The sequence below is a fragment of the Tauraco erythrolophus genome, chromosome 3, assembly GCF_009769465.1.
Source record: "Tauraco erythrolophus isolate bTauEry1 chromosome 3, bTauEry1.pri, whole genome shotgun sequence".
NCBI classification, from domain to species: Eukaryota; Metazoa; Chordata; class Aves; order Musophagiformes; family Musophagidae; genus Tauraco; species Tauraco erythrolophus.
The window spans coordinates 4601424-4745602 of NC_141467.1; the positions used below are offsets into that span (position 1 = coordinate 4601424).

At 42.1% G+C, this 144179-nt stretch overlaps 2 protein-coding genes and 1 long non-coding RNA gene across 4 annotated transcripts; 1 reads left to right on the top strand and 2 right to left on the bottom strand.

Moving 5' to 3' along the window:
* Positions 1 to 29218: 29218 nt before the first annotated feature.
* LOC147528951 (uncharacterized) lies at positions 29219 to 55948 on the bottom strand. 2 transcript variants are annotated; one of them, XR_015222067.1, is made up of 10 exons: positions 55934 to 55948; positions 54211 to 55273; positions 51032 to 51934; positions 46131 to 46262; positions 44833 to 44920; positions 44086 to 44317; positions 37963 to 38084; positions 34978 to 35143; positions 30329 to 30375; positions 29219 to 29257 (listed from the first exon to the last, which is right to left on the bottom strand). It is a non-coding gene; the product is annotated as an uncharacterized LOC147528951 (long non-coding RNA). The 2 variants fall into 2 exon arrangements; XR_015222068.1 differs by lacking the exons at positions 29219 to 29257; positions 51032 to 51934; positions 55934 to 55948 and having other exon boundaries at positions 29606 to 30375; positions 54211 to 55269.
* Positions 55949 to 56217: 269 nt separating this feature from the next.
* PRP4K (pre-mRNA processing factor kinase PRP4K) lies at positions 56218 to 81199 on the top strand. The gene is given in 17 exon segments (XM_086608433.1): positions 56218 to 56282; positions 60243 to 61436; positions 64797 to 64970; positions 65241 to 65396; positions 66159 to 66240; positions 67812 to 68022; positions 70986 to 71059; positions 72503 to 72593; positions 72954 to 73101; positions 74340 to 74477; positions 75697 to 75850; positions 77475 to 77589; positions 78093 to 78244; positions 78706 to 78764; positions 78766 to 78790; positions 79868 to 80145; positions 80509 to 81199. Coding segments are annotated over 16 exon segments (3015 nt in total). The 5' UTR covers positions 56218 to 56244; the 3' UTR covers positions 80072 to 80145; positions 80509 to 81199.
* Positions 81200 to 92243: 11044 nt separating this feature from the next.
* ECI2 (enoyl-CoA delta isomerase 2) lies at positions 92244 to 105934 on the bottom strand. The gene is made up of 9 exons (XM_086608973.1): positions 105815 to 105934; positions 103738 to 103836; positions 102031 to 102222; positions 101274 to 101343; positions 98380 to 98482; positions 96968 to 97088; positions 94154 to 94243; positions 93451 to 93594; positions 92244 to 92626 (listed from the first exon to the last, which is right to left on the bottom strand). Exons 1-9 carry the CDS (start codon positions 105920 to 105922, stop codon positions 92471 to 92473), a joined length of 1083 nt encoding a protein of 360 aa, XP_086465099.1. The 5' UTR covers positions 105923 to 105934; the 3' UTR covers positions 92244 to 92470.
* Between the last annotated feature and the right edge of the window lie 38245 nt (positions 105935 to 144179).

The following is a 144179-nucleotide window of genomic DNA, read 5'->3' on the forward strand; positions in this document are numbered from 1 at the left end:
TATAATGGTAAGAGTTCTCAAACTTCTGAGAATTAACATTGTCAAACCGGCTTCCTGCCCGTTAGGTGACATTGAAATGGCAATAGTCCTTGCCTGGAGCAGCAGTAGCGGGTACGGCCAGATCATGTAGATCCACGAACTGCTCCTAAGTAGTAGTAATAGCAGTAGTAGTAATATGATCAGAAGTCATTTAGGAAATGTAATTTTCCCCATGTTTTCAGCCAGAGGCACAGTGACAACGACCTTGATGAGGATCAAGCAATAGACCTGCTTTTGAAGCAGATAGAAAGGAGCTTTCCCGACTCCTGTTCCAGTGCTTTTGCCATACACGATACGGTTTCCACATGAAAGAGAGCATCAGCACACATCATCCATTTAGGTCACATTGACAAACCATGTCCAAGAGCATTCCCAAGAGCTCCAACGTGCTCCTCTCCACCAATTAACTACCTGAATGTCCTCTCTGTCACAAATTTACCACTTCCAGTCACACTCTCCTCAAACTATCACCAGACACGGTCTGGCAGTTAGAATGGTCTAAGGACCTTTCCCAAGAGGTGGTTCACCTGTGACAAGCCTATTCTGGAGGTGACAGTAGCCCCTCTAGCCCAGAGGCGGGCTGTCCCACACAGGCCAACCACTTGGGTTAGCTGTGGCCACCACCATAGAGGCCACTTCACAAACGCACCTTCTGATTGCCAGTTCACAGGTTGATTAAGCAGCCAGATTTTCTAAGGCAAGTTTGAGGAGCGATCATTACCCCTCCCTCATTCACCTGTACCAGTGAGAAGTGAAGAAAATGAATCAAACAACATCATCAGCAAAAAAAAAGCCTCAGAAAAAGAAATATATGGCAAGAAATATGTATTCTGCCTCTCTCCAAGGACAGTGGAGGGAGTACATTTTGTTCCGGGATTTCCACAAGGAAGCAATTAGCTCTTGGAGATTGGCAAATAAATATGACTCAAGAATTTAAAATCTGGATGTGTTAGAAAAGATTGGCACTAGGGAAACTGACACAAACACACTTTCAAAATTCCTCTAGTGCCATCAGTTCAGCTGAATGCCACCAGTTCCCAGGGGGTCCCCATGGCAACTCAGCACCTTTGAAATACTTATTTAAAAGTCCAGCTACACCTGGAAAAGCCTAGCCTCAAGCTATGTATCTATCAGAGACCCATACATAAAACATTACATTAAAAGAAGCTCTTCCAGCATTTGGTCACTCCTAAGACTGGTCCAAACAATTCTGCAAAAGTACCTGAGGATGTGTCCTGATCCCTGGGATATAACCCAGTTGTGATATATGCCACTGCAGTCATATTTGTCAGTGTTATAAAAGAAAGCCCGTATAATGCTAATTTGATCAAACCACAAGCTCAGCGCTTAAGCAATAAAACTGCAGAGTTTTATTGATCTTTATTACTGCACAAGTCTTAAAAAATCTCTGACATGTAATATGACATCTAAAAGACTCTTGATATCTGCTTTTAAAAGCATAGCTATCCTGGACAGGAAAATAATAGAGTAAAAACGTAGTAAGAGTTGAAGTAACTACAATCCAACTAACTAGTAACCAAGAGTCTGTCTGAAGAGCTTTCTATTTTGGATGGGTTCTGCTGATCATTTTTATTTTTTCTGATATTATCAGCAACGTCAGTGAACCAACTTCCCTAAGAGCTGAGGCCAGTACAGGCAGCCACTGCACGGCACTGCACCAACATGAACCTTACTGCTCCAAAACGAGCTGCAAATTCTGGGACATCAGGTGAACAAAACCCACCACTGCCAAAACCCAAAACTACAGAATTCAAGCTCTGAAGCTGCCAGCATGAAGAAAGCAATGCTATGCCAGTAGAGCCATAGATATTTTCCAGTATGCTTGTCATTCGGATTATTGCCTCCTCAACTGCTGGTAGCTGAATTCTCACCTCACAAAAGCTTTTTGGAGGAAAATGCCTCAGAGATAGACTATTTTCCCATTTTTTTTCTTCATTTCTTTAGCTCTGTGGAAGGTCCACCCACAGTTTTGGCTCCCTGTTGCAGCTCTCTATTCTGTTTAATTTCTTTTCTTGCTCAGTTATTTGCAGCTTCCAATTAGAGCAAAATCTCTGCAGGATTCTTATTAAAAAAAAAAAATAAATAAAAGGAGGAAGAAAAAACATCATCTCAGTGCTGAAACCAAAAGTGGAAAGCTACAAATATTTCAGAATGCATCCTATCCTTTTTTGTTTGGTTGTTTTTTTGTACTCTGTCCCGACTGCCTCTGAAATCATTACATATGATGGATAAACACAAGAAACAGACCATCACCTATAGCAGCAATTCTCAGTTTGAGGTTTGTGACCCACCATACATTCATAATGTTTTTCCTCAAGAGATGCCAGAGTGGTCCTCAGAGGGAGAAGGCTGCAGACGTGCTGAAGTTGTTACAGCACAAACTCTAAGGGCTGTATGGCCACCTTTTTGGCATTATAAAATGCTTTTGTATGGGGGGGGAGTTTTCACTTGAGTAACAAGGCACTGTGATAACTCATGGAAACACCTCCATGGCTCCACGAAAGGATATTGCCACAAATAATACCTGTATTCTACGCTACCTTCTTCAGGATCTGCCTGAAACTTAGACTGTGTAAGCCTTTAACTGGTTTTTGCAACACATGCTTCCTGCCTCTAATTCCCACTCTGGTAATGGTATGTGCATTAATTGGTGTCTCATTATAATACCGTTACCTCAAATCTTCTTATGGCACAGTTGTCTTGAAGCCCTGCAAAACACTGGTTTCATTACACTGCCATTTTACTTCACTTAATGCAATTATAAACTAGCATGTACATCTGTTAAATATTATTATTAGTGAAGTAATAAATCCCCTCTAGCACAAGTAATAAATTTTTTTATATAGTGCATATTTATCTTTTGACATGTTATTATACAGACTCATGAAAAATAGAAGCATTGCCCTCATTATTTATCTAGTCTAACTTGAAGGATGCTCTAGCCATTTCCTTCCAGGAAGAAAGGATGTTGAATATTTGGGATGTCTGATTAGTGAAGTCTGCAGTGACCTCTTCTAGTATTTTGTATTGTTAAAAATCATTGAACCTTACAGAAAAACAGGGGCTTCAAGCGTTGTCATGCTTTCAAGACAGTTTCACAAAGCCATTAAATTTCTTGAAGGAAACAGGTAACTTAAACTGTTAAGGACCTTTAACGAAAACAGGGGTAAAAGTCACCATTCAAAACAAAAGGTCATGAGAAACTGCTTGGGGGGTTGAATTCTGTGCCTGAGTGGGATTCCCCGGGTACTATTTTATGTTTGTTAGAAAAAGACAACAGGAACACCTCTGGATTTACCTCTCATTCTCAGCGTTAAAATTTCAAATTACTACAATAACCTTGGTTTTTCTACAGCTTAGCCCCTCGGCAAATCTGCTGGCTGCTAAAACCAATGTGGAATCATAGAATCATAGAATGGTTTGGGTTGGAAGGGACCTCAAAGATCACCTAGTTCCAACCCCCCTGCCATGGGCAGGGACACCCTCCACTACACCAGGTTGCTCAATGCCTCATCCAACCTGGCCTTGAACACTTCCAGGGATGGGGCATCTACAACTTCTCTGGGCAACCTGTTCCACTGCCTCACCACCCTCTGAGTGAAAAATTTCTTTCTTATGTCCAATCTAAATCTCCCCTATCTCAGTTTAAAGCCATTGCCCCTTATCCTATCACTACACACCCTTGTAAAAAGTCCCTCTCCAGCTTTCCTGTAGGCCCCCTTTAAGTACTGGAAGGCTGCTAGAAGATCACCCCGGAGCCTTCTCTTCTCCAGGCTGAACAGCCCCAACTCTCTCAGCCTGTCTCCATAGCAGAGGTGCTCCAGCCCTCGGATCATCTTTGTGGCTCTTCTCTGGACTCGCTCCAGCACCTCCATGTCCTTCTTGTGCTGGGGACTCCAGAGCTGAACACGGTATTCCAGGTGGGGTCTCACGAGGGCAGAGTAGAGGGGCAGAATCCCCTCCCTTGACCTGCTGGCCACGCTGCTTTTGATGCAGCCCAGGACACGATTGGCTTTCTGGGCTGCCAGCGCACAGTGCCGGCTCACGTTGAGTGGAAACGGACTCAAACGCAAAGAGCTCTAGAGGCATCACTTCCACGCCAGCTGACATGCAGGCTCTCTCCATCCAGACCCTAACAGAGTAAGAGCAGACAGTGCTCGTAAATGGGACTTCCCCAGCACACAGCAGGTCACGGTCCCTCCTGCTGCCACATCCCAGCTCAGCTGTTGCTGTGGCAGATTGTGAAATTCACCCTCACAGAGCAACTTCAGGGATGCTACTGCACCCAGGACTTCCTTCTGCAGTAACTGTGCCAGCTCAAAAGAGCTCCGCAGCTTTGCCGCGAGGCGCCGCGAGGAAGGCAGCAGAGTGCAGGAGGGAAAATTCCAGCTGTGGTTGTGTTTCCCCTTCCCTCCCTTCCTGCCCCACAACAGCTTCACTCTCAGAAATAACAGCAAACTGCAGGCCTGCCTTCCTGCTGACCCCCAACTGCCATTCCTGCCAATCTCCACTCCTCCTTGGAGAGATCGTTTTCTCAGGCACATTTAACCAGTTCCAAGCCCCTATGCCTGTCTAAAAAAGCAATATCCATTATTAATAAATGATAATACATAATGAATAGCAATACTCAGAAGCAGATCTGCCTTGCACTGCTCTGGCTACTAGCTAATCGAGCTTTACACTGAGGCACGCTGGAAGATTAATTTTAACATTATCCTAACATTTAAAGGATATTTCACCATATTTTTCTAGGCTAACCAAAAGGCAACAACTCCACTCATGGAGTCCAGTACTGGCCAGATGTATCCATGCCACAATACGTAAATATATTTATTAGCTAATGACACAGAATATTGTATGAATTATACAACATAGCCAGAGACAGACTTTCTCAGGGCTATAAGTGGCCCAAACGAGGGCTGAGTGACGCTAATGAGAGAGAAGTACACAGAGACACAAACTGCTGTCTGCCTGTGCGTCTGGAATTACCACCCAGCCATTCCCCCTCTCCCTTCAGAGCGCCTTCCAAAGGCGTGCCGTGATGGCTAGCAGCAGCATCCCTGTTCTGCAGAGGGAGACGAGGCACGGGTAGGCAGAGCAGCTGGCCGGCAGCTCACCAGCAGAGCCAAGAACAGCAGCCAGGTGCATCAGGCTCTGTGGTCACATCCTATGGAGTCAGCCACAGGCAAGGGAGCAGCTCGCTAAAATAAGGGGAGCGTTGCGTCGGTAGAGCTTCCTCCACAAGTATGGCAGGAGGAGACTTGTGTCTGCTCAGGACCTTTCTCAGGCATCGCGCTCCTTTCAGAAGAATTTACTGAAAGGATTTGTAAGCTGTTATTGGCCTTCGTGGCTTTCAGCATTAACTACTGCAGTTCTCAAAGCCACAAAATAAATTGAGTGCAGATGAGCAAGACCAGAGCCACAGATAATGACAGAGCCCAGCAGCAGAAAAAGAGAGTTGGATAGAAAAGCGCTGCTCAAAGACATTCAAATCATGTCAGTGCCCACTGTATAATGACAGCAGTGGCCTTCTTTGGGAGTAGGAACCATGCTTGGAGGGGCATTTCACAAGTGAGGAGGTTTGTTTACAAATTTGATTTCGTTTGGAGACTTTTAGCTTGACTTCTGGGGTAGGGAAACTTGGGGCACAGGGCAGAACATCATATCGTTTTCTGCAAGAAAGTCCCCCTTCAAAGGTTGTACATATCAAAGCAGGCATGTTATGACTACAATTTGCTTAATACATCTATTCCCCAATACCTAAGCATAAATAAGGATCTGTTTCTGTGCTTGGCAGCAAGAAACTGCAAAGGCACAGCAGAAACGGTGGTGAGGGCACTATGCTGTGTGGAACAGCAGTGATGCAGGCATGGCTGATAGGTTTGCATGGATTTTAACCCTCTTTTGTCCTTCTGCTCCTCTCCCAGGCTAGACCTGGGAACTATTTTGGCAGCACTGTCATATACGACTTGTCTGTATTGTTCCACTTTCGTTCCCTACTAGATTTTTCTTGAAAAGGAAGAGATTTTTAGAGAATCGCAGAAAATTCATCTGGGGCTTTTTACAGAGCATGTTGTAGCCAAATTCTGACTCCTGCATAGCAATAGATGTACAATAACTTGTTTTGAAGTCAATTCTTGAATTTTTCAAAGCAGAAAAAGCATTTCCCTCTCCTGCTGGGAGTAAGGCTACATATTGCTGATCACAGTGACTTCTCACAGTGATCGCTTCCAGAGGCAATAAAATAAACTGCATTTCAGCATTTGCTGACCATAGGGCTTTAACAGTTTCAGCAATAAGCAAGCAACCTATTTTCTTTTCTGTCATAGATGTGTGAATTTCAGCTGTAAATTCTTAATAAATACTTATTCATAGACCTTTTCGTGCTCAGTTTCTCAAATGCTTTCAGCAGAAAACTTACTTCTGTACTTCTACAGCTGGTGCAAATGGCTTTAAAGCTCTCAACACACTTGTTACCTTCGAAGCCTCGTTTAACTGTCCAGGCTTTTCCTACATGTCAAGAACAGATTTGAATACTGAGACAGACACTATAAGTTTTTGGAGATCCATTTCCACTACAGGCAGACATGGCAAAAAACACTCTGCACTAGAACTGATCTTACGAAGCTTCCTTCACTTCAGTCTGAGCAGCCTGCAATAGCTCAGAGACATCCAAACAGTGCTGGTTTTTAAATATCTACACTGAAAAACTTTTATAAAAATCTTGCCTCCTTTCCATCTCTCATTTTTCTCCTTGGACTAAATTGGCCGGCTCATGGCTGCCTTCTGATGTGCCGTATTAAAGGGAAGAAGTACTAGCACAGAGCTCCTTTTCACATCAGGCAAAAGGAATCAGTGCATATGCCGTATTTTTCTTGGAGTTCCTTCATCTAATAAAACGTGCATGTTATTTTTCACATAGACAACAGCAGTCCCAGACTTCTACTACTAATGACAGCGATCTGACCTATGATCTTCAGCCCAGTTGCCTCTGAACTCATGCAGTCCAACCATTGCCCTCCCTTTCCCTTGATAATAGACACCACTAATATAGCTGCACTTTGTAAATCCAGGCTCCAGGCCTGGCTGGAGCTTGTCCCCAGCAACAGCGTCAGGCTACGATGTAAAAGGTGCTTCAGGAGTTTCAGATACACTGCCTGAGCCCTGGAGAATATCTGGGGTTAGGGTGGGTGGAATTTCTCAGTTTCTCCCTTTGCCACGTTGTAAAGCCACCGTCTACTCTGAAATGTACGGTACTTGCAAACTGCTTTTGCCAGGGGTTAAATACTTTTTATTCACAACACCACAAAGACTCCTCTTTGCAACAGTGCCAGAAATGTCTAGGAATTCTGCTTGGCTTCGTTTATATCTCTCTGGACATTGTGCGTACTATATTTTCATACATTAAGGATTTCTATAGAATTTATCATTAGCCATAATGGTTTCCAGGAGAATCGCTGGCTCAGCTTTAAAAGTCAATAGCTTCATCTTTAGTTTAGCACTTCTGTCAGGCTAGGATCAAATCCAGACACTTTCAATTTTTCTTTTAGTGGCTCATCTACATTTAATCTTAGCCTCTGACAAACAGGATTAAGAAAACTCTCTATTTCTGTTCAAGATCCCAAAACCATATATAAACACTGTAATTTACTACATAATGGCAGCTCTTTCAAGGCATAAGTATAAGTAGCAATAACAATCGTGCCTTTTTAGAGAGGTTCTTGTTTCCAGAGGTAAAAGCCACACAGTTGAAGCGGCATGTGCGTGACCTTCACATGCCCGATCTCCCCAACGCACTGAAAATCCTGCTGCAGAGCAGGAGGATCAGCTCAGTCCCTTCTCATCCGGAAAACTGAACGACATTACACAGAACAGCACCGATTTCTCACCTGATCCCTCCTGCAAATGAGGTTTGCTAAATTGCCTCGGAGATATCAGAAGGCAAATTCGCCCACTGAGTCGCAGGAGTTAGGGCAGGGTTCAGTCTGGTTTCCGTAAAGTCAACGGCTTTCGAGTACTGCTGAGGTTACCGTGTGTGCAGAGGTAATGAGATGAAATCACAGATTAGGGAAGGCTTCATTTGCTAAGATACCTTAACAAAACCAGAATATTCCTAAGAGTCTAGTACATTTTGTTAGTTTAGCTGGTGAAAAAAACCCTCAACCCAACCAAAAAACCCCAAATTATTTTCCATGGAGACTTTCAAAAAGGCAAGGAAAGGGTTTCTGAAGTAAAGCAGTTTGGGTTTAACTTAACAAACAAAAAGATTATCTGCTGTAAAGTCTTTTGAATGAAACATTTTCATTTTTAGTGAAAAATCCCTTTTGGCCAAAATTAAAATTCCAACTGAGAGAGGGGAAAAAAAGGTTTTGAACAACTTCTGCAAATATTCCAGGTAAACTTTGCCTCCTGGTACAGCCGTGGCAGGCTAGAAGACGGCATACACTGGACATTTTAAAAAGCATTCATTTAAATTTCCCTGTTCTTACTTCCTTTGCTGCTGAGCTTGCAGAAACAACAGGGCAAGGGGAGGAAAGACTCCTGGGAAGCATGTCCATGCTCCTCGCTGGCTGGCTTAGTCCATGTCTCCCCACTCAGTCCCTGAATAAGGCTGCAGCAGCTACAGAAAGATTCTCAGGCACGTCATTGTGGTGTTTTTTCCTCCACACTGAAGTAATGACAATTTGTATAAACCATTTTTTTTTATTCCCCCACTGTTCCTTCAAAGAGCTGAAAACACAACCTGTTCATCCAAGCACTGTGTTGGAAGGGCAAACACAGACCTAAAGAAAAGTGGGCAGGGAAAAGGGCAATATTGTTTTGTTTGTTTGAAAGGCTGGGTGAACTCTGAATTATAAGAACTCTTTGTTATAATACTTTCCTTAGTATGTGAGGTTTTAACCTAAGAAATTTTAAAGAAATGAAGAGCTTTATACAGGGATAATAAGCCTCAGAAGAATATTCCAGCAGGCAATATTTCAGTGAGCCAGACAGAAATGAGCACAATAAGAGTTAAATGGCTCCTGCTCCAACAGTAGATTTTTCTTAAAATAAATGCAATAAAAGCACCGTCCCTGGAGTATCATTTGGGACTCTGGAGCAAAAATCCTCTCTTATTTACACATAAATCTAGAGGCCTTATTCACAGGGTACCAGTTGCCTTGACTCATTTCCCAAGGCATGCTCTCTCCATCACCCTAGGTACAACCCAACATCTGCAGTCAGGCTGTGGATCTCAGTGGACATTTTCCAGAGATATATCAGGATAACCACGTTCAGAGCTTAATTCTCATACTTATGGCTAATGAAAGCCCGATGTTGCAGAGGTTTATGTACCAGCAGAGGCCAGCAATATCTGAACAGGGGTAGCTTAAATTACCATGTACAACAGTGTTCAGACTCCTTTTACAGCAATAAGGGGAAAAAAAAAAAGGAAGAGCTATGTGAATCTGACTCAAGAAAGGCAAGGTTATTACTTGTATCCCAAGGAGATACGGCATGTGTGATGAACTGAAAATGCTATTAGAGAAGAATAGATTCCTGTTACGATAGGCCAAGCAAGCGCTGGTTTCACTGGTGCACTGTTAATTACACGTTCACTCTTTCACATAATGCAAAAAGTCTCATGTAGTGTCTAGAAAAGAGGCTTGCACATTTGCATATAATGAAACCCACAATGAGAAATGTCAGCAGCACCATCCACTGACGCCATGAATAATGCATAACACAGAACTGTGGAGCTAAAAGCAGAGAAATAATCGAAACTGCTGATCTTTCCCACCCCCTCCTCTCTCTCTACAGGCAGATAAAGTCTAATTTTCCAAGCACTTCAAACTCTTAACGGTTTCAAGGATTCTGTTTCAGACAGAGGAAACTGATGAATGGTCACGGTGGCTTTCACTTCCAGAGCATCAGTTCAGGCCTGGCCAGTCAAGCATTACTTGTTGGCTTATGTATCTGCCCGTGGCACTACCTGGGACTTTATTTGGCCATCCTCAGCAGGAGCCAGGATTTACCTGGTTATTTCCCTCCAGAAGCAGCATCTTCAAAAAAACAGTGGGGCTGATGAGAGGAAACGTGGAGAGTCACCACTCCCTGCTGTATTTACTTTCGTTTCTAAGATTTTTCCGTGTCAGCCTGAAGCCTCCTGAAAGGCTGCTTTAGAGCAGTAACTGAGGATGGAGAAACAACCCCCATGTCCTGTTCATATTCAGCCATGCTATATCCTCAAACAACACCGGCTGGGTTATTGAGCTGCGCTTTCTGACAGCCTGGCTGGGCAGATGGTACCCAAAAACTGCCAGAACGTTACTCCACTGGCTCTAGGAAGCACTGCAATTGCCCAAGCTGAGGGTTTGCTCTGATAATAATTTGATTAAATAAGCAGATGCCCGCTGACTTCAGAAGGCATTGGCACATGCTCCTACACAGGAGTCAGCAAAACCAGCCCCGCTGGGAGAGAAACAGAAACACCCCATGGGGAAGGGGGACACTGAGGAAAGCTGGGGGAAGGTGGCATCGCTGGTCTGCAAGGATGTCTAGGAAGAGACTTCAGGTCGAGCGGTTCAGTAAAATGCTTTCCTCTGTCGTGACTAGTATTTAAACTGGAATTTGAAGAAAATCTGACCTGAATGAGGCGGCACTGATCTAATTCTCCACTGGTAACACCTCGCACTACACACGAACAAGGAAGGTCACCCATCTCTCCGCAGCCGTCTCTGTAGACTGGAATAGGAGGGAGATACCATTTAGCTCACAGCCAAAGCACGCTCCTGGGAAGCTGCAAACTTTTTATTCAGCATCATCTTACACTGCCAGTTATCTCTGTCACCTATGTTCTCCACAACAGACTTTTTTAATATATGTGCAAGCATGTATATATTATGTACCTTTTAATTACTGGTTCACACGCTGAAGTATCACTCATCTCTTTTCCTACACAGAAATCCACATTAAGAGTCCCAACGGGATTTTTAATCATGTTTCCACCACACTATACACTATGATAGACTTCTTAATCATTCGATCATGTGCTGTTTAATTTATAAGAACCTGGTCTTGCTCCCTCCACAGAAAAGATGATGTCTGGAAATGAAGTAACATTTTAAACCGATTTAATTTCTTTGCAGTTCTGGGTGTCACATTGATACCTATCTTGCAAACACTGTTTGCTGCACAGATCTGTGTCATTTTGTCCAGTCTGAACAATTCTTTCTAAAGAACTAAAATGATGGGTTTAAGTGAGAAAGACTGAACTATAACAGACATTGCAAAGGGAGCAATTTTAATTTTTATTTTTTTTTTAAATCAGGAAAGTAGGAATGTCCAGGAAAGAGGGCAGATTATTTTTAACATAGAAATCTCATCATGTGAAACAGGAGTATTTGGTCTGGAAATCCAAACCTCTTTGCCCAACGCAGATAAACGGTGAGACAGGGTCATTTGCAGCATGAGATGGGAAGCTCCAGGAAGCTTGCTTACTTCCACAAACATCATCACAGACCACGTAACAAGAGCCTTTATATATGAAAATGCAACATTCTTATGCATGCATGTGCAAACACAATGGAGTACTGAGAGATTGTCTGTTCAATGGGCATTGCCATACTATTTATGTACGCATGCATGGGCAAAGCTGATGAAATGCAGAGACAACTTGGTTTATTGTACGACCAATAACAGTATATGCAAAAGAAACAGATTTTTAAGAGACTGTTAATTCAGTCCTCTGAGAACCTGTCTCTTCCTGGCACCAAAAGATGTAGCAGTTACCTAGAGATAGCAGTCCAGTAAAAAATTCAAACCTATGCTTAATTTCAGGCTTATGACAATGTGTTGCAAGTCCAGTTACAATCAGAAGCTAAAAATTCAGGAAGGCACTTAAGAATGTTTTCCTTACTCAGGGCCTCTGTTTCTGTTAAACGTGTTTCCGTTGTCTCTCACTGATGTCAAGTATCAGCATAAAAAAGCTACAAAAGTGTTGTGTTTTTTTTTCTGGAGAAGAAAAATCAAACATTTTTTCTTTCTTCTTGAAAAACTGCTAAACTTCAAGAGAGAAAGGAAAAAAACCTGTAGATGTATCAAGAAGTGGGACGAGTATAAGCCAAAGAAGGAAAGGCTGGATTAGGCTATCTGAAGAGCATGAAATGATGCTTAGCAACCAGCTGAGCACTTGCATCCTCTCAGATGCCAAAACAAACTGGCCCAGAACAGAATATTCATTTCCCACATTTCAGCAAATAACACTTTTACCACTCCTAGTTTTCAAATGGAAACTCTACATTCCTCCCCACTGTATATTTTTAAACAAGTAAGTAAAAGCAAAGAGCAAAAACATGGTAAAAAATCTGCATTAAACCCAGAGAAAATGTAATTTAATATACACTGCATAGCACTAAGGACCTTGAGGAATTTGATATTTTAGCATAGTTCTAGCACTCTGCAGCAGTTAAGTACGAGACATGTCTGCAAGGCAGAAAGAGCTGTGCAGAGAAGCAGAGGACTCGCATATTTTGAGGACACGCTTGTCGCTTCAGAGGTTGAGATTTAATACTGTGGGCCTCTGTTTTTACCACTGCAAGCTGTAAAACAGCTTTCTTTCCAGAAAACGTACCACCTGCAATGGAGTTCCCAAACTGTGCTATGAGTTCAGGCCCCTTCAAAGTGGCAAACAGTCTGACAGCAGAGGCACCATCACCATTCTGCTGCCTCTGATGGTGTATTTACACATCTACCTCACTTGGCAGCTGCTCGCTGCTTACTCCGGAATTGTTTCTTATCCAGGCAGGTTGTTACAGGTTCAGCAGAAACAAGCCAAAACAGACTGATGGGAAATGAAGCCCAAAATGCCTGGCATCCCACTTCACCGACTTCGAGGGTAGAGTTATGAAGCAGGGCCGCTGAGGTGGCTGTGATCACCTAGGAACACAGTTTTGCTAATGCAAACTCATGAAAGCTAACAAGAACCTCCAAGATACGTCTTCCATTCGGCCTGCACAGCCACAGTGGATGCTCTCAAACTACTGCAGCTGGTCAGGTGAGTTACGATGCACCAGGAATAGCCCTCCAAGGAGAAACCCAGAAGAGCAATTAAAGCAAGGTTATGAACGTTATGAATGAACCATCAAGGGCCCTTCAGAGAGGTGGCTGTATCGTGGCTGCCTCTGCCTTGCATTATCTATTTTTCAGGCTAATGAGAAAGACGGAGTTCCTCCAACCAGTGCAATTCAGGATGACATTATACCTCTTAAGAAACAAGCACTTCCAAACGCAAGAAGAGCTCAAACATTTTGACGGATCCTGTACCTTGAAAGCCAGCAAACTGGAGTGGCCTCCTGAACTTTCTTTAGGGGTGCTTTCCATTTCCAGGTGAGCCGGTCAGGTTTTTTCATCATGTCTGATCAGCACAACCTTTGGCACTTCTTTTTAAAAAGCTTTTGCTGCTTCTAGTTTTAAATCCTCTATCTTCTTCTGCTTGGTGCAGTAAAATTTCTCATCTTCTCATTCTCACATAAAAACCCCCTGTCTGTTCCAGGTAGCTGGTTATTGCTGCTCTGTACTTTACATTTTCAGAGTGAACCTGTTTTTAAGTCCCTTCATCAATAGGATGGGAGGAAGTAAGTCTGGTGATAAGAGGACTTTCTAGGCTGCCATTTGGAAATCAAATTTTAGAGACTTCAACAGCAAATAAAGAGATCTGCAAGTTGTACAGTTCTTTGAATTAATAAAACTCACTTGGATATCAAGTCTGTCTCCTTTGGAAGGTTAAGTTCCCAAGCTCACTCCCGCACAAAGCAGTGCTATCTGGGGGCAAGGGGCTGGTTGGTTGGTTTTTCATGCCAGGAAGCAAGCCAACTGAACCTTGTACATTCAGACATTTTCAGTTTTTATGAGTAAACTGTGAATTAAAGCCATATTTGTGATGCAGGCCAAATCACATAATAGCTATCAAAACTACATTCTTTTCTCCAGGGCTTACTAAAGGTAGCATGAAAAGCACAGCAACCCACGGATAAGATCGAGATGAAAGTCCGGAGTTTTCAAATATTAAAGCCCTTTCCACAGTAAGTGTGTGGCGTTGTAACAATTTCTACAAAAAATCTGACATAATCAGAATTTGTTGTGTTTTTTTTGTAAAGATCTCCCTCAACTCTCTGGAAGTCTGCTCGTTTGTCTCCTGTGATGAGCATGCAAAGCAGTTCAGTGGTGCTGATCAGCAACGCAACAGATGCCAACCCATAGTGTGTTCTCCATACCAAACGATTTCAAAATCACTCTCTGTTGGCTCTTAAAAGAGATACTGTAACAGCAAATAGAAAACTTGAACAGTAAAACCAGAATTCATCCTTCCAAAAGGTTATCTCCTTCAGACATGCACGGTAGAAATTCTAGAGAAGATTCTTTTTAAAACATAGCAGAGATGACAGTTTGGGATCAGTGAGAGCTGCTCATAAACGTTATTATCTGGTGTGCTTTCCTATAAAATATTTGGACATGCAGTCGATGATCTGTGAGAGTCCATCTGGAAGAAGTTCACTTTTCTTGTCCGCTTTCACTGGATGATATTGGAGAACGCTCACTATGTCACTGGATCAGACTCTATGATCATTTTCTGTAGTACAATAAAACTAACTGCTGAGCCTCATTTTCCATCCTTTTGCATTCATGTCATTAAAAATGGGTTTAAGTGTCCCAGATGTGCTGCAGAGCAACAGAGCCTCAAGATTTCTCCATTTGCCTACCGGAGGCAGCTGTTCCACCACAGCTCTTCCCAGCAGTGTTGACTGCAGCAGTTTTCCTGGTGGTACTTTGCTTCGCTGGATCTCAGCCCCATTTCACATCACGCATACAGAAACTTTTTTTCTCTTGCCTTTTGGCTCTAGAGGTTTTTTCCTTCTCTTCTGATATTTTTCTTTGCAATGTCTTAATTTGGCAACATATTCAGAGAGATGCCTTAAGTGCAAAGGGGCAGAATTAATAAAACTAGCTTATGCAAAAAGAGATATTAAAAATTCAAAGGTTGCTTTATTACATGTTTCAGTAGAAGCCTGTTTCAAATTCTACTAGTAAATAGCTACAGTCATCAGATGCATGCCCTAGCTGAAGAGCAAGAATCATTATGACCTATCTAATAAGGATTTATGCTGCATTGACTGGAATGTAACAAATCCCAGACACATGGAGGCCATACTTGGAGGGGAGGGATGTGAATCCTTCCAGGCTCACATAAACCAGAGATTAATGCAAGTGTTAGTGTACGCATAAGAACAAATCTGTCCCACTTTCCCTATTCTGCCACTGGTATCAGCACCTAGATAGTCCAAAACCGCAACAAATTACGGAGCAGAAGAGTTGTAACTCTCTAAGAATCTCTGCACTGGAAGCATTACTGCAAACCATGTTGCTAAAATAGAGGAAATAGCTGGAGAAGTTAGATTTTCTTTATTTTTTTTCCTCTCAGGGAGCAGCTTGCTTATTTAATATTATTAGCCCTGTTTATTATTCATTTCTGGAACCTTATTTATTTTTATCTAGGCAAAAGATCACCAGTACTTTTTCCAGACCAGGGGACACACTCCATAAATACGGAAGGGGAAAGAAAAAAGAACTCTGGTAGATGTGAAGCATCTGCTGTTTCCAGGGAGGTACGTGGTTTTGGGATTGGGTTCATGGATGGGCTCCAAAAACAATGGGAGTTAGATTGCAGGGTAAACATCTACAGCCAGATGAGATGCAGTATTGCTTCTCCTTCATCACTCAAAACCAAACACTCTTTTATGCTTTTAAATTCCTGCAAAACATTTCTACTTCCCCTATACATCACAATTTTGGTAACTCTTGACAACACCCATCATAAAAAAAAAAAAAAAAAAAGAAACCTACTGGCTTAGGAGTAAAACACAAATACTTTTTTAAAAAATCTGTTTTTCTTCCATGTTGTGCTTGCAAGAGGGGACTGTAATTACTGATTCACAAGGGCCATGACGCACAGGCTGGTTTTGGCAGCTTTAACCTGTCTTCTGCAGTTTGCTGAAAAACTCAGATCCCCCATTTGCCTAGAGTCGGCTAATTATTAACTGCTTTGATAAAGAAGTCAGGTCTTGAAAGACTGGTACGTCCCTGATCCATACTAATAGGACCTTTTGTTGGAGTAACTGTTTCAGCCTATGCAGCCAACGGAGCATCCCTAATGTCGATGAAAGTTGCCCTCTATATAATAGTTACATCAGTGCAACTGCATTTGTTTTAGGAGATTCTCCTCGCCTGGCTCCACTGGCCAGAGTCCACACATTTTCACGTCCCTGCTGTGCCAACACAAGTCTGCAACACAGATCTGGCTACAGATGTCCGTGCTGCGTGGTTCTCCAAAGGACACGAATTTTGTTCGTGTCGAACAGCACAGCTAGATTTACCGCTTGTAAAGGGATTTATAAATAACCATTCCAACCTTATTAGAAAGGGAATTGCGATTCTGTAGAAGAGGGCCAAACGCTCCAGTGGAGACAATCAGTCTCTTCGCGTACACCAGTGCAGGCCCACTAATTTCGTTGGATACGATCCAAATTTATACCAGTGCAAGAGCAGAAGACAACTTGGCCTTCAATCCGATGTTGCTGCAGTTTTTGGTGCTAGTGATGTTGAATCCTGAACTACTTTCCATTAACGTGATTGGGTTGGGTGGTTTGCAACTAGACCTAAGTTATATCTTCATCTGAAGATGTGTTGGGTTTTTTTTTTTTACTTAAATTATCCAAGTGTTTAGGATTTTTGCCTCATGCTAATGAAGACAAATTGCTTTGCAGTTGCCATATGATTTAGAAAAATGAATTAAAGATTATGAGGGAAATTTGCATCAACATTTCTTTCTACTGTCTTGATTCATACCAGCTGCAGACTTGACCTCAAAAACCCATACAGATGTACGCAGTGCAAGTCAAAAAGCACAACACAATGCCATTTCTCACAGATTCAAGCCTCTTACTAGCACACTGTATTCCTCATACTCTCTTGGGAGACCCATCAGTGACAAAGTTTGGGGTATGTACTAGTTTCTTCTGATTCTGTGGGATTCCTACTACTTCTGCCGCATACACACAGAGGTGTGATGAAATCAGTCCCTTACATTTGTTGTCAGCACTGAGGAAACCACTAAGCTACATGGCATCAGACTTCAAGGTTTTTTTTCAATTGTCATTGCATGGAGAGGTGTTTAAATTGTCCTCTCCTTTCCTGGATAGCAGCCAGCGCAACACAATTTCAGGCAGGTTTGATGCAGAGCCAACGCTCTGCCTAACAGTGTGAAAGCACTTCATGAGAAAAAAAACTAAAAAAAGAAAGAAATGACTTATTGTTAATGGCTTAATCCCTTCTGCTTTTTAGCAAATGACATCATAACCAAACCAAGGAGTCCATGAAGGCAAAGCCAAAGCAAATACATGAGATGTACCTCCTTTCTGACGTGCACATGCACTTCATTCTGCTACCCAGCATGCAGAGGACAGCATCAGAGCTAATAATATCATGACCTGAAACAAGCAGAGAAAGATCACGAGGGTGAAAGACAGAGTGTGGGCATAGCATGGTGGGGGTGGGTGATGAAGGGTGTAGAGCTACGCTTCTCATAGTCTGAGCAATTTGCTTCAGCGTTTGACTGAGTTGTCATTGTCTTACCCATGTCTGAATCACAGCAGGGCTGATTTGATTTTGTCCCCGTTCTGATTTAGTTAGAGCATCACACAAAAGACAGTGTGATTTGTGAAAAGGGTGAGATTACGCAACTATCCTCCTATGGAGATTTAACAATTCAGGTGTGGACAGTGTCTCGTTAAGGTCATGCAAATTGTAAAGCTGGAATGACATGCCTTTTAAAGATCTGGGTTTTTTACCTCGATGAGGAGAAAAACCACAGCCTTCCAGCAAATCTGCCTGAGGATGATTTGGCTCACTCTCCACTTGCACGCTGGAACAACTGCCTTTTCTAGTACACAGCTCTGAAGTGTGGACAGCTAGGTCTTCAGCCAGCACTTGAACTCCACTTGTTATCTCAAACTCCTCTCTCAGCCACAAAGCAATTGGGTATTTCTCTAAAAAAATCTCCAACACTGTTAATGGCACCCAAAAGTAGCCAGCAGTGAAGTACAGAAACGGAGCGCTCGGATGAAGGCAAGATGTTTGCGGTTCACTGAGAATTTCTCTACAGCAAGAAGAAACACTGAAGCAGCATCAGCCTTAGTCAACATGTGGAAGAATCCCTTGCCTAGAAAAGACAGAAGGAATGTGTTTTTCACCTTGATTTCTGCCACTGCACGTTACATCACCGCATTCTCCCTACGTAATCTGGGCAAGACCTGAGATACTCGTACCCCAGGCTGAACCCACAATTGTGGAGTTAGATTTTAAGTGACTTAAATTGGAAAAGAGTAAAATGCAGTTTTAAGGGAAGACTAAAATTAAGCTTCCATTAGTTTCAATATCAACATTCAAGTAAAATAAGAGGCCTGTTTCCACCTTCTAGAGCAAGTTTTCAATGCCCAGCAAACACAGGTAGATAACGTTTCACGTGGGGACAGTCTGGGACACAGACGATGCACCTTACAGCTGGAATTTCCTCAATAAATGACACTGCTCTCAAACAACTGACTTAGTTATATTTGTATTTCTGACACTGCATCCCTATCCCACTGCTACCAGTAATGTTCTAGCACAGACTTTATAGTTTTAGAAAAGTGACAAATCAGCTGCCACTTGGTGGCATCTAAACTTATTTAGGGTTACAAGTAGCTGTCTAAGGCCTGGTCCCTGTGTTTTCACTCAGCCAAGAGTTCCAGAAAAGTCCACAGGTTGACAGAATATGTCCTCAGTGATGAGTCTCTCATTTCTTCTTCACTGAAGATGATCTCCTGCAGATCCACAACTTCTGATTTGACTGTTCCCACTATTATTTTCTCTCACCATTAGTGATAATCTAAAAACATATTTTGAGAACCCTAGGAGGAAACCACATGGTTCTAATCCAGAATAATGTGTTTACAGTTAATGTAAACATGTTAAGACTGGGCTTTTCTTGAACTTAGTATCATTTCTAAGGTGTCAAGCACAGTTCATAAAGGAAGTTTCACCTAAAACACTGGTTTACCAGATGTCACAGAGGAGTGTGCCTACTGCTTCTGGCTGCTTACAAGCTCTGCAGAAGAGAGCACACTCTCTAGGAAAGCATTCTCAAAAGAAGCACCAGGGAGAGGAAAAAAGAGCTCCAAGAGCAAATGCACACAGGCACTAAAATATAGAAAATAGATCTGGAATTTGCGGTGAGAATTAGAAGATGACTTTAAGGTAGGAGACAATCAGAACTCTGGAGTTGTCATTTTCCAACAGGGCAGGAAAGTGACACTCTCAAAATGGAATTCGATAAATTAATATGAATTCATTTAACTCTTGGGAGAGTAGGGATGAGACTCAACGACCCAAAAGACCTTTTGCAGTCCTGTATTTCAGGAGTGATAGTTTTGTGATGATTTTAGTTGACCATTTCAGAACTTACTTGCATAAATAGTCAAAATATATCAATGAAGTCCACTCCTTTACATCAGGTATGTTTTCCTAGCACATCTTGCTCCAGCACAAGGCGGGCAGGAACAGACATTGGCTTCACTCCTAAATGACTTTTAAAGGATAGAGGAAGAGTACACTTCTTCTATGCGGGACTCCTGCCAGCAGTTCTGGAAGCTGGAGCTGTTGTCCTTATGCTTCGCAACACAGATATACAACACCGCTTCACTTCACTGGAAGGAACATATGGTCTGTCTAGCACGCGCTTGAACCACTGCCATTTCATCCTAGCCTGGCTGGTTTGTAACAGCAAAAGAATCTGAGCTTCAACCCATCCATTTTGTCAGCAGCGTTGTCTTAAACCCATACAGCTCATCGCTCAGCTAGGAGGCACAGTTGCAGCTGGCTAAGATTAACTTTGCTCTGCAGCAGCACACAAAAACCAACCTGCCAGCACTTAATCTCTGAATGCATAAGGTTAAAATGTTTCTAAAAAAAGGACGGTAGTACGCTCTGCGTAATTAATGTTTAGCCGTAAGGTGAAATGGTTAACTCGAATCTATCGACCATCCTCAGAGACCAAGGATGAAGCATGTCACTGTGTCTGCGTGGAACAGTCGCTCTTCCATGAGCAAGAGGGTTCAGCAGTCACTGAGACGACGCTCTCGTGCATCAGGTAGGGGCAAGCAAACAAAACTGCTGCAAGTATTTACCCAAGAAAAACAAAATAGGATGATGACTCTGGGTAAAACTGAGACAACCTGTGAACTTAACCACGTCTGTTTATTATTGTAATGAATAAATAAATAAATTACTACTTCAGGGGGCGTTTTTAAAAGAGCAAAATCTGGTCAAACACGTGCTCCTTCCACTTACAGTTTTAAATCTTTTGTGATGCTAGTTTGCCAGTCAAGTTCACATAACAGAACAGCCCTGATGCTTTCCCTGTGCAGGGCAAGGAGTTGCATCAATCAGGATCGCTAATCGTACGAGAAAAAAATACACTGTAGAAAGAAACAGCTGGCAATAATAAATTTAAATTGATCTTCATAGAAAGAAAAACGGAAACATGTTGTGATAGGCCAACGTCTTCATGAATGCACACACTGCTTGGCTTTGAGCAGGGCATTTGAGGATCTCAAAGGAACAGCATGGTTCAACAAAATCTTGCTAATGAATGCAAGAGTTGTAAAAGGAAAGCTAAAGATAAATATTATAAAAACGCAACTTCATAAATTAGCTGGTTTTACAGCTTGTACTGCACTAGCATCTTCACAGCCACACTAGAAAAAAAAAGAAAAAAAACCCAAACAGTTGATGTTGCCATCATTACATTATCATATATTTTTACTGTGCAAAGCAGATAGGAAACAGGATAGCACGCTCTTTCTGCAGGTTCTGTGCCAGCCAGAAGGCGTAATATAGACAGAATCAGACAAGTAATCTCTAAATTGTTTTCTGACCACACTGATTGCAATTACAGAGTGAACAGAAGAGCCAGAGTAATACAAAGGCTAGAGAAAATGCCCTACCACAGGGGCCTACAGAGTTTAATGTGCTTCGTTTATCAAAAACTAATCAAGAATGATCCAATTACAGCACACCCACACCTTCATGGTGAAAAACAGCTGGTCTCAGAGGGTTGTCTAACCTAGCAGAGAAATGCATTAAAAGAACCAACAGTAAAAAATTTAAGCTAAAAATAACAACACAAATTTAGAAATAAAATAAGCATCGCTAACTGTGACACATTGCTGAGACAGATTATGAACAGAAGCAGTACATTTCTTTTTTGGTTTTCAACGATATAGTATTTTCATAAAACACAAGCCACCGCTTGTCTAGTGGGAGCTGGCACACAGAAGTTCTGTGGAATGGACTACAGAGAACAGGCAAAGTAGGAGATCTGACACAGGCACCTTTCTGTGCTTTTTGAGGCAAACTACGCTTAGAAATCAGTTATTTCTCAATACTCTAATACATCACCACACTCCTCACTCTAAATTTGTTGCCAAGTTTCCTATGAAAACAAACCATGTGTCTTTGTGCTCTACATAGACACGAGTCTGTTCGCTGCCTCTTAGTAATTCGGGAACCCAGTGGCAAATTTTAGCCAACTTTAACAGAAAGGTAGGGGTTTCTAAAATACTAAACCCTTAAACAATTTGTGAAAATAGATAAAAGACAGAGGATCTCATTCTCCACTGAGGGACTGGCCACAGCGTTAGACACCAGAGAACCCACATGGGAGCAGGTGAGACACACACTTTGGAAACAAGGCTTCATTAGTTTTGCTGTTCATGGAATTGCTCAAGTGAGAATGTTACAAAAGTGATTTTGTGCTATGGCTACTGATAGTTTGTCTTCTGAGCTAAACGTGGTCTGTAAGCTATCTGGGAGATGTTGATCTGATGGCCTCTTTTGGCCTTACAATCCATACTGGCGTGTTACTTTTTCTTCAAATCTCATAGAATAGGGGTCTTTCACCAATCTCAGTCTGAGGAGCTCTCTAAAACATAGAGAAAAACATGATGGATAACACTGCTTTTCTTACTCACCTGAATTCCACGTTCAGCACTAGACTGCAGCGACTGTTCTTTTTTAAATGCCATTGCAATTTCAAGACAGGTCCCCAAACGAAATTTTAACAACCAGTTTGAGTATTGACAGTATTTCATTTTACGAAAATCTAACCTGGAAAGATGCCTCAGCAGGTCCTGTCACCACATCAGGTTTGCAGAGAGCAGAGGCACTGGCTGTTAGGACACTTCCTGCTGAGAGGCTACATCTAGGAAGCAACCACCTTGCCACTCCACCACCCCCAATCAGGGTGGGATTAATTACTCCCAGGAAATAAATACTGCCTCCGTCAGCTCTAGAAGGAATCCAAATGCCTAATCTTAGATGGAATGCATGATTTCCTAGGCTACTAAAGTTTGGAAAGATGGATCACACATGTGGCTCCAGGAGAGTTTCAAACCAACACACGATCAGGTTGGGAAGAGCCAGTAGCAGCCAGCATGACTCTTTTCAGCAAGGTGGGGAGTAAAGCCATTGCCTGCAGGCATGGTGACTGAAATCCTGGCTTCACTATCAACAACATGACTAATACCAGCATTTAACTATACCTGTCATCTACAGGAAGGAAAGTACAATAGAAGGAAGGCCATGCAAAGTCCATCCTTAGGAAGCAGGTTTTTTGCCTGAGGAGATTTCCCCAAATCTTCAACAGGACACGTTTGTCTCAGTTTTATTAGAGACAAGTTTCTATTAAGTGACCTGTTTCTGCCTGTTCCTCCAGCAGTGACTAAGGCAGGTTTAATTGCATCCTATGAAAGCTGTGCTAAATTGCTCACTTTCTCTTAAGGAAGCAAATTAAAGCTGCCACATGAAAATGGAACTGCTGCACCTCCACATAGCAGTTGGCAAGTGAAGAAAAGACATTTCAATCACCAAGACATTATTTCCGAAATTCAGACAATAATCAAACGCCTTGAGCCAGTCACACCAACTAAGGCTGAGGAAGGGACGATTTCTGAGCATGCAAGAAGATTGTACTAGGTGGTCGTTTCCTTGTATTTGCATATGAGCAAAGAATAACGACAATAAACAGTAAAGCGGCTATTTATCATTTCACAGCATTTTTCTAATCCTGTAACACAAACACATTCACCCCTAAAAACTAGCAGCCAAACAGAGACACTGTCTCACAGCAAGTGCGTCAGTAGCAAAAATCTGGGAATGACTCCCAGAGCAACCTCACTCTGGACCAGAGCTGCTCCTGCACATACCCCAGTGGCAGGGCCACTGGAGAGACAGATGGGACAAGAGGCCACAATTTCTTGCCAATCCACAGAGGCAATAAGAATATAATTCTAGCCAAAGCATTCCTCATGGCACAAAAGAGGAGCACTGCAGATTCCTTTCCCCGGGGACAGGAATTACTAATAATTATGGCAGCATACTCTGTTCTCCAGCAAGACTTGAATCGACAAGGCTCTGAGCCCCACCTATAAAGAGGAAAATTCCTCTGCTCCTGCTAACAGCTATGAACCAGTACAATTCAAACCAGAATAAATCAACACCAATTAGATGCAGCCGGCACTTTCAGCAACAGCTTATGGGCATGCCTTTGACTATGCCTGGTTAGGAACACAAAAAGAGCTTCCTTCTCCCTGGGCTACAGTGCCTTGTCGCTGCTGTATGACTGTGTTACTCACTGGGTGTGGAGTTATCAAGGCAATGACCCAAAAGAATGCTGAATATCAGTCACAGCACAGAACCTTCACCCACCCCATGTCTGTTGGTTCATCTTCACATGCCATCTCTTGGCACGTGTTTTCAGTACGTAAGAGTCCACAGGCAGCTGCTTATTGTGAAAATAATCAATACACTGTAAATGAGGAAACATAATCCATAAATGCTTTTGAAATATTTTCTGCAGACACTGCTGCTGTGTTTGTAGCCAGTTTATTTCTGTTGGCTTTTTACGTTTCCTGATATATGCAGAACGACTTTTGAAAAGAAGAATGTCAAGTTAAAAACACTGACTTAGATTTAAAATAAACTTGAAAAAGATGCTCTCAAACAATGCAATCCAAGAACGTATATCATATACATCACTAAGCCCTGCTTAGTTATGCTCAAGAAAAGAATAATATACTAATATAACGCATTACCTTGCAGAACAAAGAGCTAATCCTTTAACTATTGGTCTTCAAACAAAAAATCAGGTTTTAACAATTCTATCCGAGTCAGACTTCTCCTTCCTATCTTTTTAGTTTTATTAGCTATCCTTAATTTGTTTTCAAGAAGAATCTTCTAGGGGAAGAAGAGAAGGAAGTTATCTTTCTTATTTTTACTACTATCCTACAAAGGACAAGTATATTCGAAAAGACTGATGCATAAGACACAAGTATTTTTCCCTGCATTAACTTCTGCCCCTGGTTTGCTTTGTTACCTCAGTAAAGGAAAAATTAAAAAAAACTTCCTCTGCCTGATATCCCCATCACCCCTAAAGAAAGGGCCCAGACCATAAAGCTAGAAGAATGTCTGAAACCACTGCTTCGCACACAGACTAATTCAGTCATTATTAGCCAATAGAAAAAGAAGAAAATGTCTACGTAACAGAGCATTTAAGATGTGCTACACAGAATGATGAGAAGTAATCCCAGTTCCATTTAATACAGCAGATTTAAATATTCTCTAGAATAGAAATTAGAAGCCTGGTGACCTCATGCATAAATAACACTTTCATAGAGGCATTTGATAAACTCCATTTCCAAAAGGTTTTACCCTTCTGCACTCTTGGGAAGCGCAGAATACGAAACCCTGCCCTCCTGTGCAAAGGAGTGGTCTGAACCGCCATGTGATATCTACACATAGGCAAATAAATTAAAGTAGGAGCCCCAGGACTTTCCCTGGTTGTGTTGTGCCAAGGCAAAGTCCAACCATCAAACAAGGAGGTAAGAGTAGACAAGCGAATCATGACCAGCCAGAGGTGCCTAAGCCTGAAGATTAGGGGTAAAACTCAATCCAACATTCAGCCTTGTCTCTTCACTTGAAGGCTCCCCACTCAATGTCAGCATCTTCTGGGTTGGATTCTAAGACATCCAGCTCACCTGCAGCTCAATACATACACATGCTGGGACACTGGATTGCTCTAAGCACTCAAAGTCTGGGATGCTCCTACAGCTTTTTCTGAAATCAGCCTTCAGCCACTTCTGGAAGGATTCCTCATCACTTAGGAGTTCTACACACAGAATCATTGTCCCAGTTTTAGCTGGGACAGAGTTTTTTTTAACAGCCAGAAGAGCTCCCTGTTTTGGTTTCACTCAGAGGCTCACTCTGAGAAGAAGGTTGATAGCAAGCTGATGTTTGTGGCTGGAAGTGAAACTCCAAGGACTTTTCAGTGTGCGGAGTACAGAAACACGGCAGGATAAGGGGGCAGCATAGCTGGGACAAGGGGGACACGATTCCCCTTGTCATTTGTGTGGAACTTAAGACTGAGGGCCAAACTGGCCAATTAGTATTCCATATCATGCAGCGTCATGCCCAGTATAAAAGCGAGGGTCAGCCGGGAAGAGGGGCTTTTTGCGCTTTGGCTCTTTTTGCACTTTTGCTCTTTTGCGCTTGCTGCGCTGTTGCTCTGCTGTTTTTTTTTCTTTCTCTCTCTCTCTTTCTCTCCCTCTCTGCCCCTCTCTATTCCGGGGCCTCGCGTTCGTCCGGGATTTGCAGTTTTCGGGACGAGACGGGCTTCGCATACGAGGGGGTGGTGAGCACCTACATTGTATTAAATCATCTGTATTAAATCACTCTTATCTCAACCCACGGGTTTCACGTTTATCCTTTAATTCTCTCCCTCATTCCTGGGGGTGGGGGAGGGGGAGTGACCGGCTGTGTGTGGGGCGGTTCAACATAACCCACGACAATCATAGATGGTTCGGGTTGGAAGGCACCTTAAAGATCACCGAGTTCCAACTGCGCTTGGAGGTTGGAACACCCAAGTGGGCAGGGACACCCTCCACTACATCAGGTTGCCCAAAGCCTCATCCAACCTGGCCCAGAACACTTCCAGGGATGGAGCATCTACAACTTTTCTAGGCAACATGTTTCAGTGCCTCACCACTCAGTGGTGTGAGTGTGGTTTCAGAGTGAAAAATTTAAAACCTATTTTAATTCTAAATTCTACTTCTTGGAAGCATTCTAGGTATATGCTGCTCAGACTTGCCCACAAACAGCAGGAGATTAGGGTGCCCAAACTGGACAGCATTAAATGACATTGGGCCACTCTAATCCATTATCCCTTTTTCCCATAGTTCTGCAAGTTGGGGGCGGAGTGAGTGGGTAGGGGAGGGGCTCATTTACTATTTTAATAACTATAAACTACTAGAAAAATGTGCAAACTGTTAAATGAGTTTAAAACAAGACTGGTGAATGCATGCAAATAGAAATAAAATCCAAATTAAAGCAAGAATCAATCTAGCCCAAAGCAAACTAATAGCCTTCACATAGATTTGTATTCACACACTTAGGTAACTGTCAGACACCTTTACTGAAGTTGCTAGGATGTTATGTTTAGAAGAGGCCTTAAGGTGTGGGTTTAAACCAATTTAATTAAAATGGTACAAAAAGTTGTACTCATCCTCTTGCATGTGATTAGTGTTCCAGCTTCACGAACTAGCAGTAATTCTGCACACAAGCCTAAATCTGTGGCTAATATCAGGCCCAGTGTGATTAATCCCAGGGAGATCTGGCATGAAATGAGTATGTTTATCATCTGCTTTTAAAATCATCCCCTACTAATAGTTAAATTTACTTTCAGTAGGTGTGGCACGATCCTATTAATACTGACCAAGGGAAATGGAATCTAGAACTCTTAACATCAGTAGGTATCCAATCTTGTAATAGTGTTTTAGGCAACTTTCATAACGTACAGCGATAGAAATTCCCAGATGATTGACTAGATATGACATTTGTCTTAATTTATAGGAAGGAACTCACTAGCACAGGTAGCACTAATAAAACCAACCAACCACCAGTTTGGGGAATGTGCTGTGTGTTGAGCTCGTAAGCAGAATCTGCCCCTAACAGCCTGTAGAGACTGGTATTTCCATTTGCAGTTTCCAATTAAAACATGCATTATTTATAGCAGTAGAACCTTTGCCTGAACACAGTAAGACAAAGAATCCTTTGCCAACTCTGTCACAGCCCCTAACCTCTGCTGAAGCTGCACTCTGTGGAACTGCTGCTTTAGGAAACGTCTTTCCTGACAACAAAGGGAAGTGAGAAGGAAAAGGAATGCAAGGGGCAGTTTGTTCAAGAGGAAGCACAGTTCATTAGCAGCTTTGTAACAGTCACACAGAAGACATACCTCAGTTTCCTCTTGGACTTGCACAAGTTGACATTCAAAAAAATCACGCATACATCAATGCTTACTGGTTTACACGGAAAGAAAACGAAGCATACTAACTCAGATATTCCTAGAAAAATTGCAGTTGGAGCTGGAAACAGACTTGGAAGATTCATAATATATGTGACAGTTGAACTAGAAACTAATGGTTTACTGATCTAACTGTATTTCAAATATTTCATATTAATGGCAGTTTTACATGATAGCCACTTTAGTCTTTCATTAATAGCTATTCCTGAATATCCAGCATGTGGGGACTTCTGATAAAAGGCAAGTATTCCAAGATGTCTTACACAACAAACAAGAACCATGTCAAGATTATTACTTTCTACGTCTAAATTTTGATCCTTTTCTAGAGAGCAAGGACGTATTTCTGATAGACTGCATGATATTCAGATTGAAAGATCACTCGTAAGGACATATCAAAATCCTTCAATTTACTGCGGAATAACTGTACTGCCTGAGGCTGGTTTAAAGAACAGATTAGAATTTGGCTCTATAAATCATACCTTATATGCACAAAAACTGCTATCAGCAGTCAGTCTTTTCAATAAACTAGCTAACGCTGAATATTTCCGTCCCCTTACAATAGGCTAAAAACTATATAAAAAAAGAAATAAAGCACTTATTTTATATTCAAGATCCCATTCTTAATTAATTTATCAAGCCTATTATACAGCCTGCGCTAACACCACTGGGAAAAAAAAACAGAGGGAAAAAAAAGAAAACCCACAGCACATTAAAAATTCTAGTGGGCATGCAACTGCACCATGCTGTGCCTGCAGCTCTGCTGCTCCAAGCTGTACTCTTGCCTGTTCCCAAATGCTAAGGTTGAGCTTGGTGCTTATATGAAAGACAAAAACATGACAGAACGCTGCCGGAAGTAATCTCTAGTAATTACTAGTAATTTAGTAAGTGGTACAGACCATCCTTCACAGCACTACTCCAACTCCCTAGAAAAGTAGGTACCAGATTGCTTACACCACAATTGTCAAGGTGACATCAAAATGAAAGCTCAGTTCACGTACCAACTATTAGAAGTCCCCTCGTGCTTTTTGCAAGATTGGGACTGTGACCTGAGTCTTGGCTGAATTCCAGTCTGGTTAATTAAATTCCACGTATCTACATCCCCTCAGCAGTTCACTTCTTTTGCTACTGCTAAACGCTATTAAACAATCAACATCTTAAGTCAATGTCCTCTGGGCCTAACATCAACAAGGATCATTCCTCAGTGGAGTTAGTAAAAAGCTGCTGGAATCCTTCAGAGTGAAGTACTACTGTTGTTGTAAATGAGTACTTACCATTCAAGCAATTCCAAGTTAAAGAACCATCAGACTACTGCACAAACAAGTTAAAATGCTGCGATGTAAATTGTATTAAGGAAAGAAAATATTTCCCATCAGTAATTATGTACGTGCTCAGTTGCAAACGTCCAATTACTCTACTTCCAGATGAAGAGGAACCAAATGTTTATGTTTGGTAATGCATTTCCAGCCTTTTCTGTTCAACTGCACAAAAGGAAAATGAGGTCTGTGATGCTCACCAGTTTCTAACAGTATAAGCATTTTCTCCTCCGAAAAAAAATTCTCTTTGATTCTTTTATAAAGATTCTACCTCCGATTTGCCAGTAGCTACTCTCCAAATAACTCTTTTGCTAACATTTTCCTGTAAATCAAGAAATCTACAACTTACCTGAAGGGAAACTTTTATCCTGTTGAAATAGTACATTCTTTATCCCTGTGTTCAAGAGAACAGTGCAGGCACACTTCAGTTATGATTTGCTTTTGTCTGGTAGGAAGTTGTGATATTAGCTTTTTTATGTTATGTTTAGAGTTATGTTTTTAGTTATGTCTTATGTTGCAAGAGTTACGTTTCCTGAGTAACATCCACAGCTAATAACAGACTTCACAAAACCACCACAGGCAAAGAATAAATGTGGAGTCTTAGAGTAAAACCAGTCCTCTAACAGCCTAAAATTAGAAACTATTCCATTCCTCTGATCTTTTTTTTTTAAAGTGAGCAATTTCTATTTGACTAAATAAGGTACAGATGTATTTAATAACTGAATCTTCAAGTCAAGTTTATTTGATGTCATGTTTCAATAGTTAATATTTTCACTTCAACATTGGATTAGCTTATCATAATAGACACATTTTGTTATAAAAAATACCCATGAAGAAATGTAATTTAATGAATTTTTTTTTACCACATTAGGAGTGCTGCAGCATCAGTAGATTTTCTTGAATCATTTACTGTTTTATATAGAGACCAATATTAAAAATGAGATGTAGTACAAAAACCACCTGTAAGGTTCCCCATCAGCTTTGGTATGTTTCAACAAATTCTGCCTTGAAATGTCAAACTCTTCATTTATAAGCGGAATAGATCAGCAGGAGGTCATCAGAACAAAAATCAACATGTCCACCCTTCGTGCAATACAAATCTCCACGCTCCTCTCAGCACACTGGAGTTACCAGCCGTACCATAACACACACAAAGCTTGCTGGGAAGACCATTCTAAGTGGTTTTAATTGCCATATAGAGACCGTTTCTTCTCTTCTTCCAGATAACCCCTGGCTTTCAGCGCAAAAGTCTGACAATGTCAACAGCTTCCTTACTTGCCGGGATGCTCTGGTGGAAGTTTAAGTGTGAAGAACCTAATGTTCCACAGGAAGTGATTTGAGGATAAAGGTGGGCTGGGAACTGGTTAATGAGATTCTTGAACTCAGGTGGTATTTCTTAATGTGTTTCGGAGAAGTTTTTTGTCAGGGGAAGAATAGCAGCAAAAACTACAGCCAAATGCCTCACCAGTATTATGTCAGCGTACGTGAAGGTCCAAGCTCTTCTTCTGAATGCTGTAAAAAAATTAAAAATGTATCGGACATTAGTACCATCAACAGCAGAGCGCACTGCACAAACACACGCAGTCAGTCTCTAGCTGGAGCCATCACAAATCCAGCACAGCCAACCAGCAGGTCAGCAGATAAGTCATCCCTAGCAAGATCTCAGGGCTCCGTCCAGTGGCAGAGCTAGACCAGAACACAGCTCTCCTGACTCCTAAACCCAATAACTTCACTTACAGACAGCTCTATTCCCAAGAGAGGGTTTCTAGACCTAAAAAGTCTCACATTTTACACAAGCAAGATGACGCCTTTCACCATTTTCTTTTTCTTACCACTGGAGCAAGCTGGTGGAGTTTGCACCCCGTTTTCAGCAGTATTTCTACTTCAGTTGTGCACCTGTGGATTTATCTATTCTTTGAAAATAAAACCTTGGTACAGGAAATAAGAATCTAAACTCCTACAAGCACAAGTGTTCCAGTTACTTTTTAGTCTTAATAGGACCTATATGCATTTACATTCTTAGGATACAGTTGCACCAGCATGCAGCCATGCACACCAGAGATGTACGTATTTGCCTGTGCATGTGTATCTGCATATAGCTGCAGCTTGACGCAGTGAAAGCTGCAAACCCATCTGAATAGACTGAAGAGCTTTGACCTTGCATTTGTCTTCTCATTCTACTTACTTTGCGTCATGACAGAGGGACATACCTCAAAACAAAGAACTGTAACACAAATACTGTCAAGGATCCGTTCTATATTTAAAATGTGAGGTCTACTACACGCTTACCATGGGTCTAAATCCTGCCCTGAGACAGTGGAATTATCATCTGATCCTAATCAAAACCCCAGTTCTTTCAGATTCAGGGGATACCAAATCTAGAACCTAAACCTTTGGGTTTCAGCACTTCCCCCACAAAGGCCAACCTAGAACAAGCTATATACAGGCTGAGACTTGTGGGTTAGTCTCACCACTCATTACCTGACATCAAACAATCAGATTTCAAAATTTACCAATCCGTAATGTAAGCTTCTCCGAATTTAAGGTTTCCTTTAAACAGATACTGAGGGGCCAGGTTGGATGAGGCTTCGGGCAATCTGGTGTAGTGGAGGATTTCTCTGCCCATGGCAGGGGGGTTGGAACAAGATGATTTTTAAGGTCCCTTCCAACCCTAACCATTCTATGATTCTATGATCTGTTTGTTTATTTTGGCAACAAGTATTTGCAGCCCTATGAGCTAGGAAATCAAAACAATCACCTACAGTAAGATCCATCCCCCATAATGGTAGCCAATGGGCATATTATCTTCCCAGTTTCCTCTGCAAAGTTACCTGTATGCAGGCAGTAAGTAATCCTAATGTGCGTCAACTAGCCCATACATTTAAGTAAGTCCCAAAAGCAATTAAGGTGTCTTGAGGGAATGCCCATCATTCTCCATTGGGTACAGAAGGGGATCCACAAAGAGGTCAGACTAAACAACTAAATTGGCTAAAATTAATTCTTAAGACTTAGCAATCTATACACTATAGCAGTTTAAAAAACTCATGCTTGGTGCCGCAAATCTTTACAGGTGTTCTATATTCAGGGTTGTGGTACTTAGGTGGTGCTGTTATTTATACGAATGCAACAAGTAAAAAATTCTAGACTTTCTTGAAGTATGCTCAGTCAGAAAAGCACACCTTAACGCTTGCTTCCCCTCACACCTAATCTGGCATGTAAGAAAACATTTTACTGCACAGGTACAGCAAAATTAGTGTTTTCAAGCTAAGATTTACACAAAAGATGAAATATTTCCTCATACATTCTTATTAAAGCAGCACAGAACTCTCCCTATCTCTATTATCATCAGGAACACACGACTTTCAGGAAATTCTCTTGCAGTCTTTGACAGCAAAACTACCAAAAATGTGAACCTGTCGGATCCTGTGCCATCAGAAGCAGTCATCTGACTCTTTCAAGTCACTAAGCCAGGCAGATACCTCAAGCACATTTATACCTCTTCTTCTGCATAGCTGTAAGGTCTCAACAAGTCAAAAGTCTTCCAGTAAAGACTCTACCTGTTGTGAACAGCCCAGCTACATACACATTTTAAGTCCTGAGTTCATTATACATCACACAAATATAAAACACATATCAGCACATGCAGAGATGCATTTAACGTAATCCTGAATTTTGATGAGCAGTTGCCACTGCAGAATTTACTATACTGGTTTAAATTCAATGTATCTGGTAAACTCAAAGCACAAATACCCTAATGTGTGAGAGCTTGAATAATGAACCTCTTTTCTAATTGAGTAGCAGTAAATAATATATATTTATTCACAAACCAAATCAGAGTATAGGGAAAGTTTAGAGATGACATTTTTCTGTGTATTTCATCGCTGCAGTTACGTCATCCTCATTCTTGCTTACACTCAGATTTGTGTGCTTTTGTGTGCTTTCTACCCTTTGCACCTCACTTTTGAGTACAGCCCACTGAATCAGTCAATGGGTTCTATGGGGGTGTAATGTCTGGGGACTAGGAAAGGGTTGGGTTTGCTTAGGGTTTTTTTTTTCCTTCCTTTTTTCTTCTTTAATATTCCAACATTTTGTTCTATTTTTGATACAATTTCACAAATAGAGAGTGCTATATTCTAGTGTGCTTAAAAATCTTAGGACAATTACAGACATGAAAGAGATTACTTAAGAAAAAAACCACACCTTAACTGCATTTACTCAATTCAGGCAAACTGTTTCAAAAGCAGCAACTTCAAACATCAAACTGTTTAGGTCTGGAACACCGTGCAGGCATTTGCAGTGACCACTATGCAGACAGGAACGAAATATTTTGTAAGTATAGACTTTACACACAGAAAAAAGAGTACTTTCAGACAGCGTTATCATTTACTCTTACAGACACTGGTTAAAACATTCACTTCCTCATCGCATAGACTCTCATTATACAACAAGTTTTTAACTTATTAAAGAAGAATTCTTTTAACTTCAAATGGAACTAGTTCCACAGCAAAAGTTAAGCCTGCAAGTGTTCAAATTATGATGGCTAATATGCATCTAACAGGGCAAAGTAGGCTGGTGGAAGGAGGCACATTGTTCATTTCCAAGCAACAAAATCTTTGATCCCTTAAGTGGGGCTGATTTATTAAAAATAAGTTAAGAAGTATATGGTTGTAAAGTAATACTGCAATAAGAGACAAAATACTATGACAAGTATTAAAGAATGGTTTATTTAAAAAAATAGATTTTTGGTAGTACAGGACTTAATGAGAGTCCTCTGTCATGCCTAACTGAAGTCTACCTGATGGGACAGGAAACTGCATTTCTTGTGCCTACTACAGTAATGCCTAAAGAGTAAGAGGTGACTAGTGTTCCACTCTATAGTCTGGAGATCACCACTACCACTCCCCTCAAATTTTCCAGTCACTGTTTTCTCTTGCTCAAGTATTAGGACATACATGGTACTCCCTAGAAAATAGGTATCTGCAAACAAGTACCTGTCTGTCTTTGTAACAAGGTCAGTAAGTGACCATTCCATTATACAAATTTCCTTCACTTTTTGTTACAACATTTGGATAATGTTTACAATTCTGTATTTTTGCAAAGCTGCCACAAAAGTTAGGAAGAAGCCTTTTTCCCCTCTTTTCCACTACCAGATACTAAAAAGGTCTCAGTGAAGAAGGAACTTACTTTAAGCTCAAGGTATCTCATCACTTCTGATAGATGCATTTCCAGATTTTAATTCCGACATCAAAAGATGCTCCAAAAGGAGCACTAGTTTTGTAATCAGAATTATCTTTGTTATGACAAAGAAGGATCCTCCACACAGTAACAAATCAAAACTAATCAAGCCATCTCTCCACCTCAAGAATTGCATACCTCAAGAATTGACTTGTGGACATTAGCTTATCTTAGTTTAAAACTTTTGGGTTTAAAAAAACCACAAAAACCAAAGCAAACAGTGCATCATTTACTGCACAGTTTAAACACACAATAATTTAACATTCAAACAGCCTCTAAGGCTGCTAAGTACATACTTTCAACATGTACTTCAGCTTTACTAAGACCAGCTAATGCTCCCACTCATCACACGACACATTCTGCCGACACTGCAAAATGCAATGTGTTAGCACTGCCAGAGACGTGACCATTTCCTCAACTGGTGGGGGCAGGAGGGTGGAATCAAAACACTACAAGCGAAGCTGCTGGCAAAAATCAGTGTGAAAAAGCAGCATGGTGCACCTAACACAGCAAATTAAGACAAACAGAGAATGAACACATTTTTGGTTTTATACAAGTCACTACCATTCGTCCCAGTACTCTTCACACGCAGACACCATCACATTTTTCTACCAGATATTTCTGTGTTTAGCACAGCAGTGTTCCATACATCTTTCAGCAGTCTACGAAGTAGTTATATACAGAAAGAGCTGTAAAGAGGTGTCAGAAGGCAATCCCTTTAAACAAAAAAGCCTTCACAGATCCAAGCTCCCAACAGGAGCTTGACTGGACTTTTATTAACAGGTAGGAATGCACGCCAAAGTGTGAGGCTTTGTTGCTGTTTTTTCAGAGCCAAGAGATTTGCGGAATTTGTCCAACAGAGGGACTATTTACACTTACCAACTATATGACCAGAGTCAACATTTGCAGGGCCTCCCACCAGCGCGTGTTCGGGAGTACCACTGCTGAGAGCTTGCATCGATGAAGGCGCTAGAGCAGATCTCACATCCGAAAGGCTTCTCACCCGCCAGGAAATGGAGAGCTGATATGAAGGATGTAGTATCTTCTATGGGAACACAAAGCGTGGGGGGTAAATTCAAAAGAAAATCAGTGCATCAGCATTTACAGCACATCCTCAAAGCTCATCTTTCATATGATCTTACCACTAATGAAGCATGATCTTGGATAAGTCTAGGCAGTTAAAAGTTACAGTCTGTTTCACCAGTAGGAGACCCACTGCATCTAAATTTGGCTTCCACCATAAGCCCAATCAAGAAAAACTGGCCAGAACCATTTGCAAACTTAGTGTTGATCTCTTTTTCCTGAATCAAAGTTCAGAGGGCCAACTTTCAGCATACCCTATGTCAACAATTAAAAACAAACAAACAAATCCCTTAGAAAGGGGAAACATAGCAGAACAGGAAATTTTCAAGCAGCAAAAGGAAATGACATTAAGGGAAAGTAATTTTAACTTAATGAAGAAAACACGCAAAGAATTTTCTGTAAAGACAGCAAAGATAACGTTTAGGTCACAAATACAAAGGAAAACAATGACTTTCAAAAACAAAAACATCGAGAAGTACATTCTTGAAGAACTAGCCTCCTCTTTCATCTACATTCCCACTGACAATTTCCAATATTTATCTGCATATTTTTCTGATGTACAAAAATTCTGCAATATTAGCCTTACAGTGGAGAACCTGAAATGAACTTAACCAGAAAGAAACCACAGCCAAAAAAAAAATGAAACAGAATCACTGAAGGGTTGAGGTTGAACGGGACCTCTGGGTCATTTGGTCCAACCTCCAAATAGGCAAATTTATTTTCATTTTTACAGCCCAAAATAAAACCACAAATGAAACAAACACATCTGAGTTTAAAGAATAATGAAAAATGAATATATTTGAACACTAACCCTGGTATAGTAATAATTCTCTTCAAGACAGCATTTCACACCACCATTATTACAAGTGACTCTCCAGCTCCAGTTTTATTAGTTTTATCTTTTAAGAATTGAAGCCGGAGATATCACATTGCGTGATCACTATGTAGTCAGCATGATGTGGAAACCAAAGTGTTTTTTATGTTCCCAGTTGTCAATGGGGAAGCGAACAGGAAGAGACTGATGACATTTTCAGATGCAATTGTCAATGGCTTGATATCTAGATAATAAATTACATTTTCATAGGTAATAAGCAGCTTCCTGAAACTTATTACATGTGTTTGCTGTAGGTTTCACAGCAAGTCAGCTGCAGAACATGGAATAGGAGACAGATCTGGATTTGCAATCCTTCTTCTGGACAGTGACTTCTTGTCTTCATTTTTTTGGAAAAGTTTAATTTATTTTGTACGGTTTTGGTTACTTGTCTACTTATGCACCCGAACGTCATTGATAGTGCCCGGCCACACTACTTAGCCAGCCTCCTAGGAGAAGTCAGTTCTCTCTTCTCTGGGCATTGCTCTCCTTTTCCTGTACCTTTTGAAGCCCTGTCAGTTGCCTTCTACACGAGCTACGAATATTTAATAGACCAAATGTCTGTCTTTGAAGACATTGCATACTTGCTACCACGGAGAGCCATCTGTCCCAGTAGCACGAGCCGTCTCTCAGCCCCCTTCACGCCTGTGTTTCCTGCCAGACATCTGCCTCCACTCCTCTGCTGCTGCGTGTGATGCCATGGCTCCGACGCCGCGGGATGGAGCACCACCCACGTTGCTCAGGTGATGGAGTGTGGCACTCCTGTCAAACCGCTGCAAGAGTATTTCGTTTCTTCAAGTGCTGAAGTTAATTGTGCCAGTGTGGACAAAGGTGGATATTCCCTAGTCGCTCTGCTGCCAGGGCCTACAGGATGAGTTCTTCACAAATGGATTTATTTCAGTGTTATCACAAGCAGCTAAGTGGCTCCCCACTGTCCTGCCCACCCTCTCACTGCACACATCAAGCAGCAGGTTTCAGAAGGCCATGAGCGCAACATAGCACGTTCCCATCCCATTCGTTCAGTTAAACTTATTTTCTAATCCTGGAAAACGCCCAGTTGAGAAAAAAGGAGACAGGCTTCACTTTTTAAATACCAACAAGCTGGAGCAGATCCAACAGTTCCAAGCAGACAGCGCTACAAAGTACGTTCTTCTGTGTAATTCAGAATATCTAACGCCAGTGCCTTTTCTGGCAGAATGATGGACTTAATATAACCATGGCAACGCAAAGTCTATGTAGACAAATCACTTGACCGAGACAGAAAGAACCCCAGAGCATCAGTCTTAGAGAGGCTGGGCTTTTGACAGAGGTTCAACATTCAACTTTAAACCAGAAAACTGAAGCAGGAAGCTTTCCAGAAAACAAAAGAATGTAGCCAAGGTGGACAAACAACAATCTATTACATTAAAAAATCTTGAAATATGCCAATATGTGCAAGTAGATTTTAAAAGTTTTGAGAAGACATTCCAATTCTTTCCTGGCCATGGAGTACCAGTACAGCAAAAAAAATCTGAGCTAGCAAAAACATCCTTTTCAGTTAACAAGCCAGAGACATAAGCTGTCCTTGTCTTTGCAGCATCTACAATTTTACATAGGAGTCTTCTGAACATAAATCCTAAACCAGGATCAAACATATCCTTAAAGATTAATATCCCTAAATGCCATGAAAAAAAACATTTCAGTTAAAAATTTGCCTGTTTTGTTAGATCAGGATCACAGTGTTTGGTTTTTGCACATTCAAAATAAGAGGGAGAACTATCAGCAGGTAAAAAACACCCCTTTTCTCTAGAAATCCTTTTCATGTCACAAAAGAATCACTCCTACACAGCATTCCATACTCAACTGTACTTTTTTTTGCTCCCTAAGCAGTTTCCCTAAGTGGTAACATACAGAAGACACATGTAACCCACCTGCATGCCTCTGCACCTGCCGTGCCAGAGAGGCCGTGAGCCTTGCAGTGGTGGCAGTGAGGGGCTTTGATGCCAGCGTGCGTCCCCGCGTGTTTCTGCGGAGTTAACTATAAAAACACTTCCTGTCGGAAAGGAAAGGAACCTTGTCACAGCTGGAAAATCATCATCTGTTCTTCCTGTGTAAGTGCTCTGAAGGGATGACATTTCTCAGTTACTGGGTTAATTCAGGCTCTTCATGCCTTTTATCATGAGTATTTAAGGCTATTAGTTAGGAAAGACTGATATCACTATGTGATATCACTGAGAGCACAAAGATTCCTATCAGACTGTCTACAATCAAATACTTCAGTTATTATTTTGTTACCTTTCAATTATTTAATTCCATGTCCAGAATTACATACTTTTCTGTGCTGAAGTAATTTACTAGCAGCCAATACAGCAGAACGCAGTATGATCATATCAGATTGCTGTATTTTGATGTCTAAATGCTCCACCTAAGTTCTCTAGAGATTTTTTTGTCTGGATGAAAAAGACAGATTCTACTTTCTCCGCTGCATGACCTGCTACTCTTTCAGGCCTGCAAGTAGAATTAATTTTAAAAGAAAAATAACGTGTATGAAAATTATATGTGCGCTTATATACAAAGAGAGGATTCCTAGGGAACAAAACGGTAAAACATTTGAAAAGGTCTACACAGATCACAGATCTGCTGTTCCAAACTCCTTGATTTTCCAGATTCTTCCCTGCACCATGCTTAGAATACCTCACAACCATTTAACTCTGTGTCAAGCTCTTGGAAGTTCCTCAAAACTCAGCGACGACAGAGGAAGCAGTGGCTGTTCACAAATTCAAACACAAGTCTATAACGCTGTAAAGTCACACCTTTAACACACAACAATTTCCAAGGGAGAAATATAAACACAAAAAGAACTTTAAAGTCCTTGTCCTGTGGAAGTCAACTCCAGTAGGTTTAAAAGGTGTTTGCATCTCTATGCAGATTACTGATCAGCACTCAGCTGAAGGAAACAATGTCCTTCTGAATCATACCTGTAAATAAGTAATTACTAAGTAAATACTATTTCCAAATCCTTGCGCTACATCCACGTCAGATGCAATAAATGGGATTACTCATTCTTTAAACACTCTATAACGAAAACATAGCTCTTTTCACGACACGTTTGTGAAGGTAATTAAAGTCTTGCTATTTTGAAAACAAAGTCTTTTAGAAAAGAATGGAATTAGTTTATATCATACTCAAGACTTCTCCTGGTAAAAGTATTCCTGCTAATTCTAAATCAAGAGTGCATCATAGTATGATAGAATGGTTAGGGTTGGAAGGGACCTCAAAGATCATCATACAGCTGTTATTTTATGCAACAGTATTCAAAACAAGAAAGATGCAAAAGGGGATTTAATCCTCAATTTTTTGTGTGGATTAACACTTTCTTCTCCAGAGAAAAAGCTTACACTGCTCAAAGAATAAAAGCCTTTAACTTGCATGAGGAACTGAAGTACTCAGGGGACCTGTTGAGGCGTTCGGTGCATAGGTGTGAAAGTTAAAACAGTGATCTCAGTAGAACAAAGGGTCTATATGGAAAAATCTGGCATTTAAACAGGAGGCTTCAAGATGAGAGACGACTGTGAAATGCAAGCTGTGCCATTCTGAATAACTCTTTGTAACAATTTTTTCCCTCTTCCCTAAACATTTGCAATCTTTCAAGAGGAAAAGCCATCACAAAAAAAAAAATTGTCAAAGATCTAGATTCTGAACTCCTACAGGACAGACAGAACTTTTTTAGAGCTATGAAGCTGAGATCAAAAATGCAAAGGCTAATTTCTGTAATATCTTTGTGAATCCAATACGAGTAGAGAGTTCAAAGGTAAAACATCCTGATTCACGAACTAAGAAAAATGTTCTTTGTCACCATTTGTACTGATTGAAATCAGATTCAAACCCATACTTTTTATACATTTAAAGGATATGTCTTTCACTATGACATAACAGAAAAATATTTCTTAGGTGATTAAATGCTTTGTAGAAAAATAGAGCTATTTTGATTTTCAAACTGTTTGAATTACTTCTTAAAAAACATAAGTATAGCTGCAGAATTCCAGCACATGTAATAGCTTTAAATGCAGATTTCAGAATTCCTATAATCTTGCAGGCAGTGCCTATCTTATAGAGTGCTTGTGCTGCAAACTCCCCACAAATACTGATGTGTTCTTTCTTCTTTGAGGAGAAAAGAAAGAAGACACTGTTACGAGGACGGTTGGCTCAATCTTCTAAGGTTATGGAGCGCAAGTCCAAAGGAATCTGGAATTGTAATATGGATGATTTAACTTTTCATCCTTCAGATGAAAATAAAGTGTGTTTGAGATAGAGGGAAAGTCTATTAAGTCCAAAAGGTCTTGAGTACTCTTGATTAAGTTTTAGGCTCCACAAAGGTCCCACATGCATTGTAACACTTCTGATTTTAATGAAATAGTCAGGTAATACTATCAATAAATTGGTCTTATTAGGAATCAGTTTTATTCTTCCCAGTTAGCTTTTGAACACTGATTACAGGCAGCTGATCCTCACAGATGCCACTGTGATTGTCCCTTCTTTATATGAACTATTGGATAAAACTCACTAACTGGAAAGGTTAGACTGCCCTCTCTCTGTGCTTCTTGCTAACTACTCGATCTGTAACTCAAACAGAATTATGGCCACACACTTTCAAGAAAATCATAATGGTAGGTATTAATCAGCATTTTCCCATGAAGCCATTAAAAAAAAAATCAATACTCCGAATTAGTAATATGATATGCCTCCATAAAGTTTTGGATGAGAAAACCATACTTTGTTGCTGAAATAAGATGAAACAATTTGATAATATTGTTTAGTATCACTAGTATTCCCTGTGAATTGAGGCTTTTAACTCGCATGCACCGTCAGCAGAAGGCACAAGCCACCCTTGCACATGAATGCATGAATTAATACACGAATTAAAAGCATCACTATATTCAGCATATTCTGTTTTATCTTCTGATGGAAGAAAAATAGCCATGAGAACATTGGTTTGACTTGTAACATTATATTAATTAAGCTTGAAATATAGAAAATAAATTTTTAAAAGATATAAACAAGACTTCAGTGACATGAACTAATAATGTCATAGGGTTTGGTTGTTCTGCTATTTTATCCTTTAAAATATACATACTCCTAATGCTATGGTCATAAAAATCTTAAACCTTCATACAGACGTGCCTTTTTTCTAAACTTAAAACAGATTTTACTAAATAAATTCTACTAAAACTAACGAAGACTTCCAATTCATACATTGCAGCTCTCCTTGCAGCAAATAAATCCGGCAGAAATCATTTTAAGCTCTAACATCAGGAGGCAGCCTGAGGTTTGCAGGTGAAGAGGAACACTGAAAAATGAAAAAGCGGCCAAAAAGTGAAAGTCGGTGTGACGTTGTTCACCTGCTGCCCCCTTCCGGGGGACATCAAAACGAGGAAAAAAGCACCACAGGACAGCCAGGACAAGAGCTGTTCCTGCAGACCCTCACCTGTACCTCAGCCTTGTGACAGCACGTCTTTTTCCCTTGAAAGGCATTGTCCAAAGTTTTAATTTCACAGAATCAATGGACTCCAAAGCATATTTCCCAAGTGAGCCAGTTAATCTGGGTGTGATGCGAGATGAGTCCAGGAAGCAGACAGAAGGCGGCTTCGGCATTCCGGAGCTCCGCGCGGCAGCAGACGGCGCAGTCAGTCGCGCTCGGCACAGCAGCGTGATCCTTACGGATAACGGCGTTCTGCCACTGGCTATTTAACCTGGGGACACAGCACCGACCTGACTGCAATCCGCGACGGATTCTGCTCTGCCATGGGGTCAGGGCCTTAGTGGAGAGAAACGAGCACGAGCTAATGGCTGGTTTTGTTAGTACACCTTCAAAGAGCTTGTAGGAACTGTGAATATGAATGTGTCGGTCTCTTCTCCCAGGTTATGACTGACAGGACGAGAGGGAATGGCCTCAAGTTACGCCAGGGGAAATTTAGGTTAGGTATCAGGAAAAATTTCTTTACAGAGAGGGTTGTGAAGTATTGGAACAGGCTTCCCAGGGAGGTGGTGGAGTCCCCATCCCTGGAGGTGTTTAAAGACCGTGTGGATTTGGTGTTGAGGAGCATGGTTTAGGGACCCTGACAGTGCAGGGTGAATGGTTGGACTCGATCTTGAGGGTCTCTTCCAACCAGACGATTCTCTGATTCTGTGAAGTTTGCTTTGCTGTACAGAGAGCACAGCAACACTCAAGTCAGAACGAGGTGTGAAGAGTTCAAGTTCTTAATCCTTGCAGTAATCACAAGCATCGTTCCAGGGAGAGCTCCAGTCCCTAAATGCTCCTTTATTAGCGAAACAGAGAGGTAACGAGTTCATCAGATAACGACACGTTTCATGTGTAACCTCAGACTAAATTTGGATTGCTGCACTCCACTGGTTCAAAAATAACTGTTGTGATGATATAATTATGTGAAGTGCTTGGCCTTATACTTCAACTTCTTTAAATTTGAGACAAGTTACTTCAAAGTATCTCACGGTGAGCACAGGAGCAACTTGCCTGCCTGCTTTGTGAATCTGTAATGACTGAACTGGGCTTTGCCTATGACAAGGCGTGTTACCTGACCACTTAATTTGAAAAAAAGATGCCTATGTGAAAAGTACATCATCTGCACACCAGATGCACATCATCTGCACTACCAAAGCTGCTAGTAATCAGGCCTTTGACTATCCAAACCCAAAATCCTTTTTTTTCTTTCTTTTTATTATACTAATTTCAGCAAACTACTAAAACGTGTACTTATTTCTTTCCACATGAGCAGTAGCAACTTCAAACCAAGAAATCCAGATCTGGTATAGACAATTACTTCGGTCCTAGAAAACAGTGGGGTAAAGAAGCTATCTGGGAAAAAAGACTTTAACAATTTGAATTAGTTAGATTATAATATACAACTTTAAAAGTCAGAAAGTGATTTCTCGAATTAAACTGAAGGTGTCCAAGCTGAAGGAAGAAATTTTTTACATAAGGAAGAAATTTTTTACATTGAGGGTGGTGAGGCACTGGAACAGGTTGCCCAGAGAAGTTGTGGCTGCCCCATCCCTCGACACGTTCAAGGCCAGGTTGGATGAGGCTTTGGGCAACCTGGTGTAGTGGAGGGTGTCCCTGCCCATGACAGGGGGGTTGGAACTAGATGATCTTTGAGGTCCCTTCCAACCCAAACCATTCTATGATTCTATTGTGAGAACGTTTTCTAATAAGGTAAGAGATAAGTATGGCCATAAACAACAACAACAAAAAAAGAACATCCCCAAAACCAAACTCACATATTTACAAGAAATTTAGAGAACAAGAATGTACACTAACTTCTTTACCTAAATAGTAGAAAAGCTATCATTATTTTATTGTACGATGTCAACTCATGGGCAAGTGGCTACCAGAGATCACTATCTCTTTTGTCAAAGAAAAAAAGACCATTTCTGAATAACAGGAAAATATCAAATGCCTTCTCAAGTTCTCTTTGGAAGAGAGGATGCACTTGAGGTCAAGCAAAGTCCAAGCATGAACTCTTACAACTGCAGTTAAGTGGAATTTTGCATTAACTGTTGAAATTAGTGCTTCAGTAAACATGCCTCTTAGAGATGCCCCCATGACTGCAAAGGAAGCTGCACATTGTCACGTTTTTTTCATCTAGTTTATGTGCAGAATTCCATGAAGTCTCACAGCACATCTCTTGGCTCTTCAAAAAGCACATCTCACTGGTCCTCCTTTGTGATTGCTTCTAATAAAATGTCTAAGAGCTTCTAATGCTTCTAATAAAATTTTCTAAGAAAAACCCTTAGAAACACCTTTTGAGCAGCCCTTGCTTCCTTTATTCAAAAGACTGACACTATCACAAACCAAGTAGAAGACAGCTATTTGAATAAAGTACCTTATTTTTGTTTAGGGCAACTTTCTTGTAAAAATAAACAAGTAAACAAATAAATGTGCCACATTATTAATTGTTCTGCAATGAAGATCTACGGAAGTATCTGGAGCATAACGAACAAAATGCAAGTTTTGTTATAATACAGGTCATACCTACCACAGGCACCACATGCAAATTACTTTGAATCCTCCTTTGTAGTTGTATAGTGTTGGAGCACATAGGATTATCTTCAGCCTTCTTTCTTCTCTTTCATTCGTGGTTTGTTTTTTTTTTTCTGACACATCTGTTTGTGATGCACATCCATCTACGTCTGGTTTTGAGTTATTGACCCCAAAATGAAGACTGAAGGGCTGTTTTCTGATTTTCCATATGCTCTTTCACCTCTGCTCTAGAATGACAATTAAGAAATAAGTTAAGTAAACTAATGCAAAAAGAAACACACACACCCCCCACCACCATCCTCCACCCCCAAACACAGTATCAACCAGCATTTCATTTTACACTACCATCAGTGACTGAAAAGACTTAATTTGAGATAAGACACGTTCAGGTGAAAGACAAAGTTGTAGAGGGACTTTGAAGATAGTGGGCTGAATTCTGAGTTACCCTAATGGAAAACAAAAAACCTTGCTGATTATCCTGTGTTACATTTGTGAAACACACACACATACAAAGGGAAAAAGACAGCTTCCTAAAAAAGCCAGACAAGCCATTTGTTGGGGGTTTTGGATTTGTGGGGGTTTTTTTGGTTTGGGTTTTTTTTGTGTGTTTTTGTGGTTTTTTTTTTTTAATTGTAGGACAGAATTAGATTCAAGTTGTTAAATATAGGCAATGTTGAGGATCGAACTGTTCTACTTTACTTTTGCACATACTGTAATTAGAATGAACAGGCAGATGACTTACAGCAATGTTTAACTGCCATTCACACCCACCCTAGGCATAAAAATCATCATTCTTGGATGCACATTTTCATTATAAAATTGCCACAGTGCTGCTCAGCACAAAGAGAAAAACAAGTGAAATAAGCACAAATTATAATGACAACAATTAGAGCATCTGGAAAGTCACTACTGTGTTTGACACGCTTGCCACCACAATAAATATCCCTGTTATTCAAAAGTGACAAAGCAGGAAGGAGAATCATGATTTGCAGGAATCTCATTTGACCTGAATCCCTTGGGTTTACCAGATTACAACGTATTTATCATACAAAAGCTTTACCTAACGATGCACAGCTTAAACAGTTGTCTTTTCCAAGTTTCCTCAGCTAAACTTCTGATGATCATTACACAGATAAAGAACAAGCAACATATTTACACAATTTAACTACTACGTTGCAAGGAATTGATCTGTTTTTATTTTAGGAATATCCAAACATTATTTCCTTTCTTATACTGTTGTTAAAACAGCACAAAATTCTAATTACGTTTTCAAGACCAATATAAAGACCAGTGAAACGGCAGCCATTTCCCACCTAAAATATAAGCTTAAAACACAGTGCTGCATACGCTTTTAAATATATAGCATATTTTGTAAGACTAGGGAAAAAAAAATAAGCCTGTTGGATGAATGAGGAGATTGTCAGCATTTATTTCAGAGCAAGAGAAATACTTTCATCCATAGAAAGTATCATTTGGCACAGAATCACTTAATTTGACTCAACCTTTTTTGTCCTGACATAATTTGCATATTACTGCTTTTGTAGGAGTTCATTATTTTAGCAACAAAATCCCCAAAATTTTCTTTTTGCTTCCCCCTCCCCAAAGCCTACAACCAAGATACAAAAGGTGATGTGAATTGCTGCGCAAATGATCCAATCTCACAAGAGCTACATCAGCTCTGAAGGAGACTTTGTAGAATCCATCAACTTCAGCATGATGTATCAAATGTTCCTCACAAGGGCTTGGTAAATTAAGACATTTCAGCACACTGCTGTTTAAAGGAAGAAAAAAAATAAAGATTTTTCTTCACTCAGTGTCATCAAGCCTGATTTATTAAATTGCCAGTTCCTTTTAACATGATGGCACAGCAGCCATCAGATTACAAACCTTGCTGGATTTCTGAGCCTCTAGAGACTGGGAGAGAAGGAAGGATAAATTGCCAGTTTTATGACCATTTACAGAGAGGAAATATTTTTAAATGTCTTATGCTTTTTGAGATGGGTATATTCAAGACAGTGTTGTGATTAAACAAGCACTTACCTGACCCTCCACTCAGCGTACAGCAGCTCCATGCTTCAGCGTCGTTCGGTGGTCAATACATCACCATCAACACAGTGGATGTCATGATGTAGCTGAAGCCAGGGACACGAAAGGGTTTAGATGTCATAGGACCTAAGGAAGAAATACGTGAACTTTTACATAGCAACACACTGTGTGGTCTCACAGCCTAGTAACTAACAGCACACAGCACATACTGCTGAAGATGATGGCATTTTGGGTAATTTCGTTATACAATCATAGAATGGCTTGGGTTGGAAGGGACATCAAAGATCATCTAGTTCATACACCTTGCTGCCATGGGCAGGGACACTTCCACTACATCACGCTGCTCAAAGTCTCATCCAACCTGGCCTTGAACACTTCCAGGGATGGAGCAGCCACTACTTCTCTGGGCAACTCACTCCAGTGCCTCACCACCCTCAGAGGGAAGAATTTCTTCCTTATACCCAATCTAAATCTGCCCTCTTTCAGTTTAAAGCCATTGCCCCTTGTCCTATCACTACATACCCTTGTAAAAAGTCCCTCTCCAGCTTTCCTGTAGCCCCCTTTTAAGTACTGGAAGGCTGCTAGAAGGTCTTCCCAGAGCCTTCTCTTCTCTGGGATGAACAGCCCCAACTCTCTCAGCCTGTCTTCATAGCAGAGGTGCTCCAGCCCTCGGATCATCTCCGTGGCCTCCTCTGGACCCACTCCAGCAGCTCCATGTCCTTCTTGTGTTGGGGACTTCAGAGCTGAACGCAGTATTCCAGGTGGGGTCTCACGAGAGCAGAGCAGAGGGGCAGAATCCCCTCCCTCGACCTGCTGGCCACGCTGCTTTGGATGCAGCCCAGGACACGGTTGGCTTTTTGGGCTGCCAGCGCACATTGCCGGCTCATGGTGAGCTTCTCATCCACCAGCACTCCCAAGTCCTTCTCCTGCCAGCCTGTATTTGTGTATTTTAGTATGTAGTCAGTCTGTATTTTAATATGTTATGGTAGATTCCCAACATATTTCTCACAACACAAACTAAATCCTATATTAAAAAACAAAATCCCAGCTCATTAAGGTTGCTAAGCCAAGACATAAAAATTAGGAATTGTCAAAATTAAAGTTGCCTTGGTAACTTTGACGTCGTTGTTTTTTGGGTATATGCTCTATGCTCACTAAACGAGGCTAATGAAGCACTACCCATTCTACACACCGAATTTTGGAAGGATCGCAGGGAGGGGCAGGGGGTGGAATTTGTAGACAGTCAAGAAGATTGAAGATTTTGCAAGGGTACCCACCCACACAGATGATGAGTGTTTGACTTTGCAACCTTTATTGTGAGTTTCCTTGTGGGTTTTTTTTTTTTTTTTTTAAAAATCATTTAACATGTTTTAGGCTTTATTTTTGGAAACAAAATACCTCAGAAGTTAAAACGTAAGTTCCAGATTTCACCATGGGGGATTACTGCACCTGGTCCATCTTGCATTGCTGAAGCCCTCAGATACACCAGAAACCTCTGAGGTTTGAGTAATGACAGCAACAGTGACCAGCAGAGACTGTGAACCCTGTTATATTCCTGTGAGTTCAGGTGTCTGAGACTCTACATCATTTCTGTCCGCTTCAGGCCACGCTGCTGCTGCCCACGTTATTTTCAATTTCCATCCTGTGAGAATCCCCACTATATTTTATTCTCTGCCCATTACGCCCTGTCCCACTAGCAGTTTTCCTAATGTGCCAAATTCTGACTGAGTTCATCTCCTTCATGTCCTCTAGCAACTTCTCACAGGTTTTCCAGCCCAACTGGTCTTTAGTATCCAACTTTTTTTATATGCTTTCTATGGAAAAATTAAAAACCTTTGCAGCCAGGTACCAAAGAAAAATGGTACATTTACTTAGTTCCAGTCCCTGCCTCCCTAAAACACAATTAGCTTCCTGCAGGAAGCTGTCTCCACTGTTCATTGCATTTTCCAGAGGCTGTGAAGAGGCCAAATCTCAATAAACTTTTGCATCAGGCATTTGCCTTTCATCTATTCTAACTGAATACACCATCTGTAAAATGCTTATTTCTTTCCTGCAAGCCATGGCGTATTAGGGCTTTTTAAATAAAAGGCATCCACAGTCTTACTGGTTCTACTTGAAAATGTTACAAACAGAAAGTTTTCCCCCATATGCATTCTAGAAAATGGGTTGAATTCTTTTGGTTGATCTGGTTTTAAAGGGAAAGTATCAGTTGAAGGCAAAGAACCAACACAAAAAACTTCAGCCAATACAGTTTAAACAATGAAAAAAGTGAGACAAGTGTGAGCAAGTGAAAACAGCATCTTCTAAATAAACAGCAACATGGGTAACAAAGCAGAGCATCCAGAGCAGTGAAAAAACACAGTTTTATAACACTAAAGTAAGCCGTTAAAATACAGAAGTGAGAGATACGCAGGCATACGTCATAAGCCTGGAGAAGAGGAGGCTCCAGCGTGACCTTATAGCGGTCTTCCAGTACCTCAAAGGGGCCTACAAGAAAGATGGGGAGAGGCTGTTCAGGTGGGCCAGTTGTGATAGGACAAGGGGTAATGGTTTTAAAATAGAGGGAGGTAGATTCAGATTGGATATTAGGAAAAAATTTTTTACCATGAGAGTTGTAGAACACTGGAACAGGTTGCCCAGAGAGGTGGTGGATGCTCCATCCCTGGAGACGTTCAAGGCCAGGTTGGACGAGGCCCTGAGCAACCTGATCTAGTTGGAGATATCCCTGTTCCTTGCAGGGGGGTTGGACTAGATGGCCTTTAAAGGTCCCTTCCAGCCCTAACCATTCTATGATTCTATAAATTCATGTAATTTCTGTTTTCAGAGGATTGGGCCTTCCTTAACAGAGCCTTGGGGAAATGCCATGGTTTAACCTCAGCTGGCAACTCAACACCACACAGCCGCTTGCTCACTCTCTCCCGCCTCCGGGGGATGGGGAAGAGGATTGAAGAACGAAGGAGATAAGAACAATTAAATAATTGAAATACAGTAAAATTAAAAGTGGTAATGATAAATATAATAATAGAATATACAAACGAGTCATGCATAATGCAACTGCTCATCACTGGCTGACCAACGCCCAGCGTGTCCCTGGCTAGCGATCCCAAGTAAGAGAAATCCCAAAACCAAAATCCCGGGAGAGAGAACGAGGAGCTTCCCAGCCAACCCTTGTCTACACACTGAGCATGATGTTGCATGGTATGGAATATCCCGTTGGCCAATCTGGGCCCAAGCTCAAATCCCAAGCCCGAAATTGTGGGTCAGTTACTCCAGCCATGCTCCCTCCCAGCATCCTGTGCACCTGCACACTAGCAAAGCACGGGAAGTTGACAAGTCCTTGATTTCTTAGCAGCAACTAAAAACATCCCTGTATTATCGACATTCTTCTCATATCAAATTCCATACTAAACCCAAAACACAGCGCTACTCCAGCTACTGAGAAGAAAATTAACTCTATCTCAGCCAAAACCAGGACAGGAAAGCATATTTATCACCATGAAGAGGAACTGCTGCCAGGGACATATAGCCTCTGCCACTGTTAAAAAACAAGTCACAAAATCGAGTTTGATGGTGTAAGTGGGCACAGCTCCTGCCCCTCCTTTTGTTCACTCTGGAAGAGACAAAGCTGGATAAAGTCCTTTGAAAACGGCTTTAGGATTTACAAAGCGTTGAAGTCAGCCATAAGTATTGCTTGTTTGATGGAACTATAAGTATATATTGATTGACAGGCTGCTATACATTTTCCCAACAGATTCACCCTGCTTCAGCTGAAGAGAACAATCGAAGACAGCAGTCAGAAATCAGAGGCGCGGGGACAATTCTCCCCATGGAGCGCTGTCCTAACCACAAGCCTGGGAGACTTTGCAGGTCAAGGTCTGAGGAACTGGAACTGCTAACAGGATGAACTGCAACACGTGCTTTTTGCCATCATTAAATATGAAAAAGGAATCAGAAAGAGACCAAACCTTTTGTCAAAATAGACCTAAATTGTAGACTGAACCTGGCTGGCTGTCGTTCAGAGTATTACAATTCTGGGGTTATTCCTGTCACACAGACACAAAGCTGAAGTCAGAAAAGCTTCAGACATGAAGCATCCCTCATCTCTGACGCTTTAAGAAATACAGTGTCCCGCCCCCAGTCAAGGGCTCAGGTTGATAACAAAAAAACACTAAAACTGAGGTAATACAGAGTCATCCTTGTAGGAATCCCCTATCTGTTGCAGATGGGAATAAAGCACTCACCAAGTACGATGGAGCAAGTCTGATGAAAGATGAAATTGCTGCTACTAACTTACCAAAGAATTTTCTTTTAGAGACAACTGGTTATCTAACTAAGTAATTATTGCCAAAATAAGCTCATCAGAAACTCAAATGAACATAAAATAGGTCCAAAACCCAAGCATCTCATCATGTCCTGCATGCGGATTCCCTGCACTAAGTGCCATAGTCGTTGTCTTTTCTCCTCTGTCTACGGAACAGCTGCTACATCCCACCACCACCACCAGTCCTTGAAAATGGTGTCTTCATTTAGTGCCTTCAAGCAAACCCTAAGGAGTCCCTAATCCTCTTCCTCCCCCCTCAAACCACAATTTCAATCCAGCTTAAGGAATTGTAAAGCCTTTTTCCACCCATTAAAACAAATTTAATCCTACAATTTCCCACCAATTAAAACAAATTTCATTAAGCAAATATTTAGCACTGGGAAATTCACCTCCAGTCTATAAAAGCAGACAGAAGTAAAACATTTAATCAGAAATCCAGTACATGTTTACAGCATTACAAAGCATTTGTTGCACTTGATAAACTAAGCAGCTAAAAAAAAAAAAAAAGTAAAAGAAAGAGACCTATTCAAGGGAGGGAGAGGGAAATAAAAAAAGAAAATAAAAATGCACCTACATTTGGAAAAAACATCTCTCACATCTGTCACATTCAGCAGTTTGGATGCAGTTTGAAACTGTAACCATGGCTGAGCAGATGCTTGTAGCCTTTGATCCATTCCTTAACTGTGTTAATATAATAGGTTAAATCAGATTAAACACATTAATTTAAAACAGAAGACAGACATTTCTCCACATTAAACAATTACCATAAAAGTTCAAACCTAACTCCTACGTAGTTTTAAAGTGTTTTGTGCTTATTTAAGCAATATGAGGCAGAACTGGGCTGAGTTGCACAGTATTTCAGCAGAAAGGGCAATTACCAGTTATGAAGACATAAACTGACCATGGGAACTCTGGCCACAAAAGCAAGGTTAGCTCAGCTCTAGGGATGCTCGAATGCACTCCTCTCCCTCAATGCCAAAACAGAACAAAAAACACCAGGATAACAAGCAGTTCTCAAAGACTTCAAACCACAATTTGAGTTAGCAAAATATATACTTGCAGTAGAGTTATTTTGATGTGAATTATGGAGCATATGAAAAGCACTGAAAGAACAGATACTTGGGAAACATCAAAACAGCCAAGCTTCAAGGGATTATTTTCAGTGGTGAGATGCAATATACTTTCCTCGTCTGTTTTCTTCTAAGCACATCTGCTGACAGTCTAAATTTGGTATGGAGAAAGCACTGGCTGGAGGTTGCGGGTTTTGCATAGAAGATTTCCATTTAATGGGAAATGCAATCAAGACCACTACCCCTTTCCTGTAAAGGTTTTAATACAAAACCACTCAACTTTGTAGCAACTTCTTTTCCAAGGTTAAAGATTTGAAGATCAGGAGTGATGACAGGTAGTGTGATTAGTCTTCCAGGTCTTTTGCCCCTTTATCCCTGGTGCAGGTGGTAAACTGTCACTACACAGCCTGTACAAATATTGACAGCTGTTTCAATTTAGAGAAGCAAACAACAACGAACAGGAGAATCTCTCAGCATGGCGAATTGATAGCTTTCTCCTAAATCAGAAACCAAGAAGGAACTTCAGTATGCTCCACTGAAGTATTTGAGCAATTTGTACACTTTTTTCTCCGGTAACCAGTTCGGCTTTCACGTAGGTTAAATGTTGTAACAAGAACACTGTAGCAAACAATGCTAGCAATTACAGCTAGAACTCGACATTAAGTTAAACACAAGCTGGGTGCTAAGAAGATACAGTTAACACTTATTTCAAAAACTGTCCCCAGAGCAAGCAGGAAGGCTGGCCCGTTGTATCACCTCCAGGAGCATAACGAACTGGCAGACAACAGCTCTTTATAACGTTACAGTAAAACTCCCTTTCATGGAGCGGAACATCTGAAAAACACTAACAAGCTGAAGACTTCTCACAATGCCTTTAGTGTTTCTCCTCCACCTTAAAAACGTACAGAAATCAGCACAGTGTTAAACAGATATTTAGCAAGGCTTCCTTTGCTCGCTTTTATCACAAAAATGCAAACAATACTGAAAGCGAATGTAAAATAGCTACAATTGTATAATACTAGCAGTAGCTTTAGAATGTATTAAGTATTTAACCTACTAAATTTTTCAACAGGAAGCTAAAATTAAGTAAATTTTCTGCATATGTTAACATAACAGTGAATGGTAAGTTATAATCTTCAAAATTCATTGCCCCCAGACATGATATCTAATACATGATACGCCATACCTGGTGTAGTGGAGGGTTTCCCTGCCCATGGCAGGGGGGCTGGAACTGGATGATCTTTGAGGTCCCTTCCAACCCAAACCATTCTATGATTCTATGACTGAAATTGCCAGAAAAGTATCCCAGAAAACCTACTCCCAGGTTTTCTTACCACACTTGTGAGATAGATATTTGATTTTCCATCGCCCCCTCCAAAAAAAAAAATGGAAAGAAATAACTCAAGAGACATTTGGTCAATACAAATCAGTTCTCCTTTCACTTAAGAAAACATTGTTTGTGTAAGCACTTGTAAATCTTTTCACTGTTGTAGTCACCGCTATAATGAAATACTGTGAATTTCAGCTGCCTTTCTATGTGCTCTCCACCAGCTCTTGGAGAAAACGTTAGACTGGACTGCAGGCTTGTTGTTGGCTTGGAGTCACATAAAATTAAGTGGAGACATTGAATGTCATCGTGAAGCAAGTAAGATACTCGTTTTGCTTTTAGTTCTAAAAATTACCTTTTTTTTTAGTTACTTTTCCTGCAGAAATTCTGCAATAACCTTCTCGAGAATTCTGTCTCCAGCTTTTTTAAACAGCAAAAATTCATAACAATCCCACCTATCCCAAAGACAAAGACGACTCCAAAATCAGACTGCACAACACACAACCTACTCTGAGCCCTTCAAAACTGACACTGCAACAGAGATGCAATGCCCAGCCTGGCTACAATCACAGGACGCCCTGTTATTCCACATTCCCAGACTACATTTGAACACAAATCTTTCAGGATTCTACCTACATACTTGAAGGAAAGCACCAAACGCAGAGCTTTGAGGACAAAACACCTGCAATTACTAACAGAAACATTTTTACTTTTCTCCCCTCCTTGCTTAAGTAAAGTACGATTGGTACAAAAGCAACACCTGTAGCCAATGCAAAGGAGAATAGCACTGGAATTATGTCCTTTTGTGATTTAAGAGAGACAGATTATGTTACTCTGCCAAGGTCCTCCATTTATAAATAGAGATAATACCTAGCTATTAGCAGTGTCACAAAACTCGGAGATAAAAAACACTGAACTTGACAGAATTACCTTCCTAGTAATGTTACAGAGCCATTGAAAAGCTAATAATATTGAAATTATTGGAATATGATGGGCAACTATTCCTAGAAATATTCAGGATCCACAATACAAGATGAGACAGGATTTTGCAGAATGAAGGAACGTCACCAAAAAGTGAACATTTACAACACTTTTTAGAATTTTTGCAATTCTTGCATTTTCTTTGTTTAAACCAGTATGAAGATGTTTTACAGTAGCTTCTCATGACAGCATTTACAGCTCATGTTGAAACTCTCTAATTTGGCATTGACCAAATAAAGTTACATGCACAGAGAAGTTTATAGCTAAGACAACTGTATGAGAATAAAAAAAATAAAATTTTACTTACTGCAAAAAATCACTGTGCGGACATTTAAGCATATCCTGACAATGGCAAGCTACCTGAACATCTCTTACCCGCGCAGTTTCAAAAGATGACAAAGACATCGTGCACTGGAAGAGACAAGGTTTCCTCTGAGGGCTGTTTCTGTGCACTTTCCAGGCACCCTGTGACACACAAACAGTCTCACAGACGAGGCACTGCTGGTTTTCTTTTATCTGCTTGGGTGATTGCAAATGCTTTTCCATGAAGTCCCATTCGGTCACGCAACAATAAAATTTAAAACCACGACCCATGTCATGACCCTTTCCATGGATTTTATAAGCATCTTTCAACTTCGGTGCTATGTTGCACGCGTTGCAGAAATGCTGCGTTCCCTCAGAATCCAGATTAAGGCACAAACACCTTTCACAGGACGAGCTAACCCTTTACAGTAACATCTAGCTTTCTTCTGGTTTTTTGTCATTTTTACACCTTGATTCAGCTTTAGGGGTTTTTATCTCCCCAGCTAAGGTCTGAGTTCTAATACTGGAAACACAACAGAGCACAAGATGCACAGACTGGGCTGGTTCTTCATCTTTGCTCTTGGAATACGAAAGAGAAGTTGGCACTGCAGAACAGGGCTCCTCAAGCTGCAAAGGAGCTGCTGCTTCTCCAAACAAGGTGTTCACTTCACAGGAGCGTGAGGCATGAGGACTATTGCTCTGACTGCTTGAGTTCATGTCACAACAGTGAGAACTCATATTTTGAGGCATCTGATACATAGGTAATTAGACATACATTTTTTGCAAGATTTTCTTTATTTCCTTGCTTAGCTTCATCTCCCATGCCATATGACCCATTTTCACCTTAGTCCCTTTTAAGACGGCCTGAAATTTGGCACACTCTGTTTCATGCATGTAAGCTTGGTGCGTCCTGATCTTACTTTTGACGCTGCCTGTAAACTGGCAGAGCTCACACCTGTATGCCTCCACCAGAAACGTTTCTACCAGCCTGGCAATCTGGGCTTCCAAACCTTCAGGCACAGCAGCACACAACTGAGACGTTGCAATTTCCTCTTGGCGACGCAGGTCCATTGATGTAACGTGCTGGTGTTGGCATTTAAATTCATTCATCTTTCATAGTCGCGGGCAAATAAATCTACAAAAAGACAATAAACAAACCAGCTAAAATCTGCTTTGCGATTTCAGCTATCTTTTATTGAAACTCTAAGCCACAATGAAACCCAGATTCAGATTCCAGCCATAGAGATGCCTCTAGATCTTAAGACTACCTGAAAGAAGAGAGGGTTTTGCCAAGAGAAAAACGATGCCGTACATGATTTCTCGAATCTCTTGGGGAAATTAAAAGCGAGCTGCAGGTTAATAATATTCCATCATTTTTTCTGTGTTACGTTTGTAACAGCTCTCGGTACGAAACGGGCGGTATTAATTTTAGAGCAAAGAACGCCGCCGAGCAGCCGCGCCGCTGGTACACGGAGAGCTCCGGACCGCGGCCATTAATTACCCTAAAGGCAGCCCCGCAGCCCGACGCTTTCCGTGCGACTCCATAGGGTCAGGCAGACTCTGGAAAAGCGAGCCAGGAGGAGCGACGCCTGACGAGAAGCACCGGCTGCCTCTGGAGAGCCGCTACCGAAACGCCCAGCAGCCCCTTCCCGCGCTGCCGCGGCGGCCTCTCCCGCCGCCAGGCCCTTTCCGAACCGGAGCGGCTGGAAGCGGCACCCTTATCCCGGGCGTGTTCCCGGAGGAAGCGGGGACGCGCGGGGCCGCAGCCCGGTCCCCCCAGGAGGGATGCGGTTACCTCAGCGAACGCGGGTGTCGGGGCCGAGCACTCCCGAGGCTCCTCCCGCCTTTCGTTCCACCTTCCCCCGCCTCACCGGGAGGCAACACGGGCAGCACCGGACCCTCTCGCCGCCGCCCTCTCCGGCGCCGGGGCCGCTCCCGCCACCCCCGGGGCAGGAGGGGGCGGAGCTCCCGCCCCGCCACGCGGGGTTCACTTCCGGCGGCCGACTGCCCCCGCCTCAACCCGCCCCGCCATCGGCGGCGCCTCCGCGCGCGTGCGCCGCGGCCCCGCGTCTCCCCAGCGGCAGCGAAGGAGTTTGGAAGTTCAAAATGGCCGCCGCGGCGGAGCCCGAGCTGCGAGCGCCCGAGTAAGAGAGCGGCTGGGAGGCTCCCCGCCATGGCGCCTCGGGGAGGAGGGAGGCAGAGGGAAAGCGCGGGCGAGGGGAGGCGGGGAGGGTGAGCGGCGGCCCGAGGAGAGGTGGCGAGGCAGGAGGAGGGAGATGGGGGAAGGCGGCCGCTGTTGGGGAGAGGGGTTGCTATAGGAGCCGGCCGCCCGGCCGTGAGGCGGCCCAGCGGGGCCGGGGCACGGGAGCCGCCTCCCGCCGTCTGGGGACCGGGAAGGCGGAGGGAGGGAGGGGCGCGGAGGAGGCCGCGAGCCGAGCGCGCGCGAGCCGGCCCGCGGCCGGTGGGGGGAGGGGAAGCGGCGCCGGGACCCGCGGGCGCGTGCCCTCGGTTCCGCGTGCGCCTTCCCGCCTCGGGGCGGGGGGGGCTCCGGGGCTGCGCTCCCCCCCCCGCGCCTTGTGCCGCTCCCGAGGAAAGGCTTTCGCCGCCGCGGGGTGCGGGGGGGGGTGGGTAGCGGATCCTCTCCCTCCGCGCGGTCGCGAGGCCCTCCGCCCGCTCCCGGGCCGGGCCGGGCCGGGCGGGCGCCCGGCGGGGCTCGGGCATCGCTGAGGCGAAGCTGGGCCCGCGCCGCCCCCCCCGGGATCCGTCCCCTCCACCCCGCGGGCCGCGGCGCTCCGGACGAGCGGGGCGGGGGGTGGGAAACGGGCCGGTGGACGCCTCGGGGCTGCCCCTCCGCCGAGCCGCTGCCCGCCCTGCGGCGAGTCCGCCTCCCCCGGGTCCCGGGCGCTCTCGCGTTATGAAAAGCGCCCGTGCTGCTGGAAGCAAAAAGCGATTTGTTGCCGCCAGCCCCTCCTTCCAGCCCTCGAAATGACTGGCAACTCCCGGCTCCCGCTGGGAAGCGGAGACCGAGCTGCTGCCTCCCCGCCGGAGCGGGGCGCGGGGTGCGTTTTCCTGGCAGCCCGGTGAGCATCGTGAGGTTTCGGATTGTCGGCACCCACGAGCTCGTGGACGCTTTCTCCTCTGGAACTTTTGCCTGGAGTTGACAACCTAACTCTTACTTTATTGCTGCTCTTCACTGTACAAACGTTTTAGCCACGTAAACTGCTTTCTGTGTTTTTTTCTCCTCTTAAAAGTAGAGATTTGAGGCTTTCCCTTTTTTTTTTTTTTTTGTTAATTGCAGGAGTAGAAAACAGGTAAGGAAAAGCAGTGGATGTATATTTGAACCGTGTAAAGCCCGTTAGCACATGAAGAAGAGCAGCATTGTACAGAGAAACATAACTAAGGGCGATAAGGTAAAAACAAGCAATAGGGAGCCTGAACGTAGGAAAAGATGGGTGAAATCTCTCTGCAAATCTTCATGAACTTCCTATCGTTCTTCTCCTTGAATCCAGAAGTAAGAAAAAGTGGGAGCTATAACAGGATTGTGTCACAATTCTTCCCCAGTTAAAGCCACTAGCATCTGAACATGTAGTTACCCATTTGCCTCATCACCTTCTGAAATTTTCTTAAAAGGTTTCTCATCCATGTCATTAAACTTCTGAAGCATTTAGATGAAGTAAAAGCTTTTCCATGGTTTGGTGGAATTACTTGAAACAAACGGATTCCTGTACATGAATAAACTCTGAAATACTTCATGCGTATTAGTGAAATAGTCATTTTCTAGTTGAGATACAAATGCAGAGCAAGTTGGTGGTTGTGTTATCAGTCCGTGGTGGTGTAAGATGGTGCTGTGTCTGGCGCCACTGCTTCCAGCTTGCTTGTGTGGAATGTAAGGTGAGGTTATTACATAACATTAAAATCCATATGATAACAAAATACTTTCCCCTGTAGATTTCAGTGGCGATTTCCGCTGCCATGAGAAGGAAGACTTAATCTGGAGCAGCTTCAATGGATGTGATTTTTGTCATTCTGTAATATTTTGATAATGTATTGAAGTACCATTAATATGTTATCAGGGACTTATACAGCATCCTATATCTGGCTAAAAGAAATCTTTAAAGATGCCTAGTTCCCTTCAAGTTCTCCTTGTGACATTTCTCTGCCCTTTAGCCAACTTATATCACTGACATGCTTGCTCTGGATTGCAAAGCCAAGTTGAAAAAGTTCTACATGTGATACTTTTTCTTTCTTTTTCATGTCTTTTGTGCAGAATGGAACATAGAGCAAACTCATTTGAAGGCAGTTTGTCCTCTTTTTTTCTGATCTTCTGTTGTCATAATGGCGTAGAGTGTCAGGACAAAAGCAATTAAGAAAAACTCCTTTCTATATGCTTTGAGTAAGCAGAAGTAGCGGGAAAGATGTAGAAGAAAAGCACACAGCATTCTGTCTTAAGTCTCTGAATATTGCATATTTTTAGCTCAGTCTGTTCCCTTGGGAAGTTTCTCATGTCCGAGCACTGAAGTGTTAATGGTTTTAGCAAATAATTTTGGTGTATGTGGCAGAAGAGTCTGGATTATTTAATAGTACTAGGATTTGCATGAACTCAAGCAGGAGAGAATTGGTTACTGCACTGTTTGAGATCCTGTCTTTAATTAGGAAGACACTAGCTGAATTTGCAGTGGAAGTGGCATCCCTTAGGCCTGGCGTAGAACACCTCTGATATTTTATTGGATCATTGATCATATTCTTCAGCAACATCTGTCATATGAAACTAGTAGAGAAGATGCCTCTATGTTTCTGTGTGCGTCCCCCCACCGTTCCTGACCATCATGTTTAGGGATTTTCTTTTCAACAAATGAGGCTTGGGATACAGGAGGAGCTGTATTTAAGGTATTGAAGTGTTAGCTAGTAAATTCCAAAAGTGTAGCATGGATGGGGTGAGTTTGAACAAAGGTGAACCCTGGCACCTGTAATATTTGGCAACAGATTTCAGAGACTGATATCCGTCTTACCGCAGACAGTAACTTAACTGATGTTTTGAAGATCAGGAGGTATTGGCTAAACTGTAAAAAATTTATTGGTAAGCCAGTTTCAGCATTTCAGGAAGATAATATAAGTGAATGCATAATGTCAGGACTGAATTTTATAATTTTTGAAGTTATGTAGCACACTATTTAAATTGCTTGTTGCTGTGACTAGCTAATTTAAATGCCTTTTTTTAGAAGAAGAAAAAGAAACATTATACATTATTATTTTAATAACCTGCTGTAGACTTTTTTTTTTTATGCAGGGGATTGGACCAGATGATCCTTTGAGGTCCCTTCCAATCCCTAACGTTCTGTGATTCTGTGATTTTCTGCTTTTTTAGCCAATGCCATTTTACAGGTCTAAAGATTACAGCATTTTCTTGGGAAGCTGATAGTCTGCTGTGTGCTACCAGAAAGCTTTTCTGAAATTAGACTTCCTTAATTTATCCTGTTCCTCAGTACTGTTCCCTGTGTGGCATAAGTAATATAAATGCAGGATAAGAACAGTTCTTGGTTTTCTAACAGTGTGTACACTTATAGAAGGAGATAGCAGTTAAGAGAATCAGTCGACTCTGCGTGAGATTTTGCCGGATGGTTTCATGAGATGGTCAGCGTCATCCCTTGGGATAAGTTTGATCTCTAGAGCACAACTGTTGTGCCATTTGAAAATACTTTTCAAAGGCATAGCTTGGGTTCAGCGTCGGAGAGGAGCAGCAGATAGGATAGGTAATGGACTCACAGGACACATAAATACGTAGCACTGTTGCGTACTATTTACAGATATTGTCCATATAGAACCTAAAAGCATAAGCATTGATTTCACCCACACGTTTTGTTTTCTTAGTGCGTTTGCTGTGTCTTCCTTCCGTAGTATTTCTTTTTGCCGGCGTAGCTGTCTGTTGATGGGGAAGTGTGTATCTGCTGTTAACAGCTTAGTTACATTAGTCGTGCCTTTTTAATTCTCCCAGAGGTAGGTAATTAAATGGCAGTTAGTTTTTATCATCAAAAAGACTGTCAACACAAGATTAAGGACTGCGGTGATTAAGGACTACTGATCTGTAGTTTGGCTCTTTTTTGCAGGGTTGAGGACGCTGATGCATCGGAGAAAAGTGTAAATGAAGAAAATGGAGAAGTATCAGAGGCAGACCAACCTCAGAACAAGCACAGCCGGCACAAAAAAAAGAAACACAAACACCGAAGTAAACACAAGAAACATAAACATTCTTCAGAAGAAGATAAGGACAAAAAACATAAACACAGACACAAACATAAGAAACATAAACGGAAAGAGGTAGCTGATACCTCTGACAAGGAAGATGGACCAGCCAAAAGAACTAAAATTGATTTTTTAGCACCTCTGGAAGACTTGGAGAAACAAAGAGCATTATTGAAAGCCGAACTCGAAAATGAATTAATGGAAGGAAAAGTCCAGTCTGGGATGGGATTAATATTACAAGGTTATGAGTCAGGATCTGAAGAAGAGGGGGAGATTAATGAAAAAGCGCGAAATGGAACACGACCTGCAGCTAAGTCAAACACTAAGGGGAAATTAGAACCTGTGGACAATAAAACTAGTTCCAAGAAAGCAAGTAAGAGTGAATCAAAAGAAAGGACTAGGCACAGGTCTGACAAAAAGAAAGCCAAGGTAGGAGTTGATGGAATCAAAGAGAAGACAACTAGAAGCAAGTCAAAAGAGAGGAGGAAATCCAAAAGTCCTTACAAGAGAAGCAAGTCTCAAGATCAGACAAGGAAATCTAGGTCTCCAATGCTTAAAAGGCGATCTCAGGAGAAAAACAGAAAGTCTAAATCTCCCCCAGAGGATAGAAGTAAGGCTGATGATAAAAGTAAATCAAGAGATCGCAGAAGGTCTCCAGTTGTAAATGAAAACAAAAGCAGAGATCGTGGTAGAAGATCAAAATCTCCAACAGAATTAAGAAGCAAATCCAAAGATAGAAGATCACGGTCCAAAGATAGAAAACCTAGGAGATCAGAGACTGATAAAGAAAAAAAGCCAATTAAATCTCCTTCTAAAGATGCTTCATCAGGGAAAGAAAACAGGTCCCCGAGACGGCCTGGCCGTAGCCCAAAAGGCAGAAGCTCGTCTCCGAAGCAACGGGAAAGGTCAAGAAGAAGCAGATCCCCTCTCTTCAATGATCGTAGGTCTAAACAGAGTAAATCACCCTCACGAACCCGCTCTCCGGTTAGGAGGGTGAGGAGTAGGTCTGCAGAGAGGAAAAGAAGAGAATCAGAAAGAAGGCGTCTGTCTTCTCCCAGGTAACTCAAAGATGTCACACACCACCACAAAAATGTGTTACAGGGTGAACTATCTTCCATTTCAGTGGTTGTCTTTTGGTTTTGTTCTGAAAACAGCTGTTCAGAAGGGTAATTGGATTGTGGATTTTATTGTGAACTTACTTTGTTTGTGTTCAGTTTTTAAAAAATACTCCCCCCAGCTGTCAGACATGCAAATTCAGCTTTGGTTGTTGAAACCGTGGCTTATTTGCTGCTCACACCGTTCCTGGAAACAAGTTCCGTGGCTCGAGTTCTCGGTTTTGTCACGCGCTTGGATTCAGATTTTAGGTTCTGTTTTGTTTCATAGTTCTGTTGCTTTCAGGAATTTCTGTGGAGTGAAAGTCCCCTCCACTCTTACATACCAGCATTGGCTAAAAGTGGGTCATCAACTGCTTTTCCCCTTCAAAAAAAACCCTAATGATAGAGTCAGCACCTGTGAATGTAAGCAAATCTTTTATATCAAGATTTTCTTCTCACAGTCATTTTTTTCGTAATATTTTATATTATTTGTTTGCTAGAAGTGTGGTAGTGTTGCTTTTTTATTGTTGTGTTGTAGATCACTGCTATATTTTGCATACACTTAAAGGAGAAAGACTGAAATCTTTTTTAGTCTTGGTATTTTTTTAAAAAGACAATTTAGCCTGTGAAAGCAGTCACCTTGAAATTTAATATAAACCATGAGACAATAATTACTAGCATCTCCTTCTCCAAAGCTGAGAAGGCCTGGAGAGTAAGTTCTCAAGCAGAGAATATAAGTGTTAGCGTTTTTGGAAGTCAGCTCATTAAATGGAAGCAGCTCAACAGGCAGAAGAGTTCAGCATTACTTTTGGACAATGACTAATTTAAAACCTTTTATCATGGGGTTTAGCTTCACCCACTCTGAGAATGAAGAACAAAATGTATTAATTTAAAACCATACATTGGAACCACGAAGATCTAGCTCAGTCAATAAGCGCCTAATAAACGTGAAAGTCTTTCTGCCCGTGTCACTGAAGGTTACTCTGGTTTCAAGTGTAGGGTGTCTTCTACAGGTGCATGGTCAGCTTATTTGTCTGTAGGACAGCTTAACAGTGCTGCGGGTACTTGGAGGATGGCCCCAGTGGTGGAAACCAGGTGAAGCAAGTTTTGTAGGCACCAGCAGTTTGTCTGAGTGAGTTCTGGTGCATCAGGGATGGATCAGTGCAGCCACTGAGGTTCTTTGACATGGAATTGGACTTCTCTTCCATAGCGTTTTGTGTCTTTCAGTTTTCATTTCTCATGACTGGAGAAGAGAAGGCTCCAGGGTGGTCTTATCGCAGCCTTCCAGTACTTAAAGGGGGCCTACAGGAAAGCTGGAGAGGGACTTTTTACAAGGGCCTGTAGTGATAGGACAAGGGGCAATGGCTTTAAACTGAAAGAGGGGAGATTTAGATTAGATGTAAGGAAGAAATTCTTCACTCAGAGGGTGGTGAGGCAGTGGAACAGGTTGCCCAGAGAAGTTGTAGATGCCCCATCCCTGGAAGTGTTCAAGGCCAGGTTGGATGAGGCTTTGGGCAACCTGGTGTAGAGGACGGTTTCCCTGCCCATGGCAGGAGGGTTGGAACTTGATGATCTTTGAGGTCCCTTCCAACCCAAACCATTCCATGATTCTATGACAGCTTGCATTGCAGCTGGTTTGGAATAGTTGACTAGACACTGCTTCAGTGATGCATGTGTCTAGAATTCTGCTGTCAAACTCCTATTTCTGTAACACCGTGGTGAGTAGCGTGTGAGTGAGGGACTACTAAGAAATATTTCCTGCTTGGAAGTGTTTGCAAATCAGCAGGAATGATCTTGTCTTGTGGGACATCCTGAGCTAACTCCCAGCTACGTTGGAGTTATAACTGCCTGTAATTACTCAGGCTGCCAGAGAATTTCGGGAGCTTAAATGAGCAACTTTAACCCAAAATTCTCAGTAATTTTTTCATGTTTGTTTCCAGTGTTCTAATCACGTGAGATACTTCTCAAGCCTTTGACTGAAGTTACTCATTATATGACGTTACTATGAATTCCTAACCAGCTTCTACTTTTTGTCTCATACCAGTCACCCCTGAACTGACACCATTTTCTTTACAGTTATTTTGATTGTGTTTTGGCACCGCAACCACTTTGTTAGCCAGGAAACTTGGAACTGTGACTTTTTTTGTAATACTGTTCTCAAGAACGTAACGTAAATTCAGAGAGTTAAATGGTTCACCAGCTCCAGCATTTGAGTCTAGAGTAATTTCTTGTAGAAACTGCCAGTACTTCTTTGTGTGCAGAAGTTTTCCTTCTGTCCCACTGTTTACTATTCTGCATCAGCTCTGGATGCCTGGTCATTTTACGTAGCCAAGGTAACTGAAGCTGATGTAACAGTCTCAAAACAAACAAAAAACCATTCCAGAATGGGTGGAATTAATCTTTCAGGCCCAAGAGATTTTGTTCATTGACAAGAGAGAACACCTGAAATAACTTGTCCCAATTTGATTTTTTTAAAAAAAGAGGAGGGAGGGGGAGAGATAGAGTAGCAACATTTTCTTTAAACAATGGTGTGCAAATATTTTCCAAGAATTTCAGTTGCCACCTCATTAGAGTAATTATTAAATATTTTTAACTTCCAGCCTTTCAGATTTTTGATCGAAGTCTTGCTGTTGGAGAATACAATTAACCTTTGTAATGTAGTTGTCCTATCAAGGATTTTTTTTTGAGTAATCATGACACAGTAGAGACAAGAATAAACAAATTTTGAGTAGTATATAGTGTCAAACTTGGATTATTTTTTAATTTGAGAAGGATCAGTTTATGTGTTAATTAAGAATGATAGTTTTCAGCTGCTATATTAGAACATGTGAAATGTTGAAGCCATCTGATTCTAGTGCCCAGATTGAAATAGATGTAAAGTCATTGCTGTGGAGTAGCATGGCCCTAAATTTCAATACTGCATTGTAAAGTTGCTGAGAAAATTCTCAAGAATTAGTTTTTAGGTTTTATTTGTTGTGTAAATACTGTTTCTGATAAACATGAGAACAGGCCACTGTTTATGTGAGACTTAAAAACAAGCTTCAATTTAAAATGTCTCTTAGCTTTGTGGTAGTAATTAACAAACTCTGTTCCCAGAGTTGTCCTGAACCAGACCTGTGTGTGGGCACACATCTCCCGGGGTGGGCAGACACTCACAAGACGGGCAGCCAGCTCTGTGACATACTCATCCATCCCTCCCTCAGGAGCCTGCCTGGTGGTCCCTTGCCTGCAATAAGATTTTAAAGTGTGCTTTTAGAGGGAGTTGAAGTTTTTGTTTCCAGCTCGCTCCTGATTTCACTACCGTTTTCCTTCTCTATTTTCAAGAACACGGACCAGAGATGATATTTTGTCTAGACGTGAAAGATCAAAAGATGTTAGCCCACCCAGTAGATGGTCTCCATCCAGAAGGAGGTCTCGGTCCCCCATCAGGAGGAGGTCTCGTTCACCCCTTCGACGCAGCCGATCTCCAAGAAGGCGGAGCAGATCTCCTCGGAGGAGGTAAAGCCATGCTGCATTTTTAAATACATTTTGTAAAATATCACTAAAAGAATAAAGATTTCTACCTTATGTTTAAAAAGATGATGTACTTTTTTTGTCCACATTTATATGTGCTAGCATAGTCGGATTTGTTTTTTCCTCCATGAATTCATTTGTTTTATTACTTGGAGTCATTATGTACCTTGATGTTTTGTGAATAGGTTTTCCTCCTTTTCTTCAAAAAAAATAAACCAAAACGCCAAAAACCCAAACCCCTCTTGTTGTTACCAGGGACAGAGGCCGAAGAAGCAGATCTCGCCTTCGAAGGAGGTCCAGATCACGTGGTGGCCACAGACGCAGGAGCAGAAGCAAAGTTAAAGAAGACAAATTTAAAGGTAGCCTTTCTGAGGGTATGAAAGCAGAACAGGAGTCTTCATCAGATGAAAAGTAAGACTTAATTTCTAACTTGTGCTGGTTTTCTATCTAAAAACACAGATCCACTTGAGAAAGAACTGACATTTATCCTCATGGATAAATGAGGGATAACCCTCATTTTTGGGTCATCACCTACAACCTTATTCACATTTTAGTACTTGTGATCCTGCCAAATTGCTGTTGGGATGATGTGGAAAACTTTGGAGTATGCAAGAAATACTAAGACCTGTTGGCTACTGGGCAGACCTGAGGGGATGACATGTTGTTCAGTTTCTAGATTCAACTTGATCAGTATCTTGTGAAAATATTTGGTCTGTTGCCTCAAGCTTATTGCTTGAGGAAAAACTGTAACAGCTGAAAGGATTAATTGCTATCTGCAAATTGTTTTTATATTTGCTAAATGTCTGCTTAATCCAGTTGCACCAGAGTATGCATTGTTAATCAAATTATTGAGGAAGAATGATGGTGGAATGAAAATGAACAAGGGAGGGTTGTTTGTTTCTTTGTTTTCTCTTTAAAAGCAGTTACTGTTAATTGTTTGCAGTTAAAAATGAAATACTCAAAGTCCCAATGAGACACCAAAAGGTACATTTTCTCTATGAGGAGATGTAAATAAACACACTGGGATTTCATACACCCTTGCTTTTGGAGTCAGTTGAACAGCTATTGTTTAATGTACCGTGTGCTTTGTACACCAAAGAACTGCGTTTGGTAAAATTCAGTAGATAATCTTATGTTTATGATGTTATATAAAAAGTAATTGTATTTTTACAGTCTTGAAGACTTTGATTTGGAAGAAGAGGATGAAGAAGCAGAGATAAGACAGAGAAGATTACAGCGGCAAGCAATTGTTCAGGTGTGTGGTTATATTATCACATGGGTTACAGAAACTAATTTTATGCTTTTAGTGTAAAATGTTGCCATAAAGAAAGGCTCTTGGCCTATTACTATGTTATGACAGTAATTACTAGTACTATGTTTTTTCCAATTAATTTACTGTAAATGCTAGTCTCAGTTAAACTTTATACTTCTATTGCAGCAGCGTTGCTTTTAAAACTGAAGCAATTATTCTGTGAGTCATTTTTGTGCTGTGGTTAAACGTCCTCTGATAGTGCTATGACATGCTAAAATGTTCTTCAGTTATCTTAATCTGTGGGTTTTCTTTGTGGCTGTATCATTGACATCATAATGTCAATATAACCTTAAGTTATGGGTCAATTAACCTTAAGTTATGGATCAGTTAACCTAACTCGTCAGTTTGTTTCACATAGAAGATTCCCTTGTCCATTTCCAAAACTTCATAAAGTCACTGACATGGGTTCTCCCTTCATGAAAGTAGGGAATGTGTTCAGTTACATGTGTGAGTTCCCATGAACTTCTTATTCCTGGTAAAAAGGTAACAGTGGTAACAGGTGATACGTGGTAGAGACCCTTGAAAGGCAGCTGTGGACAAAGGGATGTAGTTTTGCAGCACAAGTCCGGTATCTTTTTTCAAGTTGGGGATTTGGCACAGGTAGGACATCGTAAGCAAAATGCTCTAGCGTGTTTGCTTCATATATAGTTATAAAAACACCAGTTACAAGTTAAAATGCTTATTTTAAGCAGCACTAAAAATAGTTCATTGTTTGACTTTTATGCAAAGCCCATTGTAAAATCCTTCAGAACTATGACTGAGCAAAACCAAGACAAGTTACACCTGTTGTTGATCCCTACAGGAAGCAAATTCCTGAGCTTCATTCAACAAATGGGAAACTTCTACTTGTATTATTGAACAGTTCTACCTTGATAACTGAGTGGTATCAGCATTTATTCAGTTTGATTTTTAACTTTTGGGAGAGGAAGTAACATTTGTATAATTTCATACTACTTAAGTTAAAAAAAAAAAAATTTGTAAAGGTGTGGTCTGGTAATTTTTTAACACGTCTGAAATTTTTCAACAAGAATGAATGAATAAATAGGATTTCCAATTCAAATAAAAAAAAAAATCTTAAAAGTACTTTTCTCTACCATAACACTAATAAAAATGGAAAAGATTCTAGGATGTAAGCTATAAGATCATTAATTTTTCTTTAAAGACTTTATTTCATTACTTACGTGCTAGAATTGTTTAGTAATAAATCTATTGGTACTGAAACTTTGTCATGCACAACAAAATAGTTAATCTTCAATAAAAATACATGAATTTTTCAGTCTTTTATGGTCTAGGCTGTGATGCATTGTAGCAAAATGAGTTTTCAAAAGCTGTATCCCAGTCTGGAAATAACCTGTTGCCATTAGAGATGCAGGCGATTATGAAAGCAAAGATTAGAGTTTGGCATAAACCATCGAAAGAGTATAAAAATTAAATAAATTAAATAAATAAATAAATAAACTAAATAAATTGTGATAAGCTGTGATGCTTACATTAATAATTAAATTTCTTTTCAGAAATACAAAGGCCAGACAGAAGACAGTAATATATCTGTACCATCTGAACCAAGCAGTCCTCAGAGTAGCACGCGTAGTCGCTCAAATTCCCCAGACGACATCCTGGAACGAGTAGCTGCTGACGTTAAGGAATACGAGCGGGAAAACGTGGACACGTTTGAGGCATCGGTCAAAGCCAAGCACAACCTCATGACGGTTGAGCAGAACAATGGTAAGAATCTGAAATCTCACTGCACGGTGCAAATTCTGAAAGCCCGACTCCTAAGCAGAGCACTTGAAAAGAGGCATTTTGCTTAGTTTCCTTATATATTTCCAGACTTGGAAGTGGATTGACTTTTTGGACAGAACTTGAGAATGCTTCCACGAACATGATGGCACTTCTACCATAAAAGTAAAGCTTTCTCATTAAGGAGAGTGATACGAACGGAATGTGCTCTCTGTGTTTCTAGTAACTCTTAACACAATTCATGCTATAAATTTGGAAGAGCAAATAGTAATGTCTGTCTTTATCGTTAAGAATCACCCTTTTTAACTTCCAAATTTTTCTTTTCCCTTTTGCATGTTGTTTTCTTAGAAGCTTAATGTAGTCCTAGTCTTTGTTTTGAGGTGGGTTGGAAACCAAGCCCGTTTTGTCCCTTTTTTTGGTCAAAGCCACTGTGTTAGAAGAATATAGGTGAGTCTGTAGTAATTTAGAGTGATTAAGGCTTTTGAAAGTCATTGCTACTAAGTCCGTTTTGGTGGCCTATCTTCTTGCTGAAGAAATGGCTATTTCCTCCTCTTCCTGCACATGATCTACTGTACAACACTATTGAAAGGAAATAACTCTTGATAGAAAACCTGCCTTGTGCCTGCTGTGGCAGGAGGAGCATGGAGCATCTCCCAGTGCACCCTGCAATATTGAAAATCAGCTGCTTTTCTTTTTTTCTTTCAAAAGTGGATTACTGTACATCTTCCAGGTAGTCAAAAGGTGTGACCAGTTGCTGTGTGGACATCCTGGATTTGTTTTTAACTAGAATCATAGAATGGTTAGGGTTGGAAGGGACCTCGAAGATCATCTAGTTCCAGCCCCCCTGCCATGGGCAGGGACACCCTCCACTACACCAGGTTGCCCAAAGCCTCATCCAACCTGGCCTTGAACGTGTCGAGGGATGGGGCAGCCACAAGTTCTCTGGGCAACCTGTTCCAGTGTCTCACCACCCTCTGAGTGAAAAATTTCTTCCTTATATCCAATCTAAATCTTCCCTCTTTCAGTTTAAAGCCATTGCCCCTATATACCCTTGTAAAAAGTCCCTCTCCAGCTTTCCTGTAGGCCCCCTTTAAATACTGGAAGGCTGCAGTAAGATCACCCTGGAGCCTTTTCTTCTCCAGGCTGAACAGCCCCAGCCTGTCTCCATAGCAGAGGTGCTCCAGCCCTCGGATCATCTTGGTGGCCTCCTGGACCTGCTCCAGCAGCTCCATGTCCTTCTTGTGCTGGGCACTCTAGAGCTGAATGCAGTATTCCAGGTGGAAATGTAGTAGTTTTCACTGAAACTACTTCAGTTTCTCTTCAGGGTTTAATTGCAGCAGCACGCCGTTTAACGAGAGCTGTGAAACCTGCCTGACTCCTCGGGAAATGGTTGGGCAGTATCCTTGGGGGCTAAATACTCTGTGTGCCAGGGAATGCTTCTCCTGAAAGTAACAAAGCTGCATCTCCTTGGGACTAGTGTGCTGCTCTGTGGTTTGCCCTGGTGTTCCCTCGAGCAGTCTGTTTTCAGATAGTTGTTTCCACCTACATCACAGGAGAACAACCTTACACACTTTCTCTGCATACCACAAGTTATACTTAGTCGTCTTGTGTGTGACAGACCATTTCTGTGTCCTTTTTTGTCAGAGGCGTGTGCTGCTTTCTCATGTTGTCCACTAAAGTACATGAAAATATGACTGCTAACTACATAAGATGCTTTTAAGGTATCAGAAAGGTTTGTTTTTAAAAGCAGGTCAGTGATACTCAAATCTGGGAATTTCTTATATATTGGTAGGATTCTAGTTTGGAGGTGGCTATGACAACAGGTGGAAGCAATTGATGATCTTTCTTTGTAAGAGCTATTTTTTTATTTATGTCCTGACCTCATACAGAGGCAGGATAGTACATCACTCAGGAACTGTTTAATAACTCATTGTGGCCCAGTGTTGAGTAACTGGAACTAACAAGAAAATTCAAGGAAGTTGCTGGGAAGGTCTGTATCTTGAATCAGTGGTGTGACCTGTCTCCATAGTGTGAGGTGACAGCTCTGTACCTCGAAACAACAGTGTCAGCACTATGGATGAGAGTTTTTGATGCTGCCAGAAGATTTTAGGCTGGTTATTTTGTATAAAAGTGGCTGTATCTGAAGCATCCAAGGTTAACCATTTCTTTTGCTCCAGTGCTGAATGCTCCGAAGGGAGAGCCTTTGCTTTGCCGTGGTCGTGAAGGGATGCGGCCACAGTGTGTGGTGGGAAGTGGTTTGAAGTTCACTGGCTGTCACTAACGTCTGCTTAATTTATATTTCTTTGCTTTCACCTTATCAACCAAGTAAAATGTCTCTGGGATTCAAAGGTGATTAAAAGGTGAGAAAGGGATAATGTTGCCCACATGAAAAATGTTTCTCTCAAACAGAAGAATTAACGTGGTCTTTGACTAAAAGCTACACACCAGGTCCTTTTTGACAGGGCTGAAGAAAACATTTACAAAGAAACAACTTCTGGGCTTTAAAACTGTGATTTTTAGTAAAACACCTCGTGATTAGCAGAAAAGCCTGCACTTGTATATTGAAAACATGTCTGTATTTTATATATATATATATATATATGCACACACAGTCATTTTATATTTCTTTTTATACATATATGCATAGTGTCATTATCTGTAGGTATCATGTAAGTGTGGACTTTTTGCTGTGTGAATTATTTGAAAGCCATTACACTTAATTTTTCCAGGAGGTGTAAATTTTGGAGTGCTTTGAAGAACTTACCCATTCTGAGTTTTGTATTTCTAGAATGTAAAATTATACTTGCTAGCAACATTAGTAGAGCTACCTGTTTGCCAACGTTCTGACCTTAGATTGTGTTGTAAAGATACCGAGTCACGAATTATGCTGGTAATAGTTACTAGTTTGTCATCTTTTTCACATTGAGTAATCTAAATTTCGTTTCAAGGTTCAGCTCAGAAGAAGCTGCTAGCTCCTGATATGTTCACAGAATCAGATGATATGTTCGCTGCATACTTTGATGTAGGTAATTCTCGGAGATGAAATATGTGATTTTCTTGCTTGATTTTTGTTGGAGAGTTACTGTCACTTGAGATTTGTGGGAGCGGGATTTGTAAAAGCACGTGTAACTGAGTGGACGGTACGTCCTGAATCTTGTCATCAGCGCAGGCAGGCAAAGTAGTTCTTAATTAACATTTCAGTGAAAGAAAACCTGCTGAAATTAGTGGGAGTTTTACCAGTCAGTGATCAGGGAATTCCCCTGTTGTTTGAGTAGCACCTAGAATGGCACACGGTTACAAACTCGTAAGTTACACTTTACGTAAATGTTACCACGCTACACTGTTCTAAATATGTGCTTTTTCAGAGGTTCAGGTAGTGTTAATTGAAAAGTGTCTAAGATATTTTAATTTGCTAATGATGCTGTGTTGGAGTAACGTGGTGGTTGGTTTGATGGGGGTTTTGTTGTTTGGGGTTTTTTTTTGATGGAGAGATGCGTTCCCTGGTTTTACTTTGCACTATTCCAGCAGCTTTTCTGTAAGTGTGCTGAAGTGACTGCGAATTTTGGCAGTCCAGTGACTAGTTTTGAGACTTTACTTGCTCTTCTCTGTAAATCTACTTCATTGTTGGTGGTTCGTAGCACTGAGGAATAAATCAAGACAGCAGCTCTTTCTTGGCTTAGAAATTCTCCAGTTAATTTTGGTTTATGGCAGACGTAATCTATTAGTTAGGGCAGAAGCATTGGTGACAGAAGGCTGCCATGGAGTCGCTCTAGTAGCACTGGTGATAATAATAAAATTTAAAAAATCAAACCCCCTTAGACGCAGAAAAAGGTAAATGCTTGGAGGATGGGAGGGGTGCTTTTAAAAATTTGAAACTTACAAGTAGGGATTTAAATGGCTTGTAAGTGAGCAGTTCCCCCTTCCAGAAACTGTTGTTCAGTTGAAGATATTCTTCACTACTCATGGATTTGAGTTTGGGATAATATATTGCCAAATCTGTTGAGACGTCAACAGCAAGGGTAGTAATTTAGTCATCGTAAGTACAACAGTGTGAAACCTGTGAAGTGGCACCAAATGAACAGAACTTCAAGGCTTAAACAATTCCATTTTCCCTGCAAATTGTTAAACTTTAGTAGTACAAACATACTGTAAGTAAAAAGTCTTATTGGGGTGCTCCAAAATAGGCATTCTAACATGTCTTGTCCAAATTTCTTGTGGGTATTAATTGAAGCTTTGCCCATTTATGTTTAATAATAGTTCTCCTGGTTGTTCCTATCCTCTTTCCTTGCATCAGCCTTTAGATACTGGTGTGTAAATAGCATTTTGTGTTCAGTAGTTTCTCTCTCCTACAAGATAAGTGTGTTTGGAGAGGAACAGTGTTTCGGCAGGGAAGGAGGTCTGGTAAGCAAACATCAAGGACAAACAGAGCACACCGGGAAAGCTGTTTCTTCTCTTTTTATTCCAGAGTGCTCGCCTAAGGGCTGCTGGGTTTGGAAAAGACTTCAAAGAAAACCCCAATCTCAGGGACAACTGGACTGATGCGGAAGGCTATTACCGTAAGTTGTGTCTGTGGATTTGCATGGACAGCTGGAATGGGGGTGCTGAATGGGAGAGATCCTCGTGGGAAAAGCACTGAAACGTTATCTAATGTACATGCAGCACAGTTCCTTTCCTGTGCATGCAATGTAATGGGTGAAACGAGGGTGCAGGTTTTATTGAAAAGACTCCAGACTGACAGAATCAGAGTTTGTTCCTCCCCATTTCCACAGAGCTGGGTCATCTAAAACATTGTACGCTATGGAATTATTACACTGTTTATCCCCTGGTTCTGAATTACACAGAACGGTTTGTTTTTCTTTGGAAGTTTCATTGTTGGTGTTACTCCTAACTTTACGTTGCTTGGTTTTACCCTGCAGGTGTTAATATAGGTGAAGTTCTAGATAAACGTTACAACGTCTATGGTTACACTGGGCAGGGAGTCTTCAGTAACGTCGTGCGAGCCAGGGACATGGCACGGGCAAACCAAGAAGTAGCGGTTAAAATCATCAGGAACAACGAACTTATGTAAGTAAAGTTCTTGTTTAATAAAGCATATGGCACAGCTGGGTGTTTTTCGAGATGTGATTTGAATCTCCCTGTGTTTCAAGCGAGGTGACAGAGTACAGCTGTGATTCCTGCCTTTTCTGCTAAAGTGAGCCCGATAACGGGAAGCGCTTGCGGACTGTGTATCCACACTTCCTTACAGCTGTTGCCTTTTCATCAGGCACTTTCTCATCTGCACAACTGCAGGGAGCAGTGGTAGCAAGAAACGAGGTTACAGTTAATTACAAGGCCTGCTCAGCCCTAAAATTTTTGGGGTGGGAATCATGGATGAAAAAAATTTGTTTTGATGGACCAAGTCAATTTGGCAGGCTACGGGTTGGATCCTAATCGATCATCTGCAGCTTACAAAAAGACATCCATGCATTAATTAATTTTGTATATTCTCTATATGTTTGCACGTATGTAAGATATATAAAAAAGGATGGGACTCTCTGTTGAACTAAAAAAATAAAATTTGAAGTCTTTCAGACTGAGTGAACATTAACAAGTGTGATCTACTAAACTGTGATGTGAAGACTCATCTATAATATTCATTTTCAGCATCTCCTGCAGTATTTCTACAGTCATGTATTATGTCCTCTTCCATTAAAGACAACTTAAGTGAAAATCTTTTCCATGCATTTTACCTTGGAAGCTTTAAAAGCTGTCTTGCTGTGTGTATAACTGGGTTATTTTGAGTTATACGAATAGATATCTAGAAAAGTGATGTGTGTTTTTTTTAAAAAAAAAAAAGCTGGGGATGATGAGCTATTTCAGTTTGGTATGTTGTATAGATAATCAGTTTGGGTGTGTACTTGACTCTAATCAGTTTAGCTTATAACTTTTTTTAATAATGTAAGCAGTTAAGTACTTTTTTTTTAAAAAGTAAACTTCTCAAGTGAGTGCTGTTTGAAACTAAACATTGTACTACAGGAGGAAATCTTATTTTACCTTTACGTGCAACCAGGAGGGAGGAGGAAAGGATCACTAGGTTACAAAGGCACAGTGAAAATCAAAGAATTAAATAAATTTAGCCAGTGTGTAGACACTGACAGCAAACCACTGTTGTGATTTTTTTTTTTTTTTTTTTCTGTTAAGCAGTGGTAGGTTAAGTAATGACAAGACAGTTCTCATTCATGCAAGCGAATGGCTAGATTTAAACAGGGTATTAGAATTTCACTGATTTTGTTTATTTTCTAACTGTATTTCTTTGTTTTCAGGCAAAAAACTGGCCTAAAAGAACTGGAATTTTTAAAGAAGCTGAATGATGCAGATCCTGATGACAAGTTTCATTGTCTGCGATTGTTCAGGCATTTCTACCATAAACAACATCTCTGTCTGGTGTTTGAGCCACTCAGGTAAGCTGAGAAACGTTTGGGTTTCTTTATAAAAAATAAAGAACTATTGAATGAGCTTTGCCTTGTTGTTCTGGGCTATTGTTTTGATGCCTTGGTCTATTGCCAAGATTCAAAAATGCAAGGAACTTTCTTTAAAAAACAAAAATAATTAAAAATATATATATAAAAAAAATCCGGAGGCACAGATCCACAGACTGCTGAACCATTTCTGATTTACTTAAAGTATCATTGTGAATTTAGTCTGAACAATGTTGGAAATAAAAGAACGTATTATGAAAGATGGTTCATCTCACCAGTGCTTCTCTTCAGAATTTTTGTGTGTGTGTCACAATGTTTTTATCAGTTTTCGTAATTCTCTATTTTATGGGTTTGGATTAAGAGTGTATTCCCAGAGAGGCTCAGGAAATGCTGTATATTCTGTGAGGGGTACATGTATAACAGCAGCCTAAGGAAGAGGATTGTTAGTGCTTTGCACGCTCACTTTTTCCTTTAACTGATTCAGCTCTTTTGGCAGGTTTACTGTAGACACTGTGTTGTGGTAGATCTGGATGTATCAACTGCCTTATTCCCATTCCTGCTTAGAGACATCAGTTGTTCGTATCCCAAGTTTTCTGCGTATGTCATGTTTTAATTTTTGCCATGTTCGAGGTGAAGATAAGTTACATGCTGAAGCAAAGCAAGGTTTATGAAATTACTGATGTATTTTTATTGATAAGCCATGTAACAAATTGTTTTCTTGTGCTGCACTGAGTATAACTCAGTTGTACATTATTTAAATCCAGTGAGGTTTTTGCCCCGAAATTGTGGTCTTTTTATCTGCTGTTTAAGTCATCAAAAAACTGCCTCCTCAGCTTGTGCCTCTTGTGTACTTCCTTTTTTATTTATTTCTTCAGAAAACGAGTACCAAGGCAGCACAGTTGTCCAGAAAATGCTGCTTATGTGCAAGTAAACCCTCTCAAATTAGTCTTGATTAAAAATGTGTTCTGAACTGTCAGTCCAGTCCAGTAAGGCTGGCAGCTGCAGTACAGGACAGGTCTGATTGACCAACATTTCTGTGTCATTGCCGTGGCTAAGAGAGGGATGTCAAGTTCCATGTTGCTTTTCTCCAAAAACATCTAAAGCTGACTGGTTTCTTCACATTTGTCGTACAGTTTAGGAGGCCACTATGTTTTTCCTTGTTAAGGTGTTTTCTGTTCTTTCTCTCTCTTTATTTTAATAGTATGAATTTACGGGAGGTGTTGAAAAAGTATGGGAAGGATGTTGGACTCCATATTAAAGCTGTGCGTTCCTACAGCCAGCAGCTGTTCCTGGCTTTAAAGCTTCTTAAAAGATGCAATATCCTACATGCAGATATTAAACCAGATAATATTTTGGTGAGTAAGAAATAATTGAAACTTATTTTGTACCGTCTAGCGTGTAAAATTATGTATTTGAAATGAATAGAATTCTGTTAATTTAGGTGAAGTAAAAATTTAACTGCAAATGTTAAGGATTCACGTTTTGGTATAAAATGCTCAAGTATATATACTTCTTACAGAAGTCAGAAATGTAATACAGTATTGAAATTAATTAATACAGTATTGAAATAGAATCTTTTATTTAGTACGGTCTTTCTCAAACAAACCTGCATCCACTTGTGTCTTTTTAGAAAGCAGATCTTCCAAAGTAAGACAGTATCCTTTCTTTGGAGCTATCTTGGGACTTTTTCCAGCAATAGTTGGAAAATGTTCTTGCTTTCAGCAAAATGGAATTGGCTTGTTTGAGTCTGGATGGAGATTTGGTTTGTGTGTGTGGTGGTTTAGCCCCCCAGGCAACCAAACAGCACACAGGTGCTCGCTCACCCTCCCTCACCCCTGGGGGATGAGGAAGGGAATGAAAGGGGAAAAGGGAAGGAGGCTCATAGGTTGGGATAAGAACAATTTATAATAACAATATTACATGAATATATAGATGTATAATAATAATATACACAAACAAGTGATGCACAGTGTAATTGCTCACCACCCGGTGACCAACGCCTGTCACGTCTCAGCAAACGATTCCGAAGCAGATAAATCCCAACACTGCAATCCTGGACAACTGAGAGGACCAGAAAGAGGAGGAAAGGGGCCCCCCGAAGAGCCCTTCTTCCCAGTCAACGCTCATCTATATACTGGGCATGATGGTGCAGGACATGGAATGCTCCATTGGCCAATTTAGCCCTCAATCCTTCCTAAGGGCAGTTGTGGGCCCTTTGTTCCAGCCATGCTCCCCCCAGCCTGTTGTGCTCCTGCACATTAGCAAAACATGGGAAGCTGAAAGGTCCTTGATGTCTCAGCACCAACTAGAAACATCAGTGCTCTACCAACATTCTTCTTCCAACAAATCCCAGACTAAAACCAAGAGCTCTTCCAGCTGCTAAAAAGATAAACTAACCCCGTCCCAGTCAAAATGGGGAAAAGCCCTTAGTGCCTTTTATCTTTCCTTTCTATTTTGGTTAAAAGTTTTGGTTAGCAGAGTGTGAGAGTTACATCAGAGGAATCAAACACATCTCCTTTGGTTTTCTTGGTGGTCATCCTTGGGAAACATTCAGGTTTTTACTGTGTTTAAAATGTTGGCTTCTTGCCATAGCAGCAATGACTTCTGTGTAAGCATGAGAGGTGTGCCTGAATGCTGTTTTTGAGTGGTGCTCGGGATACTAGAGCTGGAAGTCTAAAATGATGGAATTTCAGTATCTGGAGTGAAATCGAGGTCCACCAAGGATGTTTTGGTAAGGAAAAAGCATGTGAAACTGACCATTTTTGTGTTTCCTAGGATCTGAAGACAGTGTCACTTTCAATTTAAGGTTTTACAGTTTCCTTAGAACACAGAGAGGAAGGATTGAAATATGGGAAGAACTTCCAATTTAAAGGCTGAACGTTTTTCTTCTCTCTGACTCCAATTTGTTGTTACTTTCACGGTGCTGTCGGTAACTGTGTCCACAACCAGTGCTGATGGATATTTACGTTTAACTTTCAGGTGAACGAGTCTAAAACGATATTAAAGCTTTGTGATTTTGGGTCGGCATCACACGTGGCAGATAACGACATCACCCCGTACCTCGTCAGTAGATTTTATCGAGCTCCAGAAATCAGTAAGTACCTCTGGACTGGCCGCACCTGTCGTAGGCAGTAGCAGGATATACCAGCACCAGCAAACGAGAATTTGACTGGAATTTACTTTCTGTTTGGTCTTAGCAAAGCATCACTCTGGGAATAACGATGGCAGTCAAAAATTCAGACTTAGCAAGCATGCTTGGGTGGCTCTTCATGTGTGTTGGTGCTGAGCTCAGTGAGGACAGGGAGGAGTCACTCTGGTTGTAGTTTTGTTTTAATTTAGAGGTATTGTTCTGACTTCTTGTTTTTCACTAACTTAATTCGTGCTGCTTCATTTGGGCGTTGGGTAGAAACCTCCCTTTCTAAAACAGGGGTGCTGCAAAAGTTAAAAGATTTGCATCCCTCTTTGATGACTTCTTATTCCTAAGAGGAGGAGCACCAATATAGTTTACAAATCAGAATTTTTTCATCTGTCTGGTTTTGTGATACTGTATCTTTTAAGGCTGCCTTAATGGAATTAACTGGAATTGCTCTGTTTCAGTTATAGGAAAAATCTATGACTATGGTATAGATATGTGGTCTGTAGGCTGCACGTTATATGAACTTTATACAGGAAAAATACTCTTTCCTGGCAAAACCAATAACCATATGTTGAAACTAGCCATGGATCTCAAAGGAAAGATGCCAAACAAGGTAAGAAAAAAAAAAGTATATGATTTTTTAAGTAATATCTGAAACTGCTGTAATGAATGTACTTTCTTTTTCTCCCTGAATTCTGTTTCTTATGTACATCTTCTCTTAACAGCAAGTAAATATCAGGCATTGCTCTGACTGTATATAATTAATATTGATTTAAAATCTTATGAAGTGAAAGTTTACAGCTTCTTTTTCATAGACTAAGTAGAAAGTGAAAGCAGAAACCTTCTAAGCACTGACCTGAAAAAAAATACGTAAGTCAACGGAAGAAACTGTGCACTTTTTCAACTAGTTTGAACTGGGTTTTTTTATTCAATCTAGACGTTTCTTGCTGTGATATATTTTTCATTAGTATTAAATTATTCATGTTGCAATGAGTTAGTAGACGTTGATGTTAGTTGTGGAATTTGTAAGACACAGAACTTGCCTGAAACTCTTGCCTCTCCCTCGTTTTCCAGATGATTCGGAAAGGTGTGTTCAAAGATCAGCACTTTGATCAAAATCTCAACTTCATGTATAGAAGTAGATAAAGTGACAGAAAGGGTAAGTCCTTAATGTGTCGACTAACCTATTACTGTTTTCCAAGCTTTCCTGCTGTTATGGTCTTTCAAATGTATCTTGACACCCTAATCAAAAATAAAATTTTATAAACTATTAGAATGTCCTTTTGCAGCAGTACGGACAGGTTACATGGCTATAAACTGCAGCAGAGATTTTTCCTACAATTTAGGAACGCGTTTAAGAGAAATCTAACTGTAATGTTGGTAGGTATGCAGGGTGTCTCCACACAGTATATCCTTAAATTACTAATAAAAAAAAATTGTGCCTTCATTTTAGAGAGGGATGTCCAACTCCAGTGTGGTGTGCTTTTGTTGTAGGAAGTCACTAACACTTTCCGTATCATTTTAACATGGTGTATTTATCAAGAATCACGGAGTTAGTGGTCAGATGTAGAATCATAGAATGGTTTGGGTTGGAAGGGACCTCAAAGATCATCCAGCTCCAACCCCCCCTGCCATGGGCAGGGAAACCCTCCACTACACCAGGTTGCCCAAAGCCTCATCCAACCTGGCCTTGAACACTTCCAGGGATGGGGCATCTACAGCTTCTCTGGGCAACCTGTGCCAGTGCCTCACCACCCTCAGAGTGAAGAATTTCTCTCTTATCTCTAATCTAAATCTGCCCTCTTTCAGTTTAAAGCCATTGCCCCTTGTCCTATCACTACACGCCCTTGTATAAAGTCCCTCTCCAGCTTTCCTGTAGGCCCCCTTTTAAGTACTGGAAGGCTGCGATAAGATCACCGTGGAGCCTTCTCTTCTCCAGGCTGAACAATATGGAAACTTCCCATGTGGAATTTTGATGTTCTCAGTTAACTGGGATGTTAGGTTTGTGCATGCACCTGCTGTTGGCAGGAGATGCAGCCTGGCCTACCCCGACAGCGTTATTCCCACTCTTTTCCTTTGCCTGCACGAGGATTTAGGAGTCCCTGCGATGAGGGAGGGCGTTGCCGATGGGATACAAGACAACCCTGCAGGAAAGTCGCCGCAGAAGCTCTGTAGAAGGGGTAGGGGTTTCGTGCATGACTGCTGTTCTACAAGGCTGCCGTTTTTGTGTTTGTAGGAGAAAGTTACTGTTATGAGCACCATTAATCCCACCAAGGACCTGTTAGCAGACTTGATTGGGTGCCAACGACTCCCTGAAGACCAGCGTAAAAAAGTGCACCAGCTAAAGGACTTGTTGGACCAGATTCTAATGCTAGACCCAGCTAAACGGATTAGCATCAACCAGGCTCTGCAGCACGCCTTCATCCAGGAGAAAATCTAAACCAGACGAAGAAGTTCAAAGGGTTTGAGTAATTAAGATACAAAGACTGAAGAAATTTCACAGCAGTTATTAATGTATATAAACATAAATATTTCCCCCGCAAAGTTGAGGAAGAAATGATACATTTGAATTAACATCAAGGCTGATATTTCTTTTAGAAATGTTAGAGTAATTTCTGTTTTGTGTCTTCTGTGAAAATTTTCACTGTAGAACTGTTTTAATTGCCAAGACTGCACAGAAGTACAATGCTAATGTATATGGTTGCAGTTCGTATATATTATAAAAAGAAAAAAAAGCCTGTTATAAAAAAAAGAAAAAGAAAAAAAAAAAAAAGAGCAGTAATACTGGGTGGTTGATTTGTTTTTAGCAGACTTGGCTTCATTTTTGTCTTTCCCAAATGGCCAGCATAAATGCTGTTTATATTCACGTTTTCCTAGGTGTGTGTGTGCAGGCCACAGCAGCATGCCCTTGGTGTAGTCAGTGCCGAAGGGGGCCTGTTCCTCCGTGAGCCTGCCCGCAGGGATGTCTCCTCTTTTAAAGCAGGTTGTGTGCAACTTTCAGTACACTGAAGGTAAGCTACCCCATCGCCGGCACCGGGGTTTACGCTGTTATGTTACTGGAACAACTGGCAGAGGGACGGTAGCGTGGTGGCAGAACTCCCTGCATGTCTGATAAACGGTTTGTTTTTCTTTTCCGGCGTCGCAGCCCTGGCGTGGTTACGGCTCCCGTTCTGTTCTTCACGTTGGGAATTTTGAAAGCGCGCGCTTGATGGATAGAGCGCCTTCAGTGTACTGTTTCTTACCCCTTTAATTTTTTTTAATCGACTCGCGATAGACTTTGTATACTTTTGTTAAATGCAGCTCACTACGATGCAGAGCCAATACTTACAGGAGAGTTTCCGTTTAGTAACGACATCCACTGGGATCTCAGTCGGAAGACCTTATATCTAAAGGCTAGACAGACAACACAGTGAAATTTTTAACTCTTTGTATGTCATTTTGAAAAGTGTACTGCTTTATGCTAAAAGTGTTTCGTTTGCTCATTGTTTTCATTATTTGTGATCATGTTGTCTTTCAATACAGGCATAAACCTTCCACTCTTGAACAAAGCAGCTGCTTTTTAAAAGCGGTAATTGCTTCTTTACCTTTTATTTCTTTTGTAAATGAAGCTTTTCTTTAAGAAATGTGACTTTAAAGTGTTGTCTCTTGCATAAAACAGTTGACACTTACTTACTGTAAAGTGAAGATTGTTCTGCTGCATGTAAAGTGGACCATGCAGATTTCTGTATGTTTTCAGTATGCATCATTAGATAATAAAGTCTTTTGTGAACAAGGCATTTGTAGCCATTTTTAAAAGAATCTGTCTTCAGTGATGGTAAATCAGGTAATTTGTAAGAACCACCCCTGCATTTCCTGTTAATGATTTAATTAAAGGGATTATTAAACGTTATGATCTTTGGGAGAGCTGTAGGCTATGTTAATTAGCTATATAATTATCACTGCTTAACCAAAAACAAAGAAAAAAAGAAAAAAACCAAAACCCTACAGATAATGTCTGTCTGCTTTCGTTGTAATGAAATTATTCCTGTAGGATGTAGGGTTAAATTCAGGCTTTAACTAATGTTTGTGCTGTTTTTCTCACTTTTCCTTTTGATGGTGCTGAAAGAGAAAAAGGAAAGCGAGTCACAGGCCACTCAACGCCTACTCCATGGGTCTGATTTGCTGAGACACCAACTTCACCTTCCTAACAAGGTTATTTCTGACAGCATGTGTAGATAAACATTTAGCAACCAGTTAAAACAGCTTGAAACATTTGAGTTGGTTATACAGCGTGAGGAAACCAGAACCAAACTTTCTCAGGTCCATACTGCTGCTTTAATGTTCTCTCTGACCATACTAAGAAGTCCATCTTTTCGTTGTTATTAATATATTCTGAAAAGCTGTGAAAACCTCTCTGGTTTCACGTACTTTATGATACTTCTTTGAACTAAGAAGGGTTTTTGTGTCCATCTAGGTACATAATGGCAACAGTCATGCACTCTTAGTGCGCTCAAGAACGGAAAAATGACACAAAGCAGTCATTCTGCTGGTGGGGAATACCCCACCGAGGAGATGTAATGAACTAACTCCGAAAGCGAGCAGGAGATGGGGGGTTTCGTGTGCCTATCTGGAACCTTTCAGCCTGTCTCTTCCCAATTTATATTGTAAAATTCTGAATATAAACTAATCTCTCCTCATTTCCACGTATTAAGGCATCTTGTTCATACAGGAAATAAACCCCCAAAAAATTAGCTTTCGTGTTTAATGAAACACTAGTTGCTTGCTAGTTAAATACAGAAAGTATTTAACTTTATTTTTAACTTTTTAACTATAAAACTCGCACTTTTACAACCCTAGGCAGCACTTCTGAGGGCCATCTTACGCAGGCGTAGCGACAGCTTGTTCTTTCTGTTGCTTTGTGCTTGATCCTTAAAGTAGGAATAAAACCCAGTGACATGAGTTGGCGATACAGAAACCGAGCAGTAGAAAAGATGCCCCTTAATGCCTACAGAACTGTTTTAAGCTATTCTGGAGAAGCATAAAGTTGCTCGTTTCCTTGTTCTTTGTGTTGTAGGTGCAGCTCAAAAGAAGACGATGGCTACCAGAAGACATGAACAAAGGTTTCTGTCCCATAAAAGATATGAGAAATGCTCTTCGCGTAGTTCTGTCTTAATCTTTTGGTTTCCAGCATTCCAATCTGGAATCGATTAACACTGCTGCAGTGCTGATAATTCCTGAAACAGACTTATGTATTAGAATTGGTTACGTAGATGTGCTTGTTTCCTTTCTGGTTGAAGTGGGTTTTTTTGTTGTGATTAAATGTAACTAAATAAGCATTACTGTGTAAGTGCAGTTTTCTTAGAACAATAGAATCGTCAGTACAAAACCTTTGAAATTTGGGGAAAAAATCTGCTGTTATATTTGGTTAAAATACATGTGCTTTAACATTAAATACTTAAGCAGATGGTGCACTTCTTTCTTTAACTTCAGCAGGTTCGTTACTATTTTAGTTCTGTCCAACTTTACTGTTGATACGGAGACTAGCTGGCAGGGGTTATTCCAGACGAGTGGATTTCAGTCCTCCATCCAGTATCAGCTTCTGTTGTTGGCAACAACAGGAAATCTTTAGTTGTGGCTTCAAAAGCCTCTGGAATTGAGCGCTTTTTGGATGCTGCTAAGGAACCTCTCCCATTTTAGGCCAGACCTGTCCCAGCAGCCTGTGGCCTCTGAGGAGAGCGGAGTAGCTGCTGGTGCTGCTGCAGTCAGCTGAATTCCAGCGGTTGCAGCTTGGTGCAACAGAGTTTTCGTGTTGAACTGTTTCTTGGCTGATTGAAGAGGGAGCATAATTTATCTTCCTCTCTGTGCATGAAGACGTAATTTGTATCTTCACCTGGGGTCCCACATGTAGGAAGTCTGGCTAAATCCACCGTGCTAATTTCTGTTTCCTTCTCCCTCGTGGTGGCAAGGAGCTTCACGTTTAACATGTTTAGTTTGCCAAGCGCTTGGGAAAAACAAGGCTCCAGCCCTATGCAGTTAGAGTGAGTTCTTAGTACCCTGGCGTATACTGCTGTAATTTAAAAATTGGAAACTGCTAAAGAGTTTTTGATAGGATATAATGACTCCTCTAAAACCTTTTTAATCATACTTTATCTCCACACATAGGGTAAGTGGCATTAAACCTCTGAAGAACCTTTATGTGTCTATTGACCCGCACACAGAAGGCAGACCAGTCTGTGACACTGCTGGAGCTAGAGCCATCTTCTACAGTATGTGTAAAATTGTGACTCGGGTGGAGGATGTTGGGATGTGGCAGTCGCTTGAAATCAATAAAGTACGCTTAAAAATTCCTTGCGTCCTGTCTTCTCTTGGATTTGCAAGTGCTACGCTGCAAAGCTGCTGAATAGATGAGCGATTCTGAAATACACTCAAACCAAAGTTTAGTTCTCTCAGTGGGCTTGTCTGCTTAGTTATCAGGTGTATTAAAGAATCCATGGAAAAATCTTCCTGAGTGTGTGTGAAATGGAGCTGTTGCCTTTTAAGTTGTCCCTGTCCTGGTTTGGGAAGCTCTGTCAGTGCCAAAGAATTCATGTGGATTTCACTTTGAGTTTTCCCCTGCCTTTTTTGATCTATAGGGAGGTACTAGCCTGTGTGAGTCAGGGGGTGAAAGAATTACATCGTGCTACAGTGAAGAGAAGCCAGAGACATTTATAGATTAAACTTTGAGAAAAAAAATGAGGTTAGTCAAACTGGAGAAGCAGTAGTCAAACTGGAGAAGCAGCGTGGTGAATGGGACAGAGTGGGTATGTTCATTTCTGATCTTGTCAATTATGGATGGAATTATTAATCTAGCTCTGTTCGTTACAGTCGTTGTGGGGGAACAGAAGCAAAACCATGAAACGTCCCCCTGACTTTCACGTCTTAGTTTTGATCATCTAAATACTTAAATAACTAAAACGTAATTTAAACTTGTGACAAATAATGACTTTCTCTAAAGGAAAAGCTTGGCCCTTCCTTCCATGATGCACCTCTTGAGTGCTTCATCGTCTCAGTTACTTCCTCATAAATGCTGAGTTTGATGATTGTGGGCCAGATCTTTCCATAAAGCAGGTATAAGCTAATTATTAATAAAATAATGAAAATACATTAAGAATATTTACAAAAATTCCACGTTCAGTTCAAGTTAATGGGATATAATGCAAAGCTACTTCTGGGCAGGTAGAAATAAGTGGGTCCTAACCCAGAAAGTCTATTTGTAACCGTCCATGGTCCAGTCTCAGAAGCGTCACTGTTCAAGTGAGAGTGCAACAAGCGTGGCTTTATGTTCTTTTCTGAGGAAACCAGGAAGGAGCAGCTGAGGACAACTGAAGCACCCCCTGGGAAAAGAGCAGAACCAATAGTTGCTACCAAGAAGGTCCCTATGGCTTTAAAAAGAAACATGGAGCTGGTAAGGGAGGTTGCTGGGCACCAGAAGGTGTCTGCAATTGTGCTGGAATGGAAAAAACCTCCTTTGACCCACCTGACGCAAGGTGCCTGGCGTTTTGGGGGGGCTACGTTCTCTCCAAGGGCTCCTGTTACAGGCCAGGACAACATCAGCACCTGGAGCTGTGAGATCCCCATAGACCACCCCTTCTCTCCGCGTTCCCAAGGGGCACACCGATCCTTCTCGGAACAGAAATCACTCTGATCTCCTGCAACATGTCAGAACCCCTTATCCTGGATTGTAATAGGAAACAGATGTTCTCATAGACTGCTAGTCAAACTGCCTCTGGCATGCTCCACAAGTCTCTGGAAGCCTATCTGGACCGGCAGCTCCAGGAGACCTGTCTCTCTGGAGAGGCAGACTTATCACAGAACCTGATGGGTTATCAGGCAGGATGATGATGGAGGATGCAGGTGAATTACTGGAGAGACTGGTAACCGCATCAAGAAGTCATCTGCTGCCGGAGCAGAAGAAACGGCAACAGTCTGGTTTAGATGTCCTGCAGATCTCAATTTCTAACAGTTCCATAGCGGTACTCGGCTCTGCCGCTTGCAAAATTCCCTGGATAAGTGTGGGGTTTTTCAGTCAGCACAAGCTGGAAATACAGGCACTCCGTGCCTTGCATCCTGACTGGAGTAAGAGGGTCTAAAATAGATTGGTGCAGCTTCTGCAGGCAACAACGCAAGGAAAATGCCCTGAGAGGACAGAAGCCTGTCTTGTGGCTGCTGGGAATTAAGGTGACGTAACAGGAGGCCAGCAGTGGGTACTGAACAGGTGACTCAGGCTGTGGAATTTTCATCCTTGGAGGCAGTCAGCATTGGACAAGGCGTGATGTCAAGTGGCCTAATTTACCTTGGCAGCTGGCCCTGCTTGGAGCGCGGGGCAAGAGCAGATGACCTGTAGAATACAGCTGGGGGAGGACTGCTAGGATTTGGGGGTTTTTACTGTCATTTGTAAAGGTTTGTTTACCAGTAGCATTGATTTTTATGCTATGTTCCTTGCAGGGAATGAGGTTTTGGTTCTAAAGTAATAAAAATGTTTAAGCCTTATCCTTTTGTAAGTCCCATACCTCACTGGTACCTTAATTCCCACCCAATATATGAAAACCTCAATGAGAATGAATGGGAGAATGTTCCTCCTGCAAATTATTGAACTGGAACTGAACTCCAGCAGAGAGTAAGGATGGTCCTGAACACGTTACAAAAAGGAGCAGCAGAACTAATATTCATGATTTTTGACAGAAACAAGTTTCTTCTGCAAATACTCGAGAGCAGCTTTGAGCTGTCCTACTCACCAAGCCTGTGAATTTATCTGTATCCTTTCTCCTCCTAAACCTTGTTCTCGAACAAGGAAGCTGAACTTCACACGCTGTGAATAAAAGGAGCTTTACCTTATCTAAATGCACTTAAAGCTCAGACGTTCCACAAATCGATCTCCTATGTCAAAGCTCATCTTAACACCATTCTCCGGATGAGATACTCACGGGAAACAGCCCCACATTTGGACTGCCATCTTTCTGTGGGAAAGAAGAAAGTTCTGCTCAGCTAAAGCCAAGCTGGCCTTCGTACAGTGCTTACTTGTGTATCTACTAGACATCTGGAAAGGTGACACACAGAATTAATAGAACCATAGAATGGTTTGGGTTGGAAGGGACCTCAAAGATCATCTAGTTCCAACCCTCCCGCCATGGGCAGGGAAACCCTCCACTACACCAGGTTGCCCAAAGCCTCATCCAGCCTGGCCTTCAACACTTCCAGGGATGGGGCATCCACAGCTTCTCTGGGCAACCTGTTCCAGTGCCTCACCACCCTCTGAGTAAAGAATTTCTTCCTTACATCTAATCTAAATCTGCCCTCTTTCAGTTTAAAGCCATTGCCCCTTGTCCTGTCACTACACGCCCTTGTAAAAAGTACCTCTCCAGCTTTCCTGTAGGCCCCCTTTAGGTACTGGAAGGCTGCTATAAGATCACCCTGGAGCCTTCTCTTCTCCAGGCTGAACAGCCCCAACTCTCTCAGCCTGTCTCCATAGCAGAGGTGCTCCAGCCCTCGGATCATCTTCGTGGCCTCCTCTGGACCCGCTCCAGCAGCTCCATGTCCTTTTCAGCTCTGGAGTCCCCAGCACGAGCACAGTATTCCAGGTGGGGTCTCACGAGAACAGAGTAGAGAGGCAGAACCTCCTCCCTCGACCTGCTGGCCACGCTTCATGGCCATGCATGTTTTTACAGAATTTAGTCTGGATTCAATATCCAGGCAGGTTAAGCCAGCTGGTTGACCTGGGAAAGGCACCATTCCCTTCGGCCGTGAATGAAGAGGTTTGTCATGGCTGAACAAGAGGCCTGTCTGCAATCACTGCTCCTTTCAGTGGTCTCCTGCTGTCAGGAAAATGGCCGTTTAGTCGCTCTTTCTGAGAGTTTCCAAGTTAAATCTGAAATACATACAGTGCCTGTCAATTTTCTTCCCCTAGGAGGCTTAGATTAAAGAAATCTGGCAGAGCAAATTTAGGCATGGAGTTCCCTGCCCCTTTCACAGCACATCCAGGCGCTCCGACCGGATGGGAAACGGGTGATTTCACAACCTGACCCAAATTGTCCTGCTAGCTCATTAAAGCTAATACATCCATTCCATTTCTATTTGTGTCCAGAAAGGCTTAGTAAAAAACACAGCTACGTTTACATGAGGATCCCAAATAATGCCTAGATCAACATACTTTTTCTTCCTTAAGGTTTTTCTTCTTTAAAAATAATCCACAAACTCTCCAACCATGTGGTAAATTATGCAGTAATTGCATATGTGCAATTAAGAGCAAGTGAAGATTCCACAGAAGACCTGCACACTTGAAGCACCAGCTGAACTTTGAAGTGACAAAACCAGCCCAATTCCTGAGTGGGAAGCTCCTGTACAAGGAGACATTAATGCAGTCTAATGGAAACAATCCTCTTACAGATAAAAGAGATGCAATCGAGCATGTAATTTACTTATGAAAGTTTAAGGGTGTGTTTTGGAATAGTCACCATAGCCTTCCAAAATCCAAGAGTCCACAGGAACATATTCTAGTCCCAGATTCTGAGAGATGGGTACATGTATTTACTTAAATAAAACGGGTATTTGATTTTCAAGGCCACCCACTATTTGGTTTTTGCAACAGCCATGGTACCTGTAAGCTGTTTGACAGATCGTTCTGTTTACACCAAGGCAAACGGGAGCATGGGGTGTCTACCTGCAGCATCACGAGAAGATTTCTAATCATCAGTAGAATCACCAGAAGAAAATTCAGCAGTAGCAGCACGAGTGGAAAGGTGCTTCTCTTCATGGAATATTTTATTACACAATGCTTTCTCCTGACATCCAGCTCACTCATGAACACACTGAGCAGAAGCAACGCCAGAATAAAATCCCGTCGGATCCCAGTCTGTGCCTCTCACTTTAATAACTGGATGGCTACCGCTTAGCACGGTGTTTCGGCCAGTTCTACAGCTCTACAACTGTCATTTAAATAGATCCCATTTCATAGACTCATAGAATCATGGAATGGTTTGGGTTGGAAGGGACCTCAAAGATCATCTAGTTCCAGCCCCCCTGCCATGGGCAGGGACACCCTCCACTACACCAGGTTGCTCAAAGCCTCATCCAACCTGGCCTTGAACACTTCCAGGGATGGGGCATCCACAACTTCTCTGGGCAACCTGTTCCAGTGCCTCACCACCCTCTGAGTGAAAAATTTCTTCCTTATATCCAATCTAAATCTCCCCTCTTTCAGTTTGAAGCCATTGCCCCTTGTCCTGTCACTACATGCCCTTGTAAAAAGTCCCTCTCCAGCTTTCCTGTCGGCTCCCTTTACGTACTGGAAGGCTGCAATAAGATCACCCCGGAGCCTTCTCTTCTCCAGGCTGAACAATTTCCCGGAATTGTTTGCAGCAGCTGCACACCAGGACAGCACAAAAACCTTCCTACACCTTAAATTACATTCCCTGTTGTTCGCTTATGCACCAAGCCAGTCACACTAATGAAGGAAATTAATTAATTAATACACTATATAACTAATCAATTAATATATAACCAATTAATTAATATATAACTAATTAATATTATTAGTCTCAGTTTGATATGGTTTGTCCCTGACAAATACAGACTAAGTTTTGTTCTGTTTTATTACTGTAGAGCAGGGAGGAGATTCCAAGAAACTCTCTCCACTAACTTTAGGCGCTTCACTGTACTTTCTGCTGCCTCTCCTGGCACAACAAGAGAAGCTTGATAAAAAAACTTGGCATTCTGTCCTTGTGCCCCAAAAGAAAGGTGAAGTCACGCATATTTATAAGATCAGGGCTAACGGAACAATGGGATCAGAATTCAGCTTCTGCCCTTTTGTTGCTCAGATTTTTTTCTAAAAAAGTTTTAAAACATTAAAATGTTAAAAGAAGTTTTAAAACATTAAAATCTAAGTCAAAACTAATTAAAATCTAAATTAAAACTTGTTTAAAGTTTTAAAACACTAAAATCTAATAACCTGAAATGTCAACAAGAAATAGAACAATATTCAGCAGTGCTGTGAGACAGCAAAAATATCCCTTCAATCAATGGGATATTGATTGTTCCATTATCTTCTTTCAGGTGTGCTGTGATAAACTCCATGGAATTTCTGTACATACTTTAATTTCCTTTTTTTTTTATCTATGCAAATCTTTCCTGGATTTTTAGATTAACCTTTGTGTCAATAGGTAAATAATGATCTGTAAGATTAGTTATACTACCTTTATCTAAAATGCCAAGTAAAAAATACATTTGCAATAGATATTTTACTGGCTGAAAAATATGAAACTCTACCCACCACACAAGGTTAATTAAGGAGAACATACACTATCAGGAAGGACACAAACTGGAGAAACCATCGCTTTGTTTATGTATATGTTTAGGGAAAACGAGGTAAGCAAATTATTCAAAATTCAGTTGAAATTTTCAGTCTGCACAAACATTTCCTGTACGTCAGAGCGTTTGGTGCGTGAGGAACGCTGTCTGTCGTTGCAAGGACTCACGTGGTCCTCACAGTTCTAGGGGGTCTTAACTAAACTGGAAGACAGCCCAGTACCAAGAAAAGAAAACCAGCTAAATAAAAAAACCTCCCTCTTCGTGGCACGCTACTCTTTCAGTAACGAAAACCAGCAACAGACAGAGTATACACAGAATCTACTGGAGAAATTACACTAATAATGGAGTTAATTAATTGTATACTTAGACACCTAAAATCATTCTCAGGGTGCAACTATAGTACAAACCAACATGCTGTGGAAGAGACTACAGGCTCTTACTTCAACGTACTCTTCTTCGTTACCTCCCAGGTGCCCTTCCTTAACTTTAATGGAAACAAATTTACATCAATTAATAACAGCACTTTGAGTGCTCCCATTAGAAAATATCTAAGCTGATAATTACCTGTTGATGTTTAATTCCACAGAGTGCTAACATGTCTTTGCATGCATTGCTTTCACCTGTTCAGCCTGGCTGGCTGGTTATGGCATTAACTCCTCAATTTAATTGGAACATCATTATTAAAACATCATTTTACCTGCTCGCAGCAATTTTGCTTTCATTACGTGTTTTCTTCCAGGCATGAAACATTCCTTCTTCACTAACTTTTTGAGTTGGCTAAAGTAAGGAGAACAGTTTTGTTTAAATTATCAGAAATGTGTCTCAGAACGAGCACAAGGATCACAAAACGAAACAAGAGGCCCAATTTATTTGGCCAAAGCAGTCCACCTTTGTTGCGCTACGCTTATTCCCAGATGACTTCAAATCCAGCTGCCATTCTGCAGCCAGCACCGAGCCCCACACCTTGGGGTGTCCCGGAGAAGCGTGCCCAGAGCCAGTGTGGCCCCACTGGGCAATCTGCTGCCTCAGCGTGGCTCCTCTCCAGTAGCCCAGTGGCCACCCCGTCCACAGTGGAGTGCAGCTGGGTGAGATGGCAGAGGCTGTTGCCCCATGGGGCTGGGGCACCTGAGCCTGCTGGCAGCACCTGCCTCCCACCTGGGTCTCTACCTCAGTTTCTTCTCTCATTGCCTCTCCTGCCACCAACCCCTCGGCCTCAGCCACCCCTCAGTCCCACCGCTGTGCCAGCCCTGTGGCATTGCCCGTGCGTGCTGCCCCCAGAGATGTCCTTCCTCCCAGGGCCATGCCTGGAGGCCTGGGGCCATGTCTGGAGGCCTGGGGCCATGTCCCCTCTCTGGGTGCTGGGACGGAAGGCAGAAGAGCCCCACTGACCCGTGGCTGTTTCCCAGCTGCTGGAAGCATGCCCTCCCTGGCACTTTTCCATGTTACTTCACGATAACATGAAATTGTTTGGGTTTCCTTCTTTCCTGTCAGCTGGGTCCAAGGGTGGTCTCAGGTCTCCCTGCCAGATTTATCCCCTCCTTCTCCCCAGCACTCTGGGAGCACCCATCTCTGCAGCACCCACGCCAGCCTCCCTCTGCACCCTCGCTTTTATGTACATACCTGCCTGAGCACGTGGGGCCAGGACCAAAGTGCCACCTTTCGGGTTTCTCACCACCAACGCTCTTGAGATCAGAGTCTAGAGCACTGAAATTACAGGTATTTTGTGGGGGTTTTGACAACAATCCGTTCCTTGTCATTGAGAGGCTTTTTTGGGTGCTTCTCCACGATTTCCTTTCGTTGGCATGAGCTAAATGCCTACCTACTTCCAGCAGCCTGACCCTGTTCTCTGCAGTGCCTGGTACACTCTCTACCCAAAGACATCCACCAACAGTGGAGAAATTTTCTGTTGAAAAATAATTGTTTTGTTAATTTAACACCAAAAATAGCTACAGGAAGAAGTCATACTATCCTTAATGGGATTTTTCACAGAAAAAGGGCAATATGAAGCAATTCACGGACAAAAATACTTAAGATTAGAGCCATAAAGCTCAAAATAAATATCTTTGAGAACCTTTGAGTTACTAAGTGAATACTTTTTGTGAGACTATTGTATTAATACATCTCCAGGAACTACTTTCCCTCTCACTGAGGGTGTTTAGCAGAAGGAATAAGAATCAGCACAACAGTAATTAAATACTTCTGTTTATTTTTTCATTAATACAGTATTTCCTTCCCCATAGATGAATAAAAAGAATTACTCATAAGACATTTATTGAAGAGTTATCAAAATATGGTGCTATGGAATCTGTCGCTTCTTCTTTTTTCCCAACCCAGATATCCATAATGGATCCAAGGCACGTAACATTGTATTAATCCTATGAACCAGTTTTAACCCAGTACTCAGAACAGAAATACACCACATCAAAAGGTCCAAGAATTATTATTTGAAAAGAAAGTTCATTAACGATAAGGGCAGATTAAGCTACTGCCAGAAGGTGAATTATTCTACTGGTTAAGATTAAAGTTTTGATTTCTTCTGAAAGAAGCTGACAATAGCGTTTACACATTCATCAGATAACCACCTTTCCTCCAGGACTTCACACTCTTTACTGTTGACTGCATGGAGCTTCTCCTTTTCCACACTTCGTAACAGTTGCTTTGACACTGCCAAGGACTGGAGGAGAAAGAGAGGAACGTTAGGAAGCTATGTTTCCTATGTCTTAATTTAATGTTTCAGGAAGCAGCAGAGTAAACACGTTGGAATTCAAATAGAGTCATATTAACATACTTTTTAGTTTCCAGTCAACCTTTTCGCCAGAAGTAACTATTGCATTTAATTACTAAAACTGCTAATAAGATGGAGGAGGTTCACGGGAAGCGAAACAGCAGTCCACCAAGTGCTCATAATGGGTAGATGGGAGTAAGAAGCGAAACCTGTTCAACTGTCTGCAGTGCCAAATGCAACCCACGTTATCAGCAGCTGGAACAAGTGTCTCCTCTTGTCCGATGTAACGCGAGACCATTGTGACGAGCAGCTTGGCAAAATCTGAACCAGTGAGCAGGATGACTGAAGTCAGCAAAAAGTAAAGCCACCCAGCGTCACCTTGAGCACTGACAGGGCACACAGTACAACTCATATTGCAGGAGCAGCGGTAAGGCTCTTACACCTAAACTCCTGCCAGAAGAAAAATCTAAGAGAAGGCACCCAAGGCACGCAACCAGAGACTGCAAGGGGATGCATTAACCAGTTTTTAAGGCTTTTCAGCCATTGAATCTCTGTGTACAGGGCACCATCTTAGGTTCAGCCAGGGTAGAAGAGAGGTATCTGTTTCCCAGCAGCAGAGGGACAAGGACAGATCTGCACTTGAAGGAAAATGTATTGAGCCCTGTTATTTCAATTAAGGTTGAAGTGAAACCAAGTAATTAATAGGATAGGTTTGGCAGGAGGATTGGGAACGCTACAGGCTTACAGGGTGGAGAAAAATTTAAAATACTGACATTTTTGGGGAAGCTTGCATAAGCTTCTAATCTTGCCCAAACTTCCTTCTGAAAAGTCCTGTCGGGGAATACTTCAGTCACAAGTCCCTGGGCACAGGCTTCTGCAGCAGTCAGCTTTTTATTGAAAAGCAAAAGCTCACTTGCCTATACAAAGAAAAGTAGAAAGTGTGATTAAACAAGACACAAGACTTCAGTAATCTGGCAGGAAAGGTACAAGCCCAAACCAGGGCATCCTTACAGATTTAAACCCTGCTCAACAAAAACACATTACAATTAACACAGGCAATAACACCAGATAAGTATCTGAAACTATCCAGTTTTACTCTGTGGGAGGTACACTGTTCTGAGAAAAGAAAATTTAGAATCTGCTAACTCTCCTTTTATATATATATATATATTAGAACAAAACAGATAATCTAAAAGGTCTGGAATTAAATACATAAATGGATTGTTTCACATTCACATTTGGAGGGATGGCTGTAAGTTTCCCAGGGGGCTGGCAGAAACCGCTGCGACACTCGCTCCCTTGGTCACTGCTGTGTTATAGTGCCTGTGATGACACTGTCATGGCATTTCCTGATCTTCGTTTCAAAAGATGGGAGCAGGAGCTTCCTTTGAGGACTCTTGTTGAGACTTCACTTCCTCTTACAGTTGGAGGATACCAACATGCAGACGATCCCACATACAGTGCAGATATTCTTACCTTAGCTAAGCCCATAATTTTTGGAAACAGGTAAGAGGAACATCCTTCTGGGCTCTGTCCAAGTTGACTAAATGGGCTGTGAAACGTAGCCTGGAGAAAAAGGAGAAAAAAAAAAAAAAAGAACAAAACAAAGCAAATCTCACAACAGAGCACAGGACTATAGTACTAGGATTTAGTTTTCATTTTAAAGATTCTACTGTGACAGAATTCACCAGAAATACATCTGAACTGTTACCATAATAGTCTTTAAATACCATCTGGTAACACTGCTTCATCCTCTCAATGCACCTAAGACCTGACTTTGTCTGTATAATTTAATTCCCTTATCACAACAACATCGCTGATGAAGTTACCTTATTTGAACACAGTGCTTAGAGAAACTACTTTGCATATGCAAAATCTTTACAGAAAAGGTGTTCATGTACTGCAGATGGCCATACAGTAAGACAGATCAACAGACTTCCTAGGAGGAAAGTGACAACTGTTATCATTGTAAGAAAAGATGAGACAACATCTGCCAGGACACAGGTTAGTGTAACTGGTCCTGTTTTAGCACGGGAACGTGAACTATACCAGGGATACAAACTGGTGCCCCAGGATCTGGAGCAAAATCCAGTGCAAAAGGCTGTGTTAACTGACCACTCAAAACGCTGATCTGCTGTCAGACTGGGCTGCGCAGTGTCCCATAAATATGGTTGATACTGATCTGCTCTGGGAACGCCCGGCTGAAAATAAAACCAGATCCTGGACACAGCAAAGTTGGCCACTTCTGGAGTAGGTAATCAATGCCTAAGGCACGCCAGCCAAACTATTGGAGAACGTGAAATTAAGTAGCAGTGTGGATGAGAATGACCATACTGCACAGGAGTTCACAATCCTGGAAAGGGAAGAATAGAACCTTTGAGAAGGCTTTGATAAACTTGAAGTTAACAGGAAAGTTCTCCTGAAGACTAATCTAAGCAAAAAGCTAAATTAGATCTTACAGAAATCCTCAACTGTTACCAAGGGCATAAGCAAAAGCCGCTCCAGTGCAGGTAAGAAGATACTAACAGATTGTCTCGGCTAAATCATGAGCTCATCACTGACTTTAAATACAGAAAGTGAAAACTATGTCAGACAACTAAGTATGAAACGCATATAAGCATACAGAGATTAAAAAATAGAAATACAAGGCAAAAATAAGATGCATTTATGAATGATTCAAGTAGTAAAAGGAAGTTCAAGTATGAATCTCAAAGTATGAAGTATGAATCATTCAATAAAGAAAGGCACTATTAACAGGATAAAACACTTAAAGATTATTTGGATGGAACTTCAACAAAATCTATACCAACTTAGAGCTGTAGGAGATAGTGTGCTGAGGGGGAAGTGATTAGAATTCAAAATAGTCTTAATAAAGTGGAGAAGTACAAGTAAGAAGATGCTATTTAATATGGACAAATGAAAGTTTGGCACAAATAACTTGGTATACCCTAACCAATATACGACAGGGACAACTGTTTAACTGGCAACTCTACACTTGGAGATCCAGACGTTACAGCAGATCACAAGTACGTAAATTAAGCAACATTGTGGGATGTTGAAGCAGAAATAGTCTGCAGAACGTGGAGAAGTTGTTCTGCTCTACTTCACATCAGTAAGACATGAGCTGGAGTGATGCGTCCAGTTTGTACTGGTATGGTTAAAGAGACACAGAACAACTGGAAGGAGCCCAGAGGAACGTGACTGCAGGTCTAAGAAAGCACATGAGGAAAAACTGAATGAACTGCAGCTGTTCAGCTCAAAAAAAGAAAAGACTGAACAAGTAGATGTAAACTAGTAGATATCTAACAGTCTGGTACACTGATGCCTATGCACACTTAGGGCTATTGTAAAGGAGGATGGAAATAGTCTGCCTTTTAAATTCAGGAACAAGAAACAATAGGCTCATCCTGCAGCAAAAAAGATCAGATAGGAGGGAAGAAACATGGAGAACTCAATAATTTTCTAGTAAAAGAAGAGATCTAGGGACTGGAATAGACTGAATAAATCATGCACACTGAACAAGCATATCTGAGGAGCAGCATAACCATAGCTGATCCTGTCACAGGGCAAGCAGGGGTTGATCCCTTGCAGCTCAATTTTCCTAAATCTCACAATGACAAACCCAATCCAGCAGGGACTTTGAGGAAAAATCTGACACAGTGCTGAAGCAGGAGTCAAAGTACCACCCATCATAGACACTTCTGCAAGCAAATGCTTGCCTAAAATTAAGACCTCGGGTTACGTTCTGTATCTATTTAGTAACTTTATACAAATGAACAGCACAGAACATAAAAATAAGCCGTATAACGGGATTCTGTGCTATGCCTTAATATGGCTTTTGGTTATGTATTTGGCAAGTTACATTAAAAGGAATCTTAAGTTGGATAAACCAAACCTTTTCCAAAGTTAGCTTGGAACACAGATCATATAAAATGCCAGTTACTGCACTTCCATTCCATAACAATCTTTCACTTGCCCTCCCACATCTGAAAAGGGCCTTACAACCATCATCTCACATCATCATCTACTCTTTACCTTACCCACTGATACAGTAAAGAGTTTCTAAACTGGAGCCAGTAACTTGATAACCATAACTACAGCAGGAAAATTCCATGCATGTTAACCACTGGCAGATGCACCCCTGTGCTGGTAATTAACACAGATGTTCTTTGATCAAAAAAGCCTTTACACTTGTGTGTTCTTTTCTGTCAGATTGCCCCAAACCAAATAATAATTGTTAAAGACAGAGGCGTGCAGACTGCCTGGGGATCAGCTGTGTCACGCACTCACCCTGTCAGAAGCATAGACGATGTCACACAAGGCAAGGAGCGTGACGCAGACTCCAATAGCTGGGCCGTTTACCACTGCAATCAGTGGTTTAGGGAAATCAATAAAATGACCCACAAACTCTCTAGAGAGAAGGAAAGACAGAACGTAAGAGACACATCTAGTCGTCTTCGTCAAATATAAACAACTTTCAAAACACGTCATGAGATGCCACGTAACGAAAACCATGAGCTAGATTCTATGAAGCAGATGTTTTTGTCCCTTTCCCAAATGAATTCTGTCACAGAAAATATCTGAAACACCTGCATTTCCTCATCAACTCAGAATCAAACACGTACATGACAGCACAGCTTTCCCAGTTCCTGCAATCCAGGTAGGAAAGGGCTGTCCTCTTCAGCTCCAGTTACCGAGTACAGCTCAACAGCAGGAACAGCCTTTTGCTCTGTCTATCTGCTTATATATCCATCCCAACTCCACCCGTGGGACATCTGTTCCCTTCACAGATTCTGTTCAGCAGGCACCAAAATTGCCATGCTATCACAGAACTCCCTAATGCTGTTCTGCACGGGTTTGAGAAACGGTGCTTTGTTTTATTGAACAGCTACTTCTCCATCCAAGAAGTGCAAAATACATTCTCAAAATAGAATATTTTTTCAAAAGCCAACAGTGTTGTGAAAACTCCGCTTCTCTGGCATCTCTGTGGATCAGCTGTAACGAAGCACTGTGCTTGTGTAACCGTAACAGCACAGCAAACAGTCTTCTCAGGACCATGAGGAAAGACCACGAGGCACACAGGAGACTGCACGGCGTTGAACTCCCTAAAAAACACGCCAGGCTGGAACGCTTGCCAGGTGTCACTGGATAACATCCTTGCAACAGATCCAGACTGCACGATTACCACTTTGTAGGGGCGACTGTGATCCACCACAGACAGCTTGTCTAAGTAAAAGCTGCAAAACTGAGCACTTTGCTCGCAGTTCATCTTTAAAATATAAACCAAACATGTTGTTTGTTTTCCCATGTATTTTAGATTTTCCATCAATTGCAAGTGCTTGAGGAAGCAATCCAACTTGCAAGCATCTCTCAGATGTAATAATCACATACAGAAGTAACAGAAATGACAAAATCTGCTTAAATAGGGAAGAAATAAACATGTTGTTGACCAAAAAAAAAACATTTCAGCCACTGTGTCAGATGATGCCCCTGATCTCCTTGGCCGTAGAAAATAAATTGCTTAAACAGGTAGATTCAGACTCAAAGATGGAACCCAGATCTCAGAATTCCTGGGCAATTTTGAACAAGTTCCTTACACCTTGTCTCTATTCAAAGAAAACTGGCATTGTATTCTGGCATGTCCTGCTAGTGTAGACACTGTTGGATATCAAAAACCCCACAAATTTTTCATTGAAGCTTACTTGAGTAATACTGCTCCATCTTTTGCCATCTTCTCCATTTCACCAGTTTGGATATTGGTAAAATTAGTCAGATCATTTCCACTACTATAGTAGTCTCCATTTCCTGCAGAGAACACACACAAATAAATGCACCAACGGTTCCGAGTAGGTAAGAGAAGCTTCCATTTATTACGTTTACAACAGAATTTCATTCTAAGTGTCTAACACTATTAAGTAATTACAGGAATTACCTCAAAAGTCTACACTCTACCTTAAAGGACATCTACGGTTTAAAAATAAGTTTTGACTGACAATTCACTGAAAAACAATGGTAAAAAAGCCAAAGAATATGAAGTTTGAAAGATTTCAAGGGAAACAAAAAAAAAATCTCTTTCTTCTGTAAGTGTCAGATGAAAACAAAAATTCTTTCTTTCTCTCCATAGTTGCTCAAGTCCCACACTATCCCATACATCCTCATTAACCACTACCCCCCTTCCAATCCTTTGACACGATACACAGATATCACACAGACCACCCCTGTGAAATCATAGAATGACAGAACGGTTTGGGTTGGAAGGGACCTCAAAGACCATCTAGTTCCAACCCACCCCTGCCATGGGCAGGGACACCCTCCACTACACCAGGCTGCCCAAAGCCTCATCCAACCTGGCCTTGAACACTTCCAGGGATGGGGCAGCCACAACTTCTCTGGGCAACCTGTTCCAGTGCCTCACTACCCTCAGAGCGAAGAATTTCTTCCTTAGATCTAATCTAACTCTCCCCTCTTTCAGTTTAAAGCCATTGCCCCTTGTCCTATCACTACATGCCCTTGTAAAAAGTCCCTCTCCAGCTTTCCTGTAGGCCCCCTTTAAGTACTGGAAGGCTGCAAGAAGGTGTTCCCAGAGCCTTCTCTTCTCCAGGCTGAACAACCCCAACTCTCTCAGTCTGTCCTCATAGCAGAGGTGCTCCAGCCCTCAGATCATCTTCGTGTCCTCCTCTGGACCTGCTCCAGCAGCTCCATGTCCTTCTTGTGCTGGGGACTCCAGAGCTGAACGCAGTATTCGAGGTGAGGTCTCACGAGAGCAGAGGGGCAGAATCCCCTCCCTGGACCTGCTGGCCACACTTCTTTTGGTACAGCTCAACTTCTGGTTGGCTTTCTGGGCTGCCAGTGCTCATTGCCGGCTCATGTTGAGCTTCTCATCCACCAGCACTCCCAAGTCCTTTTCCTCAGGGCTGCTCTCAATCCATTCTTCGCCCAGCCTGTACTTGTGCTTGGGATTGCCCCAACCCACATGCAGGACCTTGCACTTGGCCTGGTTGAACTTCAGGAGGTTCTCACAGGCCCACCTCTCCAGCCTGTCAAGGTCCCTCTGGATGGCATCCCTTCCCTCCAGCGTGTCCACAACACCTCACAACTTGGTGTCATCTGCAAACTTGCTGAGGGTGCACTCGATCCCAATGTCCATGTCACCAACAAAGATGTTAAACAGCACTGGTCCCAATACCATCCGCTGAGGAATACCACTCGTCACCGGCCTCCACTTGGACATCGACTCATTGACCACAACTCTGAGTGCGACCATCCAGCCAATTCCTTATCCAGCAAGTGGTCCATCTGTCAAACCCATGGCTCTCCAGTTTAGAGACGAACAGGTCATGCAGGACAGCGTCAATTGCTTCACACAAGCCCAGGTAGATCATGTCAGTTGCTCTTCCCTTATCTGCCAATGCTGTAACCCCATCATAGAAGGCCACCAAATTTGTCAGGCAGGATTTGCCCTTAGTGAAGCCGTGTTGGCTGTCACCAATCACCTCTATTTTCCATATGCCTTAGCATAGTTTCCAGGAGCATCTGCTCCATGATCTTGCTGGGCACAGAGGTGAGACTGACTGGCCTGTAGTTTTCTGGGTCTTCCTTTTTTACCCTTTTCCACTTGGTGGGAACTTCACCAGACTGCTACAACTTCTCAAATATGATGGATAGTGGCTTAGCAACTTCATCTGCCAGTTCCCCCAGGACCTCATTCAATTACTTTGAAGTAACAAGAAAATGGGCTTAAGACAAAATTCACCTTGCGTCCACACCACTTAGCTGCCAGCCCAAGCTTTGGCTAATTTCCCAAACGCACACCTATCTGCAACAAGGACAGGCCAGACAGGCAGCACCTGCCCTCAGCCCTTCTGTCCCTCCTGCCTGCCCTTGCCACTGTGTCATTCAGGCAGCATCAGAGACGGACCAAAGGGCTCTCTAGAGAATCCAAATGGCATGTCCCCAGAGCAGCTAGACGTCACATGCAGCAGGAGTTTGGGCTGCCCTTTCACATTGTCACTGCAGTCATCCAGCTGCATGCATCTGGTGACTGGGATGTATACACATGGGCCAGTTGCAGCTTGCCTGGCCAATTCTTTCCTATGGCAGGCTCAGAAAAAAAACAATCAACTTAAAGCATAAGTCTTTTCCAATGATCATAGGTAAATACGCAGTGTAAATTTTCCACTGCCCATGCCAGCGCAGGATTCGAGGGGTTTGTTTTGAGTACATTCCAATGCACTACAGAGGTAGAGAAAATTGACTAAACTCATACCAATGATCTTCAGAAGCAGTAGTGAAGATGCTGTGGAGCAGATACACGAGCTACTCAAAAGCAACAAAGCCCTTAGGAGTATTCCATGTTTATCTTCTAATCTCAGAAAGATGTTTTGACGTAACAGCAAGCTTGCTAAAGAGTTTGAAATGCCACCTTGAAATAATTTTGCCAAAACGCTTTGGAAAATCTTTGGTCTATACTAGAGGAAATAATTTCCTCACTTATGCAATTCTATCTTAAGTCTAAATAAAGGTAGATAGTTCATGTCAGTACTGTACTTTGGCAAAATATAAAACAAATCTAAGAGAGGCATATGAAGTGTGGTACCAGTAATAACTGCTATGGCAGAATCATCTTTCCCAGCTTCTTCAAGTGCTTTCATAATTTCTCTGTACATCTGCATAAAAGAAAAATCAACAAAGTACAAATGTGATGCTGCAAAAGATCAAAAAAGGAGATTGACACTGACAACAAGGAACTTGAGAGACAGATTAACTATAGTGCTTTTAAGTATGATCCACGGAAAGTTAAGAATTACATGTGAGGTATATCTGACGGTAAAGACATATGCTTGCAATACTCAAGACTTCCGATGCAAATCTAAAGGACAAAATAAAGTCCTTTGGAAAACAGACACTAACTGGAAACAGTCAGTTTTAAAACCTGAGAAGCAGTTTAAGTGCGAAAAATAATATATTAAATAATTAGCAGCAGTGAGGTGAAGTCCTTGTTCTGGTATCTTTGCAGGCTACTGTCAAATCTTGTATCCATGAAACAGGTTAGTTTTCCTGCCATTTGCCATTTCAGTTTAGTGCAGACTGTAATCCTATAGTAGGTTTGGAAAAAAAAAAAAAAAAGACACAGAAAAGCCCAGTCTATAAAATTTTAGCTGAATGGTTTCATTTTGTACCGGATATTTATTCCTTAGATTGTCATCGGAGTCAAGGTACTAAGCCCTCATAAAAATCACCACCATGCTTCAGTCAGTTCTGCCAGACCTGTAGTAATGATTCTTTACAAACTTAAGTAGCTTAACCAGGAAAGAAAAAAAAAAAAATTAATCGTCCCAAGTTAATTCCTTTACCTTATGGTTGATGGCATTTTTCCTATCAGGTCGGTTAAACATTATCTTTGTTATATTGTTTTTGGTGGTAACTAGTATTGTTTCATAACCATCATGTCTGCTCTCTTCTGGAGAAGCATCTTTCTCCTGGCCAGCAGATTCTGCAGAGACCAGACTTGAGACAAGTTCAGTATATTTCTGTCTGGCATTATCCTTTAATAAAAGAAAAAAAAAAAATCACACAAGATTATCAAAGGCTGAAATGGAAATCAGTGTGTTATGCTATTCAAAAAATGGGTATTGGGGGCGGGGGGAATACTGTGCTTCAAGACAAAAGAAAAAAAATAAATCTCAATTAGAAAACATTCTAATTAGGATAAGAAGAGAAACATTCCACAAAATGAAAGTGCACAGATGCTGGGATGATGATTTATTTTGTTGGAGAAGTGCCCCCATCCACGCCTAAGGTTATCAGAGAGACCTTTGTCATATTCCCAGCATTTGCATGTTTCTGTGGATCCTTTGTTTCTGCTTCCCAGTTGGACAGCTCTCCAACACAATAAAAGTTTTTATTTTAGAACATGTGTTGCTGAAAGTAAGAGTGCTGAAATGGGTCTAGGGCATTTTAAAATGGCCTGAAGACACTAGTTTTGATTTAGCACAAGCATGACATGCAAAAGTCTGAAGAATCCTGCCTCCTTATTTCTACAGTAACCAATGATCTGAAAGAATTGTAAGCTCTTGATTGTTACAACCTATTTTCTTGAACGGATAATACACTCTGAACAAGTCTATAACCCTTCGTCTGCAGCACATGACATTGTCTATTCCTTCTCCACTATGACTCTAAGAGCAAATTCTCTTCCTCAAGTGTTTCCTGGTTATTCCTAAAAGCTGCAGAGTCATCTCAAAATAAAAATCCCAAACAAAATCCAATATGCACCCCCCAAAACCCCAAGGCAACACAAGAATATGTTATGTGCATGAAATTACGCAAGTATGTTTCCTTTGAAAAGAAAAAATGCAAAAAACCTGTCTGTATTAAGTAATGTCTTTGACTGACCTCAGACACTACTCCTGACCAGCAGCAGTGACACCACTGGTTTGTAAAGCTTATGTTTCCTTCATTTAATAGTAACTGAAGAAACTCGTAGCTCTATGTGACGTCAGACATGTATTTTTACATCTGTATTCCCCCTGCTCGTTTCACTTGAAGTAAAAGCTTCTTTACAGATTACAAAAGGTATTAAAGATGTCAAGATATGCTGAGAAAGAATGAAGAGAGGGTCTCAGCACACCACTTTTTTCTAGTCTTTTAGTCAGTGGCATAAGAGACTGACTTTTTAAAATGGCAAAGTTATCAATATGCCAGATTCACACATTTGTACTTTGTTGTAGGAACTGAGAAGCTCAATCCATCTTCCTTAAAGGGAAGAGCAGAATAGAACGCACTGTGAAAAACACTATTTTTGTTGAAAGTTAACACATATGTAAGATATCTTACACTGGTACAAGCTGGTAATAATAATGTAGAACTAGGGTTACACAGTAAAAAACCTCCAACATTGTAGCAGCAAAATGACTGTACGGTACAGTGTAAAATCTTTAGGTGTCTGGAGCAGTCATGCAATTAACATATAATATATTTAGATATCAGCCATTCACTTACAGACCAGGCATTTCAAAGTAATCTATAAAGTATCTAAGAGAAGCTATAGGTATTGTCACCTGAGACAAATTGCCAAGAGAATTCCATGCATCCCACTTGGCTTTCTTGACAAAGTCCAGCATACCTGGCTTTGGAGAACTGCAGGGACCTTCAGTAGCCTGAAAACAGAGTGAAATAAAACTTATTTAAACCTTTGATTAAAGTCCAGATGCCTTGGTAGAAAAGATGACAGCTGTCAGGAATATTCATCTGATCAGGATACAGAATTCAACTCTGAGACAGAAGGAATACCTAGTGATAGGTCAATATTCCGGCAGTTCACACACCATGACGTTTTCAGTGTCTGCTATTTCCTAACACCTGGTGCTGGGCTTTCAGAAGCACCTAATCAATACGAGACACTAGTTTTCAAAATGCCCATGCATGATAAGTTCTCCTATCTTAAAAATTGTGGAAGTTTTATCCTTAAAAAGAAAGTTAAAGACTTGTTAGCAGTGTCAACAAAGAAACCATTGCATAGGATCTATTGGGCTGGATCGTACTTCAAAGTTGGCCCTACTACAAGCAAGGGTGTTGGACCATGTCGTGGGTTAGGCCACTCCAGCAACTGAACCTCACACAGCCGGTCACTCACCCTCCCCCAGCCCCAGGAATGAGGGAGAGAATTAAAGGAGAAACGGGAAACCCGTGGGTTGAGATAAGAACAATTTAATACAGATGATTTAATACACAGTGTAGGTGCTCACCACCCCCTCGTATGCGAAGCCCGTCTCGTCCCGAAGCTGCAATCCCGGACGAACGCGAGGCCCCGAAATAGAGAGGGGCAGAGAGAGAGAGAGAGTGCTCCGAGAGTGGGAGTACTGGGAGAGAGAGAAAAAAAAGGCAATAGAGCAAAAGCGCAGAAGCGCGAAAGAGCAGAAGTGGCGAAAGAGCCAAAGCGCAAAAGCCCTTCTGTCCGGCTGACCCTCACCTTTATACTGGGCATGACGCTGTGTGATATGGAATACTAATTGGCCAGTTTGGCCCTCAGTCTTAAGTTCTACCACAAATCACAAGGGGAATCGTGGCCCCCTTGTCCCAGCTATGCTCCCCCTTATCCCACCGTGCTTCTGCACTCCGGCCAGGACATGGCACACTGAAAAGTCCTTGGCCAACTACAAACATCAACTTGCTATCAACATTCTTCTCAGAGCGAGCCTCTGAGTAAAACCAAAGCACGGAGCTCTTCTAGCGGCTAAAAAGAAGAGCTAACTCTGTCCCAGCTAAAACCAGGACAGACCAGTTGAACTGAAAGAGTCTGAGCTATCCTGAAGTATTTTGTGATCAGTTTTCCTGAAGAAAAGTACACTATCGGAGAGAAATATTTCAACAGGGAGGTGAGAAAGAAGAATACATTTACGAGCTCATTATTATTAATTAGTAAAACTACCTGGAACAGTCAGCTAAGTTTTTATTTAAAGGAGCAATTGATTGCCTTCTTCAATAGAACAAGCCACAGCCTGTACTGACTCTGCAGCCAATCTTGATCCACAAACACTTCCCCAAATACCAGTACAAACCCCACTAAAGACTTGCAGCTATTTCTACAAAGGTCTCCTTCCATGCTGTAGTAAAGAATAACCTTCGCTTGCAGTGCAGAAGAACAGTTCCTTGAATTAAAAACCCCCAAACCATCCCCACTACAATGACCACACAAAAAAACAGAAGGGAAAAAACCCCAGAAATCAACGTTCAAATGTCAACACCATTGTATTATAGGTACAGCTGGCTGACTGTATATGCAACGAATTTAAGAGGAAACGTGGCGCACACTTTTTTCCTAGGCAGAAGCCATTTTCCAGAGCTGCATCAATAGATTACATGGAAGGCATCACACAATTGATGTAAATTTCTCTATTTCTTTGAATAAAGGTTTCTATTCACAGCATGACTTATAAGATGAAGCAGGTTTGGCTTCCCTCAGAATTCAGGCAGGGTTTGAGGGGTTGGCATTTCAAGAACAGAATTTAGGTACTTGAAACAAAGAGCTTGTTAAGACACAACACATTTGAACAGCCTCTATTTTAAGTAAATGTTTTACAGGTCCCTCTCTCAGATTATAAATGCCCCTTACGAAATAAAGTAAGTCAAACCTACCTGTTTAAACAAAGCGTAGAGCTTCAACTTAGTTTCATTCCCAGGATCCTTTTTCAAAAGCTTCAGCTGCTCCTGAGCCTTTTCAAAGTCCTGCTGGCTGACTTGCATGGTGGGAGCAGTCGTGTGCAGGTGAACTGCTGGAACGCAAACAGCTTGTGCTTGCCTGTTAGTGGAAAACAAAAATCCCATTGCTTGTTTTTTGTGTAAGGCTAGGGGGGAAACAAATGTGCTGCTTTTTAAAGACACTTAAAGTAAATCTAAACCTAAATATTTGTACCTGCACCAACTAAAACAACAACAAAAAGCAAGATACTAAAAATTACAAGGAAGTTGCTTTAATTGCTCCTAATTAACCTCTGGAGAACACGACATTCCCTCTCTCTAGTGAAGTGCTAGGTTTAATGCCACCAGGTGACAAAGAAACCATGCAGTAATACACCAGATGATCATATACAGACCACTAAATGGCAGCAGCAGTAAACTAATGTTTTACTGGTTCTGGAATAAATGAGAGCCCTACAGGTTCTGTCCACGACAAACAAATAAGAAACAGAACATTTTTATTAATGGTTTAAATCTCTGTATGCAACATTAACAGCGTTATATGTCTATGAACTAAAACAAGTATGTAGCCTGTCTGCTTCTTTGTGATCTTTTCAAGTTAGAATCATGGAATGGTTTGGGTTGGAAGGGACCTCAAAGATCATCTAGTTCCAATCCCCCTGCCATGGGCAGGGACACCCTCCACTACACCAGGCTGCCCAAAGCTTCATCCAACCTGGCCTTGAACACTTCCAGGGATGGGGCATTTACAACTTCTCTGGGCAACCTGTTCCAGTGCCTCACCACCCTCAGAGGGAAGAATTTTTTCCTTATACCCAATCTAAATCTGCCCTCTTTCAGTTTAAAGCCATTGCCCCTTGTCCTATCACTACACGCCCTTGTAAAAAGTCCCTCTCCAGCTTTCCTGTAGGCCCTCTTTAGGTACTGGAAAGCTGCAATAAGATCATCCCGGAGCCTCCTCTTCTCCAGGCTGAACAGCCCCAACTCTCTCAGCCTGTCTCCATAGCAGAGTGCTCCAGCCCTCGGATCATCTTCATGGCCTTCTCTGGACCCGCTCCAGCAGCTCCATGTCCTTGTGTTGGGGACTCCAGAGCTTAATTTTGTTCGAAAGAGATGAATGCTCTGGTCTAAAATCTGGCAAACTGAGTCACCTGAAACGGCTGATACTTTTTTACTTTTTAATCTGAAAAACTAACTGCCTCACCAAAAGCATTCCCTGCAAATATTCACAAGCTCCAAAATCTAAAAGAGGCAAAGTCCTAGAGAAAGAACTAAGATGAATGGAAGAGACCACTTTTTTCATCCTCCCAGTTTTAAACTGCAGACAGATTAGGAAAGCTTTTTGAGGTCTCTTAACTTCTAGCACCTTTTGTTAAGTCTCAGTGTAGCTCGATTTGCCTTTAGCAGCAGCACTTCTCTCATGTTGAGGGTTACAAAGGAATCCTCAGAAGGCAATCCTCAAGGATTCGGCACTCTGTCCTAGCTGGAAAGACATTTTGTGCCTATTGAATTCTCTAATAAAAGAAAAAAGGAGCTGGATTTGGATACTGATTTTATGTATATATGGCACATGAGGTGGTTTGTGGTTTTGTTTGGTTTTTTTTGTTTGTTTTTTATTAGGACAACAACTGTGGTTTAATGCCACTAAGATCTGATTTCTGTTCTAGAAGCTTCTTTAGTTTGTTGCATTTTCATATCAATGCAGCATTAATATTTCGCAGAAATTGAGTCTTTCTAATTATTGGCATGCACCCTGGCATGCACTATCATTCAGTGGAAGCAGAGATTCTTTGGAACGTTCCTGGCATTTTTATGTTCTCGTGCATGCTGCTGTGTCGATCACTCTGAGGCTTATGCTGTGAATTTGGACATTCTGCAGTACACATCGTGAGGAAAGTTATCCAACCCTGTGTAAGCATGGGACTGAGTGACTGAGAAGAGAGAAAGAAACATAAAAATGTTTGGAGAGCTAATAGAAAATATTCCATTTCCTTAGTTTGGTTGAAAAGCCTAATTGTAAGAAAAATCTGAATTAATTTCAAAACAAAAGCTTTGTTGTCATAAATTTGTGCTCTGTAACATACTTGAAACTGAGCACATTGTTGAGGATGTTATTTCATGACTGTACCTGCATCCTTCACAGAAAGTGAAAAATTCTGAATGTGTTTAGCTGTACGAGACATTAGCGTGTTTCTATTTAACAAAACATTATTTGGTAAAAACATCGATTTGGTTTCAAATTACATTTTTGACATTTCCTAGCAATTCCCCCTAATTAATGACGTGAAATCATCTGCTGGTGTTTGGATATCAAGAATAGGTTGTTAATGCTGTCAGACTTTTTGTTACTGTTACTTTTTTCTCAGTATAGTCTGGGATTTGTAATGCTGATGAAATGCACCAAGAGTGCAACTGGATAAACATTATCTTATGACTAAATGAAAGTTTTATAGAAACATTGACCTTCCCAAGGCAAATGACGAATAATCTTGTAAATCAGCCTGGTGATCTGTCTGATAGTATTGCAGAATGCCTAACCCAAACAATGTTTTCCTAACTACTGTGGGAAGCTAGAGACTCAAGAGTTACCAGTCCTCATCTCGAGGCTAAAATGAAAAACTTGCTCTAAAATATGAAAAAAACCCCAAAAGTGACTTAAAATTCTAGCTCTAAGTCATGTTGGTTCTAATTGTTTATAAATGTAGCTAAACACGTGGTGGAGTGTTCACTTGAGGAATAAAGAACCTTTTGCCTTTATCCAGTTTTCTACTGCCTGTAGAAATTTCCTGTTGAAATAGTTCCCATCAATGTTGGGGTGGCACTGCTGACTTTTCTGGCAGACAGTCTCAGCATTCACCTGCCTATTTCCCAAGCCCTTTGCTTGAAAAGGAGAAAGAAATGTGCTTGCTGTTGACCTGGGGCCCTAGAGTCTGGGTCCAGATGTATTCAAATCTGATTTCCATCTAGGGTGGTGTTGGTGCAATTGTTCCCAAAACCAGGGATGAATTGTGGAGTTGGTGGTTCAGTAGCAAGAGGGCTCTAGACAGGGATCAAGCTCCATTCATGGTTCTAGAGCAAGTTCTAGATCACTTCTTGGTTCTAGATTGGGTTCCAGGTCACTCCTTGGGTCTAGGTTGGAGTTCAATTTGGTTCTTGATTGTTATGTAACTCGCTTGGGATTCAATTTGCTTACTGGTTCCTGATTATTGTTTACTCAGTTTCAAGTTCAGGAAGATGGTCTTGAACTTCTAGCTCACTTGTTGGGTAAAGACAGTTGTTTTGTTTTGGATTGCGGTCTAGCTTACTACTTGGTTCTAGATCATTCAGTAGTTCTAGATCAGGTTCCAGCTCGTGTTCTAGATCATTTGTTGGTTGTAGAACAGGTTCTGGGTCACTTGTTGGTTCTAGGTCGGGTTCCAGGACAATAGCTCGTTCTAGAAGAGAGGGTGGGCTCACAGAATGGTGATTCCGTCATCCTCCTATAACTCTCCTAAGTTTGTGGCCATTCTTTGCTCTGGAATTTTTGTTTTGTTTTGTATTTGTTGTTTTTAGAAGAATAAACACAGATTTCTTTTTTAGAATAATTAACGAGCCACTATTAAAACAAACGGAACAACCAAAGTCCAGCTGCAAACTTCAAGGCAGATGGAGATGTCGCTCCAAGAGGGGCTGTCCATGCTGAGAAATCCTGGTGATGCTGCTCATCTGGAAGGAAAGACAGGAGCTGCCACATCCACACCGTGGGTGCAGTGTGGGAACAACTGTGCTCACTGCCTGCAGCCAGCTGGGCTTGGAGCATCACTGGACATGGTGGAATCTCCACCACCCCTGTAGCTGCGTTCTCCTGCTTCTCTACCTAATGGGAGGAACATACGTGCAACATAACCACATAAAACTTGGGATAACTCGCCTAGAGGCCCTGGTCCTAGACAGGATCATGCACGCTACAAACGATCCAAAATGGACTAAAAGAGAAGGTCCAGTCACTGTGCAAGGTACAGTCTACACAGCACCCCTGCCCCTCACAGGGGAGGAGGATGAGCCTGTCTGTCAGAGTATCTGCAAGGGACCAAAGCAGGATGGGGAGGAGAAGAGCTCACAGATTTGGGACTTTCTCTTTTGGTACAGTCAGGGGTTTTCATCTGATTTCTTACTTCCTCACTGGGAAAATGAGAGTGAGTCCTCGGTGTCTGTCTCCTGCTCTGCAGCCAGCACCACCTCTGAGTTCCCCACTGACAGCTCTGGGTGTCTCCATACCCAGTTACAAGACCAGGTCTTTAAAGCCAGGACCACCGTCCAAAACCAGGACAAGCACCCACTGTCCTTTGGCTCAATCAGAGCAGGGAGACAGCCTGGGGAGCGGCTGCATCACCAGCACAGAGAGCTGAACAGCCGCTGCTAACCATTTCCCACAGCACCCACACATTCCTCGAGGGCACCCATGAGTGACTGCCCCACAGCAGCCCTTGGCGTAAGGCAAAGGGGTCACCCTAGGCTTGGCCACTGCAACCGGACACGCGGCTGGGAGACAGCACTTTCCATTCGTGTTTCCCAAAAGGATATTTAATGTGCTGGAAAGCTTCATTCTGCACAAAAGAGCCAGAAACGAGAGCAAAGGGTCGAGAACGTGCTCAGAGCTCCTCCTGGACACAGTCACAGCTGTCAAGAAGCATCAGAGCAGGAGGGCGCCGAGGCCAGGGGCATCTCGCAATGTGCCCCTTTGCAGGGAGCAGAGTCCCGGCAGACGAGCCCGCGGGTCTGCCGCGCTCCGAGGCGGACTGCCGCATAGCTAGTGCCTGAAAAGTCGCTCTCACAAGCAAGGAGAAATCCCAATTCAGCATCCAAATAACGGAAAGGAGGAAAAAAGAGAAGAAAAAAAAAAAGACACAGGAGAGGAAGATGTGGCTGCAATAAACGAAGCAGAGCAGCAGTCAGCGTTACTGAGCAACTCCCTCCAGGAGAATGAGGACAGGTAATAAACTGTAAATAAACAGCAAAACACACCATCTACAAGGACAGTTCGTAACAAAGAGACAGACATTTGCTCACAAGCATGTGCCCACATGGGAGGCAGCAGCACACATGACCACCTGGGGACAGAACCCAGCTCTATCCGTAAACATAAAGTATATTTGCATATACACAAAGGTGCAAATAAAACCAGAATCTGGCCCAGAAAGTACATGACACTCAGCTGAACACAAAAACGTTTTTTTTTTCATGGAGACAGGCATGCTCTATCTAGTGAAAAAAAAAACCCACAAAATGAAACAGTACTTCAAACATAAGGGTGAGTCTCCAACAAACTTCTAGAGACGAGATGTTCTGCTGAAAATTACTAGCAGATATTTTCATGCAACATCACACCTCGGAAACCTTCAGCAAGGATCAAGGGTGGAAAAAACATTGAGTAGAATTCAAAATGCTCTAACAATGTTTTGAAAGGCAGTGAATTTCTTACAGCCATATGGAAACACTCACGGCTAGTCAAGCTCATACACTTTGATTAGCACTTTGTTCACTCCTTAATGACTAATAAATAGTAATTAACGAGTTCCACTCAATGTATTACCTCCTTCTCCTCTCGTTATTATTATTTATAGGTTATGCCCATTAAAACCAGCTAACTAAGCACCTGTAAAGCAAATCTCTTCTTCAGCTGATAGGTGGAAAGACAGGAAATATAAATATGTATCAGCACCCTAATCAAAACAGAGCTGATAGCGACACTCACATCCAGGAAAAGGCTGTTTCAGGGGGGTTATCCACAAGATCGCAGCTGCTGCGTGCACGTGGGACGTGCTGTGCAAGGGAAATATATGTTATCCCACATCTTTTCCTTGCACGCTTGCCTGGGGCAGGCTCTGTGCCCTGCAGGCAAGAGGCTGCATCGGAGCCTGCAGCAAGGCACAGCAGTGAGTTGGCACTCGTTGGCATTACCTCCAGGCTCCTGCCCTGACACGCTGGCTCAGCAGCTGCCCACCCTCCCTCCCTGTGCTCTGGTGGATCCATTCCTGCCCTCCTTCCAGGCTGAGCTAATGTGCACCAAAATGGCACCACCAGGTTTTCAAGAGCAAAACTGAGCACCCATAAATCTGCCCCTTATCAGCACTTGCTCACGTCCCAGCACTCAGCATCTGCCCAGAGGCATTAATTCAGAAACGTCAGCGATGCTGTTGGGCACAAGCCATCCAGGACCACCTGGCAGAAACAGAGACTTTCCAACCAGCACCTAAGAGAGAGACCGGAATTCAATCTTGCAGTCTGCACTGGCTCCAACTCACAGACAGGTGTTCCCAGAGATCATGAAGGACATTATCCAAAAGGAAGCAGCAAACCCGACCTCTGTGCAGCTCCATCCCATGCTTCCTGAGGTTCGGCTCGCTGCCTTAGTCACAAAACCATCCTTCATCAATGCAAGAAATAGCTACCAGCACAGGAAGGCAAGAGGCCTGGGATATATTCTTGGCTCTGCAGACACGCTGCGTGCACACTTGCTGCCTTCATTTCCCAATGGCCCAAACCATGAAAACCTATGCAGAAACATTTCCATTAGAGGAGGAGATCATCCTCTGGCTTTGGTGCCACCGGTCTCAAACTACTCAGGTCAAAAGGTTGTGGTGAATGTTTACAAAACACACAAACTTTGGTATAAGGCACAAAAATTAGAAAGGATATTTGACATGTTTCCAAGGTAGTTTAACAAGAATCAAGATACATGAATATTCACATCCTGCTAATGAAAAATGAACAGTGAAGTTCCAGCCATTAAGGAATGGATTCAAATTTGGATATATTTAATTCTCTCACACATACACACAGCAGGTACAGACATACACTGCCACCTGCCCAGAGATCAAAGCACTCTGTTCTCTCCTGAAGGAAATTTCTAGTCACAGTCGCTATTATGATATCCATAACGTGGCACCTTTCGCAAGCCATAAATTCATATTCAAATTGCGTAATGGAGAAAGAGTAAATGAAAGGAGAAGGAGAGAAAGAGAATTCAATACAAGGTAAGTTCAGTGGTTCAAGCTTTCAGAAGATCTTGATTAATAGTGATCTCACACCTCAGCTACTTTAACATCAGCCTGATAGCAATGCACTCCTGGTCGCTGAGACACCCTTCCCAGCTGGTACCTGCATTCCCTTTAGCATCCCTGGCTGAAGACAAGGCCCCTGGGACAGACAACGCATTAGACAAAACATATCCCAAAGCGGAGTCCTGCTCTACTTGAGCAGGGCCAGAAGGAACAGCCCAACAGGACACCTTTGGTCCTGCAAAGGCAGAAACCCATGCTCGGGTGGGAGTGCCACCAAGCAAGGTGGGGGCTCAAGGGACTGCAACAAAAACAAACGCGCTGAGGTAGGGGCATGGTATAGTATGAACATGAGTTAATGGTTGACCAAAGACTCAAAACCTCTGTGAGAGTCTCTCTCCAAAAGCCCCCATTGACAAGGGCTGAGATGGGTCAGACATGGCCAACATTAAAATCTCCCCGATTATTCCCACTTTTACCTCCTGCACTTTGCATTCCTTTCAGACACAGCTGCAGAGTCCCAAACATAAACCACAAATACTCAGATGTGATACTATTACAGCGGCAGTGTGAAAGCTTTCATGCCATTAAACCTGCCCTGCTGATCTCTTTATCACTTTATATGCCATAGCCACACTAATGAATGGATGGCAAAGTCATGTTGTCTGGATAATTCACGTTACCCCTCCCCAGCACTTGTGCAGCATCCAGATCCCAAGAGCCTGCAGAAGGAAGGGGAGGGGATGCTCTGCCCAAAGTTAGTGTGCTTCTATCTAGAAACACGTCAATCTGAAAGCCTTGTTCTCCGATCAGGGCAGCATAAGTGAAAGCTAATTTCAAAACATACTTTGGAAAAAGACTGGCTGTAAAGCAGCCTGTAGACACTTGGAAAAAAAAGAGGTGATCAAAACACTCTGGGAGAAGAACTCTCCACCAGAAAAAAAAAAAAAAAGGTACCTTCATCACACACAACCCCCTCCTCCCAAAACCAAACCCAAACCCCACTTCAAAGACCCAAACCTAACTCAACCCTATAATGCTTTGTAAAGGCAGGTTTACCTCAACAGTCTGGAATCAAAAGCCAAGAAGTCTATATAATTTTGGCTTGTTTCAAAAGGGCAAAGCATGTTGTCTCAGCTTGCTTTGGTTAAATTGCAATATATTTTGAATATTTTTACTATATTTAAAATGTTAGCCGCTTATGTATCAACATTTCATCTCTATTTTAGTAAAAACGAACAAAAAAAACCCCAATTTTCCCCATTCTAACTTACAGACACAGCTGTCATGATAGAACATCACATAGGATAGATTTTATAACCAGTCACAATTGAAAAATTGATTATCTCAAATGCAGACTGATAGAATGTTTAATCGTTAATTTATTCTGTTAACATTTTAGTTACAGAACTATCATTTAAATCATACCTAACATGAAAACTTTGCCTTTTTATACACACCTAATGAGAATTTTAGAGAAATTCTACTGCCTACTTCAAAAACTTCCTCATTGCTCTGACTTCTTCAATAAAATTTATTTTCTGTTGGAAGTATGAAGAATGCCAACTGTGTCAAATTAATTTTATTGCTCTTTCCTTTCACGCAGATAGAAGGTTTTAGTTGTCTTGTAAAAATGTTTGTAAGATCTATTGGCTTTATGTCCTATTAGAGCCCCTCTGTATTAATAAAATCTAAGTTCCTGGTATTTTGGGACTACTGAGTCTGAATGACAGAAATGGAAAGAATATTTTCTGTTACATAAAGAAATTCTTTCAAAAAAGAAAGGATTCCAGAATCTGCTTCAAAATCTTATGCTAGTAAAAATAAATCTACCTGAAGAATACAAAATGGAACAGGCTATCAAAACCAGCTGCAGGAACAGAAAAACTTCAATTGATCAGCTGTAGGCCTTTACTAACACAGCAGTGCACCCAGACAGACAGGGGTTAACTGTTCGTTAACAGTTCAACGAACATTCAGACCGATGTCTTCAGAAGACTCTATCAGAGTTTCACGAGTTTATCCCTCAACCAACTGGGAGGCTATTTCGCCAACTTGTGGACACGTCTTCGCTTCCAGCACCAATAAAAGCCCTCCGACAGGAGAAAGTGTACCTAAACGGACACAGATACAAGTTCTTTAATACTGAGTTTCTTTGATTACTCTGTCCTGAAGTCACAGAATACGACACTCACTTTCAGATCCTATCCCCAAACACGTTTCTAAAGTCACACTCACAGAAAGAAGAAATGAGAGTGCAAGACAACTCTAGTGCTTGAAAATGAGAGTGCAAGACAATTATAGTGCTTGAAAATGGGAGTGCAAGACAATTATAGTGCTTGAAAATGGGAGTGCAAGACAATTATAGTGCTTGAAAATGGGAGTGCAAGACAACTAGTGCTTTCTTTTGGGTTTGTGCCTTTTTTCCCCTCCAACTTCGCTAGCCATCTTTGAAACTACTCGGAATGCTGCTGTTGCCAAGATGATCTGTGCATCTGGTACAAATTTTTTTGTCAGTCTTGCAGATTATACTGAAGTGAATTTCATGTTTAAAAAGGGAGATTTGGGTTTACAACATGTTTGACAATCTGGACTTCACTCCAGCTTGGCTGTGGTCAACATTACAAATAGGCTTTAAGAATCTCTTTTATAGACAATTTGATAGCGACCATAAATCAAGAAGAGTTGAGGATGGGCAGCTAGGGATAGCAGCCAGCCTCAAGCTATGTATGCACATGTATTCAGGGTTAAGGGGTTTTGGCATTTAGCAGATCACAAGTTTTCTTCCTTATTAACAATGCAAAATGGAAAAGTTAGAAGAGGATGAGAAAATAATTTGGTGAACAAAAAAAATCTGGTTGGTGAAAAGTGGAATGATCTTTCGGAGGGTCCAGACTCAGAGCTACTTTCCTTTGCTGTTTGGTTATATCCAGTCTTACTTCTTAGCTACAAAAATGTCTGGGTAAAATACATTATTTATCCACTTCAAATACTTCATCTTTCGTTCTTTTCTTCCTTACCTACTACTTTGTAACAGGAGATTGTACAACTTAGCTGTCTATTAAAGTCTATAGTTTCTAAGAAAAGGCTTCTTTTCTTTAGTTCTTCCTTGCTGCCTACAGCTCAGCTCTGTGCAGGATACCTACGATTCACTCCTTTCTCTCTGCCTTCTGATCTCAGAGGATATTTACTACACATTAGTGATGATCACCAGCTCTCAACACGCTCAGGCTAAGCTGACTGCTACTATTTCTCTGTTAAGAGAACAAAGGATGAAAATGCATGGAAAAATTGTTATTTCACGTTTTATCCATCTTGGGCTGGACCTCATCCTTCGGAGAGATGCACAAATAGCAGGAGCAGAGTTCCTTGACCCCAAGTAGATCACATAAAGTGTGAGATTACTTGCCACCCGCCAGCACACACAACAGCACTGCCACCTCTGGGACCACACAGTGGCACTGTGCCATAATCCCAAAGACCATGGAGCAGGAGAGGCTGTTGTAGCCCACTACGGGCAGGATTTACTCCCTTCATCTGCTGCTCCCTTGCTGTGACACTGAATCCTTCTTACTCCCTCACTGAGCAAATCCATGCCTCATTTTGGCACTCTCACTGCAACCACACAAGGTTTTGCTGAAACTATACAAGGCAGGCAGAGAGTCTGGAACCTGAACTACAAACTACAGGTGTTGAACCTGTACTTGCTTCAATCCAAGCAGAAAAAGCAGCCTAGGAAACACAATCAAAAATCTCTCTGTGTTCCCCCTTCTCAACCACTCACTGCAACAAAGCTAAACGATTTCCTTGGCAAAGCCTCCTCTCTTCATTGCCCTGCACCTTGCAGGCAACTAGCTGTCACTGCCCCACTGCTACAAGTTACCTTTGTTGTACTGGTACCCAGGGAAGAGTGGTGAGGGCCCAGCAATCTTCCCCAGCTGGGTAAAAAAAAAACAAACAGCTCCCACCAGAGAGAGAGAAGCAAGAGGAGTCTCAACTTGGCAGAGCAGCCACAAAGTCCACGACAAATGCCTGCGCACTTCTGCAAGATCATTCACTTGGTACTTCGCAAGTTGAACACTCTGAAAAAAAGAAATAAATCCTGGGCATCACTGCCTGAAACTGAAAGATCCGGGCTGACAACCATTTCATATTTATTCCCTTGCCTTGGACACCTCTTTGCTCCCATTCAGTCACTCTGGATATCTTGCAAGCCCATCTGATTCATTCTACCTGTTCACATAAATATCTCTCCTCCTGATAAACATTCAAACATACGGCTCTTAATTAAGATTTTTAAAGTCAATTACACTAAAAGTAATTTTTCACTGTTTAGCAAAGACTGCAAAGCCTCTTAAACACAGGGCCCCTCATTACAGTGTAGTTTTATCACTTGCATAAGGACTCTCATAGAGTTAAAACCACAACTTTTTGTAAAATGCTGGCTGCTCACTTCCTAACTTGTAAAGCTACTTAGCAGTCTTCTCATTAAGACTAAAAGGAAGGCAAAAGATCTCTTTGCATAGGAAACATCAGACATGCTCGGCAAAAGAAAGGGATAGATATACCTGAACTCCATCTTCCATTTACTTAATAAAGGTTTTCTTTCAAATGTTAGCAGATTCTGGGGAAATAAAGCACAGACAAAAGCAGTTAAAAATTCTATTAGAATTAAAAGCAGTGGGTGGTGCTAGAAACACGTCGGTTTAAAACTCCTGACAGAAGTGGAAAACGCTCATTTCACATTATTGTAACCAGCTTTAGAGAGACAAGGAAGGAAAAAGAATAGGAAGTGTTATCAGACAGAAACAAGCAGTGCGTTAAACTGTCACTTGGACGAATCCTGGAACATGAGTTTAGCAGAAGATGTGGATATCTCTTCTACACCATGTGTAGCACTTCAGATAACGCGTATGACATCTCTTCCTTGCCACGATCACTGTCTCAAGGTGCTGTGATCTTTTGCACTGCTCCTTCCATTCATTCCTCATGCAGAAGTGAGCAGCCCAGTAATTGCCTCTTGCTATTTCACACAAATCTGGTATGACAGCATCATCAAGTGGCAAGATTTCTGCTCAAGTTCTTTCCATCTGAAGAGAAAATTAAACAAAATACTGTTTTGCTGCTGCTACTGTAGAAGGAGTTGTATAGGTTGGGGTTTTTTTAGTTAGGATACAAAGCAATTAGTTCCCACAAACCTCAATGTGCCAAGTGTTTTGTTATAACCTGAAACAAGGTTCTCATTCTGTGCAAAGAGGAGACAGCACACATTGCCCAGCCCAGCCCATTAGTGTCTCTGAGGCACCAGCCAGAGCCTCAACTGTTCTACCAGGTTCAGGAGTCTGAACCTTATCCCAGGCGCTTCGCCAGGTCTGCTCCAGCACCAGCAACCACTGCTCCAAGAGGCTGCTCCGAAGTCAAGCAGGGTAGCAATCAAATGAGACCTCTTTGCTCTCTGTCCTCCTGGTGCTGGGACACACACATCCACAGTGGAGGAACCATGAGCCCTCCCTGGTGGAGTGACCAGGGTAGTCCTTGCCTCCTGGCGCCTGACCATGGAGTATTCCTGCTCCAAGCAGAATCTCAGGCTTCAGTCCCCTTTCTTCAGTAGCACTTCTCCCATTTTGATCCTCCCTCAAAATTATCCTGATTTTTCTCCACGGAGAAGAAAAAAAGGGATCTGGAGAAGGAATAGCAACCATTGATCATTAGTTCAGCTACATCAAGGGATGCAGGAGCAGAGCTGGTGGGAAAGGTTGTCACTGTTGGTGATTGCAGCCACTGTTAGGAAATGAGGCATGTGAGGGAAAAGAAACTAGTATTAAACTGTAATTGTGAGAAAAAAAATAACTGGACCATCTGAAATAAGATATTCAACCCGAGACAGCGACTTCTCTTATTTTTCCCCCTGAGACTTCATATTGGAATCTCTAAAAAGATTAAGAAAAAAAAAAAAATGTTGATACTCAAATAATGACAACAAGCAAAGCATTAGCAGTGCCAGTATTTTATAGCTTTCTCTGTAACTAGGAAAATGATGTTACTGTTTTCCATATTCACTTCCAGTATTTTCTGCATGTAAGAAACTTAAGTTGTACTTCACTTTATTTTGCGGAGCAAGAAGAAGCTGCTGTCTATACTGTTAACCCAGAAATCATTACAAATTTTAATCTGCAGTTTGCCCAAATAACCATTCATCACACCACTGGTTAAATACCATTGAATCCAAACAGATATTTACCTACACAATAACGTAACATTAAAGGTTCATAAATCTTCACATAGCAGGAGCACTTACACAGCAATATAAGAGCTTTCCCCATATCGCTGAAGGTGGACAGGGCTAATGCCAAATTTCTGCCATACCTCTCAGCCACCCCGTTATTCTCTCCACACGAGCCACCGAGAGCTGAGCTGGGTAAAGAAGAGGCATCTGACAGTGCTAAAGCAAAGTGAGCAGCCTGTGGCATGTTTGGAGCAGTCATTCCTCCTTTGCTGCTGGAGATAAAAAAGGAGTGGTATGTAGGGGGTATGTAGAGGCTGTGGAAGCAAAGAGGGTTTCTCTCTCTCTTTATGTCATCCTGTTACAGGCTTCTCCCAAAGAACTTCAGATCATTTGACTACACACATCGTTTCTTGTCATATACTCTTTTCAGGTTGTTTCTTCTTTTTCTTTCTTTTTTTTTTCCTCCCCTGCAGAACTATTTTCTCATGAATGTCCATCAAATGAATATGATGTCTGCTACAATATCTTGTCAGACTTTTAGGTGGGAAGCAGTATCCCTGTAAGTTGTACAGACAGACTTTCATACAAATAGGAGCTGTGTAGTAGGCAATGACAGCATCATGTTAAAGAAACCTCAGCTTGACAATTTTTACAATAATGAAGCCAAATTACTTCAGCTGTTAATTTCTAGTCCTGTCCTTTTGAGTTTCTTCTCTTATACTGGGAAACGTGGAGTAACCGTATTTGACACGTGAACATCTTCCTTTGCAACTTCTGTCATCTTGAAAAAGCCTGCAGCTACTTCCACAACCATCCCACGTGAAAACTTCCACTTCTCCTCATTTGTATGTATCTCTTTCGAGATCCTCTGCCATTAGTTAAAACTAAAACAATTCTGAACACAAGCAGATGAAATTCAGTCTTCATTCCGAAGATGGAGAAGCAGAGACTGCCTCTAGCGATTTTTGTCCAAATTCCAGTAACTGGTATATTTTTCTAATATCTAGCAACTACGAAAGGAGGAAACACAGTTAAATAATTGAGATGCTCCTTCGAGTTAAACCCAAAACCCTACACTTTTCATGACAGCAACTTTTGCACCTTACAGTCAATAAGCCAACTAACTTGCAGTAACTACTGCACGCAAAGCGGTCTGTACTTTCCCCACATAAGTTCACGGGCTCACTGTTGAGTCCTGCATTGTTATCACCTGCTGAAACGCATCATGGCAGCAGGTTAGTAGCAACCCAAGTTAGTAGGTCACAGCAGGTTAGCAGTAGGTTAACACCAGCTTAGCAGCCAGAGTAATTTTATTTCTTCGTGCAGCAAGCACTAACGCACAGGTGTGTTTGGTAAAGCAACCTTGGTGTTCACCAGGCTCCTGCAAAGACCTGTTGTAACGAGCACATCACCTCTTAGACTAAAAGCCAGTAGCCTAAGAAAGTCTTATCAGCACCAAGGATATTCCCTAGAAGTCAATGCATTGGGTTCACTTGGGGAAACATAATGTTTTATTAATCACAGTGACAACATGGTGTTGAGGACTCAGTAGACGGAACTCCAGTTTTCCTAAAAAATGTAAGAAAATAACTATCCCTCCCTGTTGTACTAGCGCAGTCCCTGACAGTACCCCACAACAGTGGCTAGTATGGAGTAACTGAAACGTTGCTCTCAGGTAACAGGAATGCTTCTAGTGTTCTGGTACTTCCAACACATCTAGCTAGCGGAAAAGATCAGTGCAAACACTCTACAACCAAATCACTTACTGCAGCTTCAATAAACAGAAAGAAATGAAAGTCAAATTATTTCCTCCTTTATATCAGAATTTTCCAATAGTTGCTCTAAACACAAGTTTCATGTACAAATCCTTATCAGCTTTTGCTATTTTACACTCCTCCATTGTTTTGGCACATAAAAACTAGAAGATAACGATGTGTCTGTTGGCAAATTGAAGTGCTGAATCACTGTTGTTTAGTGCAAGTGGCTCAGCTGTGCTTGACAGGTTTTTCTCAACATTAAAGAATAGCTAAGAATCGAATCATGGAATGGTTTGGGTTGGAAGGGACCTCAAAGATCATCTAGTTCCAACCCCCCTGCCATGGGCAGGGAAACCCTCCACTACACCAGGTTGCCCAAAGCCTCATCTAACCTGGCCTTGAACACTTCCAGGGATGGGGCATACACAACTTCTCTGAGCAACCTGTTCCAGTGCCTCACCACCCTCTGAGTGAAAAATTTCTTCCTTATATCCAATCTAAATCTGCCCTCTTTCAGTTTAAAGCCATTGCCCCTTGTCCTATCACTACACACCCTCACAAAAAGCCCCTCTCCAGCTTTCCTGTAGGCCCCCTTTAGGTACTGGAAGGCTGTGATAAGATCACCCCGGAGCCTTCTGTTCTCCAGGCTGAACAGCCCCAACTCTCTCAGCCTGTCTCCACAGCAGAGGTGCTCCAGCCCTCGGATCATCTCCGTGGCCTCCTCTGGACCGGCTCCAGCAGCTCCATGTCCTTCTTGTGCTGGGGACTCCAGAGCTGAAGAAAGATCTAGTTTAACATTCACTGAGATGAAACAGGATGCTCTTTGTGCTCCCTACAGGCACAGTCAATATTCTCTCATCACAGCTGCTGGGAGGGTAAACGGGATCAACTCCTCAAATCTCTGCAAGAGTTCTCTTTTTCCAGCAGACTTAAGTTAACTGGACACAGTGAGTGACTAAAGCATAAGAGGATTTCCTGTACATCCTCAGTCCATGTAAGAAATCTCTGCAAGCAGGAAAATTTACAGACAGATACCCTCTGAAACACATCTGAAAGCTAAACATGAATGTTAGCAGAGAATAGAGAGCTGTGATACTCACACACGTGGCATTTGCTGAGAGTCACTCAAAGATTACTGTGGCATTTGGAGAGCAACAACTCATGTAGGTTCCTTACATATCCTTATCCAAGGTGACTTTAACAAAACAGTTGTGAACCAGTACTCAAAATAATTTTGCTGCTAATGGAGAATGGAAAAAGCATTTTTGGTTTGGCTTCTGGGGATAAATCCTGCTGACTGTAGGGAAAGTAAGAACGTGTGCACTTTGACGTTAATGGCTTTTGCCCAAGGCTGGTAGGTTTCTGACAAGGACGTAACCAGCTGCTGGCTAAAGAACTATTGGTGTGGGAAAGTACTTGACAACTCAAATAACTTGGAAGTTCTTCCTCAGAAGAAAAGCGTGTTCCATCTGGTATCTTACTGGCAATTAATAAAAACAACACAAAACCAACCAGAAAGATCCTTTTGTTTCAGGAACAGGCTTGCTGTCCTGATGTATTTGAAGCAGTAAACATATCACATTTATCATAGTATAAAATTATAGCATATTTGAAATAAAAATTTTACTCTGTTTTAATCACTGGCTTCTAAGAACCAAATCATTCAAGAATTATTGTGCGTTCTACAAGTTATATATCTCTTATACCATGTTATCAGAATAAACATTATCAGAACACCTTACTGAAAAAACAATAGCCACTTTTTTGGAGGGCCAAAGAGTCAGCAAAGAATCCATACAATACAATCTAATCCTCAAAAAATCATTTTTATTCCCAATTAAGAATGGAATCCCCTTGACTCAGCACTAGTGAGGCCACACCTGGATTACTGTGTCCCATCCTGAGCTCCCCAGTACAAGAGACAGACATACTGGAATGAGTTCGGTGAAAGGCCACGAAGATGATTAAAGGACTGGAGGATCTCACATATGAAGAGAGGCTGGAAGAGCTCAGATTGCAGATTACAGAAGAGCAGGCTCAGGGGAGTCATATTAACATACACAAACATCCAAAGGGAAGGTGTAAAGAGGACAGAGACAAGCTCTTCCAGCAGTGCCCAGTGGCTGGACAAGAGACAACGAAACACAGGAGGTTCATCCTGAACATGAGGAAACACTTTCTTACTGTGAGGGTGACCGAATACTGGCACGAGTTGCCCAGGAAGGTGGTAGAGTCTCCATCCTTGGGGATATCAAAAAGCAGTCCAGAAATGGTCCTGGGCATCCAGGTCTAGGTGGCCCTGCTTGAGCATGGGGGTTAGACCAGATGACCTGCAGAGGGGTCCCTTCCAACCTCAACCAGTCTGTGATTCTGTGAAAAACAAATACATTTATCCTGCTAGCTACACTGAAGCAGTACACAGGCAGCCCACTAACAGTTCCTCTCTAGATTAGCCTGAGAAGCTGTATCTCTTCTAATCCTCACATGAAAGCCTTCAGAGTTTGTTTCAAGGGAAGAATCTGAATGATCTGTTCTAGGACACTCAGAGAATAAGAAGACTACATTTGCTGTTTGAATTCTCCTCTGGCAGGCTCACTCTGGAAGTCAATCTACATTCTATGACAAAAACAGTAGTGAGATGAATGTACACATCCAGTCTTTGTAGCTAGGAAGTCCAATCATAAAGATCAATCTGCAGGATCATAACAGGGAAAAAAAACCCAAAAACCTCCACCCTCTGCCATTGCTCAGACAATCAGAGACCAGGACAGGATGAAGAGCAGGTGCACATGCCCTCTGTCACAAGGGAAAACAGAGGAAAAGGGAAAACAGAGGAAAGAAAGCACTAATTGATAAAATAACTATAATGACAATTGTAAGAGGGATTTTTTCTTTAATATCATTGCTTTAGTGATAAAAGACTCCTGCCAGGATAATTTAAAAAACAGGATGCTGGCAAATTATCAAGTTGCTATGTGTTAATCACTGCCAGATCTCTCCAAAGCCAAACATATAGCACCACTTATTCAGAGACTTTAAAAAAAGTCTGAGTTTTGACAGAAGAAAGAAGTCTTAACCAGAACCCAATCCAAGAGAGCTTTTGCTTTCTCTTTTCTGGTGGAGCATCTAGTACTGAATTACTCGTCAATAGTTTCTGTTTCTCTGAAACAAAGGATGATTTAACAAGACCTTTAAAATCTTAGCTCGCAGCTTTTGCTGGAGTTTACCTATTAGAGCCTAGATTTTATTATAATGAGCTTCAAGGGAACCTGAAAAATGTTCGTTGTAATCAGTGGGCTCATCACAATAGAAAGGCTCAATCATTTACTACATCATAATAATGAGGAAACATCCTATCTGAACTGAATACCAATATGTAATAGTTTTAGGCAGATTATTTCACACTGATCAACATTTAAGTCGTTCTTTTAAAATACAACAGTCAGGAAATAGGAAAAAATCACAAATATTCTTATGCTGGATACAACAATGAAGTAGAAAAAAGAAGAGATTGACGTAACTGGTTCAATCTCGTGTATGTGCTCACTCTCACACAGATAACTACCAGTGAAACCCCTGGGGTCTGCTTTGGCATTACTAGAAATGGAGGTTACTTGTAAACAAGGTTCATTACAGTGAATTAAGTCTGCATATCAAGCCCAGGTAGAATGTCATGTTTTGCTCTGCGAATTCTGAATTCCTGACATTCAAGTGTTTTTCATTTCTTCACACATGCAATGTTCAAAAAATTTTGCTAGAAATAAACAGACCAATTTCCATCCTAATAAGGACTGCTTTGCAAGAATGAAGCATCGCTTGCTTGCTCTCTTCACTAGACAGCAGTTGCAGATGGAACGTAATTTGCACAGAGGGAGAAGTACAAGGGAAGAGAGAAATAGTAGCTTCTTAGAACGGTACCATTCAAAGACAGTATCTTCTACCCTAGAAAAAGATCAACATTAATTCCTAGCACCATTAACTTTAAAAAAAACCCCAAAGACTGGAAAATGTATTTACATTCTCCTCGAGAAACTCATAACTAACTTCTAATGGGGAGAGAAATCTTAAAAAGCAAGGGCAGAAAGAAACTGTGGTTCCTCATGTCAAGTGGGAGCTACTTGAGAGTCCTCTTTGGAAAGAACAGCTGCTCAAGCCTAGCAAAATTCAACGACAAAAACTGTAGTTAACCATCCACTTATTTGCATTCACATTATCAGATTCTTCTGAACTCAGCAGCAAAGCCGCTACAGAACCACCCAGTGATGACCGACTTAAGCAGACAAAGCTGACACGGTCACACTGACTTCAATGAACAGCTGCTTCAAAGCAAATTAACTCCAACAAAAAGCTGTGTTCCAAGCCAATCCATCTTCCAGACCTCAACTTGATGGTAGCGTGAACTGTCAAATCTGGTTCAATTACATCCAGTTAGTGAGCTTGCTGCTCCGGATTTCGTTTTGTTGATTTTAACTGCTGCACGTGTTTGTGTTCAAGATAGCTTAAGAGGATGCTTAAATGAGGACAGAAGTTTAGTAAGATGCTTTTCTGGACAACTGTTCAACCATTTCACCATCACCTTGTGTCTTTTAAGTCACATCGGTAAACCAGTGTGTGCAAGCAAGATGTAGCAGCTCATGCAATTAACACCAGTATTTGCAGAAAAAGCCTCCCATTAAGAGATTTAATTGTTCATTTCACATTGACTAGTTAGTTTCCTCTGTCAAGATTCACCAGTGGTATGAAGACTCTTTCTGAAAGACTCTGAAAGTTATCTTAACAGTCACAATGTTAGGGGAAGCTGATTTTACTAGTATTTTGCAAAAAGTCACTGCAAAAGTCAAATTGGGCAAGGTTTCAAGAAAGGAAAGAAGGTGGGTTTTAATTTTTTATTTTAAATATTGACAAGGAGAAAATTATGCAAAATATGACAAAGGCTCTAAACTTTTTATTGACCTGCACCAAGACAGAAGAGACTAGGCTTGGAGGGGGGACTGGGGAAGGGGAGCAGAAAGAGGTTGAAAAATCAAGGCAGTTATGTGCTCTGCTTGCTTTTCTGGTGGTCAAGCAAGGATCTGCAGTCCACAGTCAGTTGAAGGTTGGGCAAAACAACTTGGCTCACGAGCATCAACTAGAACTAGAGGCCTGACCTGCTGAAGGGAAGTTTGAAAAGACAACCACAGTCATCTCCAGCAGAGCAGAGCACCCAAGATCTACAGAATCCAGCATAAGCCAAGGAGAGCTGATAAGCAGAAATCTATCACAGAAAAGAAAAAAAAATGTTGATAAGGAACAGCAAGCAGCTCAGCAATGCAGGCTAGTACAGCCTGAGACGTGGCACTGAGTCAGGACTTTGGAGACTCAAAAACCAAAACACAAGAGCCCATGTAAGACAGCAAGAGGGAGTAAAAAACTCTCCAGGTCAGGAGGGAAACCACATCCAACTCAGGCAAGACCTAACATCTGGGTAAAAGTTTCAGGCACAATAGCAACTTCTACTGCCAGCACCAGAGGCTTCAGTACAGACCCACAGAAGACTCAGGAGTGTTAGAAAACAGGGTTTTTAAGTATACAGTCTGATATACTACTTGAGAGCAACACTACAAAAATCCAGTCCTCCTGCTTATCAAAGGGTATTGGATTGGGGGTGAGAGCAGCCAGTAGGAAAGAGAAATGCAATACAGGAATAGGGCCTGGCAGTGGGAAAGCGAGTGAGAAGTGAAGAGGCAATAGTGTCTTTTTCGCTCAGCTGGCAGGAGAATATCAGAACAAAGCCACTAGAATTTGTATGTCTGTATCCAGCCACAGCTATCTGAACAGGATTGGCAGAAAGGACTAGACATTTCCCACTACAGGGATACAGGCAGACTCCCTCTGAGGCCAATTAGCTCCTTGTGGCCAAACCTGGAAAAAAGAAACGGGACAGAAGAAGGGATACCACCAAACTTACTGGTCATCTCCAGGATGATAGTAGCCTCAAAGAGGTTTTCCACAAGGCAGGGCTTGGTGGGTGTGCCGACATCTGCAATTATCTCCAAATGCAGGAAACCTTATTGCATATCTGTAACAGTGGAAGACTGTTTCCATCCTTCTCACATTTTAAAAACAAGCAAACAAAAATGCATGATGCAGTTGATAGACCGTTAACAGCAATAAAGTACTTCCAGGGAATGACCTGGAATACTGAGCCTCTTTTCACTGAGGGAGCCTGCAGAGCACAGCCATTCGATGACGCCAGAAATAATCTCTCAGCTGTAAGCCATCAATTCTTCCTCCACCCTCAACAGAAGTTTCCTCATAACGCGTACAGTTCCAGGGCAAAGACACATCCTCATGGCCTTTTTCCAGGACCTTACATCTGACTGGCTTAGTGGGAGGGTGTGATAGTTTGATGTGTGGGGGGGTGTTCTGGTGGCAGGGGAGGGGATTTGCTCCCTGTGCCACCAGATCTGAGTCCCATCCCCCCCGGGGGAGGTTGAGCCAAGGCGGCGCCTCTGCGAATTGCCCTATTTAAGTTGGGACAAAGGGGCGGGAAAGGGGCTTTTTGCTCAGGAGCGAGGAGAGAGTAGGAGGGCGCTGCCCTTGCTCGCGGCCGCTCGGGCCCGGGCCGGCGCCATGTGCTCAAGATGGCGCCGGGGGAGCCGCATGGGGGGCTCGGGAAGCACCCCGCTCCCGGGGTGCCTGCCGGGCCAGGGTCCCCTAGAGAGGATTAATATCTAAGAGAAGACAACCACAACGACCGGGTCAGCAAAGATGGAGCAGGAGGAGGTGTACTGGAGCTGAGGCTTCCCTTGCAAATCGGTGTGAGATGGCAGGCGGCCCCCCTGCAGCCAAGGTGTACTCGGCGGAGCAGCGACCCACTCGTGGCCCGTGGAGAAACCCACGTCGGGAAGGAGATGCCTGAGCCCAGGAGAGGTCGTGGAGCAGGGGATGCGCGACCAGGTACTGTTGATAATGGGGCATGGAATGCACGACGAGGTCGTGGAGGCATCTGGAGACCGTGGGACGACCCACGCCGACGCGAGTGGCAGCAGCTCCCTAAGAGGCCGAGACTGGTAAAGCCCGAACTGGTGCGATCCATGGGGAAGGATTTGCAATCCTGCGGGCAGGACTTACTTTGGAAAAGTTTGGGGACTTTTTCTTTGTGAGTAGGGGATCCACCGAAGCAAGGGAAAAATTGTGTAAAGACTCCTCCTCCTTTAAGAAAGGAGCCGCAGTGAACAACATGGATGAACTGACCTGTACTCCCCATTCCCTGTCTCCCTGCGCCGCTGGGGGAAGACAGAGCCAGGAACGAAAGGAAAATAGGGGGTGGGGAGGTGTTGTTTTAAGATCGGGCCTTGTTTTCTCTTTCTCCTCTCAAGTAACCGGTTTCGTTCCCTTTTGTCTTTTGTTTAGTAACTGTTAATAAATTGTTTTGTTTTATTAAGAAAGCCTGAGTCATGTTTTGCCCGAGACCATGTTTGGTGGGTGCTCCCTCTCGGTTCTTGTCTCGACCCTCAGTCCAAAAAACCACGACAGAGGGAAGGCAGAAAAGAGCTGTAAGGTCTGCAGTCAGAGACAGCAAAAGGAGGAGATGCAAGGGTTATAATGTCCTGCTTTGCTTTAAATGTATCAAAAGGCCCTTGATATAACAATCAAAGAATGCAGCTGCACTACTAAGTCAAGGATAAGCAATTTGGGGAGTAGGTTCAATTCATTCCCAGGCAGCAACACAAACGTGCTGGGTCTTGATAGCACCTGAGCTCCTGCCGTGTGGGCGGGCTGTAAACATGCAGTCGTCTTGTCGTGAGATGATGCAGGGAAGCCAAGAAGAGATTTGGGACACTGCTCATGAGCCAGGATGGAAGTGAACTCAAATCCTTAAGACTGCTGCCTCCCAAGCTGAAGAGCAGACACTGTAGTGAAGACAGATATACTGTAAGCAGGAACTATTCCAGGCACGGGCAAAGACCAGCAAGGCCACGTGAGTAAGGACAAGCCAACAGCTTAAGAGAAAACTACCCATTTTTCGATCCACTCTGTTTAAACGCCAGCATTTAGTAGCATTCCTCTGAAAAAGGCTCTTTGGAGCTGCTGAGAAACAAAACACTACCTCATGGAAAGATTTGTCTTTCGTAAGATATGACCTCCTTTACAGTTTCTGATATAACTGCACCAACTAGGAAGTTAGAGTGTGACGATGTTAAAGTCTTAGTTTGGCCCAGGAAAGCACTCGGAGCAAGCCCCTAAGGTGATGCCAACTCCACTCCCCTGGTTTGTACTGCAGAGCTGTCTTGGCACACACAAGTTAGATCCTTTCCAGATTACAAAAAATATGTCCTCCAGTCGTTGATAGGTATTCGGTGCTGGGATCACATTCCAACCAGCCTGAAGGAAACCCCCAAAACAAGGATAGCGGAGATGCACGTTTCCCAGCAGCAAACGTTCTGCTCCCAGTGGTCCGACCTGCCGTAAACACAGACACAGCCTGCCTCATAGCAGCGGAGTTTTGAGGCCTCCAATCTCAAGCAGCTGGATGCAAAGACTGTCCAAGGGCTACATTCCCAGTAAGACTCTTCTGCACGTGCATTTGTGTCAGTGTTCCTGCTCCTCAGGCAAATTCAAACTCGGAAAAATCACATATTGAGACAGGGCAGGACAAGAAGCGGGCACATGGGAGAAGAGCCCATGGAACTCACAACTTCATATCTGAAAAACTGGGAATGTCCTGCTAAGGAAAAAGAAACAAACACCAAAACAACAAAGTAAGAGGAATTCTTGCATTTTGTCCTTGTATTTTATGAGTCTTCCTCTCCTAGTGCTCCAAGGATATGCCTCTTTTTTCGAGTTTAGACTGAAAAAAAGTCTTCCTAAATTCTTTGGCACAGCAAGACTGCCAGTGTCTTTGACATAATTCCACCAGTATACTGCTGATACAAAAAATAAAGCCCACTTGCCTTGTGTTCCACCATTGGAAAAATTGCACCGTTTTCCTATACGATATCTGATTATATACTAAAAACAACCTGTTATTAACATTGATTTATGACCTTATTTCACATACAGAATCTTGCTGTTTCAAATACATCTGACTCCACTAGCCAAATGATGTCCAGTAGACCAGTCTTTTACGTGCTTTCCAATTTAAAATTGCTTTCCCTCCCTCTCATTGTAACAACTTAGCTGCATCAAATTAATATTATTTATCTGTAGAAAACTTGCCTAAAGACACACAACTCACATTCTCTTTGTTTCTCCCTGTATCTTAAGATGCTTGTGTACCTATGTCAAATAATTTCTCCCAAAGGTCTGGGAGAAAAATACTACAATGCAACGCATAAACGACTAGTTTTCTGGTCAAGATGCACTCGGGTGTAATGGAGATACTTGGACACTTGAGTAAAAGCATTTCACTTATGAAGTGTGCACTGTAACAGTTGAATTTGCATGTTGTTAACAATGAGAGTATCACAGGTCTTTCATCTATTGGTATGATGATGCCTGCTTCACTATTCTACTTAGGAATTTGCTTACTGAGCGTACTTAACACACCAAACGCTTACTTTTCTTTAACTGTGTATTTATTAGGCTATTTTTGATAGGAAGAGGAAATTCTATGAAGTGATATCTTTTGTGATTCTTATTCATACACAAGCAATTTTACAGCGGAATTTTCAATTTAACCATTTTTAATAAAAACAAAACGTCCATCCTGCAATTTTAACCCTACTTGCAAGTCACGCCATTCCTTCTGCTTCCCACTGCCCAACTAGTGCCAAAAAGGGCACAGCTGCCAGTGCATGTGACGCTTTATTTGGAAACAGTTTCAAAGTGATATGAAACGAAGGAACACCGCAGGAGATACTACACCACTATCTGGAAAACCAGAGTGCTCTTAGCAAGAAGCCTTACCTAGCTGGACACACAATTCAGCTTGGTTTTGCGGGACTGACGAGGTGTGGGGGGAAAGCTAAACAAGAAAACATGGAATCACACATTCTTCGCTGTACTTCAGCACGGTTTCAGATGCCGTACCACCAGCCGAAACAACGACTTCCCTGGTGGTTAATGATTTGCCTCAGGAGACAGAAACATGAGGGTGCAGGCCCTGTTTGAGGAAGGCATCAAACACAGGTTTCCCACTCCCATGGCGCGTTCAATCCACTAAAAGGCGGCAGTATGGCTGGAAGGGTGCCTCTCCTCAGCAGAACGCCATCTCCCTCGTCTCCGAATGAGCACCATGCCTCGTCCTGCGCATTACCGCGCACCTACGGGCCGCACGAAGCAGGGCACCAAGCGGCGCAGGCAGGTGGGCACCGGGCTGCCACACCGGGCCCCGGCAGCAGAGAGACGGAGCAGCCCGGCCCTGAGGCGGCGGCCGGTTCTCCCGCCTCCCGTTGCGCTTCCAGGCCGCAGCCTCCCCGTCCCGCCGAGCCCCGCGGCCGGCCACTCACCCCGGAGCGCGGCGGGGAGACAGCGGCTCGCCGAGCGCTCCCTCCCCGGGGCAGGACGGTACCGGAGCCCCCCGCCCACAGGGACGGTGAGCGGACGATCGGGGCTCACCTTACTCCGCAGAGCGGCCGCCGGCACAACCTCCGGACGAAGGTCAGGGCCGCGGCCGCCATCACAGGGGGGAGGAAGGGCGGTAGGAGGGGGAGGAAGAGACGGCAAACCCCGCCCCGCCGGAGCCGCCGCGCCCACGGCGGAGGCGGTGGCAGCCGCTCGCTGTCTGCCCCGGCAGGGTTTTCCCTCCAGCGCCGCAGGGAGGTCCGGCTGCGGGCCGGGGCTTCGGCGGGAGCCGCCGGGGGGCAGCGGCGGAGCGGGGCGGGTTTGGCGGGAGCGCTGAGGCGGCGGCGCGGCCGGGCGGCGAGTCCCCGCTCCCGCCGCCACAGGCGGCCGCGCACGGCTGTGTGGCGGCGCTCTGAAGCCGTTCGCTGGAAAACGGCCCGGGGGGTCAGAAGTGAAACGGGCCGTCGTGCAAACCCGGCGGGCGGCCATAGTCACCGGAGAAAACGAAGGGACGTGAAACCAGAACCCCTCCATGGGCACAAGTCGTGGGCTCGGCTCAGCCGCCTGAAAGTGCTTCGTAACATGCGTCGCATTATTGATCAGGGTCGTTACTTGTATGATCTATTTTTGCATGTTAGGTGGCTCTTAAACACGTGTGCGCCATCATTTTTCCACACGAATCTGTGTGTTCGGCAGCGGGCTGCCGAACGGCCTCGTGTCTCTGCCTCGGTGGGGTTGGCGCTGTGCAAAGGCGGAAAAAATGCCGGCGTCTGCCCCATCCAGCTGGGGAGACATTGCCGTTTATTGCTAAGCTTTTGCTCTTTCAGCTTCAGCGCCTGAGAGCGTGTTTAATTTTTCCTTGCGGATGTTATCCGCGCTGTGAAAGATGTTCCTGTGTTTGGTCAGGTGCTGGGAAGGGCTTCGCCATTCCATACTCGGCTCTGTCAGTCTCCTTTCAAAATGCATCCAACTGAATCAACTTCCAGGCCTGGTTTTGGTGTGCTTTGTTTTTCCTCTCCCCGAAAGCAAACCCATTTAAGACTTTGTGTTTTCCCTCGATGATAAATGTTTCAAAGCCATAATGAACTGCGGAGTTCTCCTTTCTTAAACGTTTGATTACGGTTTTCCAAAAGCATAAATAACAGAGACCAGCAATTAGGATGGCGCTTTTTTTTCCCCTCACCTCAAGTCACGATGTGTGATGCTGATCGAAGCACATGTAACGGACTTTTTCTAACATATCCTTGGATTTCAACTACGGATGTTCTTTGAGCTTGCCGCACCTTGAATTTTACTTATGATTACAGATCCAAAAGCCTAGTATTTCTCCACTTCAGACACAACTTTTACTGGTTTGCACCTCCAGCTGAACTACTTAAAATAGGTATTTATTTGCATTTTAGCCTTTTAGTGGCAATTTCCTTCTCTGTTGCACAGGGCTGAGAGGTGAAATTAATTAACACTTGTAAAAGACTTTGAAAGCGCCTTCCTGAAGGCGTTGTAAATGCTATTGTTGATCTGTATCCTTGCTTAGCCCTAATCAAACAAAAGTCATGGCTTTTAAGTATGTACCTTGTTAGACAGAGACAGTATTTTGAATGCATAAAACCGAACAATGGGCTAAATTTTGCTCTGAGATACAGGAATGAGGCTTTCTGTGAACCAAAAAGAGGAGAATTTGGCTTTAAAATGATAGCATTTGTTTTGTCAAATAACAAACACTTTTTTTACTGAAAGCTTATGCACACAACTGTTTTAATCTTGTTGTTTGAAAAGGCCAGAAAAATCATTACAGAAGTGTAATATAATGAACATCAGTTGAAAGTTTACTGTAGTAGTAGTATTAGCGCTAATGTGATGAACCTAGAGAGTAGTCCCTAGAGAACTCTTTTGGTAACTTGCTTCAGATTTATTGTTTGACAAACAAGTCTCTAATGACAATGCCCTCTCTTATTGTTAATGGTAAGATGTTTTTTCCTGGCTGCATTTTTATCCTTGTGGAAAAGTCTCATATTCTTTCCTTTAGTTCAAAATAGTACAACTTCACATTTTGTGCTACTTTCTAGAAGATACATGATGAGGAAAAAAAAAAAAGCGCACTTCTGAATTCTCTTTGCCTTTAAATTATTACCCTCTTAAAAACATTAAAGCCTTTTATATATTTACTTAGTTGAAGAGAACTAAGAGATATGAAAGGGACCCATTAGACCCAGCTCACCCGTTTCAATTCCAAGGCAAAATAGGCTTTTGCATTATGTTTGCTATTGCCTGTATGCAGGTGTATATAAAGTACAGCAGCTGTGCTTTATTTGGGAACTTCCTTCTCACCCAACACCACTTGCAGAAAGCTGCTGCTGTTAAACATCTGAGATTAAGTATCTTAGATTTGATTCTTCTAAATTTCTTTCTGTAGAATGTATATCAGCTTAAATAGGCCTGCCTTTTTAATAAAAAGTTCACACTGGAACTTCCAAGAATGACCGAACATTTTCCAGTTTGACCTGAAGACAGGAAAAGGTGTCTCTGGGTTCAGTCAAGGATAGATTGTATGCCATAAGAATTACATAGAGACACCAGCAGTATTCAGTGCTCACCAGAGAGGAGCATAGAGAAACAGTAACCACAGTGACTTCTTTTGTCGTCACCTCTCCAAGATACGTATCACAGTCCCTGTATTGTGCCTACAAGAGTGCAATTTGCTGTATGTGCCTGTCTCTAGAAACCTATACCTCCAGATGTCCCCTTTCATTTTTTTTCTCTTTTTGCTTCTCTTGTCTTCTTTCAGACACTTAGCATTCTTCTGACTGCTCAGGTGAGCTAAAATATTAAGAAAGCATGTTGTGAATAGCGTGTCACATAAATATCTCTTTCTGTTCTGTTGGTGGTGTTCTCTTTTCCTTATGTACATAATATTGCTTATCTTCTTAGTATGCTTTTAACCATTTCTTCTTTGCAACACATTCTTAGTTGTGGAAGTAGAATCTTGGGGGAGCAAAGTCCCACACCTCACAGGATGGGATTTAAATGTGGCTTAATGTTACACACTTTCATTCTGGCCCTTTGTATAGGTGCATAAGTACATTTTACCATATACATCCTAACTAATGACTATAAGCTGTATATATGCTAGAGAAACTGTTGTGCCCTTATGAAGAAACACAAAACCAGGCAGTTTTCAAACCACTGATGTTTTGGTTGCAGAATGAGTGGTTTGCCTGCTGCAATCTATACCTATGTGCTATGTGTTTCAGTGTAATTGCAGGTTCTTTGGCATGCTGATACAAACCTGAACAAGTTTTGCGTAACTTCGCGGTGGAAGGGCGGAATGGTGCCGACCCCATGGGAGCTGAGCTGATTCTGATTCATCAGGGGAATCACTGTATCATCTGCACCTCCAGTTTCTTCAAGGCTGCAAAATATTCTACAATCTGACCAGCACAATCATCTTTTTTTTTTTTTTTTCTGTAATGATAATTCTTAGATCTTTGCAATAATTTCTGCAGTCTTTATGTCGGGTGTTTGCCAGTTTTTCCCATAGACTTTCTGAAATATGCTTGCTGTGATGTCACTGAGCTGAACTCGGTATTAAGGAGTTGAGTATTTGTCATCCTTTACCATGACAAGGCAGCTGTTCTCTCTTTGATAGAGATTGTTTATCCAGGAAGCAGCTGTGTCGGGTACTTTATTATTCAGAATTCAATTTCCATGGCAAATGATTTTGCATTATCACTACAGGGAACTTTAATACATATTTAACAGAAAGTTATCTCGATGATTTTTTCACCTTCCTCTTGAAAATCAGCCCAATAAATCCTGCAGGACTTATTGCGTGATGATATTATCATGTTTTTTGCATTGATGATGACAAGCCATTTCAGGCATGTGGGAGTTGGGGTTTTCATAGTTTTGCTGCTACAGTGTAGGAAACTGCAATGTTAGCAAAGGGAGCTAATCACTGGCGTCTTTGTAAGCCTGGTTTTGGAACCCCCTGTCCATGTGGGCCATGTTCTTATCTCAGAATGAAAGGTATGCTCAGTTCCAGACACCCAAGAAGAAATTAGACTTGGACCCATTTACTTAAGCAGAGATTTTTATTGACAGAGAAATATAAACGTGAACTCTAATCAGCAGCTAATTATACATTGCTTTACTTTTCCTGGTGGGATTGCTGGTTCATTAGTAGGCAATCAGTAATTCTGGAGGACTCGCCTTTTGGCAACACTGTCCTTAGTTCAGATCTAAAATACCAAGTTCTTAGTCCACAATTCTCATTAATCACCTCCACTGACCAAGCGGTGCGTGCCTTGAACTGTCTGTGTCTTCTCGCACTGCAACAACTTCCCATCCAAAAACATCGTTGCAACTCCAAATCATTGCAGTTCTTGTACCATGAATGCAAATTAACATACCGCTTCTCCTCCTCTAATAAAAGCATAATCTCTCCTATCTTGAATTACAAATCTTTCCAAAACTCTCAGCATTCAGTTGGACAACACATGTCATTTTTATTAAGATCATAGGAGCTGGACTACAAGTTTAGGCCTACCTCACTGAAATATTTTCACAAATGAGGATCTGAAGGGCTAAGCCTCATGTCTGGAAAGTACTGTAATTATTTAGGCACTTCGCCACTATTGAAGGACTTGCCTCAAGTGTGCCATAAATTCAGCTGTCGCATTGTATTTTTATTGCTTGGTCCTCCTCTCTATGCGCTGTACTATCTCTCAATATATTCTCTCAGTTTCACTGGACAGTCTTTCTGATCCTTTTACAGGATCAGAGCTACAGGAAGTGTCTGTGTTTTGCAGAATCCAGTACAATTTTCCTTAGGTAGAACATGGGCAGATTCCTTTTTACTTTGGCCCTTCACCGTTTGCTTCCAGTGGTCAGAAACAGGAGAAGGCTGTATATTCTGTAGTCACAGTAACTGCTGTGCTTACCGCCAGCACTAAGCTGCTCTTGCAAGTCACTGCTGCATGTTTAAATAAACTATTTGGTAATCATCTCATTTTGAGGCTTCTCTCTGTAACTAGTATGTTGGTGTTCAGAAATTGCTACTCTTTCCTCAGCAGGTTGCTCAGTGTATTGACTAAACATTTAAACTGCACAGCAATATAATTGTTAAGATATTTAACCAGAATAGAAACAAAAGTGCAACTACAAATAACATTTTTTTTAGGAAATAACATACAACACAACCTCAAAGGGATTTCGTAGAGGTTTACCTGGTAACCAGCAAATCTCTTTTTTTTTGAAAAACCTGTGTGTTTTTAAATATGTTGTAGATTTGCAGCCCCTATTAACAATCTGTGGAATGTGTACATTCTTACCAGATGTTCTGAAGTGCTACAATTATTTGTGAAAGGTTACATATCATGGCCTATTTGCCAGGAATGGCAAGATATCCCCTTAAAAATGGTCAGTGAAATGCAGGAAATGAGAAAGTACTGTTTGAATAAATCTAAAGTGGTACGTTGGGCTGTATCGGGTTTTCACACTAAGAACACCTGGGAAGGAAACGTTGGCAGCAGTTCAGTCAGGAGATGTGATTGCAGGAGTCTCGTTTTACATATGAATCAACTAACAACAGAATTGGTGTTAATTAAAGGAATTGAAATCTTCCTAAGCTGGAGTCCCTTTTAGTTTCCTGAACAATTAAATGATGCATGTGTTGGCTGTGGGCTCCTCAGACTCTTTTGCCAAAGAACTGGTACTCCTACTTTTTGCGCTTTCTCTTAAAAAACAAACAAAAAAATATTTTGGGCTGTTATTTCACAGTTTAAACCAGCATAAGCAAACACTGCTCCTGGAGCAGTGTTTCCATTTTCCTCAGCCCTTCCCAGTTCACTCCCATGCCTTCTCTTTTGCTGACACAGTTGTTTCCATGACCAAGCATTGAACTGGTCCGGGGAGGTGATCTGAGTTACAATTAACCAGGCAAAACCGGGTAAGTAAACGAGTAAAGGTTAATTGTGACCCAGATCAAACCCCTGATCCTTGCCACCGTGCAGCTGGGTGCATGCTCATATCGGTGCCAAAGAAGGAGATGGAAGCAGAAGGATTGCCTCATTCCGCAGCAGCTCCTGACGTTAAAGCATTAACACGTCACCTCTGGGGGATTCGTTTCGCCTTCTGTCACAGCCTCCCAGGGATTTGGTGCGCTTTCTGCCTTGAGCTGGCTGTAGAGCTGAAGTGTTTCACTCTCGTATCGCAGAAAGAAGCTCAACATGAGCCGGCACTGTGCGCTGGCAGCCCAGAAAGCCAACCGTATCCTGGGCTGCATCAAAAGAAGTGTGGCCAGCAGGTCGAGGGAGGGGATTCTGCCCCTCTACTCTGCCCTCGTGAGACCCCACCTGGAATACTGCGTTCAGCTCTGGAGTCCCCAGCACAAGAAGGACATGGAGCTGCTGGAGCGGGTCCAGAGGAGGCCACGAAGATGGTCTGAGGGCTGGAGCACCTCTGTTATGGAGACAGGCTGAGAGAGTTGGGGTTGTTCAGCCTGGAGAAGAGAAGGCTCCAGGGAGACCTTCTAGCAGCCTTCCAGTACTTAAAGGGGGCCTACAGGAAAGCTGGAGAGGGACTTTTTATGAGGGTGTGTAGTGATAGGACAAGGGGCAATGGATTTAAACTGAAAGAGGGGAGATTTAGATTAGATATGAAGAAGAAATTTTTCCCTCTGAGGGTGGTGAGGTACTGGAACAGGTTGCCCAGAGAAGCTGTGGCTGCCTCATCCCTGGAAGTGTTCAAGGCCAGGTTGGATGAGGCTTTGGGCAACCTGGTGTAGCGTTGGGTGTCCCTGCCCGTGGCAGGGGGTTTGGAACTAGATGATCTTTGAGGTCCCTTCCAACCCAAACCATTCTATGATTCTATGATTCTATGATTCTCTAAAGTATCTCTCTAGGTGGGTATGAACGAGGCTGTCAGCGTGCTCCTCTAGGAGATGAATTACAAAACAATAGCCATGTGCATCTACTAGCACATTGAAACCAAAGTTGACAGAGGGGTAGGGAAAGATATTAAGTCCCTACACATAGTTTTGGCTGACAGAGAAAAGTGAAACTGTCAGTGGTCCCAGTAAGCAAAAAACTGCATCATGAGCGTCACCCTCTGCGAAACAATTGTCGTAGTAAATGTTTTTCTCCTGTGTGGGATTCTCTGGGCCTTGATGTACTGTAAATAGCAGCAATCTCTAGCTCTGCTGATTTGCGTTCACCTTTGCACAGCCCTTGTGCTGTGCTGACACCAGTGTTTGTGTGGGCATTCAGTCAACCAGATCAGAGAACTGATCCAGTTAAAAAATAACCTACCCTAGAAAACCCACCAGCTGGACCAGTTTCCCGTTTTGATTTACTCTCTCCACAAAAACAGCGGAGCTGACACAGCCCAGAGCATAGTCACTATTCCATATGGCACGATTGCTGAAACATTTATATTTGAACTACATCCCTGTGTCTAGTGAGACTCAGTTCCTTCACTAGGTTAGTGTATGTCACTTTCCATATGGTGACCACAGTCTAACTGGGGTAGATCTCTGCCTGGCTTTCTTAACATGAGCATTAGTGAAAAAGATATCAGCTATGTAGTGACTCCTACTGTGCTGCTGAACTCAGGGCAGCATAAACTTAAAGCAGTTAAACTATTTAAGACTTGTGTTTACCAGTGTTGGACTGCACATCCTGCAACTCCAGCAATCCCAGTTTGGCCTGGTGAGCATCCAGACTGCTGCATGTACGTGCTGCCTTTTGGCTGCTCAGTGTGTGATTTGCTTTGCAGGCTGTCTGTTGCGCAGGACTGGTTTACTTGTCAAGGGCAGAGTTTTTTTCAGGATGAATAATTCAACATGGGTTTTTTCCTGCATATTCTCAAAATACTTCAGCATGTACTTAATAGATCCTTTTGCTAAGGGAGGATTTCTGATCTGGTTTTCTTCATCCAGGGCAATTCTGTTCCAGTAAAGACAGAATTCACCTCAAAACTTCCCTCGTGGATCTCTGCAAGACAGTAATGTTGGTCTCATTTGAGGGATGGAAGACCCTTTTCCATCTTTCCCTGTATTAGCTTTTGGGAGGTTGCACGTAATCACAATCAATGGGTAGGATCACCTTCTAATGAGGGATGGTTCTACAGGGTGACCCCAAGGGCACATACCCATCCTCATTTCTTGAGACAACTTGTCCTTATTTTAACATAGGAATCAAGGGAACGGCAGGGAAAAGAATGGAGCAGGAAAGGCAGGCGTTTCCCATCTGTTACACCTTACCTACAGGTGAAAGCACTCAGCCAGGCCTTAGGAGACCTAGGGTCAAGCTACAGCTCTTACACCAGAGCCTTAGGTTTGTTTTGGGATCGCTTTCCTAGCGTTCTGCAGTTTCCACAGCACTTCAGTCATGCACAGGCTGTCGTCCTGCACTGATTTTAACGGCAATAGAATTAGCAGAGGGCAGATGGAAAAGAGAACTGAGCACCTTTGTGTCTTGAGGGAGCTGCAAACTTGTTTTGAGCTGCCTTCTCAGCCCTGACTTCCTCGAGCTCCCTGCCTGCAGCAAGTGGCTGGTTTCCACTGGGTGCCTGTGGCTACTGCCCTGGCTCCTGCTGGCTGATGACTGCTGCACCTGTGACAAATTACATTGGCCACAGCTGGGCTGGCTGGGGGCCACGGCAACAAGTTGTCAGGCAGGAGTAGCTGGTTCAGATTTGGCCTGGGTTGCAAGCTCCAGAGAAGATAACTGCCATTTGCTTTCCTCCCAGGTAAGGATTTCTGTATTCATTACAAACTCAAAATTGCCACTGGATCTTAGTTAAGCTTTTCATTGGAAGATACCAGCCTTTCCTTTTGATTGTAGTTGTGCTGTGTAGCTCCTCATTTCCAATTGATTAAGTTTCCTAAGTCATCAGTCCTCTAAGGTGTCGAACCGTAACATGCTTTCTATTTTTGCTGATCTCAGGGGGACTGTTCAGCTGAGCAAAATAAAACACACGTGTGCTGGCAGCATAGCAGCCTCGGTACAGGTTTATTTAAGTGCTGTTTTGCAATCGTGTTATCTCGTTTTTATTGTTTATATTAATATCAGTATTTCCTATATATTTATCCCAAGCTGTAAGAGTCACCTTCTAATATAGGTATAATTGATCTTCCCATGAATGTAGTCATGTATCAGAATCTTTATATACCTCAGAGCTAGAACACAGGTGTCAGCAAATCAGGGGAAGAAGGAATTTTAGCAGTAAATTACAACTGGGTTGGTGGTAAGTGGGGCAGTACATTCAGCTAGGATCCAGTGTAATTTGGAGACTGGGTCCCGTTAATTCCTTTCCTCCCACAGCCCAGGGCTTAGATGACCTAGCAGACTCCAGGCCAACACGAGCCTGTTGGCAAGGGTATGATGTAGGTCCATGTCAGGAGCTGTGCTTGAACTGCTTGCAAAGTTCAGGTGTCAGAGGTTGGTCACTCCTCTTTAAATGTGAGCTAGTGGGGTTGTTTTGTTGTTGATGATGTTCTTGGAAGCTACCCTAATACATAAGATTTTTTCCCTTGTAATTGTTCTTTGCATTGTCTTTTTGCTTTAAGGCAAGTTTAGTGTTGAAGTGTGATTTTAGTCAGTACCTATTGAAAGACCCCTTAATTTTGTGAGATTGATAGAAATTATAAAAAAGAATAGAATTTGTAAGGACATAGATAAACATGATGTGTTCTTCTGGCATGTTTTTTCAAAGGAATCATAGAATTGTTAAGTTTGGAAGAGACCTCTGGAGACCGTCTAGTCCAAGTGCCCTGCTCAAAGCAGGATAAATTTAGAGTAGGTTGCTCAGGACCACGTCCAATTATGGTTTGAATATCTCCAAGGGTGGAGACTCCATAATGTCTGTGGGCAATCTGTGCCAGTGTTTGACCACTGTCACAGTAAAAATGTTTTTTCTGATGTTTAAATGGAGTTTCTCATGTTCCAATTTGTGTCTGTTGCCACTTGTCCTGTCATTGGGCAGCACTGAGAAAGGTCTGACTCCGTTGTCTTTACATCCTCCATCAGGTATTTACATACCTTGAGAAGATCCCCCTGGACTTCTCCATAATCTCCCAGCCTCTCCTTGTACATTCGATGTCCCGATCCCTTAATCATCTTGGATGGTGGACCTCTCCAGCATGTCCCTGTCTCTCTTCTACTGGAGTGTCCAGAATTGGGCACAAAGCTCCAAAATGTGTCTCATCTGTGCTGAGTAGAGGGGAAGAATCATCTCCCTTGACCTACTGGCAACACTTTTCCTAATGCAGCCCAGGATGCTGTTGGCTGCCTTTGCCACAAGGGCATATTCATGGCTTACAGACAACTTGTTGTCCACCAGGACCCCCCAAGTCCTTTTCTGCAAAGCTGCTTTCCAGCCTGTTTTGGTGTGTGGTCCCAGGTGCAGAACCTTCTTGAACTTCACAAGATTCCTGTCTGCCCGTTGCCCCAGCCTGTCCAGGTCCTTCTGACCAGCAGCACAACTCTGGTATATTGGTCACTCCTCATAGTTTTGTATTATCTGCCAACTTGCTGAGGGTGGCTCTGTCCTGCCATCCAGGTTAAACGGTACAGGCTTCAGTATTGATCCTGGGGATGCACCGCTGGTGAGTGGCCTCCAAGTAGGCTTCACACACCTGATCACAACTGCTGGAGCCCAGCAGTTCAGGCAGTTTTCTGTCTACTTCACTGTCTCCTTAGATATCTGTACTTTATCAGTTTGTGTATGAGGATGTTAGAGGAGAATGTCAAAACCTTACTAGAGTCAAGATAAATAACGTGCACTCTCTTTCCTCATCTGCTGATGGAATTATTCACAGTAGGAACGCTGCGCACCAATGGCAAAGATGTGCGGAAGGACATCATGATATTGAGTGACTAGATGATAAAAAGGCTGATTAATTCAGTCCAGATAAATGTTAAATGATATGCATGTGAGGAAGAAAATAGTTATGTTGAATAGAGCTGCTAAAATGTTTATTTCTACTCAGGGTCAAAATGTGAGTTATAATAAAGAGTTATAATAGGTAGTTCTGTGGGAACATCAGTTTTGTGCTGAATAGCAATTAAAACAGCTGACTCCGTGCATCTTTGTTCCACATCTGTATGAATTGGCTCGAAATGCTTCTACATCATGTGCATCTTATGAGGTTAACTGGAAGTATACCTGCTACCTACATGCTTTAACACTAGGGGTGCGTTACCCTGAACTGATGAGGTGTTTGTGTAACTGATCTGCCTAATTGCTTTCATTTGTTTTAAAATGATGAATTTTTTTAATTGGGTTGATAAGCAGCCCGTATAAAGGAATCCAGTAATCATTAGAACAATAGCAGTACTTTCCTAGGGGAAATTCTGGCCTCCACCTTTTAAAGAATCCTGTAAGTTGAGAGTCAATTCAAGTAAAAACTTACCGTACTTGGTAAAAGTTTTCAACTCTCAATACTTTAAATTTAGTCTCCCTTTGCCTTCTCTTAAGTAATTTCTCTCTTTTCTTCCTGTAGGTTTTCCTTCCCTTTCTCTTGTTTCTTTTTCTCAAATTGCCCTCTCAGTCTTCAGTCTTTTGCACTCCTCTCTCCCCACCCCCCGACCTCAGACTCACTCCTGTGTGTCTAGTTGTTTTAAATCAACTAAGTCAATAATAATTGAAGACAGGGTAATCCACATGGTAGAGATGCTTTTCTTAGAGGGGAGTGTTTATGCAAATGCCTTTTGCCAATTATATTTTAGAAAATTTTCGTTTGGTGGAAATCCCTGGCTGCTAAAACCATGGAGAAAACCTTTAAATCACGAAGTAGCTGTAATGGAAACTGAGCATTTACCTGCGTTTTCCATTTGACAATGATCTGACTCTCCATTGCTACTTTCCATTGCATGGAAGCACTGCAAAGGAAACCAGAGGGACCTCATGACTGTGAACGAAGTGAGAACTTGGGCTCCACCTTGATTACAGAATGGACTGGGACAATCCTGGGGCACTGTACTTCTTGTGGAGAGCATCACCAGTAAATATCTTTGAGATGTAGATTAAATGAAAGCCAAGATTGCTTCTGCTCAAAAGGGAAGCCCAAGCTGCATGGAATGGATTTGGCATAGCTGGGAGTAGAAGAAATGAGCATCTTTCAGCCTCTGGTTCATGGACTTCTTTGTAGCTTGCCAGGTAACAAAAGATGGCCAGCTAACGACTGGGAGAACAGCTTTAAAAGTGGCAGAACATTATATTAAATTACTTCTTGAGATCCTGTCAAGTCTTATGTCACCCGTTCTGTTCCGGTAAGTAAGACTGTTTCTCAAACAACCAGGTAAATCTTGCTGAAAAGCACCGTGTCTCCTTCCTGCACTTGTGCACTCAGTCTGTGCGTCCCACCTGTGCTGTGAGCTCCGTGAGCTGTAAGCGATGCCTCATTCTCAAGGGGCAAGCCAGGCCTGACCAAGAACTTGGTGTTATGGCAATAAGTCAGTAGGATGTTACTCTGTCGTGTTGGAAATGCTTGGTTGAGGAAGGATAATGATGTCCTTCCTCCAATATACAGTGGATACGCTTTCATTGTTCAGCTCTGAAACATGCTTTTAGTTGTGTGTGGAGAATATTTTCCAGCTATGTGCCTTAGCATTGGACTATTATGTGTTTGGAAGGTGCAGAGTCATGGTAATCTTCTCGCAGAAGATTTCAACAGATTTATCTTTGGAAACCACAAATATATCTGTTGTGGATTTTGGATTTGTTCTGGCAATACACAGAGAAAATGGAGTGTTAGTTTATTGAAAGAGTGTATGGTGTATCCACTTATA

Bases quoted from the DNA above. Each gene is read 5' to 3' on its own strand.
- ECI2 (XM_086608973.1), bottom strand. From the start codon at position 105,922: ATGCAAGTCAGCCAGCAGGACTTTGAAAAGGCTCAGGAGCAGCTGAAG. The intron at 97,089-98,379 runs GTAAGCTTCAAT...CCTTCTCTCTAG, and splicing joins GATGGAGCAGTATTACTCAA to AGAGTTTGTGGGTCATTTTA. The intron at 94,244-96,967 runs GTGAGTGCGTGA...CTTTTTCTCCAG, and splicing joins TCGTCTATGCTTCTGACAGG to GCTACGTTTCACAGCCCATT.